The sequence below is a fragment of the Triturus cristatus genome, chromosome 11, assembly GCF_964204655.1.
Source record: "Triturus cristatus chromosome 11, aTriCri1.1, whole genome shotgun sequence".
Lineage (NCBI taxonomy): Eukaryota > Metazoa > Chordata > Amphibia > Caudata > Salamandridae > Triturus > Triturus cristatus.
Genome location: NC_140594.1, coordinates 214,817,404 through 214,961,582, shown reverse-complemented (window position 1 = coordinate 214,961,582; position 144,179 = coordinate 214,817,404). Strand labels below are relative to the sequence as shown.

Here is a 144,179-nt window from a genome sequence, read left to right as displayed (position 1 = left end):
GAATTGTTGATCTTTAAATGTTTACCTGGCTCTAATCTCATCAAGTGATTCGTAGAGTATATTTAGCAATAAATACCTATATATTTGACATAAATACCTGTGTAGTGTCTTTTCATTTTGGTAAATCAAGAGATTATAAGGTAAACAAGCTGCTATACATTCCTCAGAGACTTAGCCACCAGGACCATTCTGACTGGCAATTTTAACCGTACCGTGTTACCCCCAGGAAACTTGGTTATTGCCCCTGACGGGAGTATTGGGACCTAACGTACTAAAATTGACTGAGACCAATGGCTGATTTCATTATTGCTGGTAACATAAAACGGAAATGAGTATGTGCTGCCTTTAAAATAACAGCATTGTCCGGTTTTAGATCTACAGAGTTCCAACTGGACTACATAACCTTACTGGAGTTGGTGTAATGGGAGCTACCCGAGTACGCAAAGTTCTGTTCAGCTGTGCCTGCAAAAGCCTATTCTAACGTGTACCTTATCAATGAAGGAAAGCCAGTCCGCAAATCCTGCTGTTTAGAGAACTTGTATATGCATTGTACCAGGTGACCTATAGCGTGTGGATTCAGGTACCCTCCGGCGCCTATTGAAACTGGGCTGGGTCAGCTCTCAGTATTTCCACGTGCAGCCCCTATCCCACTGACTCCTTGCAATGTACCGAGAGTGGTAATAAGCGTACGCCCACCCGGAAGCAATGCCCTCTACTAGCGTGCAGTTGCTGTGCGCAGCGGTGTGCTACCGCGCCAATTGGCCTAAATTGTACACCCACTAGTAAGAATACCCGCTATTAGCATGCGGCCTTTGTATGCATTGGTGTGCTCGCCGGGAATGGCACCCGGGACCTTAAACAATGCAAGTGTACAGCTTCCATGGCAGGCCAATAATTCAGGTGCAGATAAAATGAAAAAGTAACTCCCTGTCTCAATTTGAAATGTACATAAGAACAGCATGACTCCTTAACCGTGGGAACTGACTGGAGACACAGACCCAGTGTGTTTAAACACACTTTGCAGCAATGAGATGTACTTCAACCTGCAGTGCATGTCAACTGGGTGTGCCTGAGTGACCCCTATGGACTACCCCGTCAGCCCCGACGGGTTTTGCTGGCCAATAATAACCGCACCGCACAATTAATGTGCTTTCCTAAAGATCGATGGAGTCGTTAATTCCCGACGGTGTACAAGTATGCTGAAACCCCCAGTTGCAGGAATGGGACTGACTTCCATGCGCAGCGCATGCCCACTAAAAGCGAATGAATGACCAGTCTTATTACGAATGGCCCCTTAGAATACCCAATCATCTAAGACTGGTTTAGCGGGCCTACTTACAGGTGAAACAGTTAATTCATGAACTTGGACTGCGCAAAATGATGGCACATTAGGCACTTCTACCAATCCACCCCCCTAACCTGACTGCATATGTTTAATACCTCTGCCTCGTCCGACTCTCCCGTCCCACCCAAGCATGACGCATGGATGTACAGCAGGTCCAGGGAGCCGACGGCATGATGCCCAGCAACGACTTCTGATACCCTGAGAAATGACTATCATGATTAGACATATTGTTTTACATCTTATGCTAATTATTATGATATAAGTAAGTCACTGTAAATCACACACCGGTACACAACTTACAGTTCCAGGACAATAAATAACAGCAAATACCGGAAGCCGGCGGCATGATGCGCAAGACTTCTAATATTATGTAATACAACTACCTCCGCTATATATGTTGTTATACATACGCGTTCACAGCAAGGATACAGAAGAACAAGTCACCGGACTATGATGCCTTGAAAAGTTCTTTGCATGACGCGCACTGGCAGATCTAATGGTGCCCTGAAAAGGTTCTTTGGCATGCAGCGCATTAAGAAAGCAACATTCCCAATCGTAAGTAGAATATATACCCAGATCCGGGCTAATGACTTTGACATGAAGCGCAAGCGATGCGAAAGCCGAGGGCCGCCCTCTCACCGCAAGCCACATCTTAGCCACATGTTACCCGCTACGGGGCGGCCCCCCTCTGTACCTGTGAGCTAACTTCTGGCTGTTTTAGGCGAACCGCGCCTTCTGAGCTGCGTGGCTAGTATCGCTCCACCGCCGCCATACAGGGCTCGACCCCTTGTGTAGAAGTTGGAGGACCATGCACTTATCTCAAGGGTGTCTTTACCTCGCCTCATCAGGCTCTAAGGAAAATTCCAACCGCGAGCCGCTCCCGCTGCCTGCGTGGGTAAGCGGGGGAGTGATCAATTGGTGAAATAATATGGCAAGCACCGAATGCCTAGATGTAGCGCGGTATAGCCGCTGCTTCATCAAACAATTGCACCAATAACTATGGGTGCGAACGGCCAAATTGTTCGAACCCACTGCCTCTCACCACGGGCCGCATCGCGGCAACCGACCGGACACTCCATTATGTGCAACGCAATATTGTTCCCAAACTTTTAGCACGAATACACTCGACAACAAGGAAGGGGGGGGGGTGTCCCCTCGCCTATCGCAGCGAGACGCCTTGCACTAATAACAGTAAGGTTCCTATCAAAACGCTGCCTTTTATAGGAAATACGCGCGAAACATCGGCGCGTCCCCCGCATCTGACACTCCAGTATGTGAAAAACGCATTATTATTCGAAAAACTTTAGCGCGAATACCCTCGACAACAAAAGGGAGGGGGGGGGGCGTCTCCTCGCATATCGCAGCGAGACGCCTCGCAGTACAAACAGTATGGTTCATATCGCCACGCGGCCTTTACCAAAAATGTTATGCTAATTTTACACCACCAGCGCGCGTGCACCCACCGCTGGTTTCATCCTTGTTTTAAATGCCTACAGCACCTGGTGTTCACAGGCGGTCTCCCATCCAAGTACTAACCAAGCCCGACCCTGCTTAGCTTCCGAGATCGGGCGAGATCGGGCGCATTCAGGGTGGTATGCTCCACGGAAATCAAACAGTATGGTTCATATCGCCACACGGCCTTTATCAAAAATGTTATGCTAATTTTACACCACCAGCGCGCTTGCACCCACCGCTGGTTTCATCTTTGTTTTAAATGCCTACAGCACCTGGTGTTCACAGGCGGTCTCCCATCCAAGTACTAACCAAGCCCGACCCTGCTTAGCTTCCGAGATCGGGCGAGATCGGGCGCATTCAGGGTGGTATGCTCCACGGAAATACACGCAAAACAACGGCGCGTCCCCCGCATATGGCAGCGGGACGCATCGCGCTCCAAAATGAAATAATTAATTAAATACACTATCGCGACAGACCCCATGTGGGCTTGCTACGCCTAGGCCCCCTCAAACCTCCTGTGCCACACGCAACACTCCGCCGACTCGAAATCCCTCCACGCCGACGATGTGCCCCTGCAGCTTGCCGGAGGTTCAAAGGGACAAAGAGGCTGAAGATGGCTGGGTGTGGATTCAAATAGCCTTTCAGCACGCCCTGATGACGTCACTTCGTTCACCCCCCTTTTCTGCCCTGGGGGAAGGTCCAGTCCCGTGGCGCTACTAAGGGCGCCCCGCCTCTAGGCGCGGGGGGCGCCGGTCACTCTGCTTCTCTATGTGTACTCCTGATGCTCGCTCTCTATACCCCACCTCTATGTATCTACTCCTGCAGGTGCACTCTATAATCTGCCTTTCTGTATACACCTATCGGGTGCGCTCTACCCTGCAGCTCTTTATACACTCCTGATGGGTGGTTTCTAGAGCCTGCCTCCCTTTGTACACTCCAGCATGTCACTCCCTATGCCCTGCCTCTCTTTATACACCTTTCTTAGCTACTTTCTACTGTTAGATCACTACCTGACACATCAGATGATAGGAGCTGTGGGTTAGAGGACAGGGAGCCGTAGGGTGGATGAACTGAGTGTTGGAACCCCTGCACTCCATAGACAATCACTCTCTGTCATGTCACACATGCATGACAGGCACTAGGGTGAAGCTTTGCTTCTTCATGAATTAGAGGGTACCACAAGGACTGTCATAGGCAACCCCAAGATAGTTGTCTCCCCTATAAATCAATAAGAACAGACCTTTTGAGCATAGGATAATTTTCACACAAGGGGAAGGGGTGGGCAAATGAGAATCACATGGGAGAGGGGGCTTTGGACCCCCAGCACTACCTAAGCAGCCACACCCATGCTCTCCCACAGCAAGAACTCCACTGATAGTTCCTCCCACGACCTATTGAAGTTGTAACATCCTAATTGGACTCCTGCCCTGTAGAGCATTCACATACAAGCTAGAAAGCTATCCTGTGCAAAGGTTTCCAGCTCACCCTACTGCTCACCATGGGATAGTGACTCTTCAAGGGGGTACGATGTGCATATAACCTGCAATTAGAGGTTGCAATCCAGGCTGAGCCTGTTTTGCCTTTTATCCCTCCAAGATGAATAAACTGAGTACCACTGTGTTGCCAATAGTAACAGCTGTTATTTGCAGAGTCCCAAAATGATACAACCAATTTAGAATGCGCCATAGAAAACCCTATTTATCATTACTGATTTTTCCAAAGCACATGGTATAAGGAGTGAGTGCATATATAGTGCATTAATTATGAGTAATAGTGTGGTCTGCAGCATCTGCAATTTAACCTGTGCTCATGTGGTGAACCACACTTTGGGTCTGTGATCAAGTTAACACTGCCTTCACTGGGAAGCAAGCCAGTGGAATAAAGCAACAAAGATTGGCAATGCCCATAGTTTTGACTTTAAAGTAATGTTGATTGGTATTGTGAAGCATTACAAGTGAACAGCATGGGAATAGATATGTATTTGTGTGGAAGCAAAGAATTGTAGAATAATACGGGTGGAGGTTAAAAGGTCAGGTGACAGTTGCACTGTCAAGCCAGACCTAAAAATCCATGTAGTTAATTACTGCCCTCCTCCCATCTGGGTTGCTGCCAGATAAAAACAACATAAATTATCTCGTTTTCTAAGACACTTTAATAGCATTCCACTGTCATATGTGTGTTCCCCTGAAGCTTTAGTCTTAGGCAGCTGGACAGAAAGGCAACATTATAATAACTGGGCAAGCACTTTTTGTGGCAGCACACAACTTCTTTCCAATCAAAACACAGGATGGCAGGATGCTCCGGCAGAGGGAAAGCGCACGGTCCTCCAGCATGCACCGCTGGAGCCGCGGACAGCGGGACAGCGCATGGAGCGCTATCAGGGATGCCGAGAGAGCCTTGCCAGCAGCGGGAAAAGGACATGGAGTGAGAAGGCCCTGGTAAGCCTAAACTGGATGAGAATAAGAAGCATTACAGGAAAAATCAATCTGCGGTGGGACATCCAGTGGAGGGGTCGCAGCCCCTGATTAAGACTATGTTCACAGCGCCAGCCTCGGGGGTGGGGAAAAAGTGACACCCCCCACAGGAAATATACATAATCCCCCCCCCAGTCAAGGCAGAGGACAAACAGGAGAATAACCAGACGGGAGAGGCCAACTTAAATCACAGGCAGGAGAAAGACCAAGGTGGATGCTTGGTGAATGAAGCTGGGGGAGGCACTCACCCTATTGACAATATTGTAACAGAGGTGGTGGATGCAGGTGAGAGTGAAAGCAATAAAAAGGAGGGATAATCCACTCTAACTGAAGCTGACAAAGTCAAAATCAAAAGTGTGTTGGAGCTTGGCATAGTCAGTGAAAGACGCTTGGGTCCCTTGTCCCCAGACGCAGCAGGGTGGGAATACTTCGCCCTAACTGACGACACAGATTCCTCCAGGCAGGAGAGCCTTTTATCGAGCAAAGATGGCACTTGAGACTACAGCAGCTCCATGGAGGATTCGCAGCTCACCCAGAGAAAGAAATCTTTAGGGAAAAAACTAAGATCAGGGGAAGGAATAGCAGCAGGTCAGAGGGCAGCCACCAACAAATGAAATGGGACTATTCTAACACCCTATTGTCATTACAGGAGACTGGAGAAGTGGGTGGAACACCTACAGGAACTCAGGAGCCTTCACTATCCACTATATTCTCCTCATTAAAGCAGATACAAGAAGAGAAGAGAAATGAAAGTCGCCAGGCTAGGCTCGCCTCCAAAAAAGTTCAAGGGGGGATTCGTAAAATAAGTAAGGCTGTGGAGAGATCACGGAACGATTAGTGATGGTGGTGGAAGGACGGACGGAGTTACTAGAGGCACAAGTAGTGGCTCTGAAAGTGGAAAATACATCTCAGGGAGCGGCACTTGCAGATACTGTATCCAAACTTGAGGATCAGAAAAACCGTCAGAGGGAGAACAACTTACGTTTCCTAGGAATACCAGAGGGGGTGGAGGGAAGCAACCTGAGAGAGTATGTGGTGAGGTTGCTGAGAGGTGCTTTTTCGGACTTGACCAAATGGGACTGGGGCATGGAGGTCCAGCGAGCCCATAGGTCTCCGCTCATGGTAAAAAAGAACGCACAAAGAGAGTCGGAGAAGCCTAGAGCAATGCTTGTTTTCTTTGGTAATTTTCAACTGAAGCAAATAATCTACGATAAGGCTCGTCCCAATTAACAGAAGACATTTGAAAATATCTCTTTTTTCGTCAGACCGGACTTCGCGCACGCTACTGTGGAACGAAGATGTCGCCTCCGGCAGCTCATCAAGCCATTCCCGAAAATTGGGGCCGAAGCATACCTCCAGAATCCAGCCAGACTAAAAACAGTGTTTAGGGGTATATCCGTAGCTTTGTCTCCGAGATTCAGGCCCAGGAATATCTATCTAGTGTCTATCTATAAACCAGGGGCCAATGTAAGCACAACATAGGGGGCAAGAAGGTGGACTCAGATGGTCAGTCAGGACATAAAGTAAGGTAGAGGTACAGCCCAAATGTCTAGACTGGGCAGGGCACAAAAGTCTTATATTTTTTTTTTTTTGTTGTCACGGATCGGGTGGGAGGGCAGCGCAGCAGGGGATTGAGCGCTCGCCATCGCTCAGGCCTGGCCTGATTACTCATGTTTTGGGGGGGTGGGGAGGGGTTGGGGAGAGGGGGCCGTACAGAAGGGTGGATAAGGTTGAAAGTGGGATCTATTGAAGGAAGACGAGTATGAGAAAATGCACCTATTGTCAAATAGGGAAGGAGGGTGGGCACTATGATATCTATATGGTTAGCATAGGGAAAGGAACAGGGGTAGTGAAAATTGCAACAATCAATATATGCGGGCTTAATGATTTAAGGAAAAGGTAAAAAATGGCCCAAGCACTTTGGGCACTGCAGGCAGACATTATCTGTCTACAGGAAACTCACATTGAGGGAACAAGAAATGGTATCTTGAATTTGAGGCTCAAATTTAACACAGGTACCACCCAAGATACCAGAACTCGGGGTTGTGGTCCTAGCTCAAAATAATAAAGTACAGTTTGGCCAGTCTCATACAGACTCAATGGGGAGGTGGGTGATCACAAGATGTAATCTGATGAGGGACAGATCATTCACACTTTGCTCAATTTATGGATCAGTGATGGATGATCCAGGGGTATTTAATTGGTTGAATAATGAGCTTGTGCACTGGCCACTACCCATAATAATAAGTGGGGACTTTAATATTAATCTTTCAAACAACTGGGAGGTGCACCCCAAATTCAGGGGTAGGAAACCCAGGGTTTTGCAAGCCATATACAATTTATGTGACACACATGGGCTAGTAGATGTTTAGACCAAGACTAAACTATTTGAGAACAGCTACCCATATTTCTCAGCCCCATACTCAAAGCATTGTAGGCTGGATTATTTTCTGGTATCATCGGCTGTACAACAAGACTGTAGAATTAATAGATTCCCCAGGTTTCTGTCAGACCACAACCCGTTGGTGTTAGAAATAGGGATAACAGGAATTGCACCTAAAACTTCGTCCTGGACCTTTGAGAGAACTCTGTTAAGGGATCAGGGCTATCAAGAGCATGTGAGGGCTAGGATACTTGAATTTTTTATTCAAAATCTAGGTACTGCTCCCCTGATAACTGTTTGGGACTGTCTTAAAGCAGCAGTTAGGGGGGAGATAATTCAATTATCCTTGAAGAAAGGGAAAGATGAGAAACAAAGGGTGAATGAGCTGTATACTAGACTAACCAGGGCAGAGCAAAAGATTGTTACGGTAGTACAGCATGGAAACGATCTAAAGGCCATTCAAGACGAGATAACACTGGCCAAAGCTTCCATTGGGGAATCCCTGTTAGAGAAATCAGGCAATAAGATAGCAAGTAGCAAAGAGGAGGCTTACGAGCTTATTGATAAAATAGGAAACCAATCCGCAGTTCATACCCAACAGGAATAAGTCCGCAGTACAATTACGCAAATTAGGGATCCATTACGGGGTGTGGTTCAGGACACGGAGAAGAAAAGGGTGGCATTTGACGGGTTTTATCAAAATCTATATCAGGAGGAAACGTCTGGCTCAGAATCCCCAAAACAACAGGCAATAGAACAATATTTAAAAACTGCTTTAGGGGAACCACTGACAAAGGAAGTACAAGAGAAGCTACAGGATTTTATGACATGCAAGGAGGTGCTTGCAGTGCTCACGAGTCTATCAGACGGGAAGGCTGCTGGACCCGATCTCATACCAGTGGAATCCTATAAAGTCTTTTTTGAGCAAATCAAAGAGATTATGTTTAGCCTCTTCAGACAGAACTTTCGGGGAGAAAACCTGTCAAAGTCATGGGCTGAGGCAAAAATTGTGAAACCCCCCCCCAAAAGAAACCAATATAGGAGCTAGGTTCTTATCCCACTATCACATTAATGAACTGCGACACCAAGAGATATGCAAAAAGCCAGCAGCCCGATTGGCCTCCTTAATTGACGGTATGGTGAACCAGTGTCAGCATGGATTTATTCCGGGGAGAAGCACTACGGATCATACTCGGAGGCTAATCACACTGTTTGATGCGAGGCAGGTATCAGAGGACCCTATGGCGGCGATCCTGCTTGATGAGGAAAAAGCCTTCGATAGCGTCTCCTGGCAGCTTCTTTGGGCAGTAGTAGCTGGCAAGCGGATAGGCCCTAACTTTATTGGGGCGTTAAAAGCCCTTTATGATAACCCAGGAAGCAAGAGTAGGGATAAACGGAGAACTAACAGAGTGGGTGACAATCACAAGGGGAACACAACATGGATGTCCATGCTCACCATTACTTTTTGCGGTCTATATAGATCCATTTTTAATTAAATTAAATCAGAATTAAAATATAGCACTATTTGCAGCTAGGGAAAGCCCCGGGAAGTGGAGCAGGGTATGGGGAGCCTGGAACCAGTATAGAGGTGATATCTGTCCCCCACCTTGTCAGCGAACCGACGACGAGGCTCTTGAAACCCCCTAACCGCAAGGAAATGCTACTTGTAACATATTTTGAAATGTGTAAATTGATACTGAAAGAAACTGAAGTCGCCTGCTAGTATGTAATTGATGTGTCTCAGTCAAAATGGTTTAATAAAAAGAATTTATTAAAAAAAAAATATATATATATAGCACCAATAATCTTGCATGACCACAGCACCAAGATCGTGGCATATGCCGACAACGTGGCCGTGGCTACGTCTGACCCTGCAATCAAAAACATAGAAGAAGAAGCAACAATATTTGGGGAACTGTCTGGGTATTCGCTGAATAAAGAAAAAACACAGATAATTTTCAATGAATTTACTAGACTGAATGATTCTAGAATAGTGCGGAGTGCAACATATTTAGGGGTAGTTATTGGGGCCAATCTTGATGCTGTGGTCAGTGAGAATCTAAGCCCAGTGTTAAAGAAATCAAAAGCTGCACTCTGTAAACTGGATAATCCCCATCTGACATTAATAGGTCGCTGCAATCTAATTAAAATGGTATATTTCTCTAAATTGTTATATCTAATGAGAGCCATCCCACTCATCATTCCCAACCTCTGATTTAAAAAATTCGAGAATCTGTTCTCACAATTCATTTGGTCATACACCAAGCCAAGAAGAACAGTTAAATATTTAACACTTCCTAAAGAGCGGGGGAACTGGCCTTTCCTAATTTAAGGCTGTATTAAAGGGTCAGATTCAATACTCTTTTTGCTGCCTTTCAGACATGGGTTCCTATTCGGAGACTACTTGGGATTGGGAAACTAAATTCTTATACACCTCTCCAGAATAATGAAAATCTCCCAGGGATATTCAATGATTATTGGATGGTAAACTGGGCCCATAGGGGGATTGTTAATATAGGATGCTTTTATACAAATCAGGGCTTTACATCTTTTGAGGAACTTAAAGGGAAATTTAGTTGAAAGCATAAAGAATTTTATAAGTTTCTCCAAATAAGGGACTTCCTGCTGAAAAAAATGAAGGAAGGAGAAGGAGCTAAAAAGAGCGAGATAGGAGAAAAGCTGCAGCAGGTGGTCTCTCCCCGTATTGGCAAAGTATACAACTCCCTGAATACACTCAAGGCAGATGATATGGATAAAATGGCAGAAAAATGGGAAAACAAGTTAAATGTACCGGTAGAGGCAGTTCATCATGCCTTTCCAGTGGCTCAGGATGCTTTAATGTCTGCTAAGCTACAGGTTTAATTTATAAAAACATATTTGTTTCTCTACTATACACCAGATCGGATTGCCAAGTGGGGTACAGGGAAGGGGACCCAATGCCCGTGATGCTCTTTATTCAAGGCCGATATTGTTCATGTGTTTGCAACCTGCAATGCTCTTACGGGGGTAATTGGGCAGATTGAGGTTTTTTAAGAGATGAATTGACAATAGAAACAACTATAACACCGGCTCCAATTTTACTGGGTATTAATTAAAGTGGCCCGGCTGGGGAAGGTAGGGGGCTGATGAGCATTGCTATGACTATATTCCGGCTGTGTATTGCTTCAGCATGGCTGGAAACAAATCCCCCTCCTATCAGCAATGGTTGGCCAGGCTCCTCACAGCGTATAAACTTGAAAAATGTATTTATGCGCGTAAGGGCCTTAGGGTGAAAAAGAAAGGGGGCAAAATTTGGAAACCCCGTGCCACTTGGATAGAGCGAAAGGAAGGGCAATGATGATGAACAGGCAATGTATTTCTGTGAAATGTTTTGGGGGGGATCCAGAATGGAGTCTATTTGTATACATGTATTGTGATGGGTGTAATTTTTTGAAAAGATGGGTGATTGTTGTTTACTTACTTCCAGCTTCGGACGGTTCCTTTATTTTAGCATGATACTGTACTCTATTTTCATCCTTCTGTAGGGTGGGGGGAGACGAGGCGGACTGGGTATTGGGAATAAAAGTGTAAAATTTCAACAAAGATATTTGGGAAAAAAAAGGGAAATTGTTCTAATAAATACATTGTATTCAAATCTCCAGAGAAAAAGCTAAAGGAAGATGCGAATTCACCAGCCACTGTAATTTCTTCTGTCATCTCCATGGTGGAGAAAATTACTCTTTTTTTCTACCCTTCTGATTTGGTACTTTGCCTAAATTTTATGATAGCAATTGAAGAGTGACAATGATATTATTAAAAACTCAAATTTTAAATATGTTTTAGACGAAACAAGCATCAGCACGTTCAACCTAGAGATAAAATGAGAGGCAAAATTGGACTGGTATTGTCAGATTGTCAAATAGAATAAATCGTTTCTTCCATCAAGTTTAACCTACGATGTGGCCAAGCTCTCATCGATCATTTTGAGAAAGCGACTCAGTGTTTGACACCTTGCTGGGTGACCACGGCGACTCCTTTGGCCCTCAGATAGTGTGTATCTGGATTCCCTTGCTAATTTCTTGAGGTTCATTTTGCTTACATTTCACAAATGTTGTCATCCAGCACTATTGGATCATTTTCAATATGGCAACCAAGGCAACAGTTGTCTTCTTGTTTAGATCCCCAGAGATTTAGGCTCTGGGTTTCTCCTTTTTATTTATTTTATCAGTGGTATTTCCCATGTTTAGGGGTGGCACTGTTACCTTGTGGATTTGGTCTTTTTCTTAGTTCTACGTAGAGAGTAAGACATAACCTGTATCCCTGGTCCTTGCCCGATACAGAACAAAAAGACTATTTGGAGGAAAGATCAGTGGTCTGTTAAGTCCCTTCCTCCTTATGAATTCTGTTAAGATCTCTACTGAAAATGTGACTGGCATTCTGCACAGAGAGGGAAGAAGCTACTCCGAATGGTACTCCAGGTGCCATGCGGGACCAGGATGCTCAAAGAGGCCCAGGCAGGATGTCCTTTGTGCATTACAAAGATGAACTATACACAGAGCCACTGGAGTTGTGCGATTTTGCGTCTTCTGCATTCTCTGTCTAATTATAGATTTGCCTGATTTGCCACATGATCCATCATCTGCCACATAATCATTCTGGAGATTCGAAAAGAAAAAAATGTTTCTATTTCAAATGGCTCAAAAGTTACCAAAATGTTGAAATGTGTTCCCTCGCAGTAGAAGATACTTCACAAAAGTTGATTGGTGATCTCTAAGATGGTTATTGCTGTATTTGTTTGATGAACTAGAACTAATGCCCAGACAGAGTTACCACGAGTAAAAATGACAAAATCATGAAGTAATGCTGTCATAAAATATGCAGCATTATGCAGCATAATTTGCCTTATCTTGCTGTAAAATTTGGTCAACCCTGCCGCATAATGTCAGTGGCCTTGGCTTTACAGAAGTGCTTTTGAGTGTGCAGCATTTGTTTACGTGATGATTGGGTGGCAGGAGATGCAGCACAGAAGGTGTAATGCACAACATAATCTCAGAAGCATGTTTACAATTACTGATGCTAATAAACAAGTATACAGTCATAGGCAATGAAATATTCCTAAAGTAGCCGGGAATCAGCCCTAAAGTCTTTAATGCAGCCAATTGTAGGCCATTGGCCGGCCAAGATTAATGGCCAGTCAGCTACTGCTGGGGGAAAGGGGCATCAATTAATTACACAGTTGGGTGATGGCTAGCTAACTTCAATATACTTCTTTGATTTACTACTTTAGGAGAGACAACAGGATGCAGGCCATTGCTCATGTCTGATGCCACCTTTCCCTTTTTACACTCTCTTTGCCATCTTACAATGGTCATTTTGGCACCACTTTCTTCTATCTTATTTTTCACTCTATCCTTCCACCTTTCACTCACACCCCGTGCTCCTGCTCTTGCTAGAACCTAAAATAAGGGTTGCTGCTCAGAAGCTGCATAAATCACATGTACTAACATAGTGCAGGTTTTAACAAGCATAAGCAAAGCCATATAGGTCTGGCTTTAAAACAGTGTTATATGGTATTGTGAAGTATTAAAAGTAGATAGTGTTCTTCGCCATGTTCGGGGAGGCCTGTAGTAATGTTTATCCTGTACTGCTAACATGTAATTGATGACGATCTGAAGCTTGTTTTTATGTTCAATAAAAAGATATATATATATTTTTAAAGTAGATAGTGTTGGAATTGATATTTATTTGTATAGAAGCAAATAACTGTAAAATAATACCGGTGTAGATTAAAAGCTCAGGTGACAGTTGTACTATCAAGCCAGACCTTAGAATCCATATAGGTTAATGACTGCCCTCCTCCATCGATGCTCCTGCCTGAGAAAACACCATACTTTATCTAGTTATCAATCTAACACAATTTAATAGCATTTGTTTGGCCTTGAAAGTTGAACCTAAGGCAGCTGGATAAATAAACAAATGGCCACAGCTGTGCAAAGGGCAAGCACTTTTTGGGGAACCACACAACTTTTACCCAATCAAAACATGTACCCCTGGCTTCCAGCATGTAGGCGAGGCAAAGCTCTCTCTTGGTTTTCGCACGTAATTCTCTGGTGAGAGCAGCGCTGTCAAGCCAAACCATTAAAAGGGCCTACAAGAACAACAGGTCCTCTACTTCACTGCAATGGGACTGGCTAGTGGCAACAGCTGTCATCACAAGTGACACCGGTCTGACCTTCAGAGCACTAGTGCTGCTCCACTGCCCCTAACTCTAGCTACAGTATGAAATCCACTGGAGGGCGCTACAGAAACACCCTGATTTAACTGCAGTGCACCAACGCCGTTCCAGAAGGTTGATCACTTGTTGACCTAGGTTTACTAAGAGTTGCAAGGACACTAGTGCAGAACTGTACTTTTTGATAGTAGGTAAATCAAAGCATATTTTTGTCTCTTTGTACCATGTTATGATACACAAGCGCCCACGTAAAACATTAGTAAATAACTCCTGTGGTATCCAAGTATTTGAAAGAAATCAGAGGTCCCAGTATCCGTTCCTCAGAGGCTGGTAGAGTTAAGCCCACATGAAGTGGTGGACGAGCCACTAAATGTTCGAGCCAGGGTTGAGCCAGATGCCTGGCTCTGGCTCAAGTAAAGGTCCTCTGGGAACCTCCAGCCCAAAACAAGACAAACTTTTACAGCAGGTACAATGCTCTGAAGGCTACAGTTGCCGTCCATGTATCGTTGGGAGCTGGGTTCAAATCCCAGCATTAGCTCAGCATCTGGTGAATCCTGGCAAATCTACTTGTGCTAGAAAAAAAGAGAATGTAACATAGTCTGTATCTGTTTTGAAGCGGGATTAAGGCCTTGGGCAAGAATCTCTATGTAAAACTGCTTAAAATAAAATGGGGGTTCAGCCTGTCATCCAAACAATAATATCCTCCTGGAATTAAGCAAAAAGTATTTCCTTTGATGCCAGATAGAGATACCAATCTAATGGCTGAATTGCACCCTGTAAAACTGGAAAATCTGGGATCAGTCCCAGATTTCCTGCGACCATATTGTGTGATTCTAGGTAAATACTTCATTTCACCAGGCATCCTGTTTGTTCATCATCACATATGAGAGTACTTTGAAATACTTGTATTCAGGATGAGTGCTTTACAAAAAACAGCCATGTATTTGATTCAATAGCCTATAAATTTGCTCCACCTATATTAAGAACTTAGGCCATGAATGTTTCTCAGCTCATGTTCAAAAACTCCTACTTTTAATTAATACAATTCGAATAATCTAATGTTCTAAAGTAAAACGAGTCCCGGGTAAATAAATATACCTTCTTGAATTTTGAACCAACTTATCATACTCAAATGTGATGGTTGTCCCATATTTACATGCCAGAAATGTACAAGGCCTAGTGTGTGCATTGACTCTTAGAGCTGGAGATGCACCCTGGCTCACATCTGGCTCGGCTCTCCCTGTTAATTTTTTGGCTCGCACACCTCTACCCAGAGACATTTCAATATATAAATAGAAACAGTGGTTCCTTCTGGAACAATATAATTAATGGTGAATCTAATATGACCAATGTGTCATTAAACAAGTGTAGACGGAATCGGGCGGTTCTACACTCACGCGTAGCGGCTGCACGCAGTCATGGTCTCCTGCCTCCAAACAGCAATGCAGATACACGGATCGTTGTGTACAAATTGTTAAATATTCGGAGGTCAACCACCGCAGGTCGGAGCGATTACATTCACCTTGACACTCTGATTTATTCGCTCCTGAAGCCTACACGGTACACACGTACTGTTGTGTTCCAAGATATACTCTACTTTCTCCATATCCAGTTTTGCAACCCTCTGCATCTGTTTTTGCTGTCAGCCCCCTTCCCCTCACTGGGTGCCTGGCTGGGTCCCATATGGCCTGGTACTCCCCCAAGTCCCCTCTTTAACTTTTGGTACCCACAGCCCTTGTCCAGATGAGGTCTTCCTCCCTCCTTTAAGGCAAGTATTGAGACCACACCAATTTTTTAATTTTTTGGATTAGGGGGTGTAACCCCCCGGCCGTATTTATTGCAAAATTAAAAAACATTATTTATTAACCTTATGTACAATTACGCAGAAAGGCCAAAAACATTGTTAGACAGATGATGTCACATGGCTATCCTTAACTCTAATACACACGACACTCCTACTGTAAATCTAACAATGCATATATTCACTTTCTGCGTGTCCCCTCTAGAGCCTACGGCAAAGTCAATGACTGGCAGCCTCCAGAGCCCAGCAAACTAGCAATTTACGTGAAAATATTTCGCCGGAGTTGGCTTGTGCAGGGGGTACAGCTTATCGGACGGATACATTCCCCCAGGCCCCCCCTGCGCCCTGTGCCTTAAACTCCATGACAGGGGCTGCAGAAATTCTGCATACTTGCGCCCTGATGCGCATGCGCACCCCGACATACTCTACTTTCTCCATATCCAGTTTTGCAACCCTCTGCATCTGTTTTTGCTGTCAGCCCCCTTCCCCTCACTGGGTGCCTGGCTGGGTCCCATGTGAGTAACCCTTCTAACACTGTCACTTCCCTGAGGTGCACGTAAATCACGCTGACAGATAATCCTTTATCTCAGATGTCCCTATATTATTAGGTCCTGAAGAGACCCCTCATTGCATTAGGGGTCGCAACGCCGTCGACAAAATCAAAGCGAACCATTCATCAGCGCCTATTATTATGTAAGTACGCTGTCTCCATTACTTATTACTTCTGATGGTCGACTTATCTAAATGTTGGAAACCAAGTGTATATGTCACAAATATGTCACTATTTCTTTAGGTTCCATGTTCACTGGGGACACATTGCACTGTTTTTTGTAAAAATTACATTAATATATACATAAATAACTATTGTTATTACCAAATACTGAATTACATATGGTTTTTCTCCTTTGGATATCGACTTAACCCTTACCTGCATTGCGATTGCACATATTAGTATCACCATTAATTATATTATTCCCCAGGAACCACTGTTTCTGTTTATATAATACTTACCCTGGTTCTGTGTGAGTAGGGTCTCCCCTGTCTCTTGCTCCAGAGACATTTTAAGGCATCGGCGAAGTGGGTAATTATCCAAGACCCCCACCTTCCAGGTGGCCCCTGAGAAGGGTAACTTTCTTTCTGGATCCCATCTGTCTATTACTTCCAGCTCTACATTTAACTTATTATTCACTTTTTGGGGCATAATGGGGCTGAAATTAGCAGCAAAGGTAATAAAATCAAAGTTGTTCTGAATCGGGTCCTAAAGTATGTCTTGCATAGGTCCCCCAAACTCCTTAAATGACACTGCTTCTACCCACAAGTAGCATAGAGTGTTTGGGGTTGGGGCACCATGTTGAGCCTCACAAGTTCATTCTTCATGCCATCGAGACTCGGTGGCATGGCTCAAGGGGATTAAGGCGGTGGTGGGTGGACCTACGTGCCTAGAAGTGCTGGCGTTTGATCTCAATGCCTCGTTTCCTCTGATCCTCCGGGCAGTAAGTGGATTCAGAAACAACAATTTAAGACAGAATTACAAAATGAAGACATCAGAAATGATGCTGGCTGTTTGTTGTCATCAGTTGCTATGAAGTATTTGAAGGAATTGTATATATCTTACGGTCTACAATAAGGTTCCTCCGTGCTCTCCACTGAGGCAAACAGAAACTTTTTTATTTTATAGATTAGCCTGCATTAAACCTGCAATTTACATTGAAATGTGTCCAGCGTTGCAAAAACGAATCGTAATTTAAATGCAATTGCAATTAATTCGACTAATGAGACTGATGATGAGTGAGAAAATAAAAATCAAATAATTCAGGTCTCGTGGAAATAAGCATTGGCAAATTCAAATGTTCTGGCTTCAATGTGCCAAAGCATGTAAACACATGCCTTTAAAAATGCTGTTTACATTGCCTTCATTCACAAACACTGCTTATTACACTAATGCCCCCCTATTGGCTTTGTGGACAAAAGTAGCAAAAAAGGATTGTTTTGTGTACTGAACACACATAACAGAAAAGAATTGAATGTGACAAACAGCATGATGATTGAGAGTGGTTTTCAGATATAAAATAGTCCAAAGTGCATTTGTTTTGAAACACTTCTTGAAGGTGGAATGTTACATGAAAGACCAATAGTATAAGGTGAGAGAGTATTGGTCATCTAGGTGGACCCAAGGCTCATTCTACATATTTTAAAGAATTGGTCTCAATACGCCTGCAGACATCTGACCTGCCATGTCAGACCTAAAAAAAATATTTCAGATCAAATGTGTAAAATATTTTTTTTTTAAAAGCGTTTTAGATAGAGCAGGTGTGTGATTGAAATGTGCCAGCACATTTAATATTTTTTCACAACAAAAACGTTAAATATACTTAAATGTAATACACTTAGGCATTTTACTGACTACAATACTTGTACACTGGCTGGCAACATACAATTTAGACAAGGCCTAATTATTTGTAGATTCAATCATCCACACGTTCAGGGATAGCATGAAAAAGCAGAAATACGAAATATTGCAATCCAAAATATTAAACATTAGCTAGTGCTCACTTCTTCCCTTGAGCAGAACTTTACAAGCCACCAGAACCAACAATGATAGAAGACATATTTTCAGATCCACGCCTAGTAGTTGGGGTGAGGTGCAGAGTCAGCGTGTTTCTTGCTTATTTCATGTTGCAAAAAAACACCATTCATTGGAAATCAGGAGTTGGAACATGGAGGCAGCGTTGGGAATGTCCAGAAGGGTTCAGACCAGGTCACAATCACAAGTGGAAAAAGAGCCCACAAAGGCAGAATGTGAGCTTCATGCCTGTGGCAAGACACTCAACCATCACCTACGTGGGAGGAACGCGTGCCTCCATCACTCAACATCATGCATCATTGAAAGGCACAAACATAAAGTTTCTAATTTGAAAGCACACTTTACCTACAATATTGGGTAACATCCACAAATCATACAATGAAATCCGAAATCTGCATAATAGTAGGAAGCTAAAATCCATGTCTTGCGAAATAGAACCATTTAACTGCTGTTCATTTACATGGCTCATTTGATAATATTTGGTAAATCATATAAGGGGCATGTACAACAGCTCTAAATTAGAGTTTCATCATGCCCAGTAGTGGCCGAAATATCAAAAGTGACAGTACTTATAATGTGAAATTCACATACAGACGAATTCCTCATCTGTAAAACCAAAATTCACTTTTACAGGGACGAGATGAGTCCTACACAGAAGAGTGATTTTGTGTCAGATGTACAAAGATATTTTGAGGTCACAAACGTTGTGATCACCAAAAAGCATTTTATTATGTACAAAGCACTATTTTGTGATTCTATAACTTACTACCAAATTGCAAATTGGGTTTGCGATTCAATTTTAGGAAGGGGCGTGCTAAGGGTGTCCCTTCCTAATACCGAATCGCAGTGGTATGTGTGAATGTTTTTGCGACCCAAATGTGGTCATGAAACATTCCCATTTTAACACCAAGTCCGAGTTGGTGGTAATCCAATTGCAAATGGGAAGGGGTCCCCAAAGGACCCCTCTACTTTAGTGAAAGTTGGTAAAGACATTTTTAAGAGCAGACAGTGGTCTCATGGACCACTGGCTACTCTTGAACAATTAAAATAAAACTTTTCATTTTTATTTATGAAACGCAACCCATTTACCTTTAAGGGAAACGGGCTGCATTTTTCAAAAAAATTGCTTTATAGAAAAGCAAGCACAGATATGGTGGTCTGCTGACCCCACCAGGCCACCATTCCTGTGATTTTATCAATTTCCAGTGGGTCTCAAACCAAGACCTACTTCATGAATATTAATGAGGTAGGTCTATATGCGACCCACCTGTAATCTCAAAATGTGTGAGACACATTAGTACATGGGTGTTTGTGATTCCCAAAGAGCGAATTGCAAAAATTCACTTTTTGGTCATCACAAAGCCAAACCAATGTACATCTGGCCCTAAGTGACTATCTCACCGGTTACACTGCATCTTGAGAATCCGGCCCAAAACTGTACTGTTGGTCACATCAGTCCACCGAAGATCAGATTAAAACCATGAGCAGTCCATGTAAACTTTATTGTGAATTGCATCCGCTGCTCTTTATCCGGAAAGTGAGCAAATGTTTGAAAGTGAACTTCACATAAGATATACTTTGCCAAAGAACCCCGAGCATGCATTTTTAGGACTGGGAATTTAACTCTTTATGACATTGTGAATCAGGCTAATTTATTTACATCAAGATGAGTATTTGGGAAGTTGTAGTAATGCACAAGGAGATGCCTAATCTCAATGTATTGATTTACAGAAGTAAAGACTGCAGCCAATTGACATCTGGCAAAAATGTACAGTGACGCTTACATGATTTATTATTAATAAACAAAAGAAAAAAAGTTGAGTATCCTCATTTTTAACTATATGTGCATTTCTTGATTGCTCTTTCATAACGCTCTATGATAACTGGATAATTAAATGGTTTCTTTGTTACAGCAAATAAATACACATAGCAGTAGCCCGTCATGACACATGCATAGAAGCGTCTCTTTAAAGCCTCTTTTTGCAAAGTGCACTATGAATATAATCCACATAAGTTGTTTCTTGAGACAGGTGCTAGCATTTTTCGTCACAGAAATTGTTCATAAGTTTTTACAAGCATATATGCAAATGTGCAGAGATTAAATGTGTGATTTGTCACCATTCTTGACAGTCCGGATGGGCCAGGTCTCAAAGGAGACAAAGCCTTAAGTGGAAAAAGCCTCCCCTTACTTTCCTTAACAACATCAATAGATAGTATGTGACACTCCGCCGATCTGCATGTATGATTAATGCCATGCGGTTGATTCATGTGCAGTAGTTATACATGTATTTTTTTATCCAGATCGCAATGGGTTAAAGCCACACAGTGAGATGGAATCACAATATGCTTAGGGTCTTATTTATGAGGCCCCTCCGCCGCCGACGCTGCAGTGGCGTAAATAATGCGCCACACTGCACCATATTTACAAAGTGAGGTATCTAGGCAGACGCGTCACTTTGCAAACCCCTGTGCTACATTATACCTGTGGCAGGTATAATGTATGCAGAGTGGGCGTTCCGGTGCAGAAAAGGCTTGTAGAAGTGTCACAGTGAACTCTATGAGATTTCACTGCGACACTTGTACGGCCTCACTGCGTCAAATCCTTACACCTGTTTGAAGCAGGCAAAGGGGTGACGCAGGCCTTTTCACATGGGGCTCGCCCCATGTAAAATGACACAGTGCTGGAGTTGCGTCTGTTTCCAGACACACTCCAGAACTCCAGCAATGCGCCATTTTTGCACCAACAGATACGTCAGGATTCCTGGCGTATCTGTCAATCTCTGCGACATGGAGCTCCGTACAGTAAATACGGTGCATCCATGGTGTCACAGCCATGCAGCACTTTTTATAAATGAGGCCCCAAGTGTTCATGGCCCCAAGTGTTTTCTTCTGCTAATTCATTTTAGAATTGAATCATTTCATATGATAACATGTCAGTGTACATAATCAAATTCTGAAAAACATACAACTTAAACCAAATAACAATAACTGAGACTTTACAATAACTACAGATTGTGACACCTCTATGTATATTTGGCCATTATACTGAGGATTACACCAAACAAAAAAACAACTCCTGCTCCGTCCTAACCAGCTCTAGCAGAATAGACTGTCTCGTGCCAGCAGCCATCCCTAAAATGGAGCTTTTTGGCCTTCATTCGCTCTAGTTCCCTGTCGCATCTAAACAGGAACTCCTTCTATTAGAAGCAGTACTCTTTTTGTTTCTCATATATGCCCCTTTGCATAGTTAACAAAATAATAATTAAATCAATTTAGGGTTTTGGTTATAACTTGTACAGAATGTTCCTTATCTTGTGTCAATGGAATTCCATGTCTGTTGTCCATCAATTGCAAGCCCCGGGTAATTACATTCCCAAACCGGCACAATTATGGCACCGCCGTATATCATGTGGGCATCGCGCTTACATTTCCAAAGGGCATAGACTTGGTTTGTTTACGATTTCTCCGGAGCTTATTAACAGTGGGCAAGCATAACCAGTGGTTTCTTGGAGTGCTGTCACACAACTGCATGCCACCATCAATGTGCAGAGCTGACAGCTACTTACCACCCAGTGTGGCGGGAAAGCATCTTGCACTCTCTGGTGCTTCATACATATCACTCAAATATGTGTCTTAAAGTAGAGGTGCCAAAACACAGCCTCGCCTATCTCGTTTCACGCACAACCATTCTTCCACCAGCAGGATTTGCTTGCTCTTTATAACAACCAGCTTTCCACTACATAGTTCCAGTGGTGGCTCCTCCACTAAGGCAGAGTAGCGTCGCCCCACTGCTTTCAGCACTGGAAATAAAGGAGAAATAAAATTATAACTCATTGTTATTATCATTTTATTTGTTCATGCTGCAGCAGCTTGGTGGGCTTGCTCTGCTCTTAGTGCAGGGGGAGGAGTGGTGGGCACTCTGTAAAGGGCGCATGAATGTTTGGCTGGCTGTCTCGGGCCGGCCAAACAGCCATGCACACTATGCATGTTCACCACCCAGGCTGCATTACAGCCTGGGTGGGGAACATACCCAGGCTCCCATTCCCTGGCTGAGCACCAAACCACGGTGCTCAGACCAATCACATTGCTGCATTGCAGCGTTGTGATTGGCTTAGGCGGAGCCTAGGTGGGTGCGTCCTGTTCTGTACAGAGCGGAGGAATGGCAATGAGGTACAACGAGGAGAGACGCAGCGAGGAGGTAAGTTTTATTTTCTTTACCTTCTTCCCCCACCTCCCTGCCCTCAACCTCACCATCCCCAATCCATGCCAGCCACCACTGAATAGTTCACTCATGATAATCACCAGATAACATGTTTTACTGAATGATGGGAGCCGGCCAGTCAATCAGAATGTCCTCTCAGTAGGCCATAACTTCAGGTACAGGTTGATAAAGGGGGCATTCTCTGGCTTCCCCCTCCCTGCCCCTCTGGGTGCTCCACCTCTTTACCTTTACCCTGTCCCCTGATAGGGAGTTCAGCTCATCATGGGCCAGGGGTAAATGGCTCCTGTGCAGCTCCGGCTCTTTTAACATGCGTTGCTCTCTTTTGCCCTTGCACTTAAGAGGAATGTAAGCCCTAATTGCCAGTAGAAAAGTAGAAACAAGCATTGGCATAGCCAATAGGTCTCGCCTTTGGGACATTCTAAGTGTTTAGTCATGCAACAGTTGATGTTACATCAAGCATATTGTGCTGCATAATTAAATACTTATAAGGTCCCAAAGGCGAGACCTATTGGCTATGCCGTACGCCGTTACCCATTAGAGAACTGCCAAAAAGTGAGCGGAATGATTAACAGATTGCTTCAGTGGATGAGGAAGGCATGCACTCCATTGAGAGAGGACTCGAAGACTGAGCATGAGAAGGATGAGTTACTCGAGAGAGAGTGCAACAGTGCTTCTTAGGAGGTTGAGGGGGCCAGGTAGAGCGAACAAACAGATTTGAAAGGTTATTGGGAGGTAAGGAATGAGATTGGAGTGGAGACGGGTTTTGTTGAGAGAGGAGGAAGAATTGTGCCTCTGCAAAGTCAGAGTAGGTTTTGGGTTTATGTCACGAAGAACATTTTGAAATAGTAAGGACAAAAAGAAGGGCTACGCCCCTTTATTGGTGGCCAGGTTTGGATTCAGAGGTCGAGAGAAGAGTGAGGGATTGTGAGCAGTGCATTAACTGACAAGAGTTTACATACCACAAATCCACCTTTGATGCCTGTAGAGTGCCCAATGATGGTGTGGGACATGTTAGCAGTGGATTTTGTGCATCCAGTGCAGACTATGTAGGGTGAAAGTAGATACATTATTGTTCCAATTGACTACTTTTGCAAATGGGTGGATTTGGACGTGGTGCAAAAGGCATATGCGTACACAGTGGTGACATTTTTTAAAGTAGTATTTTTAAGAGAAGGGCTGCAGAGGAAACGTTTGAGTGATAATGGTGCACATTTTACAGCGTCTAAGGTAAACAGTTTTATAAAAGAAATGGGGTGAAGCATGTCTATACTTCTGTATATCACCCAGCAGGGAAAGGAGCAAGTGGAGTGATTTCATCGGGTAATGAAAGGCACCATCCAAACAGCTTGTGAAAATAAGAAGAGATGGAAGGTGGAGTTGAACAAAATGTAGCTGACATACGGTTTGACACCTTCTATCACTGGGTACAGTCCTTTTGTGCTGATGCAGAGTAGGGAGCCATTCACCAAAAACAATAAGGGGTGGATGGATAGTGCAGGACGAGTTGAGTGCTCACCAGAAGTGCTGAAGAGGAACACTGTTAAAGCTAGATGAGCTTATAAAAAGATGCTGTTTCCGTGCTGTCCTGCCACAACGCAGAGTTGAGAGTAAAGGAAGTTGTACACTTTGAAGCGTGCATTTATTCCCTAGAGGTACGTGGAATGGAAAGGAAAGGCAATCTAACTACTAGTGCCAAGAAGTCAGGAGTAACCGTGAAGGAAACTGAGCTGACAAACTAGATGTTGGGGTCACACTGGAAATACTGGAACCCCCGGGTGTGCAAAGGGAAATAGGGTAAACTACCATAGCCTAAGACTGATCTTGAAAAGAACTATTTACTTCCTTCTTCTGCACGATAGGCTTTCAGCTCAACTAGTAATTCAGTTATCGGACAGGCATACCACGTCCATGTGTGCATGACGGGCGGGCTATAATATCAAAGCGGACTGGGACGCACACACTGTGTACACAGCTGCAGATTGGGAAAGAAACGTCTCACTCCGATGATAAAATATGTTAAATGTGAGCCGCCAAGGTCAGTAACCCATAATACTGAAGCTATACAAAGCTCGTGATAACAATGAAACTAAAATACCCAAAGTCAATGGATTTAATAGTAAATAGAGAATCCTAAAAACAGCTTGAAATAGATCAAAGCCGAAAACATGCTTGTTAAGAAGATACATTTGCAGAATAAAACAGAAGAACTGCAGTGAATGGTGAAAGCTTCATACATGCTGCCACCTACTAGCCAAAAATAAAATATATGGAAACGATACGCTCATCTCAAATTATATGGCTATAAGTATAAACTAAATCTATTTATAAGAAGCACACATCAATTGAAAAGGAGCTCGGGTAAGACAATGTGCTGTAAGTCTCACTCTTACATTTACATAGCCTATGTGTCTCGGGAGTGAGCAGTGGTGCCATCTGTTTCCAACTAATGCGACCGCGAGACAGGCAAATGTAAACAAGCGCCGGCACGATAATAGGAAACAGATGGCTCCGCTGCTCGCTCCCGAGACACATAGGCTGTGGGAGGGAACATTTAAAGATAAGGCGGGACATACCCGAGCCTTTGGCCATTTGCGTGCTTTCTTTTGTGGAAATGACCAATCAAATGCGTGGCCGGAAAAAAAAAACATGAGGAAAAGATGTGTGAGAGTCCTTACTAGAAGCCTCGCAGAGCATTGCATGCGCGCTGGCTCAGGCGAGACCTAAAAAGGCATGTTTTGGTATTAAAAAAAAACTGCTATGCTTTTTCCACTGGCCATTAGGGATTACAACCCCCTTTTAAGCAGCGGCAGCCGGCATAGGTAAGTGCGGTGGGCGGGGCAGGGCGCAGCAAGGGGGGAAGCCGACAGACGATGGAATAGGTGTTATTTATTTATTTAAATATATCTATTCCGTCATCTGTTGCCTTCCCTCTTCCACTGCACTCCGCCCCGTCTCACCACCTCACCACTCTTGCCTGTGCCGGTCGCCGCTGCCTTTAAGTGAAGGAATGGAGGGTTCGGTGGAGTGTGACATAGTGAGCAGCCTGTGGTAGAAGAGCTGTGCGGGAGCAGTTTGAGAGCAGTTTATTCCCTCGCTCACGGTGACCTGATAAGGGAGCTATGGAGAAAGGAAGAAGGGGCTATTAGCCTTACACCCCGCACCTGCAGGGCAAGAAGGCAATTTCCCTGCGCTCATTATAGCCTTTACCCGTAGCTAAGGCCCAAAAATTATGGGGAGGGTAATTAACAGTCACTATTGCAATTACAGTAACTTATTCCAGACAAGACCTGATTGATTGTATCAGAGAGGTAGAAAAATAAACAAACCCATGGTTCAGGGGCACCACGCCACTCCATGGCCACCAGCAACACTGTGCTGCACATTGTCATGGGTAAAAACTCACCTGGGAAAATGGGAGGCTACCAGCTTTCTCTGTCCACCATCTTAGCTGTTGCAACATCACCTTTGCCAAAATCTTAGCTGAAGGTTGTAGAATCATTATTGAATAAGCATCTTTAGGATCACCTAGGTTACCCTCTTTGTGTGGTTCAAGAAAGCTGCATCCTTCTAGCCATCTGAGTACTTTCTTGATTCATGGATGGCTTTGAACCGTGTCTGTGGTGTGGACGCCCACAACCTTGGGTCACCTATCAGGTTATCATGTGACCAGCCACCGACTCCAAGGGACTTGGAATCCCCAGAGTCCCTGTGGCTACATCTAACCAATTTGAACAAGTGATATTTTACAGGGTAATGAGCCCCTGTCTTGTCACCAGCTCTCCAGATACAACTTCAGCATGGCTAATTGAATCGGTGTTACATTGGCCTTCCCACAGAAATGTCCTAAAGCCTCTGGGATTGCAAATTGTGTGAAGATTGTAACAAGATGGGCAAGTGGAATAAGTATCATCAATGTAATTTCCATAACTCTGTACTTCTATCCAGGTAGGTGATATAGATTCGAAAACGAGAATGTGGTAACAACTGAGGAAAATAATAACTTTAGCAAACAACTGACAATAAATATTTTAGGGAAAAAAAGGTTTCTATGTTAAGGTGTTAATGCTATGATACTCCCTACAGGTGGATATTGCAGTTTCTTTAATTAATAGTTAATGCTTTAATTAGTAGTTATGCTGGTGAGCATTTGGAGTGTGATCATAGCACCTGAACTGCAGTGATCTAATTGTGTGTAATTGCGTTAATATCCATCTTATCATATCCCAGATGTTTTAAAGAAAAAGCATCGAAGCACATTCTCCTGTTTTCGTAAATTCTTTGACAAGTTAATAGATGTAGTCAATAAACATGTATATCAAATTCTTCTGTTTATTTGTTACAAACTTCTGTGCATGGTATGAACATTTTCACCATTGAAGCAGCCGACACGTGTTTCGTCTGCAGGACTTTTTCAAGGCTAAAGAAATGTCCAACTACCAAAATCGTGGACCATGACCAAAGGCACATCTACCACACTTCGTAGGTCCTTTCAACTGCAGGCCAGAGTACATTCTTTTTGCAAAAGATTGTAGCACCAGTGAAAATGTAACTACGGCAAACCCGGCCTATGTAGACATGTCAAACGTGGCTAGCCGCAAAAGTGAGTCGGCTTCGATAACGTTATACTCAACAGGTGCATGATAAGCCTGCCGACATCCGTAATGGTTCGGAACCACCAGAGCCAACTCAGCATCATATCCTTCGGTGTTCAATAGAATGAGTGCTAGTGAGCTGAGATATATAATTGACCATTGAAAGATACCAAAGATTGTAAAGAATGCTATGTTTTTAATTTATTAAGTAATATTTTCTTCATTTAACTGTCCATCCATATATTTAGGAATGTTATAAAGCCCTAAACATAGACTAGGCCACTTCAAGGACAAAGTCATAATGATGATGACACTACTACTGCAACTATTATGCCTAATAATAATACTTGTACATATACCTATCATGCCCATGTTAATTATAAGACTTACATTAACTATTATTATTATTACTATTAGCATTGACATTATTACACTCTTTATCTGGCGTTTTGTTTGAATTGTGAAGTGTACATTGCCCTCAGTTTCTAGCAGCAGCCAGCAATAATAAATATTTCCTGCAATAACGGCAGAAGACCCCAGAGACTGAAAACATCAGTAGCTATTTTCTACCCTTCCTATAGCATACAGTGAACTGGGAGTTGCACTTCGCCTCCTGGTTCCATGAAATCAATTATGCAAATGTTCTCTGACTATCTCCCCGTGGCAAAATGCATCACCTCACACATTGAATAGAAGTACACTCGCTTCCGCCTGTGGAAAGAAAAGCTTTTTATGAACAACAAAGAAAGAAAGAAAACGTCGATTCAGAAAAATAGGCAAGCTGCTTGTATGCATCTGAATGGCTATGTGGGCCAAGCGTGGCTTCTGCATCATACCTGCTGTCAGAACGGTTTACATGTGCAAGCTTCAGACGGCGGCATCTCATCCGACCCCTCTTGACTCCTGACACCCTCTGACCTTACCTGCATCCCTGCCTGAAATGCCAGCGCGCTAATCTTGAATTAAATGCCAGTGAAGACACAGACAAACCTTTCCAGTTCCCTGGCCTGTCTCGTGCTGTATTCGAAGTGCAGCTGTAACATCTGGTCTTCAACTCATCACACCACCTCGAAGTGCTGCTCATTACAGAGCAAGAGCTAGAGGCGGGGAAGTGCGAACCCGCAAAGTGCTTTAATGGGATTAGAAACCGTAAGGACGTAAATGGCTTTCAAGGATTTCCTGACGAAGGAGTACATGTGTGTAACTTGAACAGTGTGTTATCCACTTTTTTTAAAATCGAATTTCCTTCGGCTGTGGGAATTGTAATCCAAAGAATAAATCAAATTTTTGTCTTTTCAAAGAAGCTTTTAGATGGGCAATCGGTGTCATTGTTACACACATTGAAAATGGCTTCTAACTAGGCCTCAAATTGTTACCAAGAATACCTTTTTTCTGTAATGAAGGGATCTTTGAAAATCAAGCTCTGGTGTGAAACGTCAGTATTTCCTAATATGAAAGGAGGCCGCCCGGCAAAGTTTCATATGTCTACATCAGGACATATACTAGAATTTTCCAATGCACTTTTTTTTAAGACAAAACCATGAAGTGTGATATGGCACAATCACGGGTGCCCACGCATTCGTTTTGCACTAGACATTATTTCAGCCGTTTTTCAGTAAAAATGTTGTTTATCCATGGGTCAGTCCATGAAAATGGCGGAACAAATGTGCGCTGTCCCTCAGTGTCTCGAGAGCATAAACTGATTTAATTGCCTAATCACAAATCAAAGCATTGCTTAATTTGTACATAGAAAAAAAACATAAGTGCCAGGACACAAGGTATTTCACACAGGTCCACCGTAACGGGTGCTACCCATATGCCACTTTTTAAATGTTTAAGTGCCAGTTTAATCATCTTTTTAACAATATATTAAATAGTTAAATGCTCCATCAATCAACTCGGCTTAGAAATCCACACAGCGCCACCATGTGGTGGACTCTCTTGAATACGTGTCAGTGTTTACAGATAAGTGCAGATGCCGAGCACCGGAAAACATGAGCGCAAATTAATCACTGTTAGTGAGAAGGGGAACGGTTTCAATTTTTCAGTGCTTGAAGATCTAGTGTTTTGGATTAATAAAATATTGTCTAATCCCGTGCATGTTAGTTTAGCTCATCTTTGATGTAGCATTGGTCTTGCGTGGTCATTGGTGGTTATGTTTTCAAGTGATGGCACTCTAGAATGAACAGATCTAATTGTCCCACAAGCATATATGGGTCTGCGTGTTGTCCCCATACATTTGGAATTGTGGATGGTGTGGCGAGGAGACACCTGAACAGGGCTTCAGTATAAATGAAAGTGGTGGCTGATGTTACTCCTCAAGGAGTGGATTTAGGCTCTGAGGTGAAAGGACCATTTGTCATCTCTTCTCTGACAGGAAGGAAGCATCAAAAACCATGGTAACGATGGACCTCATCAGCCAGCCAATGTTGCCAGCTGTTTGCGAAGAATCTCCTGGGCCACCGTGTTGTATGCATCAGACAACTTCGGGTGTTCCTACGATTAGAGAATATAGGAGATCTTCGCTGTTATTGTGAATGATGACTGTTAAGCCTTTTCATGTTAAGAGTGTCTAGGCTCATCTACATATTTCCCAAAAATGCATCTCTTCCACTGGATAAAGTAGTATATGTGGCTAATGTGCCTGCTGCAATTCAGAGCATGAAACATGCAGGTCACAGATTCGTATTCTATGCAGATAGCTCATTAGGTTACTAATTTTGTAGCAGAGATTCTTGTGTTACATGTTTCTCACAAGTTAAAGTTCATGTAATATAACTTGGGGAGTTATGAACCCGCATCAGGGAACTTCATGCAAATTTCAAAGCATACATTTAGAACCTTCATGTTTTTTCTCAATTGTTTGTTATTCTTAAGGTGCAAGTAGTGTTCCTTGTGTAGGTGGGCATTCATAAACACGTATTAGTAAGTGCTTTATAAATAATAATTAGTGTAATTACCTGCATGGACAGATACATCTGACATTTGTACAGTGCATGCATATCTTTTATATTGGCAAAGTATAAAAAATGCCTCCAAATCGTAGTTTATCTTCTGGGCAACGGAAAAGAGACAAACTGACCATCTTTGATTTCTTGGTGCCACAGGCATCAAGGTGTTAGACTCCAGCTAGCTTCCTGCCAGGAGAGATTTGAACAATGAGTGCTTATGGCTATTTAAGTGAGTCATTTGTGTTGGGGAAAGCTGGAACTGAAAATAAGAGATCTCCAACTCCTGCATGTTGCTGCTCTGAAGGTAAAATATACCAAGGGGTATATTCACAAGAACATGTGATAATTACCGCAAGAGTAGCGTAATGCAACTTTCAATATCGCAGGCCATTGCGGGAAAATAACCCTGTGTCAACGTGGAATTCACAACAAGGCGGTACCATGCGATATGCTGTCGACACCGTGGAAAATGTCCGCGATACAACCACCCCGACGGAGATAAAAACACAAACCACAACACCAGAAAACCTGCGATAAGCCCATCCGCGATGAGGAAAGCAGGGATAAGCCCCAGCAGGACCGGGAAACACACAGCAGGTGGGAATAAGCACAACAAAAGCCTGAAAAAGTAAGATAGACCAAACAGAAAAAACAGCCAACCACAATGGAGGTAAGCCGAGCCAGCAGACAACCCGACCAAACCCATTGGCAACAAAATATTGTACATGGCAGGCCAACTTGAACAAGATGAATGCAGCCTGAGAGCGCAGGAGGACAATGGCAGAAAACCAGAACACCAGCAATGATGCCAAAGGCACAAACAAGCAGAAACACACCAACAACAAGAAGGCAGCAATGCACACCGGAGGTGGTAGTCCAGCGCCACGCCAGGAGCTGGATGACATGGAGGAAATGGTCTCCACCACATCAGTCTGGAGATGGTGGCAGGACTCGGGGACCGGAAACTGCACCAAACAACAGACACAACAGCAACAGGGAGAGGAACCAGCAGGGACAGGGGGGACAGGGGGAGATGGGCACAATGACACACATGCACAACTAAGCACAGCACAAATGCAGACAAACCAAGCCGAAGAGTAACAACACCAACTAGGAGCACAAGTCACACAACCCGGCAATGTCACACCACTGAACAAGCACAGAAATAAACACAACACTGCCTGAAAGGGAGAAGAATGAGCCAAATCAGAGCTGAAGGGAAATCTCACACACAATGCAGCACACACACATAGGAAGCAGAGCACACCAAAATTCTAAACATTGTGGTACAAACACCAACCTGTGCACAACCAAACACAGGACAGAAGTGCACCCGCCTGCGGCCGGTAAACTGCCATATGTATCTGGCAAAGCACAAAACAGGGACATGATAATGCACAAGTACAAACACACAGTCCTGATGGGGTAGCAATGCACGGATGGGAGGGAGCCAGAGAGTCTGTGACAAACACATTGGTAAACAAATCAAGACACAACACAGTTGGAGACAAGTGAATGTGAGGAAACTTTATCAACAAGTGCGAGTCAGTACGGACAAGAGAAGTGCCACGACAGGCAGATCAATGCAGCAGCATGTCTGAATGAGGAACGTAGGAAAGCGCCCATGTCCACCTCGGGGGAGTACATCACCAACACAAGTCAGTGCCAACCAGCGTTGGTTGTCCGCCTCTGGATCATGAGTCCAGGCCAATGCAGCCATTTTCGCTGTTGTTTTGGGACAAGTGACCAGATTCCCAACATGCAACCAGGCGTCGGGACATGTGCAATGGGTCACATTCAGTCGTGGCTGCAGGTACTTTGTCACTCGTCCATGAATGCTAGTGCAGCTGCCTAGGCCAACATCTCCAATGAGCCATCGTCGTCCACCACATCTGACATGTCGTTGACGTAATCCATCAGCTGACCTGTACCGCTCCAGCTGCATAACTGCACTGGATGTGCAAATAAACATCCAGTGTCGCACTGCTGTGTCATGTCTTACATCATTCAGGTATGAATGTGTGGTTGAATGTGGGGACAGTGCCTTCCCTTGCGTCAATGACGTTCATCCTGTGGGATGCCAGTCAGAGGGTGCGACATTGCATTTTGTGTACCGGGTCCCGTGGACAATACAACAAGGACACACGCATCAGTCAACTCCTTGTCCGGACATGGACTGGACCACGGCCAGTACTCACGAGTCATTGTTTCAGGCCCTGTGCTGGTCCGGCGTATGGCAGGCCAGACCACTCCACTAACGCTCCGAGGCGGGCCCTCATTGCTACCCGTCGCCTGCGTACTCACTGGTGGTGTGCAGGTCACTGCTCTAGTTGTCAGCATGTCACAGCCACTCCCTCAGGGCAGGTTTTCACACACACCACACCCATCTGGCACAGGCGTCACAGGCCATGTGACTCCGCCAAAATAAGGGGCCGACGATGTCACATTCCCCTCTTCCGGTGGTGACTGGATGACGGCCACTCCAAGCTTCTCATTCATAAAGGGCCCATGAGTTGTTGCTCACAGGGTTGGTGGCATCCGAGGCCTTGCAGATGGCACAGGCACCCCGATACGGGACGGTGACTTTGGGTGCACTGAGTCAGTGGCACCTTAAGCTGCTGAGCGGGTGTGCAGCCTGCGATGGTGCCGGGTGCACTGATATGTCCTCTGCCATGGAGTAATCAAGACCCAGCACCAAACGTGAGACCTGTTGGCCTGCGGGGCGTGGCTGCATGGTGTGGAGGGTGCCATGTCCGTGGGCCCCGGGCTTGTGGCTTGCAGCGGCACATGGTGGGACCTCCTGTCTACGCGCCGGTGGCGGAAGGTGAGCAGTGAGGTCTGGGTTTGCATGGGCGGGCATGCTCCGTGGGCGGCGGGAGGGGTTGGGGTGTCTCTGCCTGGGTGTGCATGGGCGGGCAGGCAATGTTGTCTTGTGCAGGTGTGTGTACTGTGCCAGTCATGTATCTGGACTCTGTTTCAGCTGATGGCTCTGACACAGATGTGTGACCTGGTGGACTGCAATACATACCGGCACGTGGTTGGAGACACACCGGTGGCAGCAGGTGAGCAGTGTGGCCTGGGTGCGCAGGAGGGGCCCTCTCTCTCTCTCTCCTTCTCTTCTTCTCTCTCTCTCTCTCCCTCTCTTCTCTCTCTCTCTCTCTCCCTCTCTTCTTATCTCTCTCTGTCTCTCTCTTCCTCTCTTCTTCTACTCTCTCTCTCTCTCTCTCCCTCTCTTCTTCTCTCTCTCCTTCACTCTCTCTGTCCTTTGATGTGCGCAGGACACACCTTCTCATCATGTTTTTTGTCTTGCAGGCTGGGACCTACGGATTGTCCCGAGAGGAACGGCCATGTGTCTTCATTTCATTTTAGTGTTAATTTTAATAAAGTTTCATTTGCTGCTTCGAAAGTGAATGTGTGCTGCTCATTTCTGTGTCAACACATGCATGTCACCAGTTGTGATGGTGCGACATCAGGCGGATTATTTTGTACATGTTTAGGTGTAGCTGATGTGGCATGTCTTTGGTCAGGGGGGTGCCAGGGAGGGGTGGTCCTGGGGGTGGTGGCAGTGGGTGTTGTGGCCCTCTTGGGTGTCCGGCCCGCATGATGGGTGGCTCCATGGCATCTGTTGCCCTTCCGATGTGGCCCTGGGCTGTGCTCCCTTTTGTGGTGCAGACTGCTGTCCGACTTTACACCAGGTCCGAGCAGGTGTAGATTTCCTGGTGCTAACGCGCCTTATCGCCTGTTTTGTGTTTTTATCGCAGATCTGGCTGGTCGTTGAGAATGTTGAGTTGTGATGTTGTCGCGGCTTTTGGCACGGGAACGCCCACTCTGCATCTCGTTAGTGATGGTTGCAGGGGGCCTCTGTGGCGATGTTTTTTGTGGCTGCTATCACGGGTAAACTGGTGTTGTCAGCTGGTAGCAACCAGCTTGTGAATGAGGAGGTAAATTTATCACGACTTTGGCTGCGATAAAGTGCCGTTAATTCGACAATAGCTCCTTCTGAATATGCCCCCAAGTGCTGGTGCTGCAGAACTTACTCTGGTGTCAGGAAACTGCATTAGAACACAGTTGGTACATTTCACTGGGACTCAGCCAAATCCCGGATCCGGCTCACTTAAAGTTGCAGCATCTGGATCGCCCCTCTTTTCCTGCCCCTGATTGTAGCTGTTGGCTTTATCATTCTATCATATACTCATTAGAATTTTTTGGCTGCAATTTTGGATCTTATCACAATAACCATAGGAATAATGTTAGGAAGCTGTGCACCTGCAGAACTATTTCAAGTGAATGACTGTGAAAATGAAGGGGCAATATAGAGCCAAGATAGGGAGCTGCTTGACAGTAGATCAGACACGACCCTTATATATTTGTAAACAATTGTCTTGTATGACTGGCAGACAGAGGAAATGGTTGTTCCAGTGTCATCATCGAAACATGCCATTGAGACACACGGTGCCTAATTGGTAATACATAAATAAATACATAAATAAATAAGTGAATACATAAATAAATAAATTCTAAATAAATAAATAATATATGTGCAGGAATCCAAAGTTTTTCGAGGGAGCCTGCTGCCAAGACACTGCCTAGTCTTGGTTGAAAATCATACATCTTTCTTCCGCCACCCTACACACTTCCTGTCTTTTTTTCCCACTCTTGCTGGCTGTTTTCTTTTCCCGCCTCTCCCTTTGTTACTGTTTTCCTATCTTTCTCTTCCTCCTTATGTCTCACTTTTCTGTCTCTTGTGCTGGATCAAAGTCTGAGGATGAAGAATGAGTCCTGGTCCTTGATACTGATTGCTGGCGCCCGCCACTTGCAACCCCTGTTGCAAATGATGCACCAGAGCCTTTCCCTGATTGTGCTCACATTTTAGTACAACTATTTGTCTATGAGGCGTCTACTGTCTTAAGAGCTGGTCAGCAGTCTAATATTTTTAAATATATTCAGCAACAGCCTCCCTTGTAACTGAAACCTGTGACATTTTACATTGCATCTGATGATAAACACATTTTGTTCTGTCACTGGAACGTTTTCAAATTAACCTTTTTTTTGCCATCCTGATGCCACCGAACACTCCAACCCCAAACTGCAAGCTTGAGAAAATAATGTATTTGCATAGTAAAAGTTTTAATCTATGCGTTTGCTTGGTTTAAGCAGACGGTTTTGCACAGATCTGAAGTCTTTGCTCTCAAAATATTCAAATGGGGGAGAGTACAGAAAATATTTGACTACTTGCAAATGGAATATTTTCAATAAATGTCAGGCTACCGGATAGAGGTGAAGATATACATGCATTCAAATTCAGGAATCTAAATTGTGAACGGGCAAACAATTCAAATGTACACATCTATGCACGTGCATTCAAATCTCTACCTGCGCCATGCAGTCAAATGCAAAGTAATTATTTTACACTGTGGCAGACCCAGCCATGAGCAAGCATTGGCAAAGCCAGTAGATCCTGCATTGAGTGTCAATTCTTTTGGCTTTGTCAATCAGTGTGTCATTTTGCCATGGTTTTTGTAAAACGTTATTGTTGGGGAGCTCCTGGGAACTCACCAACATAATGAACACATTGCTATAAGTCAGAAATCTTTTTTGATCTCAAAAAGACCACACAGCCCTTGAAGTCACTGGCACCGAAGGGAAGAGCAGAATGCTGTAACTCTCAGTGAATTTAGCCAAAGGTTAAGGGGGCTGATCCACTGCACCATGCGGTTTGCTGTAGTGGGTGAAAGACAAATGTGAATGACACAACAACAAATCAATGGGTGAAGAGGGTTAGTAACATCAAAAGGTCTTGGCTAATGCCAGACCTAAAATGAACATCAGCTGCGCACCCCCTCATTCCTTCAAACTGCCCATTATGCATCCCAATTGCCATTCTTCGGGAAAGTCTTAGAGCATCTGGAGATTAACAGGCATATTCTATACCTACATGTAATAGCCTATTTGCTTTTATAATGCGTCCATTACTTACCGATAATGGCATTACTCCTAGTCCTACTTCCTCGCCTTCCTCCTTAACACGTGGGACCCTCTGCCTCCCCCCAGACCCACCCCAGCCTATAAAAAACGTCACCCACCCCCACCGCCTCCTGTAGTTAACAAGCCGAGCTAGAACTCAGTTGGACCACACCGGGAGGGCGGGAGGGACCTAGAAGGAAGGCGGTGGAGTAGGACTAGGAGTAAAGCCACTATCAGTAAGTAATGGACGCATTACCTCCCGTACCTCCCTCAGCTTCCTTCTTGTTTAACACGTGAGGACATAGCAAGCAAAAAAGCAGAGACGGACAACAGAGTGAAAAAGAACACCAATTTTATAACGTGCCCCATTAACAGTACAAAAAACACCCCCTACACCTTCATAGAGGACAATACCCTGTGACCCAGGACATTATCCAAACGTTCCAGCTCAGAAATCCGATAGTGTTGTACAAAAGTGGAAGGGGAAGACCAGGTCGCAGCCCATAGATGTCCACCACAGATGTACCCTGCGATTCTGCTACCTCAGCTGCCACACTGCGTGTAGAATCAATCAATCAATCAATCAATAGAATGGCCCTGAACCCCCACCGGAGGATCCACCCCTTAATCCTGTAAGCTAAAAGGACCGTAGACTGAATCCAATGACTCAATATAGCTGAGGATGGTTTCTCACCCTTCTTAGCAGGACCAAAGTTCACAAACAAAGCGTACCCCTTCCAGATGGACTCACAACAAAGTCAGCAGTACATCCAAACAGTGCAAACGACAATCCTCATCCAAGGAAAGCGCAGGACAAAACTCAAGCAAAATCACCTCCTGACTGAGATGAAAAGCTGAATTAACCTTAGGGACAAAGGATGGCACCACCCAGTCTGAAAAGATCTTGCAGAAAGGATACTTACAGCACAAAACCCCCAACTCACCCAACCGCCTAGCAGAAGTGGTGGCGACCAGAAAACATGCCTTAAAAGTCAAAAGTTTTAACTCCAGCCGCTTGAGGGGGTCAAAAGCAGGGCCCCGAAAGGACATCCAAGACAAGCTGCAAATTTCCACAAGGAAAAGAATGAACAGGCCGAGGAAACAGGTTCAAAAGATCCTGAAAAAAACGAGGCATCAGGCCCCCGTCATCCTACAAATTATGGCAGGAGCCTCGAAAAGCCTGAATGGCCACTTACTGCACCCACAGAGAAGTCACTGATAAACCAATATGGGTACCACCCTGCAGGAACCGCATCACCAAAAGACATCAACCACTGTAGGATTAACACCCTTACCAACACACCTGGCTGAAAAAGCCCGCCAATGCCTAGCATAAGAGAGAAGCGTAGAGGACTTACGAGAAGCCTGAAACGTCACAGCCAAATGGTCAGGCACCCCCAACACAGGTAAGCCCCGCTGTTAAAACCGCCAGGCCGTCAAGTGTAACTTCCTTAAGGTGCAGAGGGGAAGTGCCTGAAAAAGCAACAGAGACTGAACCACAGGAAGAACCCACTCCAGGTCGCAACTCATCAGGTCCAGGGGAGGAAACCAATTCACACGAGGCCACCCGGGCGCAATCAACACCACCTGCTCCCGATCCTACCGGACCCAAACCAGAAAAGCCCGGAGCAGTTGTAATGGAGGGAAAACATACAAGAAGCCCCGAAGCCAAGGACATTGACGCCCAACGCCATGGGACACCGACCCAGAGAACAATACTATACCACTTTGGTATTCCCCGGGTCTGCAATCAGGTCCACCATTGGGAGGCATCAACGAACCACCAACTGGTTGAAAAAACTGGGAAAGAGGGAGGAATCCTTGGATGAGGGAATGTCCCTGCTTAAACGATCTGCACGAACATTCTCCACCCACTGAATGTATAGATCAGACGGACCCAGACCTGGACCCACAGGAAAATGTCACTGGCCGCCAGGTTCAACAACCTGGACCTGATCCCCCCCTGTCTGTTGACATAGGACTTCATCACTAGATTGTCTGTCTGAACCAACACCATCTGGCCCCGCAGAGAGTCCTGAAAATGGGGCAGAGCTAGCCAAATCACCCGCACCTCCCTCCTGTTCGAAGACATCCATTAGTCCTGCAGAGACCAGCACCCCTGAACCTGCTCCAACCCATGGCTACTTCCCCCACCCAGATTGGCTGGCATCAGAAATCACCACCAGTGGAGCCGGGGGAGACAAGGAGGCCCTGGCCTGAAGATGATGCTGGCAAAGCCACCAGGAAAGATCTTCCCGGATCTGATCTGTCATTTCCAGAGGAGACAACAGATCGTGCGTCCCTGGGGACCACCCACCAGAATCCAGTTAGCCAGGCAAAAAAGGTGAAAATGGGCCAAGGGCACAAGAAACACCACAGGAGCCAAATGTCCTTGCACCCTCAACCACTCCACTGCCGGAGGAGCCTCCTGGGACAGCAAGGCTAGACCCTGTGTTTGAAGGGAGGCCAGGTGACAGTCGGATTGAGTAAAAAGGCCCTCCAGAGTTCAAAAACGAGCCCCGATGAAGACAATGTCTCGAAAGGCTAGCCAGTTCACCAAAAACCTGTGCCCTTGAAGAACTTCCAAGACCCTCTCGACCTGAGCAAGTAAAAGAGACTCCTCAGCAGCATGAATCAAAAGGTTGTCCAAATAGGAATGAAAAAACACCTCTTCTGAATGAAGGAGACCCATGAGTGGTGCCAGGACCTTCATGAAGACCCTGGGAAAGAACTTGAGGCTGAAGGGGAGAACACAAAACTGAAAATTGGCATCCCCTCTATCAGGAACCTCAGGAAATGCAGAGAAGAGGCTGCAACAGGGGCGTGCGGATAAGCGTCCCCGAAATTCAAGGAGGCCAAAAACCCACCTGGCCGCACCAGAGGAATAATCGCCTGAATGGTCAACATACGGAAGCGAACAGCCTGAACCCACGAGTTGAGCCCATTTAAATCCAGAATGGGCTGAACACCTCCTGACACCTTCTGCACCAAGAATACATTGGAGTAGGCACCGGTGCCCATTTTTGAAGCAGGAAACCTGCAAATAGCCTTTTTGGCAAGCAAATGTCCTACCTCTTCCAGCAGAGCCAACCTGGGCCGTTTGGCAGCTGGAACAGGAGTCAGCCAAACTCCTGTATCCAGTGGAATCTGCCAACAATTGATCTCATAACCATGCTCCACAGTGTTCAGGACCCAGTGATCAGAAACATCCAGACACCAAACTGGAAGGGAATGCCTGAGATGACCTTCGACAGGCAGGGATCCCTCCAGAGACTACTTGTCAGGGCCCCTTTTTGGAAAACCCCTAGGAGCGGGGGCTGCATGTTTAGGAGAAAAGCGTGAGGAAGAGAGGAAGACCAAAGGTAAGTCTCACTCTAGGGAAACAAAAAAGAACAGGAGGCGGTGGGGGCGGGCAGAGTTTTTATAGGCTGGGAGTTGGTCTGGGGGGAGGTGGAGGGCCTCACATGTTAAGAAGGAAGGAGAAGGGAGAGACCGGTGGTAATGTGGATTCCATGCATGTCAGTGCACCAAGGTGCAGTGTCACTGAAGCCAGAGGTCAAAGTGGCCCACTGAATCCTGATTATTTCTGTATTTTAGAATTCAAACAGCAGCCAGGTAGCCCATTTAATTCCTTGCACTAGGGCCGATGAAACACTTGCTACGTTACCGCAGCTCAACACATTATTCCGCCAGTGCCTGATGGCCATTAGGTACAGGATAATTCTACATTCCCTTATGCTTTCTTTTAAAACAGAGATATATCTATTCCATCTTCACCTTCTTTGACACCACTGATCATTCTCCCATGACGTACTTCTGTGTCCACTAGAACCAGTTCTTAATTTGAGCTGGTGATTTCCGGTGCTCAGCACTTGCACTTAATCATCAACACCGGCTCTTTTCATGAGCACCATTTAAGGACACATTTATTTATTCATAGGCACTGAGAGATTAAGTGCTTTACCTAGAATCACAGGATGTTGAGCCAAGACTCGAATTAGGTACCCCAGCTCAGCAGCTCTGACCATTACGCTAGCAAATACTCAAAAGATCATGAGAACCCATGAGGATTTCTCTCAGGCTCATGAGCTGCTCTCAGAAGCCCCAATCAAGTGTGAAAGAATATATTTCTCTCCTGATGGACTAACTTCAGCTTCACCAGAAGCCACCAAGCTAACCCGATTCTGCAAACTCTTCTTAAAGGCAGGTAGTGCTTTCTTCTTGGCAAGAGTCTTTAGCTCAGGTCGGGGCACAGAAGAATTCAACTGTGCCCCAGTTTCACTGCTTTCTGCCACATCACCTCTTGCAGCACTTTGTACCTGTACCCAGGGGTTCATAGCACAACCATCACCATCCCAGCAATTAATTATTCTATATAAGGCCTAAGGGCAGCCTGAAAACTTTCCTCACAAACTAGTAATGAATGTCAGTCATAAGAAGATGTGGCCTAGTGGCTCAAACTGCCACCTTTGGATCCTGGGGACCCAGGATAAAATCCTGGCCTTAACATTAGGCCCAACATCGTGTGATTCTGGGCAAATCACCTAATCTCCCTGTGCCTAAATATGTGAAACATGTATTTGTGTGATCCCCACTTGATGTACATGATGTATAATTGTCTCCCAAACACTTATGTAATGTACAGTGCTCAGTTGCTTCACAGCTAGGTTTGCACTATATAAATACCAATCTCACAACCCTGATGCTCCAGTCAACAAAAACTTAAAGAAGAGCATAGAAAATAAAAGGGGGCATTTTAGATTGTTTTCTTAACGTTGATACGGAAATCATGTCATGTATTCTACCTCACTGATGTACTGAGTCTGCTTTACATATCAATCAATCCATCAAGTGGCTTGTAGAGCATGACTACTCACCCATAAGGGTCTCAAGGCACTGGGGGGAGGTGCTACTGATCCGTCGAAGGCACTGTGGTTCAGTCGAAGAGCCAGGTCTTGAGGTCCTTCCTGAATTGAGCCAGTGACAGTGATTGCCTGAGGTGGGAAGGCAGGGTGTTCGAGGTCTTTGCTGCGAGGTACGAGAAGGTTCTTCCTCCCGCCATGGTCTTGTGGATATATGGGATGGTGGCCAGGGCCAGTTGGGCAGAGGGGAGGTCTCTGGTGGGTGCATGGAATGCGAGGCGGTGGTTGAGGTATGCAGATCCTGCATCATGCAGGGCTTTGTAGGCGTGTGTGATGAGCTTGAAGGTGATTCTTTTGTTGACTGGGAGCCAGTGGAGGTCTCTCAGGTGGCTGGAGATGTGGCTGCGGCGGGGGATATTGAGGATGAGTCTGGCGAAGGAGTTCTGAATATTCTGCAGTTTCTTGAGGAGTTTCTGGGTGATACCAGAGTAGAAGGCATTGCCGTAGTCGAGTTTGCTGCTGATGAGTGCATGTGTGACTGTCTTTCTGGACCTGGTAGGAATCCACTTGAAGATCTTTCAGAGAAGGCATAGTGTGTGGAAGCAGGATGATGAGACGGCATTGATCTGGCGGTTCATGGTGAGCGAGGAGTCCAGGATGGTGCGAAGGCTTTGTGTGCGGTGTGGGTGTGGGAGGGATCCAAGATCTGCGGGCCACTAGGAGTCATCCTAGGCAGAGAGGATGGAGCCCAGGATGAGGACTTCAGTCTTCTCTGAGTTGAGCTTGAGGTAGCTGTCCTTCAACCAGGTGGCGACAACCTTCATCCCGTTGCGGAAGTTGTTCTTGGCAACTGTGGGTTTGTTGGTGAGGGAGAGGATCAGTTGGGTGTCATCGGCTTAGGAGACGATGTTGAGTCCTTAGTTCCTGAGGATGGCTGTGAGCGGAGCCATGTAGATGTTGAAGAGAGTAGGGTTCAAGGAGGAGCCCTGAAACACTCCGCAGCGGATCTCTGTGGGTTTAAAGTGGAACGGAAGAAATCTGAGTTCGGACAGTGAGGAAGGAGCGGATCCATTTCTGGGCTTTGTCGCGGATGTCGGTGTCATGGAGTCTTGTGCATAGGGAACGGTGGGAGACGGTGTTGAAGACAGCAAGAGGTCCAGGAGGATGAGGGCTGCAGTTTTACCTCAGTTGAGGAGGGTGTGGACGTCATCTGTGGTGGCAAGGAGGGTGGTCTCAGTGCTGTGGTTGCTGCAGAAGCCAGAATGGGAGAGGTCCAGGATGTGGTTCGATTTAATGAACTCAGAAAGTTGGGCGTTAATGGCCTTCTCTGTGACCTTGGCTGGGAAGGGGAGCAGTGTGATGGGTCTGAAGTTCTTGAGGTCTATTGGTTCGGCATATGGTTTTTTCAGCAAGGGGTTGATCTCTGTGTGTTTCTAGTCATCCGGGAAGGTGGCGGAGTTGATGGAGCAGTTGATGGTGCGGCAGAGTTCGGGGGCGATGGAGGTGCCCGCTCTGTTGAAGATGTGGTGCGGGTAGGGTCTTAGGGTGCTCTGAAGTGGATGCTCTTCATGAGCTTGAGGGTGTCATCTATCAACTAGATTTCCTTTTCATGTACTATGATATTAATATGTCCCCCTTTAAGCTAGTGGTGGTCATGATCAGCCACTTGACATCTTAATTTCCAAAGTCATGTTGATTCTCCATGAAGTGTCACTCAGCTTGCCAGGTCGTGTTTTAGGTGCAAATTCTTGAGTTGTGCACATTCAATCGAAGTCTCGAGTTTCTTACCATTTAACCTCCAAAGTAGAACTTGTGGCCATCCAATTGTATATACTACAAAATTGTTCACACAAGGATTAAGAGTCCTACACCTCAATAGTTTTCCTATGTAAGAGTGGCACACCTTATCCCCTTCAGTGATGACATTGCAGTTTTCACTCCCTAACAAGCCAATTTTCCCTTTTTTATTATCTTCATTTTCTCCTTAATATTTGTTGCAGCTGTTTCTGTTGGCCGATGTATAATTTTGTCTATATGAAAGATGGTGATCGAAGTGATTTTTTTTTGGAAGGATTTCAGATTACCGTTTAGGGGACATATATTTCATAGCATGCAAATTGTTTCTTTTACATCGATTTTGGCAAAAGGAAGTCAGCCTAAACTGTGGGTGAAAAAAGTGCATGTTTCTGTGAAAGAACTTTCAGGTTAGCGTCAAGCTGAAGACAGTGCTCAGTGTGAGCAGTTGATTGCGGGTGGGGGCCCCCAGCACTTATTTTTGGGAACCAGCACTAATTTTTCCGCATCAGATACTTGCCGAGGGCAAGAGAGGGAAAAACACACAACTCGGAAAGAAAGAGAAAGAAGAAGAAAGTCATGCAGTGAGAAAGCAGGAACCAGCAAGAGTGAGATAAAGGAGTAGGGAAGGTGTTTTGGTGGATTTAACACTACCAGACTCGGTATTCGGTGCACCAACGTTTAACTAGACCGGTCTATGCTTCTGAGCAGACCTTTGGAACCTCCACTCTTACCTTTTACAAATTAAACACTGGTTAAAGATGTTCCTCACATATATTAAATGTAAAAGTGCATTAAAAATAGTCTTCTTTGAAGACGTATTTGCCCATTGTGCTGAATGCCACAAACATTATCAAGAATCGCTAAAATAATATTGACTAAAAAGATGTCACAGAAACTGTGCATGCTTGCATAGGCGCCAACAGTGACTTCTTAATGCAGTAAAAATGCATTGAACAAATGCCTGTTTCGTGATCTGAACCCTAAGATTTTCGCAGCTTTAAAGAAGGTAAAACCACTTCCTACGGTCAAAATAAATATCAGAAAATAACTGTGGGATTCAGTGGATTGCAAATGAGTTAAATAGAGGCAGTAACTACTTCTCACACATTTTTACAGAAAGGCAAAAAGTATATTGAGAGGTAAGGCACCCACATGAAATATCCCTGGGCCTGGAGGGGTGACATTTGCAAATTTAAAACAGGCAAAGCTCCTACCATTGCTTTTTTGCATTTGTGTCGACATCATATCTTGAAGTGTTTGCCAGTACTTTAGGAAACACCACCAGTGCTAAACATCAGACACCAAGTGATGACTCTCAACGACAACAAATTCTTGCATTAGGAAATTTTCATAGTGGGGCGGCTTCAATTTCGCTAAAAAGTGATGCGTCACATGAAGGTCAGCTGACCACAGGGTCCTCCTCCCACCATGTAACGCAACATCAATGTCATGTTGATTTGAGGGAGCAGGAGCCTGCGGGTCGCCGACAGGGCACAAAAAGTCACTGTCTAGACTTCAAATATGAGGAAACCTTGAGGATATCATTTAAGCAAGAGAAATGTACACTAATCATTTGGCTGTTAAACATATAGCCAGCATGATCTGGTCGAGTGTAAATTCACGACGGTTGTCTAGTAGCACAGACGTTGCAGGTAGGGACACAAGTCCAAACTTTTGTCAAAAACTGATGAGATTTGATAGCGTATCTTTTCTTTCGCATTTTCATCCTTGAGACCTTTGTACCGGACACAGCTAAACCGGGCAGGATCTCCGCGTTGGAGCAACCTGGGAGTGATGAATTGCATGCAACATTTGGCACAAAGTAGGGTGGATAATCAATCATCGTGCAGGAGATTGAGAACCGCGCGTGCAGCTACTGGTTTAATACCTAGATTGTGTTTCGAGTGTGACGAAAGCATCTGGTCTCAACTTTTAGGAGGCACAATAGCGTCAAGATCAGTCTTTCCCTGACAAATGCAATTTATCCAGCCTGTCAGGTTTGCCATTCATTTATCTTCTAGGGAGAGCCTGAAGGCTGCTGTTGCATATGTTAATGTGGAGTGAAGGTTGGACTGTACTCCAGTCTCCAGCTGGAAGCCTGTGCACCTTTGTTGTGCTTTGAAATCCATTTCTGACAACACACATTTCTGGGAACATTACATTTTAGGCAACTTACTTGTCATGACTTTTGACCCAATGTTAGCGGGTCAAAATAGGCCAAATTATATTTTTTTGTTTTCTTTATGACTAAGGGTTCCGGTTTTATCGTATTTATTTTATGAATATTTCTGTCTGTATTTAACCATATTTATTTTTTGGCCATCTTATTGGTATGTATTCCTATTGATTGTGTGTATCTATTTATATTTTGTAGTTTGTGAAACAATTAGGTGATAACTCGTCTGGTTCCTGATTTAATTAACAGATAAATGTGAACTTGTACTTTGATGCCTTTCCGATTTTTAGCACATTACACAGCCTAAAATAATAAACCCACAGGAAAAAATTTCGAATAATAGCACAATAAAATGTTGAGATATGCAATGATTTAAGCAAATTTAAATTGGTTATTTAACTCCCCAAGCTGCGCATATGTAGAGCTACTGTAATTTAATTAATTATTCGATGCATCGAGAGTCACTCAAAAGAAGCCAAATTATCTGTGTTTTTTGGCTTTTTATAATGAATATTGACAGGAAATACACTGTTTCTGTCTGTATATATCTGTAAAAATGGAAAACAGGGAGCCTTATTTATAAATAAAACAAATAACAAAATACAGTAAAAAAAAAAAAAAGAGAGTGGCTTTGACTTTGAGGGTATCTGTTTTTTAATACAACATTGCTCATCTGTGACTTAAATTACAACTATCTGCTTCAATTTATGAGCAGCATTTACTGCTTTCAACCTGCTTTGAAAGTTTCATTTCAGAATCTCATCGCCATCCCCGACAGACCTGTTGGGGACATTGGTCCATGGTGTGTTTTTTCAAGGTCTGAAGAACATTTCAGTAGTTGTGTGTGATAAAGTCAAAATGTTATATTGATGCTGTAAATCTCTTTTGGACTTCTAAGCGCCTGGCACAGTTGGATGTGTTTTAATGTATTCTTTCGTGTAAAATGTAATTGCATTGTGTCGCTGCATTTCTATAGCAGTCTCCTACCCACTTACTGAAACCCCAATAGACACTCCAATGGGTTGAGTGGGTAAGATACCTGTGTGTAGTGCATGGAGGAAAGACAGAAGTTGAGGAAATGACTGTTTTAAAAAACACTACCGGGATTCTGTGTCCAATGTTCTGGATTCACAGAGCACAAGAAAAGTTTATTCAACAAACAGACCAAAGACAGAGAGACTTAGGGTCATATCAGCAACAACCGGCGATAATTATCGCTAAGCGCACTTAGCGCTAGGATAATTATCGCCGGCTAGCGTGGATTTTTATCGCTGAGATAGCGTGCTATTAGCAACGCTTATCTCAAAAGCGATAAAAATCCTCACGCTAACTGCCTAATTTGAGATTATTGCTGGAAACCCAGCGATAATCTCACGCAATGTGGCGTTAGCTTGTTGAAAGGGACTCACAAACTTAGCCATGATATCCACCTTCCATAGGATATCATGGCTAAGTCAGTCCTGAAGCAGGCGTAAGGAAAGTAGTGATAACAGGGGTTATCGCTACTTTTCTTGCCGCTATGCTTCATAGCGTGGGGCTTAATGATAGGAGAAATGTCGCTTAGCGACATTTCTTCTGTCATGTCAGGTCAGGAACGCCCACTTTGCATCTCATTAGAGATGCAAAGCTGGGCGTTAGGAATTCCTACGCTAGCGCAAGTTTTCACGCGTTAGCATGAGCTTGCTAATTAAGCGATAAAATTATCGCCGCTTTTCAGCCGAAAACGGCCGCAAAAGCGGCGATAATTCTATTGCCTCGCCTTGCTGATATGCTTGAAAGTAATCACAGTGAACAGTAAAAGGCAGAGACCCGCCAGACCACAGTGGGCTTTTACTGCTGGCCATCCAGTACAGAATGCTTAGGGCCCGCTTCTTTAACAGTTTTAAGGCTGCCCTACTCTGATTTGACTCCAATTTATAAACCTTTAAAATTCATAGATCTTTCCAAAAATACTTCTTGAAATGTTTAGTGAATATACAATGCTGTCCATTTATGTCCATGCAAATACAGTTTTGTTTGTGTAATTGTACAGGGGTATAATTATTAATGAATAAGAACTTTCAAATTGCTGCAATATTTTTTTCTGCTGGGAAACTCCTTCCTTCTGCACCAGGCATCTCCAACCTTGTCTGTCATAAGAGCTACTTATGTTCAATGAAAATCATCGTGAGCTACCAATAGTGCTGATATAATAGTAACCCTATCTATGTTGTCAGCAGTGGTCACATTAGTGCATCCGACACTGTTGCCAGCAGTAAAGTAAAAAAACATATAGACAACTTTGGAATGCCTTTACTTAGGAAATACATGAAATCCATAACTGTAATCCCACTGGCATACCAAGGTAATAATATGAGTAGTAGTAAGTCTCTCCAACACAGTGCTTAATTTGGGCTGGAGCTTTCCGGTGCTGAGCACCGGCACTTAATTGGTTTACGGTGCTCGGCACCGGCACCTAATTGTCAAGACCACACTATAACAGTGTTTAGGAAAACAAAATACATAAATAAATTACTAATACCTGCCTCCCCAGCCCTTCCTTTGGCTTAAGGGACCTGGAATAATCTGAACTGTCGCATTCACATGCGAGAGAGATGTTCAGTAGTTGTTTTGGCAGAGATGGCAGGGACGATGGGTGGTGCAAGCTGCAGTGGTCTTCTGGTCAGAGCCCTGGCACTTCATATTTTACAAATTAAGCACTGCTCCAACACCACGGGATTTATCACGCAAACAATAGTTTAAATAAATTTTGAAAATGCAAACATTTTTTTCCAGACATCAGTTTATGAGTTCTAAAATAGACACATTTATGTCTCAAATATGAGCTTTTTAATTTTGCTATAGATGTATTAATTGAACTTGGCAAATGGGCCGAATACACGAGAGCTACACGAAGCTGCAGAGCTATTCGTTGCTTTCCAGCAATAATTGGAGATGACTACTCTACACTCACCAATTTTGTGAGCATTCCCTTCCCATTCCCAAAATGGATTTCCTCCTGCAATTGACCGGAGTAAATACTGGTCTGATTACACGGTGGGACTTGGACAGTGACAATTTTGTGAATGTGCAAAAACATATGAGTTTGTGTGTGTGCTTAAACATCCCAAGGCACACCCATACGAGAATACCTACTTCGAGTGCCTCAAATGACACCATACTAAAGTAATACAAACATGAATGAATTCCCTTAACAGTGCAAAGTCACGTTTTGTGAGCTTCACACCTGACAATTAACGCATACAGACTGCTTGTAAATTAGCCAAAATACTTTTCAGGGTTTTGTGCGCTGGAATGAAAGGGTGATGAGTCGTGCCTTTTGGAACCATCTGTGACCAGACTGGCAAATGAAAATTCAACTCGAACCTCAGCTCCATAGTAACATAGTAAAAAAGAAAAGCAGAGGGGAAAGCAGGCAATTGAAAAGATGGCGACTAGAGTGCGAGAAAGGCCTACAAAAGCATTCCCTGAACCTTGAAATTGCTCAGAATAAAAGACAGACTCATTAAAGAAATAAGCATGCCCAGCATCTGTTCTTGCCCGACTAAGAGGGATCTATCAGCCTGCTTTGGAAGCCATGCTTGGGAGGTAGCCCTCATCCCAATGTTATCCCTGTCTTTCCTCCTGCGCGATCCAAATGCCTCTTTTTAAAAGCCCTTTTTTGCTCTGTTGGCTATAAACCTTTAAGTGGAATCGACTGTGTATCCGAGCACTCGCAAACACAACTAATCTTCATCTTGGAGGCAGGAAGTGAAATATGTTATTGTCGGCCGCAGTAAATTACCCGTGCCAGCCCTTGCGTATAAAACATTACAGTTGCCGGCCAGTGCACTTACTCACCAATGCCGTCTCCCGCCCTAGATAAATTACAGGACAAATCGCTGCTGGTCACCTCGTGATGTAGTGTGCGGCCTATGGGGAAACAGCATCCCCCGCAGAATTACAGGCACGTCGAACGGTGGAACAGCACCTGGCCCAGAATTGTTTGTCTATGAAGATGAGCAGGACTAAAGCTTAGAATATGTTTAATATTTATTCAAATTTTGCATCGGATTTTACCTTGACTAGGCCTCAGAGCACAAAACATTTGTTCCTAATTTTAGGAGGAGAGCAGGAGCTCATGGAAATAGCGTTGGTGACTATTTTCAGGTCAGCGTTATAGAAGGTTTAAGTGCATGATCCACCTTGTCTTGCCCACTCTCTAGGTCAGTTACCTGATAAAAGATGTTGTTAAAACTTACATTAAGACATTTCAATCCATTGCCCATCTTTCAACAAAAAAAAGCCAATCTATTCCAGCGGTAACCAACAGGATGACAAATAACCTATTAAGACGCCCCACTTCCATCCCTCAGCACCAAGCTCCCTGTTCCACTCACACCTCTGCCACTCCCCTCTTTGCAGGTTTAGTTGTTTTACCATAGGCATTAAAATAGGATCACCTATAAAAAAAATGCATTATAGTGGGAGAGTCCTGATCGTACATCCTCCGTAGACATTCAATTTTCATATATACACACTCCAATCAGGTGCCTTGGAGACGCCATTTTTAAAGGTGTGGAGGCAGGGAAAATGGCATGTCACTGCCACTGTGTTGACGTCTATGGCTGCCGCGCATTACATCACTCACATCCAATCAATGAATTCAAGAAATTGCCAACGAGCTGAGTGAATTTATAGCCTGCTCTCAAATCTATAATATTTTTCATGTATTCTTTGCCATTGATTACAGACCATTACTAAACTGGTTACAGCACAAATCTGCCTTATTGCAGTATGTAAATTCATAGAAAAAACATTAGGGGCCCATATAATCTAAAACTTAAATATTAAAAACACAGTTAATAAAGTGTGTATCTTTATTAACTAGCAAATAATGTTTATTTATATGTGCTTATGTTAAGGCGGTGAAGTTAGTTCCATTATCACTGTTGATCGATAATAATATTTTCCATGAGAAGGGCGCTTGCTCAAGGGGTCCCCCAGGGCTATATACTAAGCCCCCCCTTTTTAATCTCTATATCGCCCCATTGGCAAAGATTATTTCTAAACATGGAATCAATGTTGTGTCATACGCGGATGACACGAAACTGGAGGTCTCTTTGTCACAATCCCATGAAGAGTCAGCCAACAATTTTTCTTCCTGCCTACAAGAGCTGGCTACCTGGCTGACGAATAACTGCCTAAAATTAAATGGCACCAAAACCGAGGTTCTGGTAGTGGGAAATGCCCCCTCAATCTGGTCCTCATCCAGGTGGCCACAAATTCTAGTCCCGACCCCTTCCCTAGTAATCAGGTTAAGAACTTGGGGATGTGGCTGGACTCCAAGCTCTCCTATGAGAATCACACCAGAATTGTGGCGGGAAGTGTTTTGGAGTAATGAAAGGACTCTGGAAAACTTTAGACATGCTGCCTGTGGCAGCGAGGAAAACCCTAGTCCAAGCGCTGGTAACTTCCCACCTAGACTACAGGAATGTTCTATACCTGGGAGCAAGTAGTAAGTGTCTGAGGAGACTTCAATGTATTCAGAACGCAGCAGCCCGCCTTGTTCTAATGCTACCCAGGAGAACTTCCTCCAAGAACACACTTGTCGCCCTTCATTGGCTCCCAGTGAGGGAGAGAGTAATCTTTAAAGCCCTGTATGTTAGTCACCGTATTCTGCAGGGGAAAGGGCCAAGCTACCTACACAACCTACTGTCCCCCTATACTCCATCGCGACATATAAGATCATCAGGGACTGGGCAGGTCATAGCCCCGGCTATAAAAAGAGTAAGAATGGGGGGGCGCTCCTTCCGCTACCTAGCCACTAAACATTGGAACAATCTACCTCTCGCACTTCGGAAGGAACCGTCTGAAATTATTTTTCATAAAAAATTGAAGACATGGCTCTTCCGCCCTTAGGCTCTTCTATAGCCAAGTTACTTACCACCCTGAATGAGGTCTAACCACAGCACGGGGACACACTAGCTAGTGTAACCATGCGCTTTACAAACTTGTTTATTATTATTATTGCAATGCCAAACCGAGGCATAAAGTCTTTTAGCAGTATTTTTGTTACTGTCTTTGCAACAGCTTTAATACAATGGGTAGGCTTCTACCCGCCCTGTGCACATTAAAATAATGACACACATATTCAAAACACATTAGGCATGTTAATGAAATCCACTTGTATATTTACAAATGGCCCCATGATGGTGGGTGGCCAGTCTGTGTAGTTCTGGCTGCTGTCCCTCCATTGTGGACTTGGCAAATAGTGTAAGCGTAACAAATTGGAGTGAAGAAATATTTTACCACAGCAGCAATTATTACCCCCTTGCTAACATTCACCATTCTATGATGCACGGTAGCAAGGTATGGGAGTAGGATCCTTGGTGCTACCAAGCGGGCTTCTTGGAAATGCCATTAGTGGTCCACATGTAGCCTACATCATTCCCACCTCCAATGCTGTTTCTCCCCTTCAGATGCATTATCTTGTAGTTTAGCAACCTCTTGCAAGGTTTCGATTGGAGATTCACAATGTGGGTGGAGAGGAAGCATTGTAGTAGTCTGGGGGAGTGAAAGGGTCACACCTCTAGCTGCTGGATCAGCCATGGTATTAACATGAGTAACATCATCATGGGCTGACTGATGAGCGGCACACTTTATGACAGTTATTTTGCATGGGAGTTAAGGGCATCTAACAGGTTGGCTACATAGGGGCCATTTGTGATTTGCTTCCCACAGGAAGTGAGGAAACTGAAAAGATGAGTGGTACATAGAAGTTAGGGCCAGAGGTACGTTTATTTGTCTGGCAACACTGAGAGTCAGGCCTCACATTCCAAAGCTCCCTGCGTTCCAGTGATGGAAGACCACGTGCAGAAATGCAAACTGGCTTCTAGATAAGCCTCAAATGCCTTGTGCCTGGAACCATTAGAAATGAAGGCGGTGAAGAAACTTTCTCCATGACACACAAAACTGAGTTGCTGCCTGATACTGTTCAAAACAATGTGACCACCATCCAAGATAACAGGAGACTGACCTTGAAGAAATACTACAGGTATTCCTGTCACCGTTCACTCCACAAACGGCACTCGACAGGCTGGGACAGGCAATACGCAGAGCACTTGAGACACAGGTGTGCTTGTCACCATACACTCTACACAGCTAATGACAGGATGATGTGAGAAAGCCGAAGATCGCACTCTGATGCGGCAATGTGAACTCAAGGAACACATTGCAAAGGCTCCTGATCCAATATGGCACCAGCATATCGAGCGCAACGCCATCACGCAACGAGGACGCCTGCAGGTAGACGACACAGCACGAGCGCTCCACTCCATGCCCCATTGCTTGAGCCGTCCCTCAGCCCCAGCAATTTTCAAAAGCGAAAAATGTGCCCGTAAAATATGCACTGTACTCAACCGAACATTCCATCTCGAGATCAAGTCATCCCAGGGACATGCACCAGATGAGGAGGATGTTTGCAGGAGATGCGCTGCAGGCGTTACAGCTGCCGCAGCTCAGAAAGAGGAACATGTGCAAGTCCCTCGGTGTCGTCACTCGTCACCAGTGAAAAGATGAGTATTACACAGAGGTTGCTACCAAAGGTACGTTTATTCGTCTGGCAACACCAAGAGCCAGGCATCAACCGCTAACCTCCGAACCCACCCTCCCTTTCAACCGCTCCCTGCATTCCAGCGCTGGAAGACCACGCGCAGAAATGCAAATACAAACCCCAGAGAAACCCCGTTGCTTCCAGAGCTGTCCATAGTCATGTACAGATCCAAAGGCATAATGTAAATCAATGTAGCTGATGGCTGATTCATCTTGGGTCAAAATACAAGCTCTGGTGAGAGCATGAAGTTCAGCCACTGGAGTGGATTAGACCTTGGCTCTCTGGTGATTGCTCTCTATGGCCTCATGCTGGGCACATACTGCTTAACCATCCACCAGGGAACCATAGTCAATGTGTAAACAAAAGCCATCCTCATAAAGGACCAAGTGGAATTATGCAGTGGAATGTCTTTGAGATCGCTACAAGGCATCACCATGTGGGGTGCAACGGTGAGGCTTTCGTATCCAACGCAGAGCACCCTTTCATTTCAGTTTGAAAACATGTGTTTTTGTACATGCTATAAGTGCTGAAATGTTATTCCATCTAATGCACCTTTATGATATATTGTTCTGTTCTGTACATCTGTCATGAAGTTATGATAATCAAGCTCATGCAAAAACACATTCAGTGATTGTTTAGTTTAGAAGTTATTCCAGGGGTGTCATAAACACTATGACTATTCCCCTGTTCAGAGGGCCACTGGGAAAGCAGGAGCTAATGGGCCCAACTGTGGAATCAAAGTCTTTTACTCCTGATGTCCTGGGGCCTGGCTTACTTTGGATGCTGAGACACTGGGCCAAGTAAGAACTTGACTCTCAGTGGTAGCCCAGGTCGAGAAGTCCAAGGCTTTTCTGTGGGGAGGAGGGATGTAGACACAGGGAGTGAACACAGGTTCAAAATTCAAAATACCTTCAGCAGCACTAATAAATGAGTCAAAAACTAGCTTTTATGAAAAAAGGAGTATTTCTATACAAACACAAAGTAAAATACAACATTCACACAAGATACACACAGTTCCCTGAGGTCGGGGCTCTAGTGTTTTATAGGTGGGTCACTAAGTCCCACTCCCCTCTTGCTAGTGGTGGTGGTTATTCCCCATTCACTATAGAAAACTTTCAGGTTAAGTCCCACTAGTCGTCAGAGTCTCAGGAGGCAAAAGTGTTACAGCACCGAAGCACTTTATGGCAGGTAAGTTCTCCTGGGGCTACCTAGCCTGTAAATCAGTTTTACCCGCACTAGCAGTATCTGAGTGGTAAAAGTTTCCACACATGCCCCTTTCACATATGCTGAACCTGCAGCATCTGTCTCCAGTTTGCGTTTTATCTCTTTTGCCGTGTCTTAGCGCCAGGATGCCCGTAGGGTTACAGTGCGCTTTATAAATGTAAAATACATACATACATACATAAGTTCCTCCCACCGGCCCAGGAGTGGCAGAGATCGGGTGTCCTTGAGTTCCTCACACGAGGTCCTGCAGAGACAGCTGCCAGAGGGCCCTCGATACTCATCTGATGCTGTTAAGTTTCTTGGGATCCTCCCTACAGGTGGGGAGGTGCTGGTCCTCAGTCAGGACTTGGGCCCACCTGGTTCCCAATAGCAGCCTCCTCACAATGACGGTCTCTACCAGACTGTACTCCTTGCCTTGTCGGAGCTACCTCCCTGGATTACGGGGTCACCGTCCTCACTCTGTACATGGGCTACGGCCTGATCGGCACAGCAGCAAACTTTATGGAAGCTCCACTTGGCATGCAGGTTCACCAATCTAACTCTGCATACAGGCTGTGGATCTATTGGCACAGCAACAATCTTGACAGTGGCTCCACCTGACATGTAGGGTAGCAGACATCACGGGGGCACACAAGCTACGGCATGATCCGTAAAGCAGCAATCTTCACTGTGGCTCCACACAGCATACGTGGTCGCCATCATCTCCCTGCACAAGGGCAATTGCACGATCAATGCAGCAACGGTCATGGCTCACTTCACAGCAGCCACCCTGTGACTATGGGGGTTTCCTTGACCGTGGACAATGAGCTGATCGGTGCAGCAGCCACATCTTCAAACCTCGTCCTAGGGATGCAATCATTAGGATTTCCCACTGGACCGCATTCCCTCCAGTGATCTCCTCTTCATCACACAGCACACTATTCTTGGCAAGCAGGCTGGTGCTCCAGGTTTCAGAGGACGGGTACTCTTGGAGTCCTATGGTGATGTTCCCTCATCCAGCTGGAAGACTGCAGGTGTTGGCCCCAATCTTAGTCACTGATGGAATTCTTGCAGAGCTTCTCCTTCTCACACAACCTGACTGGCAACTTGACAGTTGTCAATTTTGGGGGCCACAAGCACCCCTTCTTATAGTCCAATTCCACAATGCCAAATGTGATTTAGAGTCTGAGTCTTTGAAGTTTATGTTGGGGGTCTGCTTCTTTTTGAAGCACTGTGTCCTCTGCCCTGCCCTTACTCCCAAAAGCAATCTGCCACAGCAGGAGCAAATCCATATCTGATAGCCCCACAACACCTGCAATGGGCGTGACTAGAGTTTCACACCTGGTTGTCAGCCTCAGTGATATGTGTAGCAAAATGTTACCACAGGGACTCCGCCCAACTCTTTATGATTCTCTTATCAGTACCATCTCCTTCCTGAGATGTGCCAAGGCCCCTTCCCACTGACCTATCTCTGAATCAAATGGCACCATTTGAAGTGTACTGAAGAGCCTAGCTCTCCCATCCTCTGGTGTGTCCCACTTGAATCACAGGAATGCAACAATCCACAAATGTGTCTCGAGGGAATCCTCTACCTCATCATGTTCCTCCATTTAGCCTGGTGTTTCCCAAAATAAAACCTAGAATTTTACTTGTAATGTGCCATTCACAGGCATACATTCATGCAGCACATGCATTTAACGTACAAGCACTGCATAGAACTACATCTTTCAGTTACTGTAGCATCACCTGTACCTTACCTCGAGTGGTACAGGTATGCCCAGACGTGATTCCTGTGCTCTCCGTGCCACTAGAGTAAAGCTATCCTAGCTGTTGAGGGGTGATACCCCAAAACCAGTCCCAGAATGCTTGTTTCCGGTCTAGGGAGGACCCGGTTTGGCAGTTCGTGCTTCCCACAAGGAGCAGAGTCAAGACTGATTTGCATATGGCTGGGTTCATTATGGGTTGGCGTAGGGAGCAAATGAACGATGGATTTAACCCAGATTTGTTGACGGGGGTGAATGTTTGATGTATTCACCATTCCGTCCATAATTTGTTGCTGCAGCACTTTATGCCATAAGTGGAATGGGTATGCCCAGACTTGGGCCCCATGCTCGCTGTGCCACTGGATTCAAGCTAGACTGGCTGATGAGGGGTGAAACCCCGAAACCGGTCCCAGGAATCTTGTTTCTGGTCCAGGTAGGACCCAGCTTGGCAGTTCGGGCTGGACTACTCCAGTTCAATCGCCAGAATTCCCTCATGGGTGATTAGTGCGCTATACAAATAGGCATAGCATAACACATTATGTATTGCAACTCAGCCACTTGTGAAGATAATATTTCCAATGCTGCTGATGTGTGTCTCCTCAAAGTTCAAGAAAAGATTCCTGATAAACAAGTGTTTGGGCTATCTTACAGACCACCCGTTTCAGGTCTTAGAGTAGAAGGTATATGAACTGTAATCCTCGACTGCCTGATTGAACGAGAAACAAGAAGGTGTCATCGATCACTTTAACAGCATCATGTGGCTAATTCTGTTCAGCAGACCCTTGTTTGAAACAAACGTACCTTCAAAGTAAAACCTCTCAGTCTCTCCCCACTCTGAAGGAACTCAAGAAGAGTACAGTGATGCTGGTATCCTGAGTCCAAAACCGTGGCATTCGGAAACTGTCTTTGGGGGCCCCCATGGGTGCGAGGCTGCCGAATGGCAGCCTGGGGGCACCTATGGTGCCCCTCTGTGGATCCCTGCACCCGGTGGCAGGCACCTTGGGGTGCTTCCCACAGGGTGCAGGGATGAACTGCACCCCTGCTTTCAAGGATGCAGGCATGCATTCCGCTCGGAATGCATGCCTGCATTATCTTGTATTTGAGTGCGACCGAACCCTGTTCGGTCGCATCGTACTAGCAGGGCCGTAACCGACGACAGCAGGTCGGTTGGTTACGGCTCCTGACCGATGTCGGACGGACCTGAGTCTGTCCGACATTGGAATCGGCCCCATAATCTAATGATTCCTGATTCCTTTTCAGGTTCATAAGAATTTGATACTGCACAACAAATTACTACTTGATTTGTCTGTTTTGGGTACTTTTGAAAATGAAAGTTCATATTTGCATGTTTTATATTACAAACAAATAAAAAAAATCTGAACTGTGCTTATTACGAAATTCACAAAATCATTGCGAAATGTACAATTATATACAACAGTAACACTGCGGGCCTTGCCCATAAATATTCATCAAAGTTTTCTTCTTCAACATTTCTGACAAATCAGACCCATCCGATTTCTGCTGCTTACAGAAAACAGGGAAACTTCTGAGAAATCTGATGAACACTTGCAGATTCAATTACTCTGTACAAGTTGTTTACTCTCTTAATGTTCAAGGCTAAAAGCATTGGAAAGAAAACATTACTGGCAATAATTTAACTGAAACAATTTAGAATGGTATTTACATTTTGACTGTATTTGATTTTAATATAAAGCCTTAGGGCTTACAGACACAAATATATGCATGAAAAAATAGTGCCTCAAGGCTTCTGGGGCCAGACAAACAAAAATCTAGAATTGCAATTTCCAAAATGTGATCCTTATCAAATTGCAATTAATAAATCGCAATTCCTGATGCAAGAAAACGTACATCTTTTAAGTAGTGATTACTGGTGGGCCGCAAATCGACCTACCTCATGAACACTAGTTAGGTAAGTTGCAATTTGTAACCCACTGAGAACCACAGACTTCACAGGGGTGGTGGCCTGCTGACGTCAACAGACCACAATGTCTGTGATTACTTTTTAAGTAAACTTTGTTTTTAAAATGCTGCCTGTTTTCCTTAAAGGAAAACAGGATGTGTTTAAAAAGAAAAAAATTAAACTTTGAAGTTGCAATTTTGAAGAGTAGACAGAGGTAAATGGGACCACTGCCTGCATTAAAAAATATATTTTTCTTGACATTTTAACAGAGGAAGGGGTCCCTCAAGGTCCCCTTCCCATTTGCGAATGGGTAACCACCTCCTTCCAGGTGTCGGTAAAATAATAATGTTTTGCGACCAGAATTCGGTTGCAAAACATTAATACATTCCACTGAGATTCCACTTCCTGTCAGTGTCACTGCTCTCCCCCCGCACAGCTCCACCGTTAGGGGTCTGCCCTTGAGCCCGAGCTCCTTACAGGTAGGTGTTCGAGGCCCTCCTCCACCCACAGGCTCCTGGCTTCATCTCATTCCTGGTGGTCTAGCGGAAGAGAACCCTGCTCTTCTTCTATTCCGCTCTGTGTCCTCTGTTCTCTCTTTTCTCTTTTCTTTGCCTCTTTTCTTGTGCACTTTTCTCTTTCTCTTTTCTCTTTTCTTTTGTCCTTTGCTCTTTCTTTGCCGCTTTCTCTTTTCCCTTCTTCCTTTGCTAATCCCCTCTTCCCGCGCTCTCCGCCACTGCTGCTCCGTGGCCTCTACCCCCAGCATGCCGCTCCTGCTCCAGCCTCCCAGCTGATCACCCTCCCTGACCCCTACTTAATGGCTCCCGCTAGGCGGCAAGAAGAGCAAGACCTCTGACCTTCCTGGTCAGTGTCACTACTCTCCCCCGCTCAGCTCCACCGTTAAGGGTCTGCACTTGAGCCCGAGCTCCTTACAGGTAGGTGTTCGAGGCCCTCCTCCAGCCACAGGCTCCTGCCTGCGCCTCATCTGTGGTGGTCTAGTGGAAGAGCACCCCGCTCTTCTGCTATTCCACTCTGTGTCCTCTGTGCTCTCTCGCCTCTTCTCTCCTTTCTTTGCCTCTTTTTTTGCCTCTTTTCTTTTGCCATTTTCTCTTTCTTTGCCTTTTTTCTTTTTTCTCTTTTCTTTGCCTCTTTTCTCTTTTCTTTTGGCCTTTGCTCTTTCTTTGCTGCTTTCTGTTTTCCCTTCTTCCTCTGCTCACCCCCTCTTTCCGCGTTCCCCGCCGCAGCTGCCCCTGTGCCGCTGGTCACCGAAGCCGCCTGTGTCCGTCTGCGAAACCCACCACGACCAGCGCCAGGGAACCTGGCCCCCCGACCCCCGCTATTACGACCCCAGCACCCTCCACACTCTCAACCCCGGATGCAACAACAACTTCCAGCTCTCGTCACCGAGCAACACCCAAGGCCCGTTCCCCTGCCGTCACTGCCGCCGCACCTTCACCCACCTCCGGAGCCCTGCAGCAGCCCTCAGCCCACCGGATGCCAGCACACACAAGCCACTGAATTGCATCCTCCTCAACATACGCTCCCTGCACAGACACGCCGTATAAATCTGGGACCTCCTCACACGCCCGACGTCGCCTTCCTCACAGAGACCTGAACCAATGCCAGCTCCACACCCGACATCATAACTGTCATCCCTGATGGATACAAGATCCTGAGAAAAGACTGCCCCATCCAACCAGGAGGAGGCCTTGCAATCATCCACAAAAGCTCCATCCGATTGACAACCATCGACTCGGACAACACCTCGTTCCCCATTGAACACATCCACTTCCAGATCCAGACCAACCCAAGAACTACACTCCGCGGACCACTCACCTACAGACCGCTGCTGCGTTCACCAATGTCATCGCCGACCTCATCGCACCCCAACACCACCGCCCTCCTAGAGAACCTCATCAACATAGGGCTGAAGAAACTCATCTCCCCCATTCACACAGCGGACCACACATCCGACCTGTCTTCGCAGGAGAAAACAGCATCTTCTTCAGCCACATCACAGAACTGCTCTGGACTGACCACCGCTACATCCTTTTCTCCTTTAGTAAACCCACCGCACACAAGCACGTTCACTGCCTCCCATGCAGAATCTGGAACAAAGTCTCTGAAGTACACCTCACCTCCGCCTGCACCTGCACTCCACCAACTAAGACGGATGCCAACACTGCGGCAAGCAACCTCCACCAATGGATCGCCATCTGCACCAACACACACGCCCCCCCTCCAGAACACCACAAGACGACAAAACAAGGAAGCAAACCGGTTTACCACGGCACTCTAAGAATCCAATCGCTCCTACAGACGACTGGAAAAGACGTGGAGAAACAGCAAAACTCCAGAAGCAGTCTCCGTCTACAAAACAGCCACCACGGCACACCACCAACTCATCAAATTCACAAAGAAGAACTTACTCCAGGACAGAATCCTCTCCAACGCCCACAACTCCAAGGAACTCTTAGCCATCATACAGGACTTTGCCAAACCCAACAGCGAAACATTTGACGTCCCTCCCTCCCAATACCTCTGCAACAGACTCAGCTCCTTCAAGATGCTCTATGACAATTTTGACGATCAAGACCTCTGCCCAACCCCAACCTCCACCCCCAGTGACGCCACCCAGCAGACCCTTCTTACCTGGACCCCACTCACAACAGAAGACACCCTAAAGACCATGAAGAGCATCCACTCCGGAGCACCTTCTAACCCCTGCCCGCCGCACATCTTCCACAGGGCCGCCACAGTCATCGCACCCGAGCTACGTCGAACCATCAACTGCTCCCTTGAGACTGCCACATTCCCCGACAGCTGGTAGCGTGCCAAAGTCAACCCCCTCCTTAAGAAAACCTCCGCAGACCCGACAGACCTCAAGAACTTCAGGCCCATCGCACTGCTTCCTTTCACAGTCAAGGTCATCGGCCGTCAACACACAGCTAGCACACTTTATTGAAGCCAACAACATCCCAGGCAAAGCTCAATCCCCATTCCACAGCAACCACAGCACCGACACTGCCCTCATTGCTGCCACAGATGACATCTGTGCCCTCCTCGACCAAGGCCAAACAGCAGCCATCAGCCTCCTGGACCCATCAGCAGCCTTTGACCCCGTCTCCCATGGCACACTAGCCACCAGACTCCACGACGCCGGCATCCAAGGAAAGGCCTTAGACTTGTTACACTCATTCCTCACAGGCAGAACACTGCGAATAAGACTCCCGTCCTTCCTCTCAGAACCAACAGAGATCAAATGTGGAGTAACCCAAGGATCTTCCCTCAGCCCCACCCTCTTCAACGTCTACATGGCCCCCCTCACAACCATCATCAGAAACCATGGGCTCAACATCATCTCCTAAGCCGATGACACCCAGCTCATCCTCTCCCTCACCAAGGAACCCGACATCACCAGGCACAACTTCCAAGAAGGAATGAAAGACGTCGCAACATGGATGAAAAATGGCTTCCTGAATCTCAACTCATAGAAAACAGAAGTCCTCATCCTCGGCTCCACCCCCTCCACAAGGGACGACACCTGGTGGCCCCCCATCCTCGGAAACCCACCGACCCCTACGGACCATGCATGTAAATTTGGCATCATACTGGACTCATGGCTCACTATGAATCGCCAAATTAACACAGTGTCCTCCGCATGCTTCAAAACCCTCCACATAATATGTGAGACATTTAAGTGGATGACCCTGACTCCAGGAAAACGGTCAATCACGCACTCATTACCAGCAGACTGGACTAATGCAATTAATGCTCTCTATGCCAACATAAAACTTCTCCACAAACTCCAGTCCGTCCAGAATGGCTCAGCCAGACTAATCCTCTATATCCCATGGCACAACTGCATCACCGAACACCTCCATGGCCTCCATTGGGTCCCCGTCGAAAGAAGAATAACTTTCAAGCTGCTCGCTCATGCCTACAAGGCCCTCCACAACATCTGACTTCAATACCTCAACAACCGCCTCTCCTTCCATGCCCCCAAGAGAAACCTTCGCTCAGCCGACCTCTCCCTGGCCACTGTCGCATACTTCTACAGGACCAGAGCGGGTGGAAGGTCCTTCTCCTACCTCGCAGCCAAGACCTGGAATGATCTTCGAAGCCCAACACTGCACCAATACAGGAAAGACCTGGCTTTTTTAATGACCCCATCAGAGCTGCGCACACCCACCCCACAGCACCGTGAGACCCTAACGGGTGAGTAGTGCACTCTACAAAACCCTGTTTGATTGATTGATTGAGATTCTGTATTTGGAATGGACACCCTAAACACGCCTCTTCATCACATTGCTAACACAAATTGCAATTTGGTAACCTACCACCTAAACACTTCTGTTATTGTGACGACATGCCGTGCTGTAGCTTGCACATTTCAATCTGATTACTTTAAAGAAACATCTGACCAATAATTCTCCCATATCATGCACTTCTAAGCAATTATTCATGTCCTATTATTATTACAAGTTAACTGTTTAAAGACAAATGAAATGCTGCTGTATTATTTTATACTTTCTTGCCAAGAAGATTGTTTTTAAAGTGTGCCTTGGCACCAAATTGATTTGATCGATATGAGCACATCGGCAAATTAAAATAAGATTGCTACAACCTAAATTACAAAAGTGGTATTTTAACATCAGGTGGGAAGAATTTCTTTTCCCTGCAAGCACCTTGTTTTTTATCTGAAGATTTAAACATTTTCATTGACTCAGTTTCCTACTCACTTTACCCAAATGTTACATAATATCTTCCATTTTTTAAACAAGCAAAATGTAATACAGATATCTATAGAGAAGTGGTGTCAGAAAGATGTGGCATTTTCTTTCTGTACAACATGAAAATTAGCAAGTTCAATGCTGACGGATAGTTGTTTATCATTGATAAACAACTATCCAACAGCATTGAACTTGCTCATTCTACAAACTAAAGGAACTGTTTCAAACAATCAGATTGCACTGACCTCATGCATTGCACTGCAGTTGCCCATCCTGAAGTATGCAGCATTTAGAGGGGTCATCAAAATCACTAAATACTAATCCACCATCAGCAGTGACAACTCCTGATCTTGCTAGAGTCAGGCCACAGGACACGCCTTCTGCACTGGATTCCGGCAATATCAACAGCTGCGACCCGTGCAGGTAAGAGAAATAGGGCAGAAAGGCTGGGTGGGGGGGACTTCGTCAAATGAGAATGAGGAAAAATTAATTATCTATTTAATTTTCCCTCGAGGTTGTCTGTCAAATCCCCCCTCAACCCAACCCCATTGCCCCACCGCTCTTACCTGACCGGACCGCGGCTGAACATCAATGATGTGCATCCTCCGCTCCATCAAGATTTGGAGCTCTGTTATCAAATTCATCAGTTGCTGTTGTTTTCACAAGCCAGCTCAGCGTGGCTCAGTCACCAAGGGCTGAACTATGTTCTTTGGCTTCAAAGTTTAAATTTGGGAAAAACGTGCATTAATATCATCAGTGGAAAGAAGCAAAATGGACCGGATTGCAGAACATGCAAGAAAATGTATGTACCTGTTTTTTATGTTACAAAGTTTATTACATTTGGACAGTTTGAACCTTTTGGTCTTCTTCCTATTTTTAATTTTTCTTTTCCTTTTTGTGCCCAGCCACAACAATCAGCAAATTAAATAATTTATCTAGTTCACTTTTCATTTATCATTGTGCATATAACCCTCACATACTACCCTTGTTTATAATCGCATTTGATGTGGCACATTATCATGAATGTTCTTTTCCATGTATCTTTTTTACCATGAAGGTCTTCCCATGCAGAGACCCCTTTCTTTTCAGTTTGGAAACATGTGTTATTGAACATGCAAGTAATGAACTGTGATTCATCAAACGCAAGTTTCTAGAATTTCCTTCCATTCTGTATATGTGTCGTGAAGTTATGATAATCAAGCTCATGCAAAAACACATTCAGTGATTATTTAGTTCCGATGTTATTCCAAAGATATCATAAACACTATGACTGTACCCCTTCATAATTCTATTATTTGATTTATCTTAATCACTTGCGTTATGCTTCCTTAATTTAGTTTCAGTATAAAGTTTGAGGTTCTTAAACACATGCAGGACAGGTTCCACTTTAGCTGCAGTTTCCAGTTTAGTTGGCCAGTCTGCACTTTAGTTCACAGTCAGCATTTTGGTCCTCTTTCTCAGAACTTGTGAAAGTGGTATTTACATTTTAATACACTTTAGTCTGAATCATTATAACATCAAGTGCCACAAGTCTACTAGATCCTCTAGATATCTACATCTCAAGGTTTTAGAAGTAGGCACAACCTTTAGATGATCCAAATGTTTGGGTTCAACTGAGGTCAATGGCCAGCAAAGGGGTCATTCATAAAAAAGAATATACTTAGTCCATATATTCAGGCGTCTATGATATATGATGCATTGAAACAAAATAATTTGGCCCAATTAGATGTTTAACTGTATTAAAGCAAATAACAAATAAATTGAATTGAATGACATAACTAAAATAAATCATGGGTAACAAAAAGAATGAAGAAAATGAATGAAAAACAGTCGTACAAAAATAACGCTATTGCATTCACTTTATGTGTATTAGAGAATAACATACACTAGTGGATTATACAGAGAAAAGAAATCATACTCACATGTCCAGTGTGAGGTTTGTCCATGTTGTTACAATAACCACATATGAGACAATTTTTTGCCAACTCCACGTTCAAAAAACAAGCAGAAGAGCATATCAATGAGCTGTAGAATTTATTCAAATGGTAAGTAAATGACAGAGGAGTAGTGGAACTGGGTCGATGTTTAAGTCTCTATAGTGTTGAGGATGTGAGACCATCCTCAGGGCTAATGGCATTTGTGAAATCTAATGTCCCCAAATATGCTTCATTCTCTGTGGGGCGAAATGGACCAGATTTAATTAATTAGCACTGTTTAACCATGTCCAACATTGGCAGAGCCATAAGCTGTATTTTGGCCAGGCATCAGCTCTAGTATGGTGTGGAAGAACTCACACCAGTCAACCAACCGTGAATCAAACACAGCAGCTGTCCTTCTTAAGAGCTGGGTTAGAGAGTGGTCCACACCATACTAGAGCTGATGCCTGGCCAAAATACAATATAGAACCATGGCATTGTTGGGTATATTTGACCACTGTTATTTAATCAAATCTGGTCTATTTCCTTTACCCACCGGTAATGAGACATCTTAGGGCATAAATAACTGGGCTAAATATACTCTGTTTTATGACTGACCCCCTTGCAGGTCATTGACTCCAGTTGATTCTGTTACCCAAGTTCTCATGGGGTTATTATATTACTTTCTTTGTAAAAACAAATGCGTAGGCGTTCTATACATGGCTGATTTACTTCACATCCCATCAGTTTAGTCTGGTTGGGTCTAGTGTCTTGAAATCCCCATTTGATTCTGCAGTTCATGCTAAAAGTCATTGGTCAAATCCTATATAAGCCCCCAAATATTATCATGGAGGAAAAAGGAACTTCACCCAGGTCACAGATCCAGACGCAGATCAAGATGGGAACAGCACCACATTCTACCTCAACCGAATAAGGCATCACCAGGACTTCGAGGCTCTGCAAAGTATTTTGTCTTCACTGACTGTTGCTAGAGTTGTGTTCTCACACAGACACAATCTCCTATCCCTTGTATTCGAAATAGATGGCAAGCTACTCCAGAAAACAAACCTTGTGTTCCCAGGTATGCACACCACCTCTGAAACTCAAGAAATAGGCTTATTATTTAGCAACCTGCTAGAACAAGTATAGCGCCTACAGATACCACAGTGAGGGTGTAAAGACAAAAAATTATATCACAGTCTTTCCCTGTTGTTTTCACTATTCACAAAATGTTTAGCTATTTTTAACTTTTAGCTTTTGTGATGTTACAAAAGAATATAGTGCACACTATATTCAGGGGTTTTATAATAACCATATTAAAATTAATAGGTTGAAATGAATATTCCGCTTCTAGTGATCCATGAGTGTGTAACTCATTAATGAACAATCATTTAGATTACCGCATCCTTGAACCCTTAAAAGGACAGTTAGTATGCGGGAAAGTATGGACCCTCAAGGGTAGGCACGCTCAGTTGGTTGTGTGGGGCCACAGTAACCTGCGATGGAATATCGGTGTAACAAACCTCGATGTTCTAAATATCAAAGTAAAAATATAGAATGCAAAAATATCGACTCCCTATACTTAAACAGGTAAGTCCAAAAATATTGATGTGAAAAATATCGAAGTAAAAAATATAGATGTACAAAATATTAAATAAAATATATATATAAACTTAAATAAAATATATATAATAATAAATATATTTTTAACAAACTAAATTAAATTTAATATACATTTTAACTAAATATAACAAATAAGCTTAATTAAAAACTATATAAACACACAAACATAATAAGTTATACAGATATTTAACTTTTTTCTTTATTTAATTTGTAAACTTTAAAATTATATATAAAAAAATAATGGCGCTTGATGAGCCGCGCATGGCATCGGGAGATGCAGGCATTGTGGACAATCACAAAACGTGGAACATTGTTGTTCATCAAACTGACTTTCACAGAGAAGTTTGTCCCGTCAATATGGCGACCGAAATCGGCATCCCCCTTTCACCTTCCATGAACTGCTAAGCACCAAGGAGTCATGTGCTTGCAGTATTTAAGGAAGTTAACGTCCTGCGCTAGTGATAACATTTAAAGCACTGAAGAAGGAAGATATTCCGAAACGCGTTTGCATCAACTAATGTTTCCTTTCACCCCGTGAGTGCCTCGTGGAGCCTGTGACATTGTTCGTGATACCTACTATCACGTTTTATGGCACCTGCCTTTAAGAGTTCGGCAGCTTTGGTAAGAACTGGAGTTATAATGTAATTGCTGCCTGAACCACCGCTGAGGATGGTACGCCGACTGAAGTCGAGGGCTATACAAACCTTGGGTGAGCGGTAAATCGACCTCCACCCGCGTTACCAACCTGTTCGACCTATGGCGGTAAGGCGAGGGGAGAATGGCGCTTGACGAGCCGTGCATGGCATCGGGAGATGCAGACATTGTGGACAATCACAAAACGTGAAACATTGTTGTTCATCAAACTGACTTTCACGGAGAAGTTTGTCCCGTCAATATGGCAGCCGAAATCGGCATCCCCCTTTCACCTTCCATGAACTGCTATGCACCAAGGAGTCATGTGCTTGCAGTATTTAAGGAAGTTAACGTCCTGTGCTAGTGATAACATTCAATGCACTGAAGAAGGAAGATATTCCGAAATGCGTTTGCATCAACTAATGTTTCCTTTCACCCCGTGAGTGCCTCGGGGAGCCTGTAAAAAAAATATATATATCAATATTTTAAAATAAAAAAAATTCATTCTATAAAAATTTAAAACATTAAATTATTATTTTTTTAAATAAACTTACATTTCGCAATACAATAAATGCAACAGTAGGGAAAGTGTTGGATATCGGAAGGGTAAAAATTACTATTCCCACTCCAGTGAGTTTAACAGTAGGGAAGTGCTGGATAGCAGAGGAGTAAAAAATACTATTCCCATTCCAGTGAGTGCAACAGTAGGGAAAATTCTGAATAGCGGAGTGGTAAAAAGGACTATTCCCACTCCAGTAAGTTCAACAGTAGAGAAAGTGCTGGTTTGCTAAGGGGTCAAAATTACTATTCCCACTCCAGTGAGTGCAACAGTAGGGAAAATGTTGGATAGCGGAGGGGTAAAAATTACTAATCCCACTCCAAAGAGTGCAACAGTAGGGAAAGTGCTGTATAGCGAAGGAGTAGTAATTACTATTCCCACTCCAGTGAGTGCAACAGTTGGGAAAGTGTTGGATAGAGGAGGCGTAAAAAATACTATTCCCACTCCAGTAACTGCAACAGTGGGGAAAGTGCTGGATAGCGAAGGTATAAAAATTACTATTCCCACGTCAGTGAGTGCAAAAGTCGTGAAAGTGATGGATAGCAGAGGGGTAAAAATTACTATTCCTACTCCAGTGAGTGCAACAGTAGGGAAAGTGCTGGATTGCAGGGAAACAAAAATTACTAATAACATTTAAACAATAGAATTTGTTTTAAAAAAACATTAAAAAAATAAACAATATTAAACAAATATACATTTTAAAATATTAAACATATAAAAAGAACACATATTATAATATAAATTACATACAACGAAAAGCTACAAATATTATATAAAATAAATTAATAAATACATTTAAAAACAATAATTATTCAAAAGGAGCAAATATTAACAAACAAAACAATTATGTAAACACTTAAAAAGTTGAATTTAAATTTAACATAATTAATAATAAATAAAAATAATTATAATTTATAAATAAATACTAATAATTCATTGAATACACATGCTTTAACACTATATCATACACAACCCACACTTAAAACTAATTACACAATTACCATATTTATTTTTTAATTAATTACTTTAAATTAATTAACAACTAATTATTAATTAATCAATTAAAAATAAATTACTTTCCACCCTTCCCACCTATAAACACCACAACACACACCTAAAATTAATTAAACAATTACCATAATTAATGACTAATTAATCAATTTAAATTAATTAACAACTAATTATTAATTCCTCAATTTATTATACTTTGGACATTTCAGAATAGTACGCCCCATATCTTGTTTAATTTACAGAGTGCCTTCGTCCCTCTCGTTTTTGCCAATGCTGATTCCATATCGTATGTTTCTTTAACTAATCCCCACCATTCTATGACCGATGGGGGTGTGGGTAAGATCCACGCACGAGCAATTGTTAATCTTGCACTAGCCAATAATATTGAAATTAAATCCGCATAGCTGCTTGTAATACTCTGGACGCCAACTAATACCTCTATTGCTGAGACCGTCACTACACGCCCTAATTTTTGAGAAATCAAGTCAGTTATCTTTGACCAGAAGCTCTCTAATAAAGGATATAAGAAAAACATATGTTTTAAATCAGCTGCCTGTAGCTTGCATTTTGGGCATTTTGTGCGCTCACTAGAGTAACCATGGGAAGACCACTTTGATATCCTTTCCGGTGTATAATACAGTTGGCAGATTGTTCTAAATTGTTGTATCCTAAGGTTAGAAGAATATACAGAGTTGTTAAGCCTAGAGAAGGCACGTGATATAGTATTAGCTGTCACTAATACCCCTACGCTATGTGCCAGACGCTCAGCTAATCTATGACAGTCATCTGGCTTAAATGTGCATAAGATTTTATAGCCAGTGCTGATTATTGATTTTAAGTTATCCTTATACATATAATCCCATATAAGTGAGCCTGAGATATTCGTCAGTTGCATGCTACGGATAAAGTAGTCTCGAATTTGAAAATACTTAAATTGCATACCTGGCGTTATCTTATATATAGTCTTTATTTTCTCAAAGGTCATAAACCCGTTTTGATCATATATATCACCCAAGTATTTTATACCAAAGCTAGCCCATCGTTTACCCTCCACATCCTGAAAAATTTCTGGCAGACCTGGATTGCCCCATATGGGTAATTCATTGTGATAAAATGATGTATTGCAGTTAGAAGTAATTGCAAGCCATATGTTAGCAACATCTCGTGCAACCTTGAATCTAACCCGCTTGAAGTAGGTTGGATCGTTGATTCTATACAGGAACATTTCATGTTCCTTACCAAGCATAAACTTAAAGAAAAAAGGTGTGTTGCATCCTGCGGGGTGTATTAAGCTTCGTAGCCGCCTAAAAAAAGCTGCCCAGAAGTATAATTTGAAATCCGGAAAATCCAGACCCCCTTGATTGTATGATAGCTTAAGTAGTCGAATAGCTCTACGAGCCTTTTTATAGCCCCATATAAAGCTGCCACAGATGCCATCTAATCGTTTGAAAAAGGACATATTTAATCTTAACGGAATAGAGGGAAATAAATAAATAAACTTAGGCAGTATTTTCATTTTAATTATGTTTATACGGCCCCCAATACCTATAGGAACCTTGTGCCATTTTTTGAGCAGTATTGCAGTCTCCTTAAAAAGAGTCTCATAATTTATTTCTATAATTTTATCTACTCTGGTAGTTAGCTTAACCCCTAGGTAAGTAGCCGTATTACATATCCCTGTTGTTATTTCATCATCTTTATAATTCATTAGTATTTGAGTTTTATTAATATTGAGTCTGTAGCCAGATACCAAGCCATATCTTTCTGCTTCATTGACCACCTCATATAATGTTGTTTTAACATCCGCTGAATATACAGCGATGTCATCAGCGTATGCCGTAATTTTTAATTCATTTAAGCTATGTACAAAAGGTATGATCCGAGGCTGCTTTTGTAGTGCTAATATAAATGGCTCTATTGATAATGCAAATAAAAGTGGTGAAAGAGGGCACCCCTGACGGGTACCCCGTGATATCGGAAACACGTCAGATTGTAGACCTGCATAGGCTAGTTTAGCTAAGGGATGGTGGTAAAGAGATTTAATCATGTGTAAAAATTTACCCTTGATGCCAAATGCAGATAATGCTACCCAAAGGAAATCCCACCCCACTCGGTCAAATGCTTTCTCTGCATCTAGTAATATCATACCGAGTGGGGCAGTTTTTACCCTGGCAACATCAAACGCTGCTATAGCCGTGTTCACATGGGATGTAGTATCCCGTCCTAAGATAAACCCATGTTGTTGAGGTGAAACAAGTTTCGGCATTATTGGTGCTAGGCGAGTTGATAACATTTTTGCGTAGATTTTCGCATCTGTATTTATAAGTGATATTGGTCTATAAGACCCACATTCCTCTGCAGATTTTTTTTTTTTTTAGAAAAAAAATTATCCGAGTCATATTCCAAGAGTCCGGAGCATTCCCCCCTGCTTCGATATATTTAATGAGTTGAGTAAAGGTTGGAAGTAACTCATCTAAGCATATTTTATATAATTCTAGGGGGATTGAATCATCTCCAGATGCCTTTTCCGATGGCAAAGAAAAGATGGCTGCTCTGATCTCGTCACGCTGAATGTCATCCGACAATAAACCTGATATTTCATTAGCTACCGATGTTTTTTTAATATACGTCTGAACATATTTTATAATGTCGAGCATTTATGGCTGAGCTTCTGGTGTATATATATTTTGGTAGTATGTGGCAAACTGCGCTAGTATCTGGCTTGGTTGTTCATATATCTCGTTGTTTGAGCCTTTTATTTTTTTTATTTGTGTCTTGGCTTTTTCGTCGGCCACTTTAAAGGCTAGAAACTTCCCAATTTTTTCCCCACTTTCGTATTGAGTTAATTTATGTTTATTAATTTTAACCGCTATCTTCTCCCTAAATGTTTGTTTTAATGCTGATTTTAAATTTATTAATTCGTATCCTATGATTTCTAAATTTTGAGAGCCGTTTAATAATGCTTCTGCATGTTGATTCTCTATGATCTTAATATCTTTAATGATCTCATCTATCTCTTTCTTACGCTGCCTGTTCTGTCTCCAAATGTATTGCTGTGTGAATGCTCTGATGCTGGCCTTACATGAGTCCCAGACTATTGTTGGTATTGCAGAGCCATTATTAATTTCTAGATATTCCCTCAAGTGTTGCTTAATGTTAGCTACATAGATTTCATCTGTTAAGAGGTATCTAGGGAATGAAAAACCCCTAATCTGTTTCCTTGCTAATGGTATCTTAAAACTCAAAAGAATGGGGTTATGGTCTGAAGTGACCCTGGGACATATCTCCATAGTACAGAGTTCTATAATCTCTTCTGATGCCCAGGCCATATCCAAAGTTTGTGCGCAGCAGAATAATAGGTATATCCTGGTATGTTGGGGTATAATGTCCGCCAAACATCTCTAAGAGCATGTATTCGCCCTAGCTCATTAATTGCTGTACGTGTCTTTTTCATCCTCTGAAATGCGTGACGCCTTGTAGTGTCTATCTCGTAGTTCATCACACAATTAAAATCCCCCATCACGATTTTATCGCCTTCCCAGCTCAATAGTTCAATATTCAGTCTATCTATTATTTGATAATTATCGCTATTTGAGCCATATACTACGCACAAAACATATTTCATACCTTCAATCTGTACCTGCACAATAGCCCACCTATCACTGTTATCCGTTAGTGATTTTTCAATTGTACATTTTAGATGTCTATGCCTAAAAATAGCTACACCTCTGGTTGAGGTATCTTGGTCCGAAGCTATAACAGTTTCATATCCCAGCTGTTTAAGAAGCCCTTTATCTTTATATGCGATATGAGTTTCTGATAGTAAAACTAAATGCGGGTTATACATCAGCAATTCCTCTTCCACCAAACGTCTCTTATTCCCACCGTTGAGGCCTGCAACATTCCAGGCTAAAATCTTTATTTCAGCCATTTAGAAGAAAAAAAAACAAGAAGAAACACCATCTTTGCTTGTATTATGTCAATAGCACACACTATAATGCCAAGATCATCTAAAATCACTTTCATGATAGTTTTTTTTATCCTTTTCAACAGCAATCATTTTATTCATCAAAAAAAAAAACACCCCAACCCCTGATACCTTTATCACCCTTCGTATTCTTCCCTCCCTTCCCACACACCCTGTTCCTTGGAGGAGGAATCTTCCTCTTCTAATAACTGCCGCTGGTGTGGCAGTCACCTAGGACTCAACCGCCCCCCAGCCCCCGGTCTAGAGACCCCCCTAGCCATTTTAGCAGAAAGAGTAAGTAGTAAATAATAGATAGTACATAGAAAGCAGGTCTATAGACTATAGACTATATGTATTAAGACACATTTAAAGGTTGTTTTCCGAAGCCCTAACTCAGCCTATTTTAGCCTGAACCTTCCCCTTTCCATTTCTGCAATGCCTCCTCTACCTTTGATCAGGAAAAAAAAGTAGCTTTGCCCATTCTTAATAACTTTGAGCCGAGCAGGCTCCTGCAGATAAGCTTGAACACAGAATGCTTTTAGCGGGTCAATCAGCTGTTTTAGCTGCCATCTCTTATTCATCGTGAATTTGCAAAAATCTGATCGAAAGACCAGAGAAAGAGAGACCACCACCACGGGCGACCTAGGGCCAGCTTTTACAGAGACAGCTTGACGCAATAAATAATTGCCAAAATAGAGTATAAATGGTCTGGGATATCAGGGATTCTTTTGACGTTGTATTATTGGTAGTCTGTGTGCCCGCTGTATCTGGCAATCCCAATCCCAATCCCCAAATTCAGGGAAAGCCTTCTGCATAATCTGAACAATATAAGCTCTAGGATCCGCTCCCTCCAAACCTTCAGGAATACCAAATAGTTTAAGATTCTGTCGTCTCTGTCTATTTTCCAAGTCCTCCAGTTTAGTCTGTACTTCCCTTAGCTGTACTTCTTGTCGCTCCACAGAGCAATCTCTTTTAGTTGAGGCTTCTTCTATATTGACAACTCTCTGTTGGAGCTCCACCATCTCTTCCGTCACACATCCCACTTTCTCCATTGCTTCTTTCATTGTCTGTTGGATTTTTCCATTGTCAGCCCGAACTTGTGAGAAGAATGCCCTTGTTTCTTCCCTCTGTTTGTTTAAAGCTTGCAATATCATAGCAAGCATAGTTGTTTCTGGCCCTGGCCCTGGCCCTGGCCCTGAGCATTATATTCCGCAGAAGCTTGATCTTCTAGGGGAGGAAAGCAAGATGGCTCTTGATGTAGTTCTATAGGTGGGGTTGAAGTAAGAGTATTTTCAGTGTCGCCAGGAGTAGGAAACTGCTGAGTGTTTGGTTCTTTCACAGAATCTTGTGCCAAGCCAGAATATAAATAATCCTCCTTATTAATCGGCGATATTTCTGTTGCTGGTGTGGAGACAGCTAATATACTCCCATCAGTAAGCCCCACTCCTGATAGCCTAGCGATGTTTTTCTTGATCCCACCTTTAGGGTGGAGCAGAACTACGCAAAATCCCACTGAGTTTTTATGCAAGTACACAGCTATAAAGATTTCTTTTTTTAAACACAAAAGTAAATGTACACTTTAGTGTAAGTTTATGATTGTTTGCAATTCACAAAGGGATTTACGAGCAGTATCTTTACGAATGAGGAGTCTCCGCACATAAAAAGAGTTATTTTTTATGTACAGAGACTCTGCACTCATAAATATACTACTTGTAAATCCATTTGTGAATAGCAAACAATCGGAAACGTACACAAAAGTGTATGTTTACCTTTGTGAATCAGGCCCTAAGTGAGGAACAATGAATGATGCACCCTAAGTTACAAAGCACATATCTTCCAAGTATAGCAGGAGAAGATGGGCTCAGGAGAAATTTGTGCAGGTCAGAGATAGGGCCAAGGATAGTGGTGACAAACTGGGAAACTAGGTGAGAGACCACATTGTTGGCTATCCCCACCCCATTAATAGAGATGTGAATGAAGGGTAAAGTAGGAAAATTGGAGTTTTTATTACCTAACACCCGAGACTCCAGAAGTCTCTTAGAAACCTCTTCATTCTTTTTTTTTTTAATATATTTTTTATTATACTTTCAATTGCGCACATTTTATAACAATCAGTTGGTTAATGGTTCCACAATGCACTTTTTCCAACGAAAATATCATACACATAATTAGGACTTGTTCAACATAATTAACAATCCATAATCCCATTTCCAGCACTGAATCCCTCTACCCTCTACCCAATCCCGCCCCTCCACCGTGCTAATGGTTCCCAAATTCTTAAACCTCGAGCTCTCCCTGCTCTTCCCTTTCTAGCGTATATGGGTTTCTCCAAATTAAATGTAGCAATTAGATTTGCCAACCATATTTGCATAGACGGAGGGGTCTTATCAAGCCATGCCCTGGCTCGAGTTAATCTATACACCGCCATAGTCATGAACAAAAACTCTTTGTATAGATTACTGTTGTTCTCATCATGTCCAATTCCCAGCAAAATCCACAAGGGGGTTAGTGATATCTGTATCCCCAGTGCCCTAGCCAGGAAACTCTCAATGTCCTTAATTAGCGTGTATAATTGAGGGCAGGTAGCAAACATATGAATTAAATCTGCATCAGTTGAACTACAGCGAGGGCAGCTAATCCCATTCGTGCCCCCCCATTTAGCAATTCTGGCTGGCGTATGATACAATGAGAATAGTGTTTTATAGTGTTGGGATTGCAGTGGAGCCGAGCACAGTATAGTACAGCCCAAATCCAACGACTCCTGAAAATCATCAAGTTCTCCTTGGAGTTTCTCCACCCATTTATGTTTATGCTTATCCAAATCATCCATTTTAGTTTTAACTAATAACGCATACGCAGATCTAATCGTATGTACGCCACCAGTAGTTAAAGTCTCCAGAAAGTCATTAATTTTATACCCTACTGAACCACCCGGTCTATTAACCAGAAAGCTCCTAACCTGTAGGTATTTAAAGAAGTCCCTATTGCTTAAATCAAATGTATTTACAAGTGCGCTAAACTGTACTATTCCCCTTGAATCTCTTAAATCCCCAATTTGCTTAATTCCCTTTTGATCCCATGCAGCCATGACTAAATCTGAAAAAATTTCAGAGGGAAAAGGCTTATTGTTATATAGTTTGATGTATCTGTTGAATCTGCCCAGCCCCATCTTTTTCAAAAAAGCATTCCATACTTTAATAGCCGCGGCTAAAGTCTTAAACTGTTTACTTCTGAGACACCCAAAATCAGTATATTGTAATAGACAATTTTCTGTCTCCTGACCTAACAAAATTGCATAAACATCTGTAGATGAGGAGGTAGTTTTCTGTAGGATCCCCCCTCCTCCGATTAGACCCTGCATATATTGAAGGGCGGTTGCCAAATAGTATAATCTGAAATCAGGGGCTCCCCAACCTCCTCTTTCTCTAGGTAGAGACATAAATCTATAAGCTCTGCGCGTCTTTCCATGCGCCCATATGAACCTATTTAAGATACCCTCCAATGTGTTAAACCATTTAAATTAAAAAAATAGTGGTATTGCTCTAAATAGATAGAGAAATTTTGGCAAGATCGTCACTTTCACCACGTTGGTAATGCCTACTAAAGAAAGATGTAAATTATTGACTCTATCTAAGTCTATTTTTACTTTGGCCAAAATAGGGGTCATATTAACCTCAACGATAGCATCCAGGTTAGCTACTATTATTATGCCTAAATACGTAGCTGATGTAACCACCCTGGGGTCGGTACAAGCGACATGTTTGTTCTTAACTATCAAGGTCTTCAATTTATTCAAACTATAACCCGAAAACTGCCCGAACATAGTAGCTTCACGTTCGACCTCTATTATAGCCAGATCAGGGTCGGGGGTTAGTATAGCCACATCATCGGCATACGCCAAAATTTTAACTGTTCTACCATTCAGAACCATTGGAGGGATCCCACCATTTCTCTCCAACCGTCGTAATAGGGGTTCAAGAAATAGCGCAAAAAGGAGGGGGGATAAGGGACAACCCTGTCTTGTCCCCCTAAAAATTTTAACTACATCGGAGTGCCCTCTGTTCACTCTAATTCTAGCTGTTGGTCCATTGTATAGAGCTTGGATAGCTGTTATGTAGCCTTCCCCTATACCACACCATCTCAAAACTGCCCAGAGATATTCCCAGGCGACCCTATCGAAAGCTTTTTCGGCATCTAAAAACAGTGCTGCAATAGGGTCGCCCAGGGTTCCTGCGGCATCAAACATTGTGATAACTGTCCTTATATGTTGGGTGGTTCCCTTGCCTGGAATGAAGCCATGTTGTGACGGGCTTACAAGCTGCTCTAAATACTCTGCAAGCCTTGTCGCAAGGATTTTCGAGTAGATTTTAACGTCAGAGTTCATAAGGGTGATAGGTCTATATGAGGCAGGACGTATCGGGGATTTCCCTTTTTTTGGGATAACTATAATATCTGTCCCCCCCCCCCAGGACTCCGGAGGAGAGCCTCCCCGTTGCGTATGTAGCAGTATATAAAACATCTCGGCGAGCAAGATGTTTTGAAACAATTTATAAAATTCCACCGGGATTTGGTCTGGCCCAGCAGCTTTCCCCGAGGGGAGACTCTCCAGCGCACCTCTAATCTCATCCAGCTGAAAGGGGGCGTCTAACAGCTCTCTATCATCTGGTAATAAGACAGAAGCCAAAATATCGCTAAGGTACCTGCCTAGATCGATTGGGTCCCTCATATCTTCCGAAGAATAGAGCTTAGTGTAAAACTTGTGGAAAACTTCTCTAATGAGATCTGGATCAGTGCTTACATTTCCCCGAGGATCTTGAATCTCCTTAATATCAGCCATTGCTGTTCGCTGTCTGGTTCTAACAGCGAGAATATGCCCGACTCTCTCGCTTAGCTCGTAGGTATCCTGTTTATGTGCAAGATACTTCTCAGCGGCTTTCGAGATGATACCCTCCATAGCATCTCCTTTAAGAGTAGCTAATCTAAGTATATAAGGGTCGAGTGGGATTCCCTGCGTTATAGGTATAGGCAGATTTTCTTCTGCTGCAAGTAACTTAAGCCTTATATCTTCCAGTTGCCTTCTTTCCCTTTTTCGTCTTGCCAATACAAAACTCATCGTTTCCCCCCGAACCCCAGCTTTAAAACAATCCCAAACTGCGCCAGGGGATGCCGTACCTCTATTATCTTCCCAAAAATTTATTATCCAGCCTTCCATATGTCTCCGATACGCCTCATCTTTTAATAAAATACGCTCGAAGGTCCACTGGGTTTTCCTGACATTTATCTGAGTGGTATTTAGCGTTAGAACAAGCGGACTGTGGTCAGAGATAATCCTGGGGTGTTTCCCTATTTTCGAGTGAGGGATTAGAGAGTTGGAGATTAAAAAATAATCCAACCTGACCAATACTTTGTGTGGTACGGAAAAGAAGGTACTGCCGTCTATGAAGGGATGAGACTTCATCCATGGATCCCCAAGGGAATTATGTTGAACCATAGCAGCCAGAGCTCTATGTGACTTTTTCTTTCTCCCTAAGTACCTCCCCCCAGGTTCTGCAAAGGAGCTTCTTGGGTCATGAATATTAAAATCCCCACAGCAAATTATCGGTTCCGGCCACTGCGGCAGTTCCATGTCCATAAATTGCCAGACATCAGGATCATCTTCCGTGGATCCATATATAGTAACTAATGTAAACCGTGTCCCCTTGAAACATAAATCCACCATGACCCACCTACCCCAGTGATCCTCCTTCTTCCTGTACACCACTAGATCACTACATCTCCCTAATATTGCTACCCCCCTAGTTCTAGTATTTTGCTTACTTGCCGCTAATACATCGAATCCCAGTTGTTTCAAAAGGTATAACTGTAATGCTTCAATATGCGTCTCCTGGAGGCATACCAGGTCCAACTGCAAAGATCTCAGCCACCCTGCTACCTTCGCTCTTTTCCTAGGATCATTGAGACCACATACATTAATTGAGGCGATTTTGAAGGGCATTAAAGGGTTTCAAAGAGTTCTTACTCAGAGTCAGCCAAACATTAGTTAACATAGAGTTACAAAAGCCTACATTCCCTTGAGATTGTCTACACCAACTAAATTGACTGCGCCATATTCCACACAAAACAAGAAATAAAGAAAAAATATGCTTTAACAAAACCAAAAAGTACCAAAGTTTTAGCCCGTGTGGTGGAACCCCCATCCCACACCCTTCCAAAAATGGCTCGTGGGAAAGCAGCGTTACCTCCACCGTCAGCCCCCTGCACTTTTTTAAGTGTAAAAGGAAATCTATGCACTCTCTGGACTTCCCTGTCCCACTGCCACTGAGACTCCGGGAATGCCCCTTTGAGTAAGTTAATCATGTAGCATCTTATGTCCTGCCCTTCTGCTCCCTCAGCCACACCCAAAATTCTGATGTTGTTACGCTTTTCAAAATCCTCCATCTTCCATTGGAGGTCCTCTGCCATCTTTTCTTGAGCCGATTTAAAGTTTTGCCAATTGCTGTGATCATCTTCAAGCTTGCTTGTACGTTCTTCCACCTCAGTGACTCTTCCCACCAAGTCCTCGTACAGTTTATTTGTCTTTCTTAATGAGGATTGTATTTTTTTAGCATCCTGTCTTGCCTTCCGACTCACAGCTCTAGCCTCTGCTTGCATCTGTTTCAGTGTATTAAACAGGATGTCAAAAGAAGCAGATTGTTTCGGAGACCCAGTGCTGTCTTCAACCTGATACATCTGAGAAGTGCCCGAGTAGTCCCAGAGCAGCCCCTTTTCAGTACCTCCCAATGCCCCAGTCTGTGGGTTGCTTAACTTTGGCTTTGACTGCCTCTTCCGCAGAGTCGAATCTTTACCTGTGCCTGTACCTGTTCCCCCCCCCAGAAGAACTGGAGTCTGAAAGCAATGCTTCATCGTCGTCATCTTCGTCCTCTGAGAGCTCCTCGCTTGGGTGTGCTGAGTCCGAATCTTCATTGAGAGAAAAAAATCTCTCTCCCTCGCCTGAGCCCACCTCGCCCTTTTCAACCACCTCCTCCTTTTCTCTGGGGTCAGGTATTTTCTGTTTCTTTGTCTCTTTATTTATCAGGCTAGCAGCACTTCCCCAATTAGACAGGGTTTTTCTAGGGGGGGTTTTGGAGGCCTCGGAGGCTAGCAATTCTGCTTCAAGCACCATAATGGCGCCCAACATATCTGTATCCTTATTGCCCGCATTTCCCTTCTCACCTGTAATTAGCCCTGACTGAGCCTGACCCTGACCCTGCTCAGTGCATAGCGGTGGAAAACCTGTATGGGAGGCCAAGCCCAATTCGCTCTGCAGTCTCTCCCGCTCGTCTTCTCCTGCGGACCGCTCTACCTGCTGCTGTTGTTGTTGCCTAGCAGCAGGAGCGTTCGCAATTGACGTGCCTTCAGCGTCCTCGAGGACGCTTCCTGGGTCGCTGGCTCTGGATCTATCGCTGCCGCCTTCGCCTGTTACGCTTTGGTGAGCGGAAAATGCTTCTGTCAAGGTAGGCTGCCTGAGAGGCGTCTCTCTGGGTTTGGGTTTAGATTTATCACTTTTGCCGTTTCTTTCAGCCTTCTCAGCATATCTCGGAGGTGGCTTGTTCCTTACTTCACTGAAGCTGCATGATTGACTGCCCGTCTCCGTAGCTCCGACAATAATATGCGTTTCCCCCCCTCGCGTCTCAGTCGCCTTTTTGTTTAAATGCGATGCCACTTTCCGAATCGCCCCTGGCTCCTTAGCGTTCAGTACTGTTTCTTCGATTAGATCCTTTGAAGGGTGTTTGCTGAGTTCTGTTTGCTCCTTCGCCTTTTCCTTCCCTTTCGGCTTGTCATTTTTAGAGGGTCGAGGCGGCATTCTGCACGACTGTATGTACCGTACCTTTATACAGTCAATGGTCCTGCTAAATCTTCCCCAGCTTTCCTTAAGCCGGCCCAGCTCTGCCAATATATAGTGTTTAAACTCCGCAATAAGTGAAGACATCAGTGGATGACCATGTAAATCTGGTTACCCCAACCATATCAGAGTCCACAGGGGGATAATAGCCAGCGAACTGTCAGTTTCATTTCAGATGGGAGAGAGGTCAGCAGCGACCGCTCAGCACAGCTCACTCGCGGCCATCTTGCCTCCAGATACCTCTTCATTTTAATCAAATCAAAATATGCATTCCATTGATCCTTTGGTGCCCCATTTTCCCATGCTTCCAAAAAAAACCTTAAGTGCACTATTTTATCCAATTCAGATGTTTCCTCTACTGCAAATTATCTGGAGGGTTCTCTTTGTGAGTGCCAATGCCATTTAACTGAATTCTTGCATGCTCAGTTCCCATAATGCACATACATATAAAGCGCTGGGGTTCCTTTTGGTCAAGCGACGTCACTTGATCTTGCATCCCCCCATAGCTCAATTCATACCTGAAGCTTTCACAATAAAGACATGAAAAGGGCTGGGATTATGTAGTGCCTGCATGGGTTTTTCTCTGTGATGTTTCTCACTAAAGATCAGCACACCAGGTATGACTCTAGATTCAGGGCAAAAACATAGTACATTGTAGGAAGAGAAAAAAGAAAGAAAAGGAAAATGCAAAAATACCGGGGGTAGATACAAATATTCTCTGTTCAGTCATGATTTCACAGAGCCCCCTTGTGTTCAAGGAACACAACTTTGTGAGAATCCTAGGTAGCTGAAATCAGTGAGCAGACCTGGCCAATGGTCATAGTTCAATTTATGCCAGACGCTCACAATTTCAGAAATCATAATTCATACTCAACACCATGTTTCTCATGCTCACACATGGGTGCCGATTACGATCCGGTAAAAATGTTCCCCGTACGACTCGTATCCGGTCTTTTTACCGTACGAATCGTACAAGTGCCGTACAAACTGCCAATTACGATTCGCATGGGAAAAAGTCCATACGAATCGCATTGGGAATTATTCCCCACACGTCCTCGGGTCGGAAAATGTGTCCGACACGTCCACGGACGATTTACCGTACAAATGTGAAAAGTGAAGTCCGACCGCGGAATTACGATCCATCCCGTGCGTCCGATGTTACAACCGTATGGAAAAAACACTGTCCGCACCGAACTCCCATAGCAACCATGGAGACATGTGCCTGCATACGCGGCCAACACTCCCCCCAGCCCTCCTATGTACGAGTCGAATCCCCCCCCAGCCCCCGTATGTACGTGCCGTACCCCCCCAGCCCCCGTATGTTCGAGTCGTACCCCCACCCGTGTATGTAAACCCGTGTACGTGTCGAACCCCCACGGGGGGGTTCGACACATACACGGGTGTACATACACGGGGGGTTCGACACGTACACGGGTGTACATACACGGGGGGTTCGACACGTACACGGGTGTACATACATGGGGGTTCGACACGTACACGGGTGTACATACACAGGGGGGTTCGACACGTACACGGGTGTACATACACGAGTCGCATCCCCCCCCAGCCCCTGTATGTACGCGCCGTACCCCCCAGCCCCCGTACGTTCGAGTCGTACCCCCACCCGTGTATGTACACCCGTGTACGTGTCGAACCCCCACGGGGGGTTCGACACGTACACGGGTGTACATACACGGGGGGTTCGACACGTACACGGGTGTACATACACGGGGGGTTCGACACGTACACGGGTGTACATACACGGGGGGTTTGACACGTACACGGGTGTACATACACGGGTGGGGGTACGACTCGAACGTACACGGGTGTACATACACGGGGGGTTCGACATGTACACGGGTGTACATACATGGGGGTTCGACACGTACACGGGTGTACATACACGGGGGTTCGACACGTACACGGGTGTACATACACAGGGGGGTTCGACACGTACACGGGTGTACATACACGGGTGGGGGTACGACTCGAACATACACGGGTGTACATACACAAGGGGGTACGACTCGAACGTACGGGGGCTGGGGGGGTCGGCGCGTACATACGGGGGCTGGGGGGGTCAGCGCGTACATACGGGGGCTGGGGGGGGTCGGCGTGTACATACGGGGGCTGGGGGGGGGTCGGCGCATACATACGGGGGCTGGGGGGGTCGGCGCGTACATACGGGGGCTGGGGGGGGTACGGCACGTACCGGGCCACCTACTCTGGTCGTTTCGCGGCGTACTTCGCTTTTCCGGCACTTTTTGGGTGCCGTGAAAATATTGCCGTCCGGACTGCTGTCAGTTCGAATCGTACTTCCTGGGTCGTGAAACGCTGCCTGAAAGCGTCCCGACGTCACGTCGCAGCATTCCCGGATCACATTCGTATGTATATTTTCGTCGGTCGGTGTTTTTTACGATTCGTACGGAAATGGTGTTTCCGTGCGAATCGTAATTCCATGTTTGTAAAGTTTTACAACCGGGTACGAGTCGGACGGAGAAAACGCTCCGACCGACGGTTCGTACCCAGTTTTTACCGGATCGTAATCGGCACCCTGATGTCATCTATATTCAGACCTGATGCACTGTATATTAGGATCCTTAGAACTCAGAACCGAGCGCTTTGAACCTAGTGCTTTGAATCTATCGCTTTAAACCTAGTGCTAGGTCCCTAACACCCTGAACCTAGTGCTTAGAACATAGCACTTTGAACAAAGGATTTTGAACCTAGCACCTTAAGCCTAGCACTTTGAACGTAGCATTTTGAACCTAACACTTCACACTTAGCACTTTGAACTTTGCCCTTTGAATCTAATGTTGTGATCCTAGCACTTTAAACCTATCACTTTGAACCTATTGCTTTGCGCTTTTAACCTAGCATCGATCGTCTTAAACCTAGTGCTTTGAACCTAGCTCTTTAACCATATCACTTTAATCCTAGTATTTAGAGCCTAGAATCCTCTTTGTATTTACAAAAAAAAAATTTATCCTTACACATCCTTACCCTCTTTCCTGTATGTATTCTAGCAAACTGAGTCCCCTGTAGTCGTAGTACTTAGGTACAGACAGCGGGCCTGCAGATACAGCTAAATCACCCCAGAAATGACTGATCAGTGATTTTTTTCAATAACATCCCTTACCTTTTCAAAATGTGTGCACTGGGTCCTGAAATATACAATGTGGTTCTAATTTACTTCAGAGGCACAGTTAAAGAAAACAAGATTATTTTTAATGGTGCAGGGGATAATCATCTGCTCTGCAGCTTTAAAATGCCAGCGCCTGGTCCTCTGGTAATACCTGAGGTAATACCAGAATACATATTTATTTAGATGTGTTGACCGATGGAGACCATCAGCCTCCAGGCTCCTCTTGAGACTTGAAGACATAGGCAGTATATATTCAATCGCCACTGTTAGATTTGACATCATTGGCATGGTTTCCAAAGAATATTTGCCTCTACCTCCTTTATTTTTGATTTTGCTTTTGCTGGCTTAGATGCTTTGGGCACTTTGACACTGTTAATCAGTGTCAAAGTGCAAGTGCTCCCTGTGTAAATTGCTATTATAATTGGTTATCCATAATTGGCATATTTGATTTACTGGTAAGTCCCTAGTAAAGTGCACTAAGTGTGCCAGGGCCTGTAAATCATATGCTACTTTTGGGCCTGCAGCACTGGTTGTGCCACCCACAGAAGTAGCCCTGTAAATGTATCTCAGATCTGCCACTGCAGTGCCTGTGAGCAGTTTTAAACTGCCACGTCGACCTGGCAAGTGCACCTACTTGCCAAGCCCCCACCTTCCCTTTTCGTACATGTAAGGCACCCCCCAGGTAAACCCAAGGTACCCTCATGGGCAGGGTGTAGTGTAGGTAAATGGAAGGACATGTGCTGGTGTGTTTTACATGTCCTGATAGTCAAATACTGCCAATTTTGTTTTCCACTATTGAAAGGCTATTGAAAGGCTATCTGTCACATGGGGGTTACTTTGTATTATGTTACAAGTATAACATTCCATTGGGACCAGATAGAGAAATGTAGTTTATACTCTCTGAACTCAGAATTTAATATCATGTCATTTTAGGGAGATGGATTTTAAATTGTGCATTTGAAAATGCCTCTTTTAGAAAGTAGGCATTTTCTTGCTTAACTATTCTGTGTGTCTCTGTTGTGTTGTGTATTGACTGTCTGGTTTTGGAGTGACAGGGGCTGGGATGTGCATTCACTGTAGATAGTCACAAGGGAGGTTGCGGTGTGTCCTCCCTTTCCTGGGTGGCTCGTAGTTGGGCTGAATAGACCTGGTCTGCATTTAGAGTGGCGGAAAGAGTTTTCACTAGCACCTGAATAGGCAGTGTTTCCTCTGCACAATGCTATCTCCACCTCCTGTAGTGAAGCTGTTCCAGAGAGGGCAGAACTGGTTTAGGCTGGGCTCAGAGACCCTTGCCACAAAGATAACAAAGTGAAAATGGGGTATAGGTTTTGGACCTTAAACTCAAGAGAATTAGATCATTTATGCAGTGGTATAACACAGGCCACCGCTGCCCCGGCGCTGAAGGGGGCACCAAGCTCCAGGGGGGTCCCCTCAGCACAGTACTCTGGCCAGAAAGCTCCTGATTTAGTTCAGAGGGGGCCCCTCCACATACTTGCAGGGGGCCCCCTCAAATTACGTTATGCCAGTGAACTTATGGACTCAAGAGGAATCTCTGCCAAGGACAAGAGCTGGAGAGCTGTAAGGTCGAGTACTGCCCCTTTGCTGTGTTTTCTTTGCTGGGTTGGCCTTCAGTTGCTGCTTCTGCCAAGAGAGGGCAAAGACTGGAACTTTGCTGTGAACCTGCCTGAAGAAGGATCTCCAAGGGCTTGTGTGTGCTGGCCTCCTGTTCTGAAGTCTCAGGGACACAAAGACTTCACCTGCAAGCCACTGACCTGCACCTGGACTCCTGTGTGGACTCTTGCATTCAAAAGGACACCTATTCCAGTTCATGGGCCCTGAGAATTTTGTGGTAGGTGCTGCAAATCAAGACAAAAAGCTGCACTGAGACCAATAGGCACCGTTCGTGAAGTGCATGACGCACCGCCCTGCCTCCACAGCAGCTCCGATGCCCTTTGATGCCTGCTGACGCCTGCAGTTATCAGTCTTCCCACACAGCAGCGCTCACACGGATGCTGTCACTGCCAGCGCTTGCATCCCTTTATCGTGGAGTCGATAACTGATGAGGGTGACTTCACGAACTCTTCAACTTCGTAATCGCCTCACTGGAACTGATGCCTCACCGCCGACGCAGACAATTTCCCTTGTCCTGGACTCGATGCCTCGCCTCCTCACAGACACAATGCCTCGCCTCCCCCATGACAACCAGGGAACCGGCCTCGACCTCGGCACCGATGCCTCACCTCCATGACGCCATACATCATCCATAGACTTCGTTTTCCAAGGTACCTTTTGTTTGGGGTGTCCGTGTGACTATGTGCCTGATGCGGCACCGTACTTTGGATTTATGTCACAACGTTGTGATTTCCCCAGGTGGAGCAATTTTGTTTCTACAAGTGCTATTTTTGCAATAACTGTTCTATATTGATATTTGGATACATATATGTTGGATTTTTGTTGCTTTGGTCTTGTTTGAATTAGATAAAGATACCTTATTTTTCTAAACTGTTGTGGTGTCCATTTATGGTGTTCTCACTGTATTACTGTGTGGGTTGATTACAAATACGTGACACATTGCCTTTGGGATAAGCCTATTTGTTTGTGCCAAGCTACCAAGGGGATAAGCAGGGGGTTATATGAAGTGAGTATCCCCCTTAACCTAGTAAGGATCCCTACTTGGACAAAGGTACATACCTCTGCCAACTAGAGACCCCCATTTCTAACAGCCACCATCAAAGGTCGTCTAGTGCCCTGTGAGAGGAGGCCTGTACATAATGTTTTATGGCTTAACGGGTGTACAACATAACTTAAGCAAGGATTCCTGAAATTAGAAACTGTTCCAACTTCCCGAAACACATAGTAAGTAAAATGCTCACCAGTTCAGCCATGTGATATATGTTAAACAATGTTTGGGGATAGCAAATGGCGCAAAGCAGAAACTGCTATTTTGCATTCTTCCAGGGGCAACATAGTATGAAATGTGACATCTACAGATATTATTGGTGTTGAGGAGAGGATGGTCCGGTAGTCATCTGTACATAAACATTTTATTTTTGCTTGTTTATTATGGGCACTGTTGTGATATCATGGGGTCTGCTATTTTTCATATATCTTCCACACTATAAAGTCCATAAATATCATTAAGAAACATTCAGCAAGGTTAAGGAAAATAGACTTATGGTGCTTGTTATATGGGGTTATGTGGTCCTTAGATACATTGTCGACATTGCTAAGCATGAGTTTGCTTGCCATATGTTGCTGCTTTTGCGCACGCTTCTGCTAGAGTTGTTTTCGCGACACTTTGCCTCTGCCTGGTACATGATAACAGATTATTTTTCACGTTCTCAGCTTTCCCTTTAATTCTGTCTGAACATAATGCCCAAGGTCAATCAACAATGTCTCTTGTTATTCTGTTCTGGTCAGTCCCTATTACCTAGACAAAACATGTTACCAACAGCTGCAATATGGAAGAATCGTGCTTTGATATAGCGTTGTTGCATGTTTTTAAAACCAACTTGAAGAAAGCCGTTCCATGGAGCTGACCTCTGCTGTTCATATGATGTAAACCTTTGTGTTTAGGCTTTCAGGTAGGGGGTCTGCTAACAACGCCATGAGATCTTCTGTTGTATAAAATAACTTCTTACTGCCAAGGGGAGGGTGATTAGGCTTAGTTGTTTGCCTTTTTTACAGTCTTGATAAAATGACGACTCCTTTTGTATTCTATGGTATTGTAACAATGCTGATGATGCTAGCTTTATGCATTTTGCTGCTGGTCGTGGTTTGCATACTGTTGTATGAATCACTATAGTCAAAATAAACATTTTGAACTTATTTAGTGACTCTGATTATTCTTATTGTGGACAAGTACGAGAGAGCGAAAGATTGTCTTGTTCCCGCGACTCTGAAGTGAGTCGGGGGTGCTCGTGTTGTGGGTTGTCTAAACATTCGTAGCTTCTTGATATTGCTAGTCAGTTGGGATTTTGGGCACTAAGGTGGTATTTACTGAGGTCCTGTTTTCTTGTGCATAGTTCTGTGTATGATCAGAATCCCCACAACAGACTAAATTCTGGGCTGATGTGATTTTGTAAACTAGAAAACTTCAAACTACTTCATCACTACATTGATTCTAGAGCTGGAATTTTCTTTAATGTAATCAGAAGTAGAGTGCATAGGAAAGTGTCAGATATATCTCTAGAGATATGACATACACAAAAGATTAGGATGTTTAAGGAAGGTGTAAGAGGATGATTAGTGAGTGCCTAGGTAGTCAAATAAAAATAAAAAAATATGTCAAATCCTGTGGTAGAATTGTTACCTACAGTGGAACAATATAAAGCACTACAGCAGGCACATTCACCATGATACTATAGCTAACACACAGAATGTCACACACTGTCAAATTTAGATAGAATTGTTGTATGGAACATGTTCTTTCAAACTCTTCCAGAACATTGAGACATCTCAGGTTGAGAATTTTTTTCAAAAGTGTTTACAGAGTTGTTGCAGATGAAGTGAGAAGTGAAAGGGAATTGATGGATGGCATAACCATACGGTTAGTCTGTTTCCAAAAGCCTAAACATAGTACATCTCTACTACAGGCACATCAACCATGGTATTAAATCTTCCATATAGAATTTTAGAAAACAATTAGGTAAATAATAATTCATTTTAGTTGAATTTAGGTGAAAGAACTATAACATATAGTAAATGGAAAAAAGTCTGTTAAATTCTACTAATGGTGTGGACAGTGTGATTATAGAGCAAATACAAAGTCAAATGGAATTCAGAGGTGGTGTACTGAGGCCTTTGCATATGTATGTGATATGGGAAGAGCTCATGCACATTAGCAGTTAGCTATCAATAGTACATTGGCCACCAGGCCGAGTAGAGTCCGTGTAGGGACTGAAAGCCAGACCCATTCCTAAAAACTGCTGCACTGATCAGCGATGATCAGCGATGATGGAGCCCATCCCATGGGGGCAAATTGCATAATTAAGGGGAGGGGGCATGTGGCCCTCCTCCACGCACCTTCTTGGATCCCGGGGACCCCATCCTCCAGTGCCAAATACAAAAAAAATAGGGGTGCATGGCTCCCCTCTCTGAACCCTCTCTGGCTCTTGAGACCTCTTCTACTGGAGCCATCTGTTTTTCAAAAGGGAGGGGGACCACAATCCTATTTTGTGTCCTGGGGCCTCCATTAATTGTAGGTGGATGCCCAGGTGCCTATCCAGGACAAACGGCAACCACCATGGTGCGGGCTGGGGAGCGAGCACCAGGGCCACCACGGCTCCAGCCATCTCCCTGCATGGTGCAGGAGCCAGCATTGCTCCCTCCCGGAGGGAGCAGCTGTATTCTGCCTGCTCCCTCCAGGCGCAAGCAATATTGGTTCTGTTTACCTGCCTCCAAGAGTGAGGCCAGGGAAGCAGGACACAAGTCTGCTCCCAGCCAGTGTGAGCATCTTTAAATCTCCCACTGGCTGGGAGCAGACTTACGTGTTTGTTCCTGTTTGGAGGGCGATTTAAAAATACTCCTGTCAGGCGGAGGCAAACACGTTTCTGCCCGCTGTAGTTTGGGGGGCTCCCCAGGATACAGTCACTGAGCTGGCCCAGGTGGATGCAGTTGCCGGGGGTCTATAAAGGCTCACAGAGGTGCCTTGCATGGCCCCTTCTCATTTAAAATAAATGTGATGGCCCTGGGGGATGTGGTTCTCGGGCCTTCACAGCCCCAGGGGATGGGCGTGTGGTAACCCTCCCCATTTTTACAATTTTGGTCCTGGGGGATGTGGTTGCCAGGGCCACCATCGCCTCAGGGATGGGGGCCACATGCGCCTTCCCTTAATTAAATATACCCTGCCCTGGGAAATGGGGTCCCCAGGGCACAAAATGGGCTGGGGGAAGGGGGCCCTACTCATGCCTCCTTCCCCATGTATTCCAAAAAAATGGCGCCTGCCAATAATTTTTTGTTTTTAGAGTGATCCTGTGGGAGTCCAGCAGGATCATAGCAAAAAATGCAGACTATTTTTTCAATTTGGCCCCGAGGACAGGTCCCTCTGGGTGCCCTCCCTCAGGGCCTATGGGAGCTGGGTATTCCTACCCTGCACAAAACACAAATGGAGAGGGGGAGTGTACGCTACCACACATCCTCCAAAATTAAAGACCCAAAACACATAAAGGTATGGGGACTTCTATAACGCTATTCACTCTGGTGCTTCTATTGCATGGTTTTAACTTTTGAATATTAACTATTTGTTAGCCTGAGTCTTTATGGATCCTTAGCGTTGACGAATACCCCCGACTGATAGAAGTGACTTCGAATAGGCCAGAAACATGTTGACGATAAGACGATGGTCTGAGCCATTGTGCTCTCATTCTATCGCGTAGTTGGTCGCGTAGTTGGTTTTAGATGCACCAGAGGTAACCACTAACAAAGATGAAAACCCGGTTACCTCTAGGTACTTTTAACTTTATCTGGATCCTCTGGATCCAGCTGTTTTTTATTTAAGAACTACCTCTATCAGGCTTACTAGGAAGTCGAGTACCCCCTGGTGGTATTGTCCTACCATGGTGGGAAAAGGTTGAATATGATGAAGCATGTCACATTATGTGAGTAAGGCTTCTTCTTCCAATAAGTTTCGTCTTTCTTCTCCTATTGGGCTTACCCCATCCTTGCCAGAATCTTCATCATTTAAGTATCAGTGATTTGTACCATAACACTGATAGAAATAGTGTTGTAGAACCCACAATAAATATATGTGTTTTGGGCATCCCTACCCTTCCCCCCTTATATTATTTTTTTTTAACTTCAGGACAGAGGACTAAGTCCCCAGTCCTGTAATGGCTGCCAGACACATTTTTCTCATATTGCTGGCAGCCAATCAGAAAGCTGCTCCTGCAGGAGTCTGACCCCTGAAGAAGAGAATTGGCCCTAAGGGAAAAATGCTCCCAGGGCCGAACAGAATGCTCCATTTTTTTAATTGGGTTTGATGGACTCTTGTGAGAGTCCCTCAAACCCAACAATCCAGATATACAATTTTTTTCCAACCCTAATATCTAAAAAATTACTGAATGGATTTACACCAAATCATAAAAAGCTGAATCTGTAGACCAAGATCTAGCTTCCTGCCAAATCTGGTGTAATTCCGTTCATCAGTTATTGCAGTAGTGCTTCTTAAAGAAGTGCATGGAAAATGCATGGGGGTTTTTTACTTTTTTACTCAGGTCCCTGCTTGACAGATCAGCCCGAAACGTTCAGGAAGGAGTTGAGTTGGATGAACTGTTTTTTTTAATGTTTCATGAAAATCTGTCAAAGGGTGCCCACCCGTGGCACCCCTTAGCATATTTAATATTGGGGGTTGTGTGGGGAGCCCCAAGGCGCTTGCAGCCCCACCTGCTCACTTTCGAGCACCCATCTTGGGTGCTAGCAGGAGCTGGCATTTCTCATAACATGCAGAGGCAGCTTTTCTTTTGCTCCCATTGGTCCAGAGCAGATCTAAGTTTCCCTGCACGCAAGAGCGTAGGCAGGGACAAAATTATGTGCTCCCACCTGGCAGGAGCAGCTTTCTGCTCCTACCACAAGGGAGGACATTATATTTCCCTGCCCATACTTTTGTGGACAAGGAAACCACGGTGTCCCAGGGGATGGGGTCCCCAGGACACTGTTAGTAAGCCTGCCCCTGGGAAAGTGATCCAGTGGGGTTTAGTATGGTTTGAGAAGGGGGGCCGCATGCCCGCTCCTGAGTCAGGTACTATTGGCCCGGGGGCTAGCATCCTTGGGGCCTGATGAAGGCTTAGGGAGGGGCCATACACTTCCCTCCCCTTTAATTATCGGCCCAAGAGGATGGCCTGCCCAGGGCCTCATGGTGGCTCGGAGAAGGGGGCTGCACTCTCCTCTGCCCTTTATTTAAGAACACGGCCCTGGGGGAAGAATTTCCCAGGCCTCAGAGAGGGAGAGGGGCCACATGCCATATCAAATTGATTGCACCACCATCCCTGGGTCCAGGGGAGAGTTGTGTTCCTTTTTAAAAGTGAATCCACTGCAAATTTGCATCAACATTTTTTCCCAATCTTTTTCGGCCCCAGGGGATCCTGCTGGGACCCTCAACCAGGCCTAGGGGGAAGGGTATCCCTATCCCTGTTGATGTGGTGGCAGACAATCAGATCTTAAGATCTCTTCGCTCTGCAGATCCTCTGGCATTAAATTTACAAAGTGTTTGAGCCCTACTTTCTCAAAAACTACTGAATATATTTACACCAAATCACAAAAACACACTTTCTGGATCAAGATCTTGCTTTGTGCCATTTTTGTAATTCTGTTCAGCAGTTTTTGCAGTATCACTGTTCAATTTTCCTATGGGAAATGAATGGGGAAAATGCATTTTGAGACCCCCCTTTTTCTTGGCCCCCACTTGATGGATCAACCCGAAACTTTCTAGGAAGGTGCTGAGATGGATGAGACTTTTTTTGGAATGTTTTGTGACGAGTTGTCCAATGGCACCAAAGTTAGAAGCAAACTACAAAAAAAATTTCCTTATGGGAAAGCAGACCTAACTATAACTACCTTGGGGCTCCTCAGATGCCCCCCAATGATAAGTGTTGTGGGTGTTGCAAGTGTCGCCGTCATGTTCAGGGAGAGGGCCACGCGCCCCCCTTCCACTTGGGCTTGGGGGGCACACACTCTGCTCCACTAAAATACGTTATTTTGGCCATGGGAGATGGGGGTCCCTGGGGCCTCTTACGGCTTGGGGAGGGGGCCATGTGCCCCCTCCCCTATTATTGTTCTTTGGCCCAATGAAATGGTGTCTCCGGAGCCCATTTGGGCCCGGAAAGGGGGGCCTTATGCCCCCTCCCCTAAAATAAATGTTTTGTCCCAAGGGAATGGGGTCCCAGTGCCTCTTAGGGCTCGAGGAGGGGGGCCATATGCACCATCCCCTATAATTAGTGTATGGCCCCAAAGGGATGGGGTCCCCGGAACCCATTTGTGCTCAGGAAGGGGAGCCATGCACCCCCTCCCCTAATATAAATATTTTGACCCTGAGGGATGGGGTCCCTGAGACCTCTACAAGCTTAGGGTGGCGGGGTTGCGTGTCTCTCACTCCTAATATTATATTTTTTGCCCCCAAGTGATGGGGTCACTGGGGCGACAAGAAGCTTGGATGTGGGTGCGCGCATCACCTCTCCTTATTAAAACCAAAAGGGTCCCTGGGGTTGGGAGTCCCTAGGGCCAATATGTGCTTGGTGACTGGGGCTGGCTACCTGCAGGTGGTGAACTTGGGCCCTGGCCACAGGAGGGGGTAGACTTCCTGATGGAGGGTGGATGCAGGGCCTGGCTGCAGTCTGTACATAATGTTGCTTGCCTGTGAGGGGTTGGGCGAAGGGCCTGACCACACGCGGCAGGCTTTTGCTTTACATATTGTAATAAAATATTACACTAAAAAGGGTGCTCCCTGGATTCGCGAATCCATGCACCAACAGCAAAGCCATAATTGGCTGGCCGCAACCTGATAGGAAAATTGCGGCTGCGATTTTGTTCATCAGGACTCGGTTCCCAGTGGAGAAAATAAAGTTAAAAAGTGATAGAAGGAGTCAAGGCAGAGGTTCCCTGACCCTATGGGACTAATGGAGAGGTCCGTGAGGGATGTATGTAGAAAGAAGGTTTTCCCCAGTTGCTTTTAGGTCCAAGAGGCAGGAAAAAAGAACAAATGTACAAGGTTTCTGCCTCTTAACCGACCTATCACTCTTTTTTCCAGTAAGTACTCACGAAAATCTTAATATCAGTGCATCAAAAGTTCCCCATAAACAAGAAACTCATTGTCTACAAAGAAGTTTTTCATTTCATCTTTTTGTTTTTTTTATTTATCAAAAATATCGAAAATATATTAATTTTTAATTTCTGTATTTTCTCTTATGATTTACAATTGGTCTTAAAACATTTATGCACATACAATCATTAATGTGAACATAAAATACATTATTCTTAGATCACAGTTGTTGGAAAAATAAGACACCCCCAAATGACACCATAAATTTCTACATTCTCACCTCGCATACTATTCTTGCATCCCAACAAACATGCCACACAAAAAAAGGAGAAGGAAAGAACTTAGTTATATAACAATGAGATACACAACTGGATAGATCAACTGCGATATAATTGTTGAGTAATTTCCCAAGATCGACTAGAACAGATGTAACATCAATTTATGTTTCTTCCTTTGTTCTGCTTAGGTTGATCCTTATAGGATTTGTTTTCCAGTTATGAAGTAGCTGGCCCCCTCATGGCCAACAAATTGTCCAAAAACCTTCTTTTTTTACAACGCGAGGATCAGCGAATCCTCTACTGATTCGGGTTGATCCGCTGAGCCAGACCCCAATTAAAAAAAATATATATACTCCCTCACAGATCCACACACCTATTCACACACTCACACACTTGTACCCCCATTTACATAGCCACACAACCACTCACACACCCACTCACATGCCCATGCAGCAACTCACACACCCACGTATAGACACTCAAAACCCCTTACACACCAACTCAAAAACCCACACATCTTTCAAACACCCACTCACACACCCACTTACACACCGACACAACCACTTGCACAACCATACAGCCACACATATACCCACTCAGACTCTCAATATCACTCACACAACCACACAGCCACTCACACACCTGCTTACACACCCACACAGCCACTCCCACACCCAATTGAAGTCTTACACAGCCAGTCACACACACACTCACAAACCCACCACACACACGCAAATGTATGATGTTACAACGCAAACATTTACAATGCATTCCTTTACAATGCAGTTTTTACATTGCAACATCAATTACAATGCATGATTTTACATCGCATGCCATCACAATGTATTTTTAGAAACTTTATTTACAACACATTCCATTACAATGCATACCATTACAACGCATACCATTAATGCACATAATACTTTTAGGGCAACAGTAGAGCAAGTGTTGGATAGTGTAGGGGTAAAAATTATTATTCCCACTCCAGTGAGTGCAACAGTAGGGTAAGTGTTGGATAGTGTAGGGGTAAAAATTACTATTCCCACTCCAGTGAGTGCAACAGTAGGGTAAGTGTTGGATAGTGTAGGGGTAATAATTACTATTCCCACTCCAGTGAGTGCAACAGTAGGGTAAATGTTGGATAGTGTAGGGGTAAAAATTACTATTCCCCATTACTTACCTTATATTGCATTGTAATGGCATGTGTTGTAGTGACATGCGTTGTAATGACATGTGTTGTAGTGACATGTGATGTAATGTCTGCGTTGTAATGGCATGCGATGAAAAGGATGTTATGTTGTAATGACTGCGTTGTAAAGGTAGTGCAATGTAATGAATGCGTATTAAAGGTTGTTTCCCCACACACCCATTTATGCACCTACACAACCACTCACACCCTCCTCACACACCCAGGTTGCAGGGACGTTATAGTTAAAAAATAACATTAAAAAACAGAAATTCACCGAAAAAAAACAAAGGTTGCAGGGACGGTATAGTTAGGTTCAGATTTTACACACACAAAACCATAGAAATTCTGCAGTTATCTGTACAGTTATCTCAAGTAACTCTAATTCCTGCCTTAAGGTAACTATAACTCATGCCCTAGCCATGCACTGTTAATTACCCCACATATTACATCACTCATGGTATCTTCTACGATATCATTGATAATATCACTGCAACATTTGCAGTGAAATTATTGATGAGAAAACTGTGCATGGCGAGGCACGAGTTATAGTTACCTTAGGGCATGAGTTAAAGTTACTTGAGATAACTAACTATAACTGCTTAATTTTTATGGTTTTATATGTGGAAAATCTGAATCTAACTATAAGGTGCCTGCAACCTTTGTTTTTTCAGTAAGTATATATATATATATATATATATATATATATATATATATATACATATATATATATATATATATATATATATTCACTGAAAAAAACATAGGTTTCAGACACGTTATAGTTAGAAATTAGCATTTGAAAAAACTTAGAAATTCATTGAAAAAAGCATAGGTTTCAGGGGCGTTACAGTTAGCTGGACATTTCACTCGTACAAAACCATTAAAATTCCCCCGTTATAGTTAGTTCAGCTAACTATAACTCGCGCATCCGCAATGCACTGCTGATGACGTCACATATTACATCACTCATGACATGGTCAGTGACATCACTCATGACATCACTGATGACATCTCAAATGACATCACTGATGACATCATCCAGTGAATGTGTGTTTTTCTGAAAATTAAAAATGTTTTATATATGTATATCTCAAGGTCAATGGAAGAATAAATGGTTATATAAGTTTCTAAATCGATGATTTATTGTTTTGAAAAATTGATTGTATAACTGACTGTTTAAGTGTGTCTATATGGGTTATTAGTTGGTTTTTTGAGCATCAATATGAGTGTCTGAGTGTCTGTATGGTTCGGTGGGGGGTATTACTTAGTGCATAGATGCATGAATGAGTGACTCACTATTTGTATGTGTTGAAGACAGCATGTATGCAGGACTGTATGGGTGGATGAGTGTGTGTATGGGTGTGTTAGTGAGTGAATGACTGTCTCAATAGTGTCTTTATGAGTAACTACATATGTTTTAAACTAGTATATGTGAGTATTGGTGTATATAAGTGAGTATATGTGAGAGTCTGAGATTGAAAGAGTGCCTGTATAAATTAGTATGTGTTTCTATAAGTGATTGCGTAAGAGAGTAAGTATGTGTAAGTTTCTGTAGAAGTAAGTGTGGTGGTGTGTGTATAACTGTATATGCAAGTAAATGGATGTTTGATTCCTTATTAGCATGAGTGACTATGTGTGTGAGTAACTCTGAATGAGTGGCGGTGTGTAACAGGATGTATAGGTGTATGAGTACATATGATGAGTGAGTACATGTATGAGTGACTATATAGGACTGTTGGTGAATGAGTGGATGTGTATGTAGTTCTTGGAATTACTGAATAGGTTGTTGTAACTGGTATTGGTATGTTCATTTTTTTGAAAATGTTAGTTTCTATTTTTGAATGTGTGTATCAAAGGTTATATTAGGGTGAGAGGAGGTCTGCCACTCTATCACAAGGATGATGTCATCAGTGATGTCATTTGAGATGTCATCAGTGATGTCATGAGTGATGTCACTGACCATGTCATGCGTGATGTAATATGTGACGTCATCAGCAGTGCATTGCGGGCGCGTGGGTTATAGTTAGCTGAACTAACTATAACAGGGGAATTTCAATGGTTTTGTACGAGTGAAATGTCCAGCTATCTATAACGCCCCTGAAACCTATGGTTTTTTCAGTGAATTTCTAATGTTTTTTAAATGCTAATTTCTAACTATAACGTGTCTGAAACCTTTGGTTTTTTCAGTGAATTTCAAAGGTTTTTTAAATGCTAGTTTCTAACTATGCCTACAGAGGTAGGACATGTGAAGAAAGAAGAAAAAATGCACAAAAAGAAGCAGAAGAAATGCAGAAAGAAGCAACAGAAGTCCTCAAAGACGAAGAAAAGTGCAGGAAGAAACAAGACGTGCAGAAAGAACAAACAGAGGAGCAGAAAGAAGCCTTGTTGCAAAATCATCCTGTTCCCTCAACTTTTTCAGACGGGTACTGGTGGTAACTGAGTCTGACTAACCAGTCCTAGAGCCAGTGCTATGTTAAAAGACACTTAGAATACAGTTAAAACACCTACATACACGGGGAACACTATGCGTTGGGGTCCCCCTGTGATTAGCATGACCTCCTCTGTAAGCCCCTAGTATATAATAGGGCAGGGGGATTAAAACTACCTCTTAAAACGCGCCACAGGGTGCGTTTGCACACTGGTGAAGGGAGGGGGGGCCTTAAATGACATGTGTGCAAACATGACCTGTGGGCGTTTTAAGTTGAGGGATAAAGTCCCCTTGAATCCTGAGCGTCCCTGGGGGCCAACTAACCCACCAGGTATGTCCAGTAATTGCCACAGACTTGCATTGCAGAGAGGTGTAAAATGGGCCATGGCCTCGGACCACCTCTCTGCAACGCAGTGCTTCCTGGAGGTACATGGTGGACTAGTTGGACCCAGGGACTCTCAGGATTAAACAGGACTTAATTCCCCAACTTAAAATGCGCCACAGGGCGTGTTTGCACAAATCACCTCAGGGCCGTCCTCTCCCACTCCGTTTTAATTTGGGAGATTAAGTCCCCTTGAGTCCTGAGGGTCCCTAGGGTCCAACTAGCCCACTAGATACCTCTAGTAAGCGCCACAGAGCTGCGTTGCAGAGAGGTGTAAAAAGGGGCACGGCCTAGACCACCTCTCTGCAACGCAGCACAGTGGCGCTTACTGGAGGTACCTGGTGGGTTAGTTGGACCCCCGGAGCCCTTTAGATTGAAAGGGAATTATTTCCCCAACTTACAATGCGCCACAGGGCGTGTTTGCACACGTCACCTCAGGCTCCGTCCCCTCCCTTCACCACTGTGTAAACACGCTTTGTGGCCGTTTTAATTTGGGAGATTAAGTCCCCTTGAATCCTGAGGGTCCCTATGGTCCAACTAGCCCACTAGGTACCTCCAGTAGGCGCCACAGAGCTGCGTTGATGAGAGGTGTAAAAAGGGTCACGGCCTAGACAACCTCTCTGCAATGGAGCCCAGTGGTGCTTACTGGAAGCACCTGGTTGGCTAGTTAGCCCCCAGGGGCCCTCAGGATTGAAGGGTAATTATTTCCCCAACTTAAAATGCGCCACAGGGCATGGTTGCACATGTCACCTCAGGCACCGTCCCCTCCCTTCCCCACTGTGTAAACACGCCCTGTGGCCGTTTTATGTTGGGAGATTAAGTCCCCTTGAATCCTGAGCATCCCTAGGGTCCAACTAGCCCACTAGGTACCTCCAGTAAGCGCCGTTGCAGAGAGGTGTAAAAAGTGGCACGGCCTGGAATACCTCTCTGCAACGCAGCGCAGTGGCGCTTACTGGAAGCACCTGGTGGGCTAGTTGGCCCTTCAGGGGCCCTCAGGTTTGAAGTGGAATTATTTCCCCAACTTAAAACACACCACAGGGCGTGTTTGCACACGTCACCTCAGACCCCGTCCCCTCCCTTCACCACTGTGTAAATGCGCCCTGTGGCAGTTTTAAGTTGGGAAATTAAGTCCTGTTGAATCCTGAGGGTCCCTAGGGTCAAACTAGCCCACTAGGTACCTCCAGTAAGCGCCACAGAGCTGCGTTGCAGAAAGGTGTAAAAAGGGGCGTGGCCTCAGGACACCTCTCTGCAACGCAGCTCCCTGGCGCATACTGGAGGTACCTGGTGGGTTAGTTGCCCCCCAAGGACCCTCAGGATTCAAGGGGAATTAATTCCCCAACTTACAACTCACCAGGGGGCGCATTTGCACAATGGTGAAGGAAGGGGACGGGGCCTGAGGTGGCATGTCTGCAAACACGCCCTGTGGCGCGTTTTAAGTTGGAGAATTAATTCCTCTTCAATCCTGAGGGTCCCTGGGGGTCAACTTGCCCACTATGTACCCCCAGTATGCGCCAGAGAGCTACATTGCAGAGAGGTGTTCAGAGGCCACACCCCTTTTTACAACACTCTGCAACGCAGCTCTGTTACGCTTACTGGAGGTACCTGGTGGGCTAGTTGGCACCCAGGGACCCTCAGGATTGAAAATGAATTAATTCCCCAACTTAAAACGCACCACATGGTGTGTTTGCACACCAACAGACAAGGGTGGAGCAACGGTGATACAGAGCACTACAGCCTATAGATCAGCCTGTATCAGTCTGCTATCATACACCAAATTCTACAAACCAATTTACAGAGACCCTACAGCTCGACTTAGAAAAACTATAAACACGTTAACAACAGAGGCACTGGAACAAAAATGGATAAATAAAAAGGAACGTGAGTTCTTGAACTGCAGAGATCCAAGAACACCAATATTTTACACAATACCTAAAATCCATAAAGGGAGAGTACCACCACCAGGAAGACCCATCGTGTCCGGGATTGGTTCCCTTTTGGAACCACTGTCTAAATATACGGATTGGTTCCTCCGCCCTCTGGTTACACAAATCAAGTCCTACATACAGGACACTAAACATCTGCTAAACGCCCTCCAGGATGTCACATACAATTCAGAACACAACATCTTTGTGTGTCTGGATGTAGAAGCAATATACACTAGCATCCCGCAGGACGAGAGCATCAGAGTGATTGAAACACTTCTACATCAAACAGAATGGACCTGGGACGCACCAATCAGTTGGGTTGTCACACTCATGAGCCTGGAATTGAAAGAGAACTTTTTCAGATTCGAGGACCAACTGTACCTGCAAATACACGGTACATCTATGGGGAGCACATTCACTCCCAGTATAGCATGTTTGTACGTAGGACACCTAGAGGAGGAACACGTGTGGGACACGAACCCTTATACCAATAACATCAAATGGTGGTGGCGGTACATAGACGATATCCTGGTGATTTGGGAAGGTGACACAGGCACGCTGACCGACTTCTACACATGTGTCAACCAACTCAACCCACACTTGTTCACCATGACATCTAACCAGGAACAGATATCTTTCTTGGAAGTCAAATTGAGCGCAAGAAATGGAGGGATTACCAGTTCTTTGTTCTCCAAACCAACTGATAAAAACAGTTTACTCCACTTCAACAGCGCACATCCCCGGGCACTTAGGGAAAATCTCCCGGTAGGCCAATTTTTGCATATTCGCAGAAACTGCGCTGACCTGGGAGAATACAAGATAGAAGCAGAAAATCTGGCCAGAAAGTTACAAGAAAGATCGTACCCAAAAAAGATTATTGAAAGAGCCAAGAAACGATCTCATAACACACCCAGAGAGGCCCTACTCGAAGCACATCAAAAAGAAGAACCGGACGCTCTCATATGTGTTACCACTTTTAATGCATCATCAAATGTGATTAAGAAAATCATCAATAAAAAGTGGACAGTCCTTACTTCTAACCAACTCAAATTTGAGAAACCAATGTTCTCTTTCAAACGGGACAGAAGTCTGAGGGATTCCCTCATTCACACTGATTTCAGAAAACCAAAAACACAATCAACAAATCAAGTAACACTATGGAATTTACCAATGGTCACCGGACATTACCCATGCGGGTCTTGCGTGGTGTGTCCATTTATAGAACAGACTAAAAAAATAGACCTTGGTATGCGATACGCGTGGGAACAGCGATCACATACAAACTGCAACACAGAGAAGGTCATTTACCTCATCAAATGCCCCTGCCAACTTATGTACGTAGGAATGACAGGAAGGAAAGTCAAAGTGCGCATATGTGAGCATAGAAGCACGATTAGAAGGGCTATTGCATCCACGAAATTAACAGCACACTACATTGAGTACAAACACACAGATACAGACTTGTGGTGGACAATCATTGAGAAAGTGAGTGGGGAGGGCGATCTGTCCAGAATCCTACTAGAACGCGAACAACGATGGGTGTATAGACTCAAAACCCATATTGTAGGATTAAACGATTCAATACCATGGAACCAACTCAATAAGAGATAATTCTTGTGAGGATTAAAAGACTGGAATATAAACGAATATCCCGACCCCTTAATTATTGTCCCAGGTATGTGGTCATGCCTGACCTATAAACAACTAAGATTATCAAGTTCTAAAGAGGTGAGAACTTTTCCGAAGGATATAAACCTCAATTAATATCTTAATATAGCTACCATTTTTCAAAAAGATCTGTGGAGGAGTTTAAATAAGAGAATACGCACACTTGACATTCAGTCCGGCAAGTGATCAAATACCAGCCCACTCGCTGTTTTATCCTATGTAAAGGTATAACCTAGATAACGTCGTAATACTTCCCCCCAAAAACATGGTTGGTGATCGATCATGTGTATGTATCACTCACATAGATGAGTAACCATATGGCACTGCCGGTTTAGGACACTACTGGCAGGCTTTTGCAATACACTGCATTTCTACACCGGTACGCCTTGCTTAGAACAAACCCCTCCTGTCTTTACCGGTATTACACTGATCAGTACAAACTGATCGGTAATAATCATAGTCCGGAACAATTAATAGGATCAGATGTGTGGCTGATTTTGACTTCGTGATAATAAAGCTCAGTTAAAAAAAACTAAAAAGCGGAGAAAGACGCGTAGTCAGATTAACACTACAACTCCCATGATTCTCATCGTCTTTCGTTCATGCCGGATATGGGATGCGGAAGTAGGCAGGCTAACATCCAATTACAAACGATCTACTTATAACGTCACAAGGAGATGAAGCAGTACCCCAAGCAGTGGAACCACCTCCGAATAGGATGATACGAGGGGCAGGACCCTTGATGGCGTGAGTAATGCTGGAACTTTACTACGGACATAAGGTATGAGGAAGAAGCTGGTCCCTCTTGGGATCCTGCATTAAGCATAACTCTTACGGACATTGTTCTGTGTTTATGTCTTCGTGTGTTTGTCTCTCTATATGTGTTTTTTACCTTATTGGGGCCCTCTTCCATTACTATGGAACAACAATTCGGGATACTCGAATCTCGTGTGGGTGATGAAAAAACGCTTACGAACATGAAGTGTCTGACTACAGGGCTACCCCACAAATGTTGGTTTTCCACTTGGAGTCGATACCCCTCCCAGAACGGGGTAAGAATGAATGTGTGAAATATGTAGATGTATGCATGAGTGTGAAAGGTGAGCATGCAATTACGCGATCATGTTATATATAAAACAAACCACGGCGATTATTATTTTTATAGTGTTTTGACCACGAGGGAATTACACGGGTGTAAGATCAATATGTTTAGACACACACCTAAGAGCAAAAGGTGATAGGATGCGGCGCAATGCCGCCATCAAGCCGGGCAATACACAGATAGGAGCGTGTGAGAAACTTAGAGTGTTTTTTCACCCGCCACCTCTATATGTCTGTTGGTTTCACCATTAATAAGTTGAGACGTACGCCTGTAGATATGAACATTCTTGGATCTCCATATATAAGAATGTGTGGTCTCTTCTCTCTCTTTATTTTCTCTTTGTTTCTCTACTTAGATGTAGTGACATGTAAGACTAATTAGTCTACGTTAACTAATAAGAAGCGTTAGTTGCCCTTATCACCAGTAGCGTAGGGAAATCCCCTGCCCTACCCATACCAGGGGGCATTATATTCCGCCCTGAAGAAAGTCCAGCACCCTTTATGGGGCTTAATAGGACTGAAACATGTTGGCTATAGGGTCTTAGGACCATAATATCCCCATTGACCCTTAAACTTTATTTTATGATCACCCCCAGCAGGTCCAAGAATAAAAGGGACACTGGGATCTGCTGTCGGGTTTTTAATCTTTATCCCCCTGGCCAAAAACCTCTTCTTAAGAGCTCCCTGGAATATGGTCGAGCCCACCTCGACTTGTAGGCGTCGAGGTGTCCCAATGATGAAGCATGACACCACTAGGGTGTGTGAGGGAATATAAAACAAAAGGAGTTGCCTCCTTCCCCACTTATTTGTGGTGGTCTTTTCTGACTTCACTTAGGGACCTCAACACCTGGGAGCTCTAGGTCTGTTCAAATACAACTCGCAACTTAATTGCGAGTTTATAGTGGGGAATACTTTTGGTAAAATAGTGTAAAAACCCGGGAGGGTGTACTCCTCCCTGTAGTTCCTCTCGGCCCCCCTGTAAGTTTGGAAACCCTTCCTACTTACGTTTGTGCTTAACGTGGTGCATTTTAAGTTGGCGGATTAACTCCTCTTGAATCCTGAGGGTCCCTGGGGTGCAATTAGCCCACCAGGTGCCTCCATTATGTGCCACAGAGCTGCGTTGCAGAGAGGTGTAAAAAGGGGCGTGGCCTCAGAACCCCTCTCTGCAACGCAGCTCCCTGGCGCATACTGGAGGTTCCTGGTGGGATAGTTGGCCACCAGGGACCCCCAGTATTCAAGGGGAATTAGTTCCCTAACTGTAAACGCACCAGGGGGCGCATTTGCAGAGTGCTGCAAGTAAGAGGCGTGGCCTCTGGCACGATGCCGGTCTTTTTTATTTTTTATTTTTTAAGAAGGGGGGCTGTGTCTAAAGTTTCCCATGGGAAATTGCAAGGGGACCCCCCTTTTTTCTTGGCTCCGCTTGACGAATTACCCCGAAACTTTCAGGATAGGAGCGGACCGGAGCGCCCCACGAGTTTTGAAAATTTCACGAAGTTTCGTCAACCGGCGCCAAAGTTATTGGAAATAGAATGTTGTGAATTTCCAATGGAAAATAGGTCCTAACTATAACTACCTACTGGTGACTGCCAGTAGGTAATATATATAGACATATATATACACACACACCAGTATATATACACATATATATATTCACTGAAAAAACCATAGGTTTCACACACGTTATAGTTAGGAATTAGCATTTAAAAAACCTTGCAAATTCACTTAAAAAACCATAGGTTTCACACATGTTATAGTTAGCTGGACATTTCACTCGTGAAAAACCATTGAAATTCCCCCATTATAGTTAGTGCAGGCAACTATAACTCACGCGACCGCAATCCTCTGCTGATGACGTCAGATATTACATCACTGTATTTAGACACCTATTTACCCATGTCTTCTTCCATTAATCTTTAGCTATACATATATTACAAATATTTTTTTTTCAGAAAGACACATGTCATAAGTGATGTAATATCTGACGTCATCAGCAGAGGATTGCGGTCGCGTGAGTTATAGTTGCCTGCACTAACTATAACGGGGGAATTTCAATGGTTTTTCAGGAGTGAAATGTCCAGCTAACTATAACATGTGTGAAACCTATGGTTTTTTATGTGAATTTGCAAGGTTTTTTAAATGCTAATTCCTAACTATAACGTGTGTGAAACCTATGGTTTTTGCAGTGAATTTGTCCGGTTTTTTAAATGCTAAGTTATGTATTTATTGATTATTTTTTTTTAAGGTTTTTCACCATGCGCGTACCGTACGCACACGGTGTGCTTCGCGCACCGTGCGCGCGCTGTGGGCGCTCGGTGCGCTTCGTGCACCACGCGCCCACGTTACGCAGTTCGCGGAATTTTTCCGTTTCTACCGTACGCGCACGCTACTATCACTCCGCGATTTTTCGAAAAAGTAATAAAAGAAATTTGGGCCCTTGGGGGTCCTTCTGGGACCCCCTGACAAAGGCTTGGGGGTCAGGAACTGTCCACCCTGCCCCCTTTTCACGTTCTCCACCTTTGTTTTTCACCCCCTCAGACTGCGAGAGACAAAATGGCGGCCGACACTTCCTGGTTTCGACCGATTCGAATGTTTACTAAGATCTAACAACCAATCAGAATCGCGCTCGCGCACGGCAGCGTGCGCGTACGGTAAGTTTTACCGTACGCGCACGGTGCGCGCTTATAGATATATATATTGATTTAAATGCTATTTTCTCAGGAAATACTCAACAGATTTACACCAGACCTGCAAAAGGCACATCCCTGACCTGAGGACTACCTCTCTGCCAAATTTCAAGTAATTCTGTTCAGCCGTTCGGGCTGTAGCTTGGACTAAAGGTCCTATGGAAAAATGCATGGGGAAAACGCGTTTTGGGACCCCCCCTTTTTCTCAGCCCCTGCTTGACGAATCCCCCCGAGACTTTTAGGGAAGGAGCGGAGCGGAGCGCCCCACCTATTTTGAAAATTTCGCGAGGATTCGTCAATCGGCGTCAAAGTTAATCCAAATAGAATGTTGCGGATTTCCTATGGAAACACGGTCCTAACTATAGCTATCTACTGGCGACCGCCAGTAGATAATATATACACACACCTATATATATATATATATATATATATATATATATATGTATATATTACCTACTGGCGGTCGCCAGTAGGTAGTTATAGTTAGGACCACGTTTCCATAGGAAATCCGCAACATTCTATTTTTAATAACTTTGGCGCCGGTCGACGAATCCTCGCGAATTTTTCAAAATAGGTGGGGCACTACGCTCCGCTCCTACCCTGAAAGTCTCGGGGGGATTCGTCAAGCGGGGGCTGAGATAAAAGGGGGGTCCCAAAACGCGTTTTTCCCATGCATTTTTCCATAGGACCTTTAGACAGGGCTACAGCCCGAACGGCTGAACAGAATTACTTGAAATTTGGCAGAGAGGTAGTCCTCAGGTCAAGGAAGTGCCTTTTGTAGGTTTGGCGTAAATCTGTTCAGTAGATTCTGAGAAAATAGCCTTTAAATCAATATATATATCTGAGCCAGCTTACGGTGCGCTTACGGTACGCTTAGCGTACGCGTACGGTGGCGTGCGCGAGCGCGATTCTGATTGGCTCTTAGATCTTAGTAAACATTCGAATCGGCCGAAACCAGGAAGCGGCGGCCGCCATTTTCTCTCTCGCACTGAGAGTGATGATGAAAATACAAAGCACAAAAACATGTAAAGGGGCTGTTTAGACAGCTCCCACACACATAGCCATGTTGAGGGAGTCCCCAAAGATCCCCCAAGGCCAAAAACGGATTTTTTTTTTTTTCGCTAATTTCGCCGATTACGCTTACGGTAAAAATAGATATAAAAAAAAAAATTATCGACACTCTCCCCACCCCGTGTGCAATTGGTGGCTGAAGGCCACCAATTGTGCATGGCTTATAACAGATGAGATAAACTATAATATTTTTAAAAAAATAAATAAAAAAAAAATTATCCACACTCTGTCCACCCCGTGTGCAAATGGTGCCCGAAGGGCACCATTTGTGCATGGCTTATAAAAATTACGAAAAATTCAAATATTACCTTTCAAAACGAAGTGCATCATATGTCCTCCATGTGCGCACGGTGCGCGAAGCGCATCGTGCGTACATGGCCCATCTAGCGTAACGGGCAGTGGGCGCACCGCGTGCCCACCGTGCGTGCACGGCACTAACTGCGTAAAGTGGGCGCGCGGTGCGCGAAGCGCACCGCGTGCTTACTGTGCGCGCACGGAACGAACTGCGTTAAGTGGGCGCGCACGCCACGAATGGCGTAAAGTAACTTAGCATTTAAAAAAACGTACAAATTCACTGAAAAAACCATAGGTTTCACACACGTTATAGTTAGGAATTAGCATTTAAAAAACCTTGCAAATTCACTGAAAAAACCATAGGTTTCACACATGTTATAGTTAGCGGAAATTTTACTGATAAAAAACCAATGAAATTCCCCCGTTATAGTTAGTGCAGGCAACTATAACTCACGCGACCGCAATCTTCTGCTGATTACATATGTGTCTTTATGAAAAAAAAATATTTGTAATATATGTATAGCTAAAAATGTATGGAAGAAGACATGGGCAAATAAGTGTCTAAATACAGTATTAGCATCAGCAGAGGATTGCGGTCGCGTGAGTTATAGTTGCCTGCACTAACTATAACGGGGGAATTTCATTGGTTTTTTATCAGTAAAATTTCCGCTAACTATAACATGTGTGAAACCTATGGTTTTTTCAGTGAATATATATATATATATATATACACACATATACTATTGTATTATATTATTACAGACAATCCTAGATATGATATATTTTTCTCCTGTGTATATAAAACTGTTCCTAGTTAAAGCACTCTGTCACACTTTGAGACTAGTTAACACTATATAAAACTGTTAATAAATAAATGGTCAAAAGGTTTACCATTCCTGCAGATATGTGGTTAGAAGGAACTGCTCCCCTTTCACTCCCACAGATCTGGCCAAAGGCTTGGCACAAGCATCATTTGAAGGGTCAAGGCTATTCATACCAATTCATTTGCAAACATTTTCAATTTGCACATAACACCAAAATATAGCACTGAACAATAGCATGAACAGCTTTGTATTTCGACACCTCAAGTCATTCATAGCATTAGAAAGACAGATATTTATATAGAGAAACAAGGCCACTGAGAGAGAGATAGGGAGATAGGGAGAGGCAAAGAAAGACATGGGCGAAATAGAGAAAGCAAGAAAGAGAAGTCAAGGCCGGAGAGAAAGAGTGAGACGGTTGAAAAGAAAAACAGCCAGAGAGAAAGACAGGGACAGAAAAAGGGAGAGACTGGTAGACAGATAGTTATCTGTGCATGTCTCTGCCTTTGTCTAGCTCTATTTCTCTCAGGTTTTATCTCTCTCACCTTCTCTCGCCTGCATCTGTCTCTCTTAGCTTGGCCTCACTCTCTCTCTTTCTGTCGTTATCACTCCCCTTTTCACCTCATGCTGCCCCCTCGTTCAGTCTCTTTCAGTCTGTTTACATTGATGTGTCCTAGCATCACCACGCACTGCAAGCCAAATCCAGCAGTGGTAACAGTATAAACAGGCCCCACATTGAGGGAGCCTGTGAGTAGAAGGATACTTGCGTGTGGGGGTGGTGGTGTAAGGTTGTGTCTTGACCTCCGATCTTGCTCTGAATACCGCCCCCTAGACCTGTGGCCTACAAGGGAAATGCCAGAGTGATAGATTGGTCTGTCCAACTGGCCCAGCCTATCCTCTGTGCCAAGGACACAAGTATGTCCTGGGCAATTTCTCACCTCATATCTGAGGGGACAGGCGTGCATTTTGGACACAGTCTGAAGGCCCACATATCTGTGGGGACACCACTCTCGACCAATACGTAAATTCAATCACTGCCCTCTGACCCTGGCCTTTTACCAAACTTTCAAATGCCCTTATATAAGTCATTGCACCTTTGGTCTTCTTAACCCAATCTCATGCGACCATGGCTGTCATGTAAGCAAAGATCCTGCGTGCTACCTTAAAAATCCTGGCGCTGTATCACGGCCTGATGTTATATATAGTAATAGACACAGCCAATTATCTGCAATCCTCCGCAGTTTGAGCCTAATTTTATTACTGCCGCATACTCCTTCAGACGCTAGTCTGTCACTGTCTGGCAGGAAGGATTAGCGTGCACTTGCTTCATCTTGAAATGATTTTTTTTCTGTCGTGCCCTTGATGAATAGAAGAGCTAACCATTAGCCTGTGCAGCAAGTACGCAGGCCCGCTCCTGACACGGAGCTGTGAAAAAAAAACGACGGACTGCATCGCATTCAAAACCAACATGAATGTAATATCTGGGGCACTCAGAAAGGAGATGTGTTACTCTGTGGGGAGGGGAGGATATATAGCATTCACGGAAGCACCTTCAGCACCGTGCACGACGGTGCTAGGTTACACCAGCAGAAGACAAATTAAAAGAATTCCTGAAGCCTTAGTGTTCTGAACGGTCGTGACCCGTGCTGATGGTCACGAGTCGACCTTTGCCGTATGTTTACTGTTCCCTACCATATGATTACCATAGGGATTGAAAACCTTCAACACTTAGCTGTATTAAGAAAACACACAAATGCCGGCCGTCTGTCCCTTTCGTTTTAACCCCTTCGCTGCGGCGAAAATTCCGCTGCAGCGCTGGGGGGGGTTTGGGGGCAGCGCGGTGGCGCTGTGCTCATGACGGAGCCACTCCGTCATGAGCCACGGTTGGGCTGTGCTCATGACGGAGTGGTTCCGTCATGACTCCGCCCACGGCGCTAATCGCCCGCACAGGCGGGGAATTAGCGCCGCGTGGGCGGCGCTAACGCCAACGGCCGCAGCATGACGGAACCACTCCGTCATGAGCACACGGCAACCGTGGCTCATGACGGCGTGGTTCCGTCATGAGCACGGAACGAGTTAATGAAAAGGTAAACGCGTTAAAACTCCACATTGCGGGGGGGCGTGGCTTGCGCGCCGCTACGAGATGGCGGCTTGCGCTTGAGCTCTGCGCTGAGCAACGGCCGACGGAGGTTTTGCTGCTGCTGCGGACGGCCCTGTACACTTCAGCAGTTGGCATAATGTTTACGAGGATGCCGAGTGTGTTTTGAGGATGTTTCCTGCACTTTGGGGCTGCCGGTGACCACATTCAGGACGTCTGTTGGTAGCGCTCGGTGTTTTCACGAGCGGCCGCCATTTTGATTCCTCACTGGCGAAGTTGTTTTTTCTCCTCAGCACGACGACGCTACTGCTACGGACTGGTCAGAAATGATGACAAACAAGAGCTGGTGACGTTTTCTTACATTTTATAAGGCTAATTTGATTTTTTCTTCCCTCCTGCTGCATTACTTCCGTTTGTGAGCTTATTTTTGGTTTTTTCATCTTCAGAATACCGCCAATGCCTTTATATGGGGCTTCTTTGATCTATGTTTCCCTGCTTCTTAGCTGTTTTTGGAGGTCGGAAGGAGTCCTCTTGATACCTGCAGGGCATGATATTTTTGTGAGGTGGTTCCTTTCCCTGACCTTGTAAGCCCACAATTTTTACCGTCCTGTTCTTTTCGCTGAGGGTGCACTCTCCATTTTGTGCTCTTTTCCTTATTACACATTGAGTTTTTATACATCCTCTGGCATTTCTTTTCTTTAATCTATCTGAAGGGGTGTATTTTGCTCCTGCTGAGGTGGTGTGCTCTATGGCTGCGAATATGGGCCCGTCATCAAATGCTAAAGACGCAAAGGACTCTAAAGCGTCCCTTAAGAGGTCCAAACAGGTCTCCTCTACACCCGAGTCTGTTCAAAAGGACCCTAACTCCACTCTTGAGACTATCCTGTCGTGCCTTAATGAGGTCCATGAAATTGCGCAGTCTACCAAGACTAACACAGACTTACTGCAAGTGGAGGTGTTAGCCATCAGGAATGATTTCAAGGCCCTTTCCCTTCGTGTTTCAGACACAGAAGCACGTATTAGTGGCACAGAGGATTCCATGCAAAAGCACTCTAGATCTCTTTGCCAGTTAGAGCGCTCATTAGCGGCCTTGCGGAAAGACCTCACTGAGCAAGAAGATTGTAACCGTAGATCTAATTTGCGCATTTTTGGTCTTCCGGAAGATGTTGAGAAAGATGCATCTTCTTTGATTGATTTCCTCTATCAATGGATTCCCTCTACGTTACAAATTTCTTTCCAAAGAGATTTTGAGCTGGAACGTGCACACCGTGTCCCTACCTTTCGCCCTAAGTCTGCTACTCAACCTAGAGCGATAATTTTTAAGCCACTGCGCCATCAGCACACAGAACAAATTCTGGCTCATATGCGGAAGGTTAGAGTTGTCTCTTGGAATGGCCATCGCATTTCAATTTCTCCAGACTTTGCCAGAGACACGGTAATAAGGAGGAAGGGCTTTCTTAATCTCCGGAAGCGTCTATCTGAGATGAATATCCCTTTTTCTTTTGCTGGCCCTTCAAAATTCCGCATTACTTTCAAAGGTCGCTCCAGAATCTTTGATGAACCTGCTGACTTGGCCTTGTTTTTGGATAATCAGATGGAGCTACAGATGGATCTTCAATTGGAGGCCTCGCATGTTCCTGGTTCTTCTGGCACCTGATGCGTTTATACATACTGCAATGTGTTTTCTTCTTTGTCAGATCTATTAAGTTTAGTTGCTTTTAGATCTGCGTGGTGGTTTTGGTGTGTTTTTGTCGTCTTCTGGTGCTCCCTTCCTATCGTTATGGTGTAGTGGTCTTTATTGTCGTTAGTTTTATTGTATGAATCTTTCTGTATTTCGTGATTGCGTCTCTTGATGGTTTGATCTCATTCCTGCTCGCGTGTCGTCCTTATTACTTTTTTCCTTCCCAGTTTGTCTTTTGACATATTAGGTCCTGGTCCGTTTCTTATCCCGGTGTATGACTTCTTTCTTTTCGTCAACTTTTGATGTGAGACTTGGTTTTCTTTCTCTCTTTGTTTTTGGTCTTTCTGCTTGATGGTTGTCTTTTGTTGTTTCGTATTTATGGAGTATACCATTGTTTTTTTAATGTATTGTTGTATAGTTTGGGTACATATTTGAGTCATAGATGCTTATTAGATGTTTATGTATGGCTGCAATTAGAGTTAATATGTTTCTTCTATTTAGTTAGTGGTTATATCCATTTTACTGCTATATCATTGATTGATTTGTTTATTTCGTATTATTAATTATCTTTTTCGACTAGGTCGGATTTCTATAGTTGTTTTGTAATTGATAGTCTTATGTCTCTTTACTTACATGTCCATATAACTATGATATCCTCACCTCTTTTAGTTAATTTGATTGTATCCGGTTCTACCTATTTGTGGACAGCCATATATAAGATTTCTATAGGTTTTACATATTTATATATAGTATTAATTTTTCTTATTTATCTGCCATAGGGCTTCATTGCTTGTTATATTGAGCTGTTACTACATGCTGTTCTCTCTATTATGTTTCATTTATTTTTCTTTTTTCCCCACAATGTACCATATAGTATGCTTTGGAATGTAGTTTCTTTTCTCTCTTATTCTTTTTCTGTTGCTCCCCATGATGTTTTTCGGTCTCGCTCTACCTAATAGTAATATTAGCTTTTAGCTCATTTTTCATCAGCTCTTATTGATTGCATTTGTTTTTTCTCTTCTTTCTGCCTTTCCTGATTGTTATGATCTATTTTAACTGTTACCTATTTATCAATTTGGTTAAACGTGTTGCCTTTATAGATTTTCAAGTTGTTCTGTTTCCAGAATACTTTAATTAATTCCAGTTCATATCTTCTAGACAGTTCTTCTTTTTAAATACGTATAATCAACTATGTACTGTTTTGGGGCTATTTATGCTGATGTTTTATATTCCTCTGGTTGGTCCCCTTGCTCATTTTCCCATGCTTCCCCTTGTATGAATTTGGTCTTTTTCAGACCTGCCTTATGGGCCCTTCTCTCTCTCTTTCTGTTGATTTTCTTGCTTTCTTTTTCCTTTTCTCTCTTCCTTTCTCTTTGGATTTCCTCTTTGGATTCTCCCTGTTTCGTGTTGGTTGCTATTGTCTGGTGGCGTGGTCTCTTGGATGTTGTAGTTCATATATCATATATGAAATATCTTTTTCTCCGGTTAATGGCTCTATGTCTGGATTGAATATACTCTCCCTTAATGTTAAATGGTTAAATCACCCAGTTAAAAGGTCTAAGATTTTAGACTACTGCAAATCCCTTTCTTCGGATCTAGTCCTTTTTCAAGAGACAAAGGTCTCTGCCAAGGAGGCGTTATTTCTTGAGAAAGAATGGGTCTCTGTTGTTGCTTGTTCAGATGCCTGTGGTAAAAGAAATGGGGTAATTACTTTAGTTTCTAAAAATTCTGGATTGTCTATCGTCTCCTCTGAACAGGATGCACAGGGTCGGTGGCTACTGTCTAAGGTGTCCGATGGTAATGCAGATCTCTTTGTCATGAATATCTATGCCCCTAACAAGGATGACCCGTCTTTTTGGAAAGCAATCACTAAAAAGCTAAATGACACACCTCATTCTGGCAATCTTATTGTAGGTGGAGACTTTAATTTACCAATGGATCCTATCTTGGATAGAAACTCTGCCTATAACTTTCGTCCCCCTCAAGCGCATAAACAACTGATTAATATGTGTTCCCTGATCCATCTTCAGGATGTCTGGCGTCTTCATAATCCCACTGGCAGTGACTTCTCCTTTTTTTCTTCCCCTCATTCGTCCTTTTCACGCATTGATTAACTTTTGGTTCATTCCTCTCTTGTTCAATCTTCTTCTTCTCCGCTTACTCATCCTATTTTGGTTGCAGACCATGCTGCGGTGACTTTCACACTTATGTCTTTTGCCCCTAGGGCAAGATCCCGTTCGTGGAGATTAAACACGGAGGTTTTACATGATGACTCCCAAGTTCGAGAGTTCTCCAAGGATATTGAGACGTTTTTTCTTGAGAATGTTGGTTCAGTCAGCTCCCCTGTTGTTCTCTGGGACTCGTTTAAATGTACTTTCCGTGGGCAGGTCATTAAGTGTATGTCAAGGAGAAACGCACCCATTAAAAAGGAGCTCACGGATTTAGCAAATGAGATTAAACGTCAGGAATCCCTTTTTCGTCATTCTCAGGACAAGTCCTGCCTCCAATCTATTAAGAATTTAAAATATACGTACAATACCATAGTCACTAAGAGAGCTCATATTCGTCTTCAGGCTCAGAAATCGAAGAAGTTGCTGTTAAAAAATCGTGCGGGCACGCTTCTTGCAGCTACATTAAAGTTCCAGGAATCTTCTTGTAAATCTTCCCAAATCTCTTCTATTACTGACCAGTTTGGTAAGAAAAAATTTCAAACTGAGGAAATTCTCGAGGTCTTTCGCGATTTCTATAATAAGTTATATACCCCTTCTACTCAAGCTTCTTTCGAACAATGCCAAGAGATCTTGAAGTCAGTTCCTTTGAAAGTTATATCGGAGGAAGATAATAACTCATTGAATGGTCCGATTACCTCTGATGAAATCATTTCTGCGATTAAGGCTACTCGTTCCGGTAAGGCTCCTGGTCCTGATGGATATCCTATTTTGTTTTATAAAACCTTTATTTCCGTGATTGTTCCGAAACTTCAATCCGTCTTTGATGCTTTTATTAAAGATGGTTCTGTGTCTGGTTCCGCTATTGATGCTACCATTGTAGTAATCCCCAAAGAAGGGAAAGATCATTCAGACCCCAAGAATTTTCGTCCTATTTCCCTTCTTAACATGGAAGCTAAGATTTTTGCTAAAATTTTGGCTAAACGTTTAGAGTCCTTTATTCCTCAATTGGTTCATCCTTCCCAAACAGGTTTTGTAAAGGGGCGTCTTGCACGTGATAATATCCATACTTTTTGTCATATTCTCGGTTCCGCCAAGCGATCTAACCTTCCGGCGGCGGCCTTGGCCCTTGATGCTGAAAAGGCCTTTGATAAGGTCTCTTGGCCTTTTTTACGTGCTGTTTTATGTGCACATAACCTTGGTGAGTCTTTTATTCGTATAGTTATGTCTCTTTACTCCCGACCTAGAGCTAACATAAGAGTGAATGGAGCTACGTCGTCCTTTTTTAAACTTCGCCAGGGTACTAGACAAAGGTGTCCTTTGTCTCCTCTTTTATTTTTGTTGTCCATTGATCCTCTTCTCAGAATGATTGACGTACATCCAGACATTAAGGGGTTCTCTTTTGGTTCTCATCAGATAAAAACAGCTGCTTATGCTGATGATGTTCTCATTTTCTCGGATGATATTGCACTGGCCATCCCTGCTATTTCTGATACGATTTCTATTTTCTCAAAGGTTTCAGGGTATACCCTGAACAAGGATAAGACAGAGATGTTTCCCCTAAATGCTTACTGTTTCTCTTCTCACATGGGTTCGGCGGGCTTTAAATGGCAATCTAAACAACTAAAATATATGGGTATTTATTTTTGCTCCACCCTTTATGCTACGGTTACTTATAACGAATCTCAAACTATTCTTAAGGTGCGAAGTCTTTTAGATAACTGGTCTCCGAAGCATATTTCTTGGTGAGGCCGACTCCAAACTCTTAAAATGATGATAACACCCATTGTTAATTTTATTTCTTCTATGCTTCCGGTAAAGCTCTCGGATGCCTTTATTCACGATCTGGATATATTGACTTCCAAATTTTTATGGAATAACAAAAGGGCTAGAATTTCCTATAAATTCTTGCGGAAATCCTATGATATGGGAGGTTGTAATCTTCCTGATTGGGGGAAATATCAATCTGCTTTTTTGGCTTCTCAGGGTGCGCTCTGGTTTTCCTCTCCTTCTATTCATGTTCCAGCTTGGTTGCTAATAGAACAGGAATTGGCCTCCCCTCTTCCGACTGTCTCTTTATTAACCTCGAATACCCTTTCTATTCCATTCTCTAGATCTATTATTTTAGACACTATTGCTGCGGTTCGCAAGGTGGATAAGAGAGTGGCGATTCCACTGCATAAAACTAGATGGTCATCTATTTGGTGGAATTCCAAAATTAAAATTAATATTGATCCAGACTTGATGTCTTACTGGGCTGGGAAAGGTATCTCACTTGTTAAACATCTTTATGATTCCAACAATGATCCTCTCCCTTTCTCGACCCTGGCTCAACAATTTTCTTTATCCAATCTAGACTTTTATACCTTTCTTAAGATAAAGGTAGCACTTGCTAAAGTACGCCTTCATCCATCCTCCTCTATGATTACGCTTTTTCAACTATGGATTAGGTCTGGTCATGTAGCATCTAGGATTTATAAATTTTTGTCGTCTTCTACACTTCCTTCCCAGACTGTCGCACAGCAAAAATGGCTACATCATTTCGATCATAGTGTTACCGATCATATATCTTCAGACACATGGCAAGATATTGGTAAACTTTCTCTTCGTAACAAAATCGCCCCCTCATTAATGCAATCTAAGTTTTTCTCTATTAATCTTCTTCACTGGACTCCTACTCGTTTGTTTTCGTTAAATCTCAAAGAAGACAATCGGTGTTGGAGCTGTGATCTTGCACCAGGCGACTTTCAGCATATGTTTTTTGATTGTTCTCTTCTCCAACCCTTTTGGGGTTTAATTCACAAACACCTCATGATTATCTTTAATATCAAGTTTCAACTCTCTTTCCCATTAATTCTTTTAGGCCCGTTGGCAGCCTCGGTCCCTTTACCTTTGGATTCCATGGAGTTACAACTGTTGGATCTTTTACTAACTATTGCAGTCAAAGTAATTCTCATGGAGTGGAAATCTTTCTCTTCAGTTTCTTACCATACTTGGTGGGCTTGGGTTTCCTTCCTACGAAGTGCTCATACCTCAGTTGATCACGCTCATCTCTCTCCTTCTATATCTAATGGTGTGTGGAAGGCTCTAGACACGTACATGGAAATGGCCTCAGAGGGGATGGTGGAACAATATCCTTTTGATTTGTCTGGTTAATGATGTCTTGGGTGTTGGGTGAATCCTTTGGAAATCCTTTTCTCTCCTTTCACTTTGTCTTGTCTTTCTTCAGCTTTACCCTATTTTTTCCATCTTTGCTTTCTTCTTTTCTTTCCTTTCATCCCTAAATTAATATCTGATTGTGATACTTTTGATAATTACTTCATCCGGTTATCAATTGCTGTTTCTTTAACCCTTTCAGCGCTCATGACGGAACCACTCCGTCATGAGCCACGGGTGCCGTGTGCTCATGACGGAGTGGTTCCGTCATGCTGCGGCCGTTGGCCGCCGCTCCTCCCACGCTGCGCTGATTCCCCGCCTGTGCGGGCGATTAGCGCAGTGGGCGGAGTCATGACGGAACCACTCCGTCATGAGCACAGCTCAACCGTGGCTCATGACGGAGTGGCTCCGTCATGAGCACAGCGCCACCGCGCTGCCCCCAAACCCCCGCCAGCGCTGCGGCGGAATTCCCGCCGCAGCCAAGGGGTTAATGAACTTATTTTTCTGGTATTTACAGATTACACCATATATGTGTTCTAGCTGATATCATTTGTATCACTTTTGTTTATATTTTATGTTTCTTCTGCTCCTTTAAAATAATAAATTCTTTTGAAATCAAAAAAAAAAAAACTCCACATTGCGGGCCCCGGGGGAAGTGAAGGTCGCAGACCAGTCTTCCCCCAGGGTATTCGCGCAACGACCGGAAGGACATGGTGGGGGTGGGATCATAGGAAGGAAGGGGGCGGGAGTTGCGAGGGTATATAGGTGTCAGGAGAGGAGTATCCGGCCTCTTCCTGACACATGAGCCCCACTGGGGAAAGATAAATGTTTGTAGCTGATAGGTCATACAGGGTTAGGCCATCTGCCGATTGGTCGATCGGCGGGGGGCTGGCACTGGTTGTCAGGGCAGGGAAAGGGAATTTGCCACAGCGGGCTGGAAGGCATGGTGTCATCGATGCGGCGGACGTTTGAGCGGCATGAGGTCTTGGATGGGCCGGCCAGGTTGATATCCTACGTCCTGTGGCAGTCTCATCAGGCGTGTGGGCCGGGATGGCCTCGCGTGCGCTGGAGGGTGGATTCTGTGCGCTGGATGGCAGATTCGACCGTCCGCTTCAGGTAGGGGGCGGGGGGATGCCATATCACGGTTGTCTGGGATGTGCGGGGGCAGGGGGGGCACTGAATGCGGGCGCGTCTGTCGTTTGCGCAAGCGTGCTGTCATGGGTCATGCGGGAGGAGGGCAGGCGCAGGGACGGCACTCACGGCGGCGCGATCTTGTCAGGCGGCCCAGGGTGGGACTGAGGTGGGGGAAGGCGGGGTATGCGTGTGTCGCCCGGCATGGTGGGAGCGCCCCGGTTTTTTCACGCGGGGTAAACAACGGGGTCTGGGGGGCTGAGGCGGGACCCCTCCTCTTTCTGCTTCCCGGAAGGGGGAGCTGGTTTTTTCGACGGTCTGCTGCGCTGCCGCCTCTGGTGCAGGAATTCAGGGTTCGAGCCCCGTGGTCGCGCCCACCTCCTGTGATTCTAGGCAAATCACTTAATCTTCCCGTGCTGGAATGTGTAATGCAGGTAAGGTGCTATGGAAAGCGCTCCACTACCTTAGGGTCGAGTTCGCGCTATATAAATATGCAAAACAGGCTCTGCACATTGCCCACGTGGGTTCAGAGGGACGTGGTTTGGGGTGGGGGGGCGGCATTGGTAGTTGATTATGGTTTACCCCAGCATTTGTGGAGCCTACTCATGGTAGCGGACAGTGGGCCCACCCCAGCGGCTTTACCCACGGCTAGGCAGGGTCCGGCATAGGTTTTGGGGGGGGGACTGGAGCAGGTGGCAGTGTAGGAGTAGCGAGGCAGGGCTTTGCATAGGTGCTGCTGCTAGGGAAGGAGGTGTAGGGGGTGGGCCTAGGGGGAGGCGGGAAGCTGCAGGCAGTAGTGGCTGAGGTCATCAGAGTCCGGGTGAGGGACTGCCAGCACGGCACGAGACCCGGTGGTGCTGGGGACCCACTTAGTTTCGCGACCGAGTGGGGGAGGATCCAGGACCGGCGAAGAAGGCCGACAGATAAGGGGTGATGCCAGCGGGGCGCACATCGGCCCCGAGACGCTGGCCAGAAGCAGTAGGGGGGTCCGCGGCGGCCTGCCCTCCTTCGAGGGATTCGCGCATTGAGCAATACAACCTTGTGAATCCTACCAAGTTCTGAGTATGTGCTGTGTGAAGGGTGGTATGGATGGTGTTGGGGGTGAAGATGGAAGAATGTGACGGTGTGCGACAGAGGAGAAGTTGGCGTGCCGGATACAGTGCGATAGGAGGATGTCCGATGGGGCTTTGGAGTGGGGGGTTGCCAAGGGGGGTGCGGGGGGGGGAGTGCAGGTGACCAGTCCATTTTGTTGTTTGTTTCAGGCGAGTGCGGCCTAAGACGGAGCGGGGGCAATGAGCTCCAAGGGGGATAGCAGCTTCGGTCTGGAAGAGGAGGTCCCGGACGGACGCTCAGGTAAATGAATGGGGGGGGTTAAAGTCTTGGAGTCGTACTTTGAAGATTAGGTGTTCACGCCCTGGTGGTCACCGGGTGCTCATTTATAAGTGTATGCAATGGTATTTCCTTCAGTAAGGTTGGGACAATGCTGGGGGCTTGGGGAACCCAGGGCCCAAATGACGCACAGCTGGTCAGCTGGGGAGTTCGGTGGTGATACATGCAAGGAGCGGCGTACGTCAGACGATGGGAACCTTTGGGGCCACGCGAGGAGAGGGTTTTGGGTTTCGAACGGCCGATGGTGATATCAGGCGAACGGAAGGCTGGCAAACAAAGGGTAGCTCGTCCCTATTTGCCGGGTGTAGCGGCTATTTGCCATGCTCGGAGGGTGACTTTTGAGCCGGGGTGCCAATTGACGCAAGTTGTGGATATCGGTCTCGAACACATGGGGCAGCATATTGAGGTGTGAGCCCCGGGAACAGCTGGGGGTCTTATAAGATGGATGGGGTGTGTGCTGGGCTGGAACGGTGGGAGAAGGGTTATGGTCAGCCCGAACGTAGCTCAACTTGGGGTGGTCTTTCTTCAATGCAATATTCAGCCGCTACCCACAGCTGGGAAGGCAGGCAGGAGAATTTTCTCGGCACTTACGTTGTTGGGCAAGTAATCAGATGAGGGGTGGACCTGGAGGGAGGGGGTGTGGGTTTTTCGGGGGACTTTGTCTAACGGACAGGTCACGGGCGGAGGCGACTGATGAGGGCTCCCGTGTCTGTTGGACAACGACGTGGGGAGGGACGGAGTCATTCCCGGGGCGAGCTGGGCCGCACCGGTGGACGGGGGGAGAAGCCCTTGGGGGTAGGCAGGGGCCTGGAGGTCCTTCTCGATTAGTTGGAGGCCATGGGTCCATGGCACTAGTTGACTCACAAGAGGAAACAGTGGCTGTGGCGAGCAGGAGCTCTGGGAGTCGTGGCTGGCCATCACAGATGCCCCCCCCCCCTCTGTTTTGTACAGGAGACCTGGGGGCAAAGTCCATCTGCACAGGGAGCATTTGAGGACTGGGAGTAGGGGAGGTCACCGGGTGGGGGGGATGTTGCTGGGTGCGAGGGCAGCTGTTAGACAGGGCTAATATGCAGAGAAAGCGGGATTGCCTGACTGACTGTGCACACTGGGTGGGGGCTGAGGGGTTGAAGAAATGCGGGGCTCTGGGGCCTCAGTATCTGGAGTGCGAGCATCGTGAGGCGTGACGGGGGCAGTGTTATACAGGTAGGGACTTGCCTGGGGAGTGGGACTGGTGGAGGTAGTTTGTTGGCCACTTGATAAGATAATCACCTTTCGGTAGGCATCGCAGTAAAGGAGGCTGAGGGGGTGCGCCGGAGGGGAAGCTGACGAGACGGAGAAGGCTTGGGCCACGGCTTGGGGGAACCAGACAGGGTTAGGGGCTTTCGGGCACTGCAAGATGCGTTTGGGGATGAGATGGTCACTGGGGTTGTAGCAGGCAATAATTTGGAAACAGGGATTCTGGCTTACAGGACGCAGTTTTAGTTATAGGGGCCAGGACCTATAGCTCAATGGTAAGTCTTGTGCCTGCAATTGTAAGGGATCTCACAGAACAAGGGTTCGAGTCCCGCAAACGCTGTCAAAGTGTCATAAGGTGGCAAAATTTCAAACTCTTCTTAAAAAATCGGGGAGATGTGTTGCGTGTCGGGAGCAAGGAGACAGCACACAGTGGTCGTGTCGTAACACCACTGACAATATGGCGATTTTGTCGGGGGCATCTGGGAGTATGGTGGTGCAGGACACAGGAGACAGGAGACGCGATGATATGGTACCGGTGGGGCAGCAGACACGGGTGCAGTGGCTAAGGATTTACAAAAGAGGTCTAGGATATAGGTACAGCACTTATCCCTGTCTCGGGAATGTCAGTGAATTTATGGTGCAAGGATCAGAGAAGCAAGACCCCTCCGCTTCCCAAAAAGTGGAAGAAAACTTTCACTTCAAAGCAATATAAAGGATTTTGATCCGCACTCATACGCAAAATACAAGTCCATCCAATTTGTTTGTTTTAAGATTGTTCTTTATTCTTTCTTCTAGTAGCCAACGCGTTTCGTCCTGTTTAAGGACTTCTTCAGGGCTCAGCAGTTGATTTCCTTATCAGTGTTCAAATGATTTTCAGTACGTTGGTTTTACCTCGCTTTTCTTTCTTGAGACCTGTTCGGTGGTATTATTAAATCCGTGTTACAATCTTAAAACAAACAAATTGGATGGACTTGTATTTTGCGTATGAGTGCGGATCAAAATCCTTTATACGGGTGCAGTGGCTGTGGTGACAGGCGGTTTGTGCCGGGCTTGTCTGGGTGAAACAGGGGCACGACATTTATCGAAATAGGGCAGCGTTGGCACTTGAGGCTTAGTGGAGAATGAGGGTAGTGGCCCGGGAAAGGGCGATTGGGTGGTTTGGGTTGTTGTTCGGCTACAGCGGTTGGGGGGGAAGTGGAGCGGGTGGCAACGGAGCTGGGGAAAGCGAGGAGGGGGAATGAGGCACCAGTGATTGGTGGTAAGAGAAGGGAGGCCTATGGCTGGGGAATTGGGGTTGCCAAATGCGGAAGGTAGTTTAACGGCGCTACAGGCTATTTAGGTTTCGTTCAAGGGCTGGGCCGACGGGAAGTGGCTCCCTTAAGGAGAGGCACGAATCTTACGCCTGAGGGCTGGCACAGAGGTGACATCAGGAGGGCTGTTCGGGGGTGGGGGGGACGTCGGAGATTGGGGAGATGGCAGTATAGTAGGGTGTGTTGTGCCGTTATAGGTAAAAGAAGGGGTTTGGGTGAGGGTTTTGGAGAGACTGGGGACGGAAGGGAAAGAGACATAATCCTTACGGGACTAATCATTCTTTTTCTACTGCAGGTAGGGGGAGTGGCCTGGGATCCAGTGCGGTCGCCTGGACAGGCGGACATTCTCCCGAACGTTGGGCAGCAACAGAGGCGACATAGCGGGTGTACGGATGTCATCAGGCGGGGAACGCAGTCATTTGGGGTGTTTGATGATTGAGGGGGGAACAGTAGAATTGACTCAGGGTGAGCGTTGCGGCCAGTGGGAGTGACTGTGTCATACGATATAGGAACTGGCTCCAATACAAGCAAAGGCGTTGGAGAGAAGGTACTCAGGAACATGGCAGGTCTGGTTTAATCCAAGAGGCATGGCAAGGGATATGGTTCAATGACAAGGAACTTAGGAAGTGGGTTATGGGGAAGCACTGCGCATTGCAATGAATGGTCTCTGGGGGACGTCTAGCATGCTTACAAGGAGATGGTCTGCAGTGAATGAGACGGTTTGAGGGGAAACTGGTGGCCTGGTTGGGGATGGGGCACTTTCATGGATGGGGATGATCCTGGACATGTTTCTTGTTTACGAGGGACACTGGAGTAAGGGTGGATGGTCATCCACCGATGGTGCCTTGCAGAGGAGGGAATTTTTGGGGGGCTGTTGAGCATGCTTAACAGCTAATAGCCCACAGGTAATGGGGACTGTTTGAGGGGACACGGAGCGGTTGGTTTTGGTTTGGGGATGGAGCACTTTTCATGGATGGTGTTTACCCTGGAAATGTACATTGTTTGAAAGGGACACTGGCTTTATGGGTGGATGGTCGTCCACCGATGGTGCCTTGCAGAGGATGGACTTTGAGGGTTGTCGAACATGTTTACAGGGGCATGGCCCGCAGGTAATGGGACTATTGGAAGAGGCACAGGTGGTCTTGTTTGGGGCTGGGACGCTCTTCAGGGATGGGGGATTGGCCTGGAAGGTTACTGGATTACAACGGATACTGGCTGTACGGGTGGATGGTCATCCACCGATGGGGCCTTGCCAAGAAGGGAGTTTGGGGGCGTTGGACCAGGATTACAGGGGGACGGTCCGAGGTTAAGGAGACGGAGGGAAGGAAGACAGGTGGTTGTTTGCGATGGTACATTTTTGTCACAGACGGGGTTTGTTTGGTAAATGCTGCTTATTGCCACAGGACACAGTTTTCAAGGGTGGATGGTCATCCACCTGGTGCCTGGAGAGGTTGGGGAGGCATTAGGAACGCAACCTGGGGGGACAGGTAGTCCTACTTAGAATAGGTGCACCTTTTGCAGTCTGGGGTGTCCCGGCAATAGCGAACTTTATACGGGACGCAGGTTTAGGGGATGGAGGGTCGTCCACAGGGTGCCGCAAGGTAGACTGGATGGAGGCGAAAGGTGCACTAGAACTGGGGGTGGGGCAGGGAATCGCCCTCCGGGGGTTTCCCTGGTTGGCGGTACTTTGGAGGGGTGGGTAGTCACATACGGGCGGATCCACCCCTCCGGGGGGGGGAGAACGGTACACAGGTGACTGATAGCAGGCGCGGGAAGCAATGACCAATGAAGGAAATTACACAGAGGATGCTTGGAGGGCAAGTGAAGGTGAGAATGGGGAGAGGAAGGAGGTCACCGAGTGTATGGGGGAAGAGTCTAACAGGTGAGATGGTTTTGAGAATGGATGAAAGGAGAATGAGTCGGTATGGGATGGGGAAAGTATACTTATTGCATTTATGTACTGTCGAATAAAGTCTAAATGATTGTAACCATGTCCTAATAAAATGGCCTTTTACGCTTCAAGTAACAGCGTGGAGTGTGGTTCTTGCGCGATTACAAAGCGTAGCAAACAAAGGTGTGGAGCAAAAGGGAGAGGGCGCAGTGGCGCTCTTCCGCAATGTCGGAGGAGCATCGCCCCACTGCTTTTAAGCAGTGCAAAGAAGCATAAAATGATTATAACCTCAAGTTATTATCATTTTATGCTTCGTAATGTGTTGTGCTGCTTTGTGGGCGGGCGGGTGGTCGGACTGCTCTGGTCAGGAAGAAGACGGGAGGAGTGGTTTGCTTACTCCTACGTGTGCAATGACTGTTTGGTCAGCCCTCTCGGGCCGCCCAAACCAGTAATGCGCAATTTCCCCTTTCTCCATGCACAGGAACGTAACACAGGTTCCCGCACCCCCCCCCCCCGTGGTGCGGGGGGGGGGCCCTCAGGTGCAGGGGGCCCCATCAGCACAGTACTCAGGCCTGAGCGCTCCGGATTAAATCTGGAGCGGGGGCCCCTCTGTGTACATTGCAGGGGGGCTCCTTGAACTTTCGTTACGCAATTGTCCATGCAGGCTGTATTACAGCCTGCATGGAGAACAAGCTCAGGCTCCCATTCCCTGGTTGAGCATCCAACCAGGACCCTCACAACCAATCACAACACTACAGTGTAGTGATTAGTCAGGGGAGCCTGGGTGCCTACCAATTACAATGCTGCATTGCAGCATTGTGATTGGTTAGTGGGGCCTGGCTGTGCTTCCATCCAGAGAAGCGCAGCAGTGAAGACGCGGGACCGGGCGCAAAAGTAAGTTTATTTTATTTTTTAATAAAATAAATAAATATGCACGACCCTTCCCCTCCCCGTTCCTCCCGCATGACCCACCTGCCCCGCCCCACCACCCGCGAGCCATGCCGGCTGTGACTAGAGAGGGGGGTGGAGTTGGTTTAAAAAAAACCACAGTTCTGCAGTGTTTACAGTGTGGAAGCTGGAAGTCGGTATTTCTTAAATAAAATATAGTAACATTGCCATATTAATATGTTTAAAGCTTTAAATTATAGTTAAAAGCATGCAAATCTTATACCTGGCAAACTTTTTAGAACAAGAAAGTAAGAGATTTTGGGAGGAAAAAGCCTGGAAAATGCATTTTCTCAATTGACTTCTATTGAAGCAGACGCAATTTCAGGCCGGAGACAGATCAAATAAAGTCATTTTTGGCTTTAAATAATCCTGAGTCTTCCACCGGAATTGGGTCTGTTGGCAAGTTGGGAATCTTTGTTGCTCTCTCAGCTCACACACCATCTGACTCCAAGGCACCGGATCCCTCTAAGATTTTAATCTGAGTGTTTGTCATCCTCTCCCAAAAAAGTTAACTGAAGCTCTAACTGTGAATTATCTGTTCATTAGGCTTCCGTAACCATCTGGCTTTCACTATCTTGTCTGTCTGAAATATTTGTGTTATCCCTTCATCCGCCCTCCCGGCTGCCAGTGGCGGCTGGTGACATTTGAAAGTAGTAGGGCGGAAAAGATCAGAATGAGCGTCACCAATTTTGTACTGTGTCCACTGTTTGAACTGACCACTCTATTGTCCTCTGTACTGGTTGGAAATGCCTACAGTCAATAGCAGCCACCCCAAATTCTGAATACTAGCCATGCGAGGCCAAGCACCCACTGAAATCTTTCTGACTAGATACTAGTGTCAGACAAAGCAACTCATGAAAGCAACTCACATGAGTCCTCATATGTACTCACTTCCTAATACATGTCCGATATCACGAATAACGATGTACCAGGTCAATGTGGAACAAATCCAAAAACGGCTGGTTAAACAGAAGCAAGAAACTATATGGAGCACCAAACAAGCCCTCTCATCGCAGTCAACTCCTAGCGCTACCACAGCCCGCTTGCGTGCAGAGACAGTCTGATGTGGATGCTGGCGGGAGACCTATTTCTAAACTGCACCTTTATGTTGGTGGAGGAGGTTGAAATTCACTACGGCATAGATATGCCCTGTTTTTGTTGTTGAGTATAGTGCATTGAAAATTAAATAAAAAGATTTTCACAGAAAAAAAACCATACCCAGATCAATAATCTTGGAAGAAGGAAAGTGATAGAACAAAGACAGAACATCCAAACAAGATCTGCTCTCACAATCCAACATTAATGCACTCATGCAGCATCTGTAGGACAGCAGCGCTCCCTGATATTGATCAATAGTGCAACCTTACCTTACCCAGAGAGATCAGCGCAAGGTGAATTTCGTTCATCAGGTTCCCACACAGCTCCCTCTGCCATCCTTGTAAACGATCCCAATCCTCGTCTGAGAAGCAGCCGGAAGCATCGCGGAAGGGAATCTGTGTCTGGAACAAAGACCATTTTGTGGCTTTCTCGGCCTCTACATTCAGTAAACTTCCAAGTTTTCAGGGTGCAGCAACAAAGCAACCCTGCCACGCCCTCTCACTTACTCCTGGCATAAGTGATAACAGCCATGCTGGCAGGAGACCCGCCACGGGGGAGCACCCGAGCCAGTAAACAGAAGCCACTGGCCAGGATGACACCAAAGCCCTGAGCCTCCGGGGCCGCTGCAGTTTACTGCCTCACTTCAAGGCTAACCAATCTTGTAGCAGTGGCTATACGGCCTGCTATACGGCCTGCTATACGGCCTGCTATACGGACATCCAAGCTGGTACCCAAACTGGAGGTCCTGTCTCTAGTTTGCCACCAATCCGCTTGAGGGCCACTGCGGGAGGCCCCCGGGTGATTTGGCAGAGCTGCGGAACCAACACCCCTCATAGCAAACACCTGACTCCAGGACAGGTGGACTTCGGTAGTAGCGCCAACAAGGATACTGTCTGTGGCATTTTCAAACTACTCTCCAGCACCACCACAGCAACACGGAGCCCCTGGCCTGTGGCGGAGTCTCGGACACTAACGTCACTTCATCGCCAGTCTCCGAGCGGTCCACGCGCCCCTGGACCTGAGCCATGAACTGGGGTCAGTGCTGGTGCATCACTGCGGCTCGGAGGCTATAGAGAGCGGGAGAGCACCGGAGGCGGCGCCGAGAGGCCGAGCAGTCTGCCCGGGACAGGATCACTCAGAGCTCCGCAGGAAGGCGAGGTGCATGCGTCCCGTCCTTGTTTGGTGTCTGGGGTCGATGGAGCGGTGTCCCCGAGCTGCACCCCCTGATGTGCTTCTCCTCACCCGAGGTCCCACAGATCAGGGAACCTGGTACCCAGAGTGGGGCTTCTTGGGTCCTAGTCACACAGTCGCGGCCGGTGGACTCACGACCTGCGAGTCATGATGCCTCCGGCCGCGACTTAACACCGGAGCCAATCACATCGCTGCAATGGCAGTGTTGTGATTGGTGAGGCGCCGACTTAACACCGGAGCCAATCACAACGCTGCAATGGCAGTGTTGTGATTGGTGAGGCGCCGACTTAACACCGGAGCCAATCACAACGCTGCAATGGCAGTGTTGTGATTGGTGAGGCGCAGGGGAGAGCGCCCCAGCCGCGCCATTTTCTCCTACATAGAGAAAAAGGGAGAATGAGCAGTCGTGCTCGAGGGCAGGGGGAGTGGCTTGCCCACTGTTGTGGGTACTGACTGTTTGGTCAGCTCCAGGGGCCGAGCAAACAGTCAGTACCCACAACAGTGGGTAAGCCACTCCCCCCTGCCCTCGAGCACGACCGCCCACCCTCCCGCCCCTAACCAGGCTCTTCTGCTTTCTTGCAGTGCGAGAAACAGAAACATAAAATTGTAGTTTTTACCATTTTATGTTTCTGCTTCTCGCACTACGAGAAAGCAGTGAGGCGACGCTCAAACACCCCTATGGAGGAACCGCCACTGCCGGCTGCTTCTTGACCCAAGACTATTTACCTTCTGTATTTCCCATTCCTTGGCCTTCCACCAGCCCTTCTGCTGCAAATAGAATGGAGAAAGACATACGACTCTGTGATGTCATCACGGTCAAAGAGTATGTGATGTCACATCCGTTATTCGTATATAGGCCACCGGCTGCCTAATTCCAGGATTGTCTCAGCTACTCATCTCTTAATTATTGGGACGTTTTGAAATAATACTTCTCAGTTATCCCATCCTGGCAATAAACAATCAGGGTTGTTGCCTTAATGAAGTGTTGATTTATTTTAAAACCGGAAAAAACGTTTTTGAGGAAAGCTTTAAAATGTTATTTCACCAAGATTTGGCACAATTAATGCGAGAGATCACACAGCATTTTTCTATAATTTTCCTACACTGATCAGTTTTTCTTCAGCACTGATTGGTTATCTAACTCAAAGTACAAAAAGCTGTAAGATTATTTGCACAGATTCATTTTCTTGCTTTGTTGTGACTCTTTTATTTTCAATAGCGGCTCTTCCAACATTTTTACGAATAGTGACAAAATTAATTGTCTTTAATCTATGGTACAGTTTATCTATAAATTTGAAGTCTTTTCAGATTATAAAGAATCACAAGTGAATATAAGACCCCTCATACAGGTACGATATTTCCACCACAACTGCCATTGAGGGGAAATCATCTCAATGGAATTATGTAGCTCTGTAATAGGGTAATAGGGCACTAGAACTATGAAGTTGACACAAGACAGTACCCTCTGGTATATATGTGGGCTTCTTTGAAGAATTAAAGGAATTTGTGCAGCTGTATTTTGTCCCCATTGAAATGCATGTGGCTCTTATTTGATGAACATGTGATATACTCCAGGTTGTATGATGTTACAACAGATACCTTTACCTTGCATGTCTTTACCATGCAGACTTTACAACACATTTACCTTTACTACACATTCCTTTACCACTCATACTTTTATCACAAATGTACATTAGATTACATTAAAGTAATCATTATCATGCAACCATTTACCACTTATTTTTAATGATAAAAATGCAAATAAATATGGAAAAAACATATTAAAATGATATTTACATAGACAATTTATTTATAGTTTTCCATATCATATTTTTTGCAACATTTGTATGTAAAAAGTACGCTTGGGGAGTGCATGTGCACGCAACAGAACGCAAAACAATGAAACACATCACAAGTCAACGCAAAGCATTGCAACGCTACACAAATATGTTCAAAATCATACCACCATGCAACACAACGCAAAACAATGCAACACTTGTCAAATATTTTGAACATAATCATATATCAATATGCAACACAATGCAAAACAGCACAACCTTACATCAATGTTTCCAAAATAAATATACAACAATGCATCACATTGAAACACGATGCAAACGTTTTCTAAAATAGGAAAGCACTATTTAGATTTAAAAGTTAAGTCTTTCTTTCATTTCTACATAATCAAACACCCAGTCCTCAATCAAAATGGCAGACAAACTCTGTGAGGAAGGTCAAATGCATGTTAAATTTCGTCAGAAAAATAATGATAACTTAAGTCATGTTTTGCTTTAGAAAAAAACATAGTTTACATCATCTATTTTAATGTAAAATATGGTTTACCCGTAAAAATATACAAAAACAGGCTTCCACCATTTTGGAGTCAGTGGTACACTACCTTTTTTGTATTGAAATACCAAGATGTATTCTATGAATAGAAATTAGTTCATTTTTTTTTACATATACAGGCATTCATTCAGTGATTCCCAAAACCATACATCGTTTGTGAACCTTTTCAAAGTAGATAATAATGTAAGTTAAAATACAAGAATATTTTGCTTTATTTTCTTAAAATTGAATGATATTTCCTCAACAGTGACAAAGTTCAAGTTAAAATGAATGAATAAATAAATAAATAATTGCAGTATGGTCATAGAAGGTACTAGATAGTGACTGTTGGGCAGGTTTAACATTCTAACTCCGCTAAGTGTTCATAGAATAGAAAGGATTTGTTAATAAAAGAAATTGTAAGTTCAGGGGGGATGTTAATGTTAGAGTAGAATGGAGGATTCTTTGGGGATTACTCATCTGTTTTTGTTGTTAAACCATTCTTCTTAAATTTGGGATTGTGGGCATACAATTGGCAATGCACATGGGGATGTTCTGGGCTACCTCTCTCAAAACCGAGCCACAGGGTTCATTGCAGGTGGACGCAGGTGTCTTTACTTGTTGAGTACTTTCCCTTAATTTAATCTCCATTTCAGAGGCAGAGTGGTTATGTTCTGCGGTTCTTTCCACTGTGTCACCAAGAGCAACCGCTCTGCCATTGCAATGGGATGAAAAATATTCAATAACCATCCAATGACTCTTGGGCTCAGTTAATCTCTCCTTACAAGAAATATAGCCACCATATTTGTATAGTCTATTACCACGTTTTGATTTAATTTAACTGGCTTGTCTTGTGTTTTCCATTTTTAAATGATCTGCATAAGAAATAGAAAATTGTTTCCATTTCTTTGATTACTTTTCTTTAGGTATGGATGATTGATTTTAGGGCCCTTTTTGGTTTGCAGAAGGATTCTTTCAAAAAAGTTTTGGTATGCTTTTATGTTCTAAAAAAAACCTTAAATGTGCATCATAGACTGCCCAGCACCTTCCCTGAGGTAACACTAGGAGGAGTTAGAATAGTAAATCTGGCCCCCAGCCACTGTCCACCACCTTCCCTAGGATACACTTGGTGGAGTTACAATAGTTAATCTGCCCTCAGCCACTGCCCAGCACCTTCCCTGAGGTAACACTGGGTGGAGTTAGAGTAGTATGGGCCTTATTACGAGTTTGGCGGTCCTCCTTCAGCGCTACCACCGTGCCATCCACAAGAGGACCACCAAAGCTGTGGTGCACCTGCTGGATTAAAGTTGTAATCCATGGTGGGCGGGTGGGGAGTGCTGCAGTGGTCTAACATAGGAAACCCTAACATGCAGCCCGCCGTCGTGATTGCGCCTGCAGCTCATTCCTGCACAGTGTGGCATGCATGCCACACCGTGCAGAAACAGGGGTGCAATTCACCCCTAGGCCCAGGAGCGTCATGGGGCCCTGTTAACGCTCCCTTAGTTGTCTCTCCACCACCCTTTCCATGGCAGGCTCACTGTCATGAAAAGGGCGATAGACAGGCAACTCAGAATATGCTTGGTGGTGGCGCACCTGCAGCATATTTCCGCTCCTGACCGATGCGAGACAGCCGCGGGATCCTGGATTCCCAGCTGATGCAGCTGCCCTGTGGCGGTTCGACCGCCATACTCATAATTCTGCGGGCAGGCTCACAGATTGGCGGTTTTTGAACCAGGAGTACGGTGGTCTTATGGACCTCCATACTTATAATAAGGCCCTAAATCTGGCTCCCAGCCACTGTCCAGCTCTTTCCCTGAGGTAATGAAAACCCTCTAAAAAGAAAACAAATCTTTAGTATAGTGCATAACACAGCAACCCTGGAGAATAGCGAAATTTGGAGGTTGGATGCAACTTTTAAATCAACTCCCAAACTATTCACCCAAATTTATACTATTCATGCAAACATTAACAACACTACAAACCCATTAGTTTACGGTTTACTTCATGGCAAACAATCCTCAACTTACACTGAATTTTTATCAGTTGAATTACAAATGATTGATACAATTACTAAATATTACCCAAAAACTCAACTTCAAGGATGTTTTTTCACTTTTCCCAGGCATATATACCCTGGCACGCGGTGCAGGGATGTGTGGGGAGGCACTATATGTGCCCCCCAGGCCACTTAGAAGTGGCCCAGGGGGGTCATGCTTGGGGCCTTTAAAGTCCCTTTCCAGCTGCCTTTCCCTGGCACTATGAAAAGGCAGTCAGAAATGGACATCCTAATCCCTACTGCGGTGCCTGCGCAGGCACTGCCTTCAAGGTAGGGATAGGACTGCCACCCTGATGGGATTATTGATCTGGTCGGAGGCGGCGGTCTGCCCCCAGACCGCTGTGGTCCGACCGTATGCATCGTAATGTGGCGGTCAGACTGATGGCCTGGATGTCGGTTGGACTGCCACCAATGGCATATCAGTGGCGGTTCCACCGACATCTAAATGAGACCCGAAGGGGCAGATTTACAAGGAACTGATGCATCTGCATAGATTCGTCAGTTTCCTTGCGTCAGCGCCGAATGTCCTTGCGCCACTATGGATGCGCTGTATTTAAATACAGTGCTCCATGGCGCAAGGATTAACAGATGCGTCAGAAATTCTGATGCATCTGTTGGTGCAAAAGTGCTGGAGTTGCTCATGAAAGTGACGCAACTCCAGCAATGCGCCACAATATATGAGTGAGTCCCATTCAAAAAGCCCTGCATCATTCCTTACGCCTGGCTTGAGCAGGCGTAGGGATTTTGGCGCAGTGAAGGCATAGAGTGACGCAGTGAAATCTTGCAGATTTCACTGCGTCAGTTCTACATGGTTTTTTGCGTGGGAACTCCCAACCTGCATACATTATACCTGACACAGGTGTAATGTGACGCAGGGCTTTACAACGTGACACATCTCCCTAGATGCGACACGTTGTAAAAGGGCCGCAATATTTACGCCGCAGCTGCATCACAAAAGTGATGCAACAGCTGTGCAAAATTCACGCAAGGGGCTTGTAAATCTGCCCCAAAGTGTCCAGGAAATGAGAATGGCACAATCATTGTCAGGTTGTCTGAACCCTCAGATATCTAAAAAAAAAAAGTAAAGAAATGTCAGAAAATCTATTGGCCAAATGTATTCAATTTCCATTGATGGAAGCTTCAGACCACCTTGACAATATTGCAAACATATTACACTACTAACCACAACTAATGCCTTCTAAAATTACTCTCCTGTTTTGACTGTACAAGCTAATTTATTTTGCATTTTTTCAATTATTTTAAAAAATTTTAAAATTCTTTCAAGCCCTACCTGTAGCTGTTTTCCTTCTTCGACTTCAACTCTTGGTGATATTTTAAAAAACCTCTCCACAAGAGTCTCAAATAATCCAACAATATAGACAGTTTGCCTCAAATCCAAATGGCCCATCCAAAAAAAAACAATTCATCTGACGATCCAGAAATAGCGCAATATTAAAACCAGGCTACCCAAAAATGTATTAAAAAAAATACTCATTGAATTCAATCCCTAAACAAATTGAATAGGAAAACACAAAAACAATCCAGATTTTATTTTTCAAAAGCATTGCCTTTTTCTTCCAAAATGTAAAAAGCACAATGCAAAAAGAATGAAAATGTTGCTTTTATTTCAAATAGGGTTTAAAAAATATTTTCATAATTTTTGTCTTTTTCAAAAAACCTATGTTGAAAAAGAAGCAACGGTCCCGATGTGGGCATATGAAAACAATATGTATGGGGATGTAAAACTGGATAAAACATAAAGTACATACATTTTAACTAAATAGCATCTATCTACCTGCCCCCATCTCTCCTTACAACAAATATTCTTACCAATATGTCTTAATAATATGTCTTAATATATAAATTTGATTGTTCTTACCTGACAGCAGTTTCAGCATGCTTCCAATCTTACCACGGCGCTCTATTGAATGTAAAATCAGGCACTGAAACGTTTAAGCAAAGCTATAGAAGAAAAAACTAAAAAAGGACATTGAAGTCAATGGAAATCAATATAAAAATGTTTTAACTATGTTAATAAATACGTTTTTACTTATACAAAAATATGTTTTACATTTTTGAAAAATGAAATACATTTTGTTGTATTTTATAAATATTTTTAAATAACTTTAATAATTATTACAAACTATTTATTACAAATAAATATGCCTTTTTTTAAATCTTAATTTAAATATTATATATTAACTTTGTTATTTAGTTTAGCAAAACAGTATTCTTTTTGCTCTATTATGTGTGGTAAGCACGGGTGGTAACAGCATATGTGTAGTAAAGACTGTGTGGTAATGGCATTGTGTAGTCAAGACTGCGTAGTACAGGATGTTCCCCGACATTCTCTGCCCTTGAGCTACCTGCTTTTCAAAGGCGCTGGACTGTTGAGGAATTCACCAGGCTTCTTTGTAGATGAGATGTGATGTAAAGACCTAGGGGCCCATTAGGATGGAGGTCGGAAAACCACCCCGACCGCCATGGGTGCGGAAAAAAAATGCCCGCCGGTACCGACTGCGGCGGAAAGAGCCAAAGAAAAAACGCCCGTAGCGGGCGGAGAAGGTCAAAACCTATCCGCGGCGTTCGGATTCGTGGCAGAAACACACCAACACGCCGCCACACCAGCGGAGACACCGCCTGGAAAATTAGGATATGCCCTCGGTACGTTCCGCTGTTCCCGACCGCCGCGGTCGCAAACAGTGATGTATGGGAGATACGGCGGAAGGGCTGCAGCATAGCCAATGCTGCGGACGTTCCATTAATAGAATGGCGGTTGATAAGAAAATACACAACATGGCCACCAAGTGCACACAGCAAACTAGTCCTGCCCCCAAAAACACCCAACACATCCCAAAAACACACCTCCATTGCAAATCTGAAAACTACAAATCCCAATACAACCCACACAACACACCTGACAGCAATAACACATTTTGACACACCCACAGAGCTGAGTATAAAACCAGCCCCTTCCCTGACAACAATCCTTTGCAATTTTACACAACTGAAGGGCCAAACACCACAGCTGTGGCAGCCATTGTATGCTTCCCCCTCACCTAACAGGAAGGTAGCCATCTTCCCAGGGAGGTCTGTATGGGGGTGGGAGGCCTGCACTACCACTCTCACCATGCACCCCTGTACCACCCCTGAGCAGGATGGAGCACTCCTCCCACCCAGAAGCATGTAGCAGCCATTGTATTTTCCATCTTCACCTAACAGGAAGGTAACCATCTTAACAGGGAGGGGGCGCTAGAGGGCGCTAAGCAAGATGGCCGCACTTGTGTGAGGCTCTTGAGGTTCGGGCTGCTATCCTTCCAGTATCCTGGTCATCTCGAACAAAAAACGCACAAATAGCACACATCTGGTCATCTAGACGGAGCGGCATCGATTCAAGACCGAGAGCGGCGGCATCCAGGCAACGAAGACCCAGGAAACCGTCACCCGATCCCGGGGCCACTGATCGCAAGATGGCGGCGGCCGTGGCCGGCTAACTGGGAGGCAGGACACTGGTAGGACCCGTCGATCCAAGCCAGCTGCAGAAGGGATACTGCGGGAGCTGAGCGGGTGGGAAGATCTGCCGGGCACGGAGAAGATACCGAGGGGGGTGCCCCCCCTGAAGTGGCACTGGCTGTGCGACGATTGAGGCTTTCCAAACAAATAAGGTGAGAAGCGGGGGCTGCCGAAGGTGGCCCGGTTGAGCACTAGACGCCGCTGTTGTTGTGGAACGAGGGCGGGTGCGTGTCGATCCCCAGAACTGATCCTCCTCACTGGGGGGTGCCAGCTGCGGATGACGCTCGGCGCCCACGGAGGTGGATGGGCTGACCCACGGGGCTGAACTGACTGCGGCGAGCTGTACGACCCTGCCACCTGAAATACCCCACCGCGAGCTCTGTGGCAAGCACCAGCGGGAATATGTGGCGACGGAACTGAGAGCCGCTTGAAACAGCCCGGGCCCCACTGCTGACCCCCCGCTGCCAACCCCACCTGCATTGTCCACACCGGGGATTGTTGGACCAATGCATACGGGCCTGCGCGGGCGTTCCTTTGCAGGGTCCCTGTGGAGCCCACTCGCCACCTGACTGCGTGGATCCCAAATACTGAGGGAGGCGCCCCAGGCCTGCTTGGAGGATACTGAGGGCCATGACACCGGTCCTCCCGGCCAGGGGAGGCCCGCTGCGGAGGTTGTGATAACACACGGGACTGATCCGTTGAAGGCGGCTTGAACGGACCTGCAGCATGAGGTGCCCCACTGAGAACTCTCTGGAACGCTCTGGCGAGACTCAACGGCGGCGGTGCTGAGAGCCGCGTGAAACAGCCCGGGCCCCACTGATGACCCCCTGCTGCTGGCCTGACCTTCACTGTACTCACCGGGGATTGCGGGGACGGTGCCTGCATGACTGCACAGCTCCCTAATATTGAAGAGATGCCCCGGGCCTAACTGGTGACTACTGGGGGCCCATGCGTTCCCTGGCGCTGCCGCACCGGATGCTGAGTGGAGGTAACAAGCACAGGATTTCCTCAAGACACTACCGAAACAGCCAGATGACCGTGTGTCTCCGCCCCACCGCCCGAACAAAGGTGGCGGCACCTCGGATGCAGAATGAGCTAATTCCACACCATTACTGCACTGACCATTGCTCGACGGATGTGAAATCGATGCCACATATCTTTGGGGACTCTAAGATCGATATACAAGCAATGCGCAGGGGCGAGGGCCGAGGTGCTTTCATCGGATGGACTGATCCGGTGTCGGCCCTCGGGGGCGGTCACCCCCCCGACCCACGCTGTTTTTAGAACGGATCCCCTGACAAGTGTGGACTGCAAACAACCTCCGTGCTACGCCTGTGACCTGCAAACCAGTAATGTCATTATCCTGATTTATCTATAACTCCGATACAGTCACCAATTAAGCCATAGAAATGACCTAACAATTGAACTAAGATATTCTTTCAAAAGCTTGCCCGAACACCCTCACTACCGCAAGGAGACTCTGGTCGCCCTCTGGACTCCACCCATCAGGTGAACCCTTACTATTGTTGTTGTATCCCAGTTGGAATTGTTAGCTTCTTTATTTTGCATTGTTTTTGATTGGAAGCTATGTTGCCTTTTGGGCCACAGGGGAGGGGGGGAGGGCCGAGCGCCACGGCAGGATTGGGCTGCTGATGTGGGAGGGGGAGGGCTTTCCTTGCACACCCACCTAAGAGGCATAAGACCTCCTAACACGCCACACGCCACTGATCGATTAATCTTAACTGCACACCTAGAGTTCAATAGCTACTTGGTCACATCCATGGTTGAGAACACGCAACACAAACCACCACCATGACTGACCCTCCGGGACCTCCTGTATACCAGCTCCTTACATGGAACGTACGGGGCCTGGGAGATCCCAGCAAACGCCAACATATATTGTCTTACCTAGACCGCCATAATATACAATGCGCGATGCTGCAGGAGACACACTTCAACCCCAACGCTTCCCCCACGTTCGCCTCTCGATGGGTCAGCTACGCCTGCTTCTCCTTCTTCTCATCATATGCCCGGGGCACGTGTATCCTTGTAAATAAATCCCTTCCATACACACCCATAGGTTCCATAGCATATAAACAGGGCCGTTACACTATCCTATGGGGTAGGCTAGCCGCACAATCCTTTATGTTTGTCTCTTGCTACGGGCCCAACACCGATGACCCAGAATTCTTCCGGGTTCTCTGGGGTAAGGTCCTAGACATTGGATCTATACACTTGGTATGGGGAGGCGATTTTAATGTCACAATTAATCCCACGCTGGACCGCTCACACCCACAACCACACCACTACTCCAACTCACAATCCACTTTGAAACTGTTTATCGCTGATCACGAGTTGATAGATGCTTGGCGTCATATGCACCCATCGCGGCGAGAGGGCACCTGCTTCACCACGGCCCACTCCTCCTGGTCCAGAATAGATGCTTGGTTCGTCACTAAAGGTCTCATCCCATGGTTGACATGCGCTTTCCATCTTCCTCGCACATATTCCGATCACTCCCCAGTACTCATCACTCTCACCCCCCACATGAAAACTTACCCTTTTTGAACTGGTGCCTAAACCCACTCTACTTGCTTGACCCAGTATTCAAACAGGAACTTGAATAGGAGATTACTGACTTCTTCCCTCGGAATGAGAACTCAGTTCCGAAATACTCCACGATATGGGAGGCATTTAAAGTCACCATTCGCGGTCTGTGCATTGCTAAGAGTGGGGGGATCTTGAGAAACATTAGATCCAGACTGCGTCAGTTAGAGATGGACCTCAAACACATAGAGGCTGAATTACAAGCTGCCCCGACACCTGAGCTACAGTCTCGGCTCCGGAGTGCACTCAATGAATACCAGGAGACCGCTGAAAGCGAATGCAGATTCAGAGGAAAATATCATAGAGCACGGCAATATGGAGAAGGGGATAGGCCGGGTAAAGCGCTAGGGTCCTTAATCCGCCCTCCGCAATTCTCGAACATAGTCCTCGAAATTGAAGATGAGGATGGCCAAATGCATAGAAATACGTCTGATATTGTGGAGACTTTACGCAGGTTTTATAAACGCTTGTATAAAACTCATAGAGACCTTCCAGCGGACTTTGGCCCCTTCTTTGAGGACATAGCGATTGCGTGGTTGGGGGATGGCCAGAGGGAATTTCTTCTGCGACATCATGAAAATGAGGAGATTGTCTCAGCCATAATGCAATTACAATCTGGAAAAGCGCCGGGGCCAGATGGCCTCCCTGCTGAATTTTATAAAAACGTCCATCATCTCCTCATCCCGGTGTTAAGACACGTCTTTGAAGAAGCTAGTGAATGCCGGTTTCCTTTCCCCCTCTAAGCGTGAGGCACACTTCATCTCACTACCCAAACCAGGCAAATCACCCACATACTGCGATACGTATAGGCCTCTTTCATTAATAAATGTTGATGCAAAAGTCCTAGCTAAATTAATTGCCAACCGCATTAGTCCCCTAATGACTGCACTGGTGCTCCCTGACCAGTCGGGCTTCGTGCCCACCAGAGGCACTTCTCACAATCTGCGCACATTGTTTGCGCTACTCCAGGACGTCGACCCTGCCACAAATGCAGCAGCAATATTCCTAGATGCCACTAAGGCGTTCGACTCCATGGAGTGGGATTACCTCATCTTTGTACTGCAGCGAATGGGATTCCCTGCCCCCCTCCTGGCCTGGATCAATCCACTATACTTGGGATTACAAGCTGATTAACGGGATTCAATAATCCTCCTTCATGATAACAAGGGGTACCCGTCAGGGATGCCCCCTCTCACCCCTCCTTTTCACTATAGCCATTGAACCATTAGCGGCTAAAGTCAGACAACATCACAGAGAATATGCACTGATTTATCCAGAGAGACAGATTTTAATCTCTTTATACGCAGATGACCTGACATTGTATTTGAGAGACCCCGACGTCAGCCTTAACCCAATTCTCCGATTACTAATCCTATTGGGCCGACTTTCAGGAGTTAACGTGAACTGGGGATAGTCCCAGATATTCCCTCTGACAGATTCCAAACCGCAATTCAAGCCTGACTATCAGCTTGCATGGTGCGCAGATATGATCACATACCTGGGTGTTAATGTCTCCCGCTGCCGAGAGGAACTGATGCGGGCCAACCATGGCTGCACGCTTGATCAACTGACAGATAAAATAACCAGATGGATTGTGCTGCCCCTATCCATCGCTGCTAGAGCATCTCTGATTAAAATGGTGATTCTGCCCAAATTTCTCTACCAGTTCACCAATATACCTCACGCTCCAAGTCGTTATTTCTTTAACAGTATTAAAACCCAGATGATTCAGCTGGTGTGGGGCGGAAAGCAGCCCAGACTGGCATGGGAGGTCCTCACGCTTCCCTTTGATGCCGGAGGACTAGAGGTCCCTGATTTGGTACTCTTCTTCATCTGTGCTCAGGCTCACTTTGCGGCCTACTGGATGCATCCCCCTCTTTACATGCCTCATCTGGTGGTAGAAGATGGATACATGGCCCCCACACCTAGCACAGCCTATTTGAGTACCCCCACAGTCCCTAGACATCTAGCCTCCACAACTGTACAATGCACCACTAGTGCCTGGCGCGATCTGGCACAGAGGCTCCAATGCCCCTTACTTTACTCGCCGCTCACGCCGTTGTAGGGGAGACACAACCTGCCTGTCACGCGGGAGGGAGGGTGCTGCCGTATGGTGCGGAAACTATCTCGCCTTACCTGGGGCCATTTATATACACATGGGAAGTTTTGCACCAGTGAGGAATTTGGTACCACGCCCCCCACTCCTTTGGAACGATTCTATTATGTAAGACTCAGGCAGGACATGCGAACCCTCACACAATGCTTCCCACTTGAGCCGCCCGTCATGTCCCCCCTTCACACTCTCTTGCAGCAAATCTCCCCAGAGCATGTGGTGTCACTATCGCATCACAAAAAAAGATTGGGAAAGAGACCCAGGCCCGGCTAGTGGCAGATGGGAGGAGGAGATGGGGCATCCCCTCACTGATGAGCAATGGTCCTTCTGCAGCAGCCAGACGGGCGAAATCTCCACCAATAGCAGACTGCGCCTAATACACTACAGATATCTACATTGATTATATTACACGCCGGCCCGCTTACACCGCCTACATTTGTGAGATACCGCCGGCTGTGATAGATGTGGAGCAGGGGGCACGGGGTTCGGACACTTGGCCTGGGACTGCCCACCTGTCCGGGAATATTGGAGGGAAGTCTTACCACGCTGGATGAAATGACGGGTACGCACTTGCCTGATATTCCCCTCACCGCTCTCCTGGGCTACAGAGAACAGCTCCCCGCCAAGATACGGAAATACACCTCCTTGGCCCTCCTCCTCGCGAAAAGACGTATAGCCTGCCGTTGGGGAAGAGGCCGGGCTCCCAAATTTAAGGAGAAGCTGAACGACCTCATATATTACCAGGAACAGCTACATACCTATGCCGAACTTATGCCACCCTTCACACGCCCACAAGACATTTGGGCTCCTCTTCAAACATACCATTTGAAACACATTGACATCAACGACACAGTCCCTGATCCCCGCTCAGGGGGGGACGGCGCACGGGAGCGGGAGGGACACTTAGATGGGGAGGGTCCCCTAGAGATTGGAGTGAACAGACTGCCTTGATTTGTTGTGGGTTGTTTGCGTGCACGGGATGGGAGGGAAGGACTGGGAGGCGGATTAAGACCAAACACTGAGTTAGCAATAGTTGCACACGATGGGCGATCAGTGGCGTGAGTAATGCGGCTATTTGATTTTACAGTTTAATTAGGTTTGTTCAAGACCTGACTTACTGCTTATACATTATGCATGCCAACCTGACGCAGCCGGCCCAATGGGGTTGTAGGCGGCTTGCTGTGTTCCTTCCCCCACCCCTTTCGGTAAAGAATTAAACATATTGCAATGCTGGCCTGCTGGAATGTAGGCACCTTGCTGTGTCAGTTCTGCAAAAAGTCAATAAAGGTCTCTTTGAAAAAATTAAAAAAAAAAACATCTTAACAGGGAGGGGTGTCAGTGGTTGGAAAGCCTACACTACAACTCCCACCAGGCCCACTTGTACCAAAGCTCAGCAGGATGGAGCACTCCCACCACACCCACAACCATGTGTCCTCCATTGCATTGCTCTCCACAAACTTGCAGGTAGGTAGCCAACTTAACAGGGAGGGGTGTTTGTGGGTGGGAAACCAGCACTCCCACTCCTACCATGCACCCCTGTCCCACCCTTGAGCAGGATGGAGCACTCCCTCCCACCCAGATGCATGTGGCAGCCATTGTATGCTTCCCCTTCACCTAACACGTAGGTAGCCATCTTCCCAGGGAGGGCTGTTTGGGGGTGGGAAGCCTGCACTACCACTCCTACCATGCACCCCTGTCCCACCCTTGAGCAGGATGGAGCACTCCTCCCACCCAGAAGCATGTGGCAGCCATTGTATCACACCAACAAAGCTCACAGGTAGGTAGCCATTTTACAAAGTTGGTCTGTCTGAGAGTGGGAGGCCTGCACTACCGCTCCCACCATGCACCCCTGTCCCACCCCTGAGCAGGATGGAGCACTCCTGCCACCCAGAAGCATGTGGCAGCCATTGCATTTTCTACCTTCACCTAACAGGCAGGTAACCATCTTAACAGAGAGGGGTGCCAGTGGTTGGGAAGCCTGCACACAACTCCCACCAGGCCCACTTGTACCAAAGCTCAGCAGGATGGAGCACTCCCACCACACCCGCAGCCATGTGTCCTCCATTGCATTGCTCTCCACAAACTTACTGGTAGGTAGCCAACTTAACAGGGAGGGGTGTTTGTGGGTGGGACGCCAGCACTACAACTCCTACCATGCACCCCTGTCCCACCCCTGAGCAGGATGGAGCACTCCCTCTCACCCAGAAGCATGCGGCAGCCATTGCATTTTCCACTTTCACCTAACAGGTAGGTAACCATCTTAACAGGGAGGGGTATCAGTGGTTGGGAAGCCTGCACACAACTCCCACCAGGCCCACTTGTACCAAAGCTCAGCAGGATGGAGCACTCCCACCACACCCACAACGATGTGTCCTCCATTGCATTGCTCTCCACAAACTTACAGGTAGGTAGCCAACTTAACAGGGAGGGGAGTTTGTGGGTGGGATTCCAGCACTACAACTCCTACCATGCACCCCACCCCATCCCTGAGCAGGATGGAGTACTCCTTCCCACCCAGATGCATGTGGCAGACATTGCACTGTATACGATCACCTAACAGATATGTAGCCATGTTATGCTCTCTTCTTCCACCCCTGAGCAGAATAGAACCCTTCACCACACACACACACAGATGTGTCACAAATTTAAAACAAATGTGAATACAGAACAGGTAAGTAGACAGTGCATGCACCCAGCCATTCCCTCAAAAAGCATGTTGCCACATGACAACACCAGCCCTCTCAACACACCAAAATTCACACTGATCCAACTGCCACTCACAGTGTGCAGCCAGGCAAGCTAATGTAACTGCCACAGCAACCCAAGTGTGATGCACAAATTCACATGTTGATGAAAGTCTGAGCACAAAAATGCACAGCACTGAATGCCATGTGTAAGTGCCATGGGACCAGAGCATCAATGACCTTATGAGAACAAAGAAAGCATGGTCGTCAGCACTAGTCATCGGATGACAACATGTCTTTGTAATCCAAAAATATGCAAGTGGCGCATTGCATGTATTGACATGTCACACCATGGACAAGCAATGCATGTTGTTTAACATCAAGTCAGGATGCACAGTAGTGTGCAGACAAACAATGTGACAACTAGTAAACTGTGTTGTGTATGAACAGTGAATAAGGTACATATAACACCAAGCTTGTGGCTTGCACCTCAATGACTATCTCCCCTCTGTCCTACAGGTGACCAAGAACTGACTGCAGAGGACGACAACAGCAACTTGCAGAGCCAGTCTATCCACCTGCAACATGGACTCTCAGATGTTGACTCCCTGAATTCTTTGGATGATGAGTTCGCAGCCGGCCCATCTGGGGTGCCAGGGCACAACAGGTCCCTGGAGCCCATTGTCCCCTACCACATCTGCTGCAACAACACCTTCTCTGCAGCCCCTGCTGTAACAGCCTGTGCGTCCTCAACCACCACCATCACCACCGCCAGTGTTGCCTGCAACACCCTCCAAACAACGGAGGATGACCACCCCACACTACCAACTGAGGACGGCAGGGAGAGCATGCGTGTTTCTACAGTGGTGAGGCAACAGGTCCGTGGCAGCAGGACAGGTGGGAGGACAAGGGTCAGACATACACAACCGGACACTGGGACCGAAGCCCTGCACAACATCAGCAGAGTCATCGGGGCCTATGAACAGGCCCAGGGACGAACAAGCTGGACTGATGGAGAACCATGCGAGCTCCTCATGCTGATGAGATCCATGGATACCCACATGGGACAAATTGTGGACCTCTTGGGCCAGCTAGTGGAGGTACTAAGGGACAGGCCTGCGCCCCAAACAGCACCTCCACCTCACTCTGGTGGGCTGCATGATGACAGTTCACCATCCTCCCCTGCGGCCACAGAGAGGGGTGAGTCCTCAGACCCACTGGCCCACAGCAGAGGCCCCCCGCAAAACGAGCAAGGGGCTGGCCAAAGAAATCCCTGGGAGTAACCCGTGGCAAAGCACCTGCCAAACGCCAGTCACGGAGCCAGCCATGATGGGCTCATTCTTCAATACTGCATTGACTTTATGGACTGTCCTTGCCCACACTGCCTTGTAAATGGCATCTGTCTGTTGGACTGGGTCACCACATCGATGGGGTGACTACTCGATTGTCTCATGTACCATAACTTTCAACTCACTGCATCACTAATCACCTCATTGTAAATATTTAACCACCCTCACATGTCCCCATTGTAAATAAACACTCCTTACACACACTCGTTGTGTCAGCTCAGTGTTTATTCCAGGAAGTGCAGTCTTCACCATGATCACAATGTACTTGGAGTATGGAATGTTTGTTGGCAAGGAGGGGCTGAAGGGACCTAGGAAAACATAACAGAACAATATTCACTAGTCATGTGTTGGCATCACAGACATCACTCAAAACTTGTCATCAAGGCACTACAATCTGCACACATTACAAGGACCAACAGTGCTGACATAAACATCCTGTAGATGTTACGAACAAGCCTGTCCCAGAAACATTGTCAGCCACCATTGAGTCAACAACCAGCTGCAGTCACAAAGCTGACACACACCTTGCCAACAACAGCTACATCATCACACAATGGGTCCATTGTACAGTGTCACTCACCTTCAAGTGAAGTAGCGGTTGATGAGCTGTCGCCGCAGGTCAACACCTTCCTCCTCTCCACTATCATCTTCACTGGACATCGCTTGGTTAGCAGGCGGGGGCCTCGGCTGCTCATCACTGTCCAGGAGCAGGGGGATCTCCTTGCGCAAGGCAAGGTTGTGGAGCATGCAGCATGCTACAACAATCTGGCACACCTTTTTGGGCATCTCCGGTCTTGTCCAGGCAGCAAAACCGTGACTTGAGGAGACCAAACGTCCGTTCCACCACACAACGGGTCCTCCCATGGGCATCGCTGTAGCGGACTTCAGCCGGTGTCTGGGGATTGCGCAGTGGGCTCAGCAACCAAGGACGGTTGGGATATGCAGAGTCACCTAGGTGAGAGATGAACAGACCTACTTTGTAATACAACTGTGGCAGAGGACAGCATGTCCCACACACAGAACATTAATTGACTCTGCATACTCACCCACAATCCATGCACGATCAGGAAGCAGATTAGCCATCAGCTGGGGCACAATGCTGTTCTGCATGATGCAAGAGTCAAGTGCGGAGCCTGGAAACTGCACACACACGCGAGATGATCATGTCCGCCTGGCACACCACTTGCACTTTGATGGAATGGAAATGTTTCCGATTCCTGTAGACGTGCTCATGTGCCTGTGGTGGAACCAGCTTAACATCTGTGCAATCAATGGCACCAACAACATGGGGGATGTGCCCAAGGGCATAAAAGTCACCCTTAACACCCGCCAACTCATGCCTCCTAGGGAAATGTACATATCGGTCCTTGTATATTATCAGAGCGGACAGGACATCCCGTAGCACCATGCTGAACATCTGTTGCGACATCTCACCTGCGCTGGCCACCGTGCTCTGAAATGATCCTGTTGCAAACAAATGCAGGGCCGATATCACCTTCATTGTTGGGGTGAAAGTATGTCCTGCGAGGCTGCAGGTGGGGCTCCAACATAGCACATAGGGTTTGTAGGGTGGCTCTAGCCAGACGGAATTTCCGGATGATCTCCTCATTCTCCATGTCTGCCAGCACTGTGTAGGGACGATATAGATTTGGTCTCCTCCTAGTTCAGATGAAAGGGGACACATGTCAATGCAATACAGCATGAGATCTGTACCACATCGTACATTTTAACTGACACAACAACACCAATGACTGTCATCTCATTCTACTTGCAGACCACATTACAAGTAGTGACCCCTAAAGCTAAACTACTTGTACACTTGTCCCCTTTCCCCACAGCAAGTACCTACAAAACAATATCTGACTATGAAAAT

The 144,179-nt window shown here is 45.3% G+C and overlaps 2 pseudogenes; both read right to left on the bottom strand.

Moving 5' to 3' along the window:
• Positions 1–2,832: 2,832 nt before the first annotated feature.
• LOC146783929 (5S ribosomal RNA) lies at positions 2,833–2,952 on the bottom strand (annotated as a pseudogene).
• A 108-nt stretch (positions 2,953–3,060) lies between these two features.
• Positions 3,061–3,180, bottom strand: LOC146783928 (5S ribosomal RNA; annotated as a pseudogene).
• Between the last annotated feature and the right edge of the window lie 140,999 nt (positions 3,181–144,179).